The following is a 144179-nucleotide window of genomic DNA, read 5'->3' on the forward strand; positions in this document are numbered from 1 at the left end:
CAATACAACTATCAAACGAATTAAATGTTTAGATAAATTCTAGTTTGCATTTTAATCAATGAAAATAATGACCTTACACACCTTGAGGCAAATTTCATTGAAACTTTGTATCGTCCGGGTTGATTTTTCAGAAGAAAGGCTTTACATTCTGAAAGAAAATAACTCCATATACATGATATAGGTATATAAATAATAAATAAAGGCAACAGTAGTATACCGCTGTTCAATAATCATAAATCGATTGAACGAAAACAAATCCGGGTCACAAACCAAACCTGAGGGAAACAAATCAACTATAAGAGGAAAACAACGGAACAACAGAAACACTGAACTACAACAAAAACATACGCCAACATACATAGAAACGGACTATTTGATAACAACTGCCATATTCCTGACTTGGTACAGGACAATTTAAGAAAAAATGGTGGGTTGAACCTGGTTTTATGCGATTAAATATTGAACTAATGAATACTGTGCTATTGCGTGCATATATCCATTTATTCAAAATATTATTTAGAGATATTCAATGTTGTCGAATATACGATATCCTAACTTTATATGTGTTTTTCCTTCATCGAAAAATAACAATTAATTTGTATTTGAAAGACAAAACACTCCAAAATTAATTTAGTTTTGTAAAGAAAATGGTAACCAATTTCAGTGTTTGCTGTAAAAACTCATATTCGCGAAGCTGCAGCTTTGATCCATAATTTTGTAACATGTTTAGAACTACCTTATAATGTTGTTTGATACTGTGAATTTACGAAAAGATTGGAAAACGTTTTGAAGATGACCCTGACATGAAATATACTTTGGTAAATTTGTCCCGACCTTTTTTACATATATATGAACATGATTAATATACTTTACTTGCATTGTATATAGATAAAATTGCGGAATCGTTTTCACAAAATTCATCTAAATCAATTGCTGAATTTATTTTTAGATATTTATGCATGCAAAATATACTTAAACTGTTCATACGCTTTGGCTCCATATTTTATTTTCAAAAAATTGAAATTAATGAATGAAAGCCACGTGGATGCATATATGTTAATTATAGTCAGTCCTATTCTTCCGAGACATTTACAGTTATTTGTCCTTACAATGACATACGAATAAAAGATGTGTATATTACAGAGACACTATCGTAACAACACACACAAACCATATAAATAAACAATCAAACATCATGGATTTTGGAGCTGAAATAAGGTAAAAACTGATGTTTTATAACTCTTTGTCTTAATTGAAGAGTTTAACCTATTAAATATCGTTATTATGATGTTGCAGTGTTGTCTTCTTTCCCTATATTAGACGTTAAACAGCTATCCATCAATTCATCTATCCATTCTGTGTTGATCAACCCAACAAAGTAGCTTGACATGCGATACTTTATTTCTTCGAGTGATGAGTCGTAACGTTTTAATATGTATATATAATTAGTGCGGATCTACAATTCTTAGGGTAACGTGGTGGGTTGCACTGGAGTTCCGCCTAAGATTTCCATTTCGACCTTATTAATGATTGATGCTTTGGGTCAAAGGTCAAACAAAAAAATGAAAATTAGTGTCTCATTGTATTTCTGCTATAGGGTACCATCAAAAGTAAATGTATTAGGTGTATGTCTTTTAATGAAATGAAATCAAATAAACATATTGTAAAATGTTCTAGTTATCTATCGTTAGAACCTTAATGTAAATGCTTGAAAACAGAATATTTCAATTCTTTCGTGACATTAACATCTTTTAGTCTGATGAAAAACAATATGACCCAGGTGTTTTATTATTTTTTCATCTTGACAATTTAATTCATATTACTACAGCTTCCTAAGTTCACCTGCTGAACAACTGGTGATTATATCTTTGAATCTAAATCTTATAGGTTGCACTTTGTAAATACAGCTGTTTCTCAAGCCACGCCTCTTTTGGGGAGATATATAATATTCATAGATATTTTTGTTTGTTTACGTACTGGTTTCCAGATATGGTCTCTATGTTTCATCTCATAGAGACATAACTTGGGAATGGTACCAGTATAAAAACACATGGAAGCGGTGAAAATTTAAATCTGAGGAAGACCCACAGTGAAGGTAGGGTTAGTACAGAATTTTAGTATAAGTTTCAACTCCTAGAAGTTCGGGGCATATAAATGTTGAAAATATGCGCGTACAGCCCTATGTTTTGACCTTTGAATAAAAAAGTATAAAATTTCCGTTCTAGGATATAATTTTTTACAAAACTTCATAGTAAAAGTTGCACAGTTTTAGCCACTGGGAGTTCCTATGGGAAGTTGCATTGTCTATATTTACAGAAGTGCAACCTATATTGGGTGAAAAAAGAGAACATATAGAATTTCACCAAATCTGGTTTATCTCAGAGATTTTAATGAAATTAACTCAAATATAAAGTTTCATAAATATTTCCTGAAGATTGAGAAAATCCTGGGCCTTAATTATGATGACTCAACATAAATTCACAGTTTACAGTATGCATAGTTTACTTACAGCCCTGAATGCAAAATAATTTAAATTGTTTAGAAGTGCTTATTATTTACTCTTCGAAGTCATTGAAACTCATAGATTTTGGATGAATATTGTTGTCGGGGTGTTTTTGTCCTGTCGATAACCAAAAATTAAGCCCTTACACCTGAATTTGCTTTTTTGTGACCGCGGCAAATAAAATTCAAGCTAGAAATACAAAAATATCTCAATAAAACTAACAATAGTGTGTTCTATCCTAGATATGTACTAAATATTCCATATTCACAGAAACAGCAGAATAATTTAGCAAATTTGAGGCCCCAATTGCAAAAAACAAAGAAAATGCCTACCCCCTGGGTCATAAAACAGATAATTTAACCTGTAAATGCTTTGATTTTATTATTTTAAAGGTCTGTTGTATAGAAAACAATAACTGTGCTTGGAAGTTATGCAAAAACAGATATTGGCAGTCAGTTCTATAAAAATGTGAATTCATACATCAGACTGGTAACTTCATGCATACAACTTTTGCAAATTTGGCTTTGTTTAAACATTTCTAGTTCATATATTAGCTAAATTATGTTAGATAAATGATTTTTTAGAGATGATATTGTTGTGACAAGATTTCTAAACTGACCATTTGAGGCAGAAATTGTGAACTTTTATTGACAAATAGACATACAGTAAGATGTAGACTAGAGACAGTGGCAGGATTGGATACTGTATATAATCTTGAATGTTGGAATGGTTAACTTCTAAACTTTACATTCATAGTATTCTGAAATGCTTAAGAGTATATGCAGTTATTTCTTCAAGGCTAAAATATTGATAAATAAGTATTGTTGTGAGAAAAAGTGTTTTTCAACAGTTTTCCTTTTGAATAAATGTAAGTGTAGGTTGCACTTTGTAAATACAGCTGTTTCTCAAGCCACACCTCTTTTGGGGAGATATATAATATTCATAGATATTTTGTTCCCATATATGATCTCTATGTTTCATCTCATAGAGACATAACTTGGGAATGTTACCAGTATAAAAACACATGGAAGCGGTGAAAATTGAAATCAGAGGCAGACCCACAGTGAAGGTAGGAGTAGTACAGAATTTTAGTGTAAGTTTAAACTCTTTAAAGTTGGGGGCATATAAATGTTGAAAATATGCCGCACAGCCCTATGTTTTGACCTTTGAATAAAAACGTAGTGCATATACACATTTCGTTCTAGGATATAATTTTTTACAAAACTTCATAGTAAAGGCAATAGTAGTTTACCGCTGTTAAAAAGTCATTAAAGTGGCACATTTTCAGCCGCAAAGGGAGTTCCTATGGGAAATTGCATTGTCTATATTAAGAGAAGTGCAACCTTAAAGGCTCTTTCTTAATTGCAATTTTACATCTAGTTGTTTTATATGTTCCTCATTTCAAATATGAAATGTTTGTTTGTAACATTGTGTAATTCAAACCAATATAACTTTACTCTCAACACGACACCTGCATATAAGAAATATCCTTATTCCAATTGGTCTTTGATCAATTGTATATCTATAAGTCTTCAGGGCTATTATTTTCAACTTACCTTCAATACAGTTGTTTTGCAATAGATCTTATGTTAAGTCTTTTACGGATTTTTTTCAAATAAAGTTAAACAAAGGTTCATTAAACGTCTACATTTTACTTCATTTGGTCTAGGCAAAGTTATGATGAGGTTATTTAGGAGAGGTATACTTGTAATTAACATTACTGTCTTTCTGCCTATTACTCAATGGTTTCTTTTTTAGATCTTTAACTTGTAAAACTGTATAACCATATGTTGATCAACACCCACAATAATATCCATGTTTGGTGTGATATTTATATCTGTGCTATTCTTATTCCATTCATTCGATTATATATCATGAAACTTAGTTTTATCACTTTTTATAATTTTCTGTTTATGTTTTTGGTTTTGAATTTATTGAACTGCGTTAATGTATTTGAACAATATTTTTCACAGTTGCAGTGATAAACGGTTTCTATCTTCAGATTGTCTTCCAATGGGACGTGGCTGTATAAACGAGTGTTCATATCTCTCTATCTTTGTATAATTTCTGGAGAAATTTTAGCATTCCAGATGTTGTCAGATCAGATAAGAGCAGATATTCGTTTTCATTTGTATACCGTTGCATTAATCTACTGTTTTACAGTATTCAAACAAGTCTGAAATATTACTAATTATGCAAGCAATTACTTCTGAACTATTTCTGTATACAGTAAAGGTCTCCAACGTAACTAAATATGCTTCGTTTGTTTAATGCTAGAAAAAAAAGAAAGATTTTAAATCTATCAAGAATAATAATAAAAAGGAAAAGTTATGTTTACAAGTTATCTGACTCATCTGATGTTCTATCAGTCATTTTGAATAATACCTCCTTCTCATGTTGGTATGTCACCATCTAAATCCACTTGATAATTTACTGAATTTAAATATTAAAGTTTCTTTCTTAATCACTAACGTTACATAAAATTAAGATTACTGCTTTGTATAAAGTTGGACTCATTCGAAATATTGAAATAGTTATACTTACCTTTCTCCATCATTCCGTTCTGATTTTGGAATTATGTTGGTCGTAACACTTCAAGATTTAATATGTCTAGGTTTAAATAGTATTAAACTAATTTTACGTGTGATTTACATATACTTAAAATGTGAATAACGACAGTCCATCATTAATGTTCGTGCATTTCAACGCGTTTGCCAAGGAACTGTGAGCATGTCAACAATAATATGTTATGACTGCAACTTTGTTTAACGCATAGCTGCTGAAAATAGGAAAGGAACACTGGAAATAGTACAATTGTTATACGGAAATACGAATGGAATGGAATAAAAAGAGATAGGGTATGAATGGATGGGTCGGGTAGTATGATTGGTAATTCGTTTGAGACAGCCATCAAACTTGATAGCAGTACAAATTTTGTCTATATGATAAGCAACAATTTTTTGAATGTACTTTGAAAAAAGAATTAAAGTTATGCAACAAAAGACAAATGATGTTTTTGTGCTGTATTTGTGTTCTGTCGTAAATTAATTTTAGGTGTTTGTTGTTATTCGGTGGTTTACATGTTCAAATGAACTATTAATGGACTATGATGTATACATACACATCCACGTTCATTTACTATATATATATATTACTCTTTCTATATATTACATTACACATATTTATTAACAGGTTAACTCCTAACTATCCTACTGCCTGTTGATACTTTTATTTTGGCATGGCACAAGTCATGTCTTCTTTGACTGTCCATGACGTTAAAACACTTAATCCCTGGGATGGGATTTAGTTGATTTTAGTCTCTGATGCATGTTTTTTATGATTAATTTTTTTTTGCTTTTAACTAGCTTTCAGTAACTGCAAGTACTCTCAAATCGTACTTTCGTATTAATTTGACCTGTTGATACAATTTGTAATGTATTTGTGTTATTTAATGTTTACTTATCCAGTGTTATATCTAGTCTCACTATATATAATATATACCACCTTTGATAAGTGTTTAGTATGACGATCTATTTTCAAGATTGTTCTCGTACTAGGAACAACAAAATTATTCATTTTGTAAAAATTATTTCCGTACTCCATGTATACCTTATATCAAAATTTTTTTTATTTACCTGAGTTCGTTATTTTATTTGGCGGCATTTTGTCCAAGGTTATGGTTGTCTTTTTGATATTGTTTTACATCTAACCCCTTGTTTTATTAATTTTGTATTCATATTGTGTCATAGACCAAATTTATTCGTTCAGTGTATGTTCACTTGTGTTTGTTAATATGTCTTTTTATTGAGTTAAGCCATTTCAATTGATATTTTATAGTGTATCTTTCTATGTTGTGATGTTACACTATTGTTTCAGGTAGGGTGAAGGTTGGCGCCTATAAAAACGTTTGAACCCGCTGCATTTGTTTGCACCTGTCCTAAGTCAGGAACCTGATGTTCAGTGGTTGTCGTTTGTTGATGTGGTTCATTAGTGTTTCTCGTTTCTCGTTTTGTATATAGATTAGACCGTTGGTTTTCCTGTTTGAATGGTTTAACACTAGTCATTTTTAGGGCCTTTATAGCTTGCTGTTCGATGTGAGCCAAGGCTCCGTGTTGAAGGCCGTACTTTGACCTATAATGGTTCACTTTTACAAATTGTGACTTGGATGGAGAGTTGTCTCATTGGCACTCATACCACATCTTCTTATATCTATTATATTATATATGTATGTATTTCTCTGTCCTGAATGTTCTTGCATTTATTTGTACTGTATTCCAGTCACGTAATGTTGTCATTTTAGCGGTATTTTTAAAATTGCCATATAAGCGGGAGGTTTGGTTAGCCATAAAACCAGGTTCAACCCACCATTTTTTCTTTAAATGTCCTGTACCAAGTCAGGAATATGGCAGTTGTTATCACATAGTCCGTTTCTATGTATGTTGGCGTTTGTTTTTGTAGCAGTTCAGTGTCTCTGTTGTTCCGTTTTGTTTACTCTTATAGTTGATGTGTTTACCTCAGTTTTGGTTAGTGACCCGGATTTGTTTCAGTTAAATCGATTTATGACTATTGAACAGCGGTATACTGCTATTGCCTTTTAGTATACATATATTCTGATCTTTATGAAAATAAGAAGATGTGATTTGATTACCAATGAGACAACTTTACACATGGTACCAAACGACCAAATGACGTAGATGTTAGCAAGTTATGTGTTTCTGGTATATACTTTTGACAGCTTTCATTACGTCTTATCTGATTGTATGGCCTTTATTGAGAACTCTGACTTGATGTCTGCGTAATGAAACTATCTGTTATACTATGAGTATCAGACAAACTCCCATGATATTGTTTGTTTATTTATTGGTTGACGTTTAAAGCCCTGTTCGGTGATATTGTCTATTATCATAGCGACCAGTTTCTGTTAGAGGAAGCTGTAGTAAACAGAGAGAACAACTTACTTTCGGCTTGATAACTTGCAATCTTTATCTATTTAGATGGGATTCTAAAAACATCATCCTGAGCATTGTTTATGTACACACGTTCTTAAATGAATACAAATTTACTGTTTTAAGTGACACGTGATCTAAAACAACGGTCTTTAAATTCAAGTTTACTTTGCAAATTGTTGGCGTACGCTATTTTTTTGTTCTCAAATCAAATCTACGAGGTTATTCTTTTTTATACCAGCATATGATACTATGAAAATTGCAACCTTTTTATTTCAGGATGGTGATACTCCCTTTCACTCAGCTGCTGAAGGTGGACACCTCAACATACTTCAATTGTTATTAGAAAGAACAGAGATCGATCCGAATAGCGAAAATAAGGTATTGCATGAAGTTCTTTACAGGATTGTCAGACTTTGTTAAATTGTACATCAAAATCAATGTCAGCACAATGTTGCTTATCAAATCAATACACATCTCTGCAAAATACTTAATATCAAAGGGGTAAAGCCCTATGTAGCAGCAATAACAAAAACAAACGTCATGTATATACAGCCACTACGTATTTGAATAGTCTTAAGATAGTAATCCTGCATAAATACAGATGTGATTTTGTTGCAAAAAACATGAACGCAACAAATTAAATTCACCGAAACAAAACATATGATACAGATTAAAAACAAGTCCCATTATATATGAGAAAACTCTTTTTAAATTTGAAAAAAAACCGTTGATTTTGATTTTGACAGTTTCATTAGTATTACTACCTCTGTCTAAATTCACCTGTCGAACCACTATTATCTAATATCTTACATTTTATATCTGATAAGGCTCTTTCTTAATCGCAATTTTACATCCATTACTATTTGTTTTATATATTTCTATTTTCAAATATGAAATTGGTTAGTAACAAGTTTCCCTATCGTCTCTTTTTTTCTCTCCTGGAAATGCTTGATTGTAACATCGTTTAATTCAAACCAATATAACTTTACTCTGAATACGTCACTTATATAAATGACATATCTTTTTTTTTAAGCAATATTTGATTATTTGTATGTTTTACTCTTCAGGGCTATCATTTTGAACTTACCTTCACTATAGTTGTTTTTAAACAGATTTGTTTTAAGTCTGTTTACAGGTTAATTTCAAATTATGTGAACACAAGTTCATTAATAGTCTCAAACATAATTGTCATTTGGTTAAGGCAAGTTAATGATGAGGTGATTTAGGACAGGTAAAATAAAAGTTCATGATGAGGTGATTAGAATGAGTTTAAATACTTTTTTAAAATCTTTTTATCTATTACTGACTGGTTTCTTTTTTACCATATTATATAAGGTCGTAAACCGGTAAAAATAAATAATTCTATCCATATCAACATACACAATAGTTATTGTGGCCCACGATACATATCTATTTTGACAAAAGAAAATCTGTACTAGATTTCTAATTAAGAATCCAATTTTCAATTGATATCAAGTCCTGATCTTTTTGCCTACAATTTTATTCAGCTCAAGCTTCTCTTAGGAATTTTGGACCTTCCTTCAAAATTAAATTTGTATTGTCAGCAAAATGTGATGACTTATATTATATCGTTGTGTCATTTCTATCTGTACTATTCTTATTCAATTGATTTTATTCTATATCAACGAATTAATTTGATCACTTTTAATAAATTTCTAAATTTGGTTTTGAAGTTACTGAATATGTTCATTAATGTTTTTTTCCACAATATTTTGCACAGCTGCTGTCATTAACGGTTTCTATATTTAGATTTTTTTACAATACAAAGTGGCTGTATAAACAAGTGTTCCTATCGCTCAACCTTTGTATATTTTTAGCAGAAATTTTAACATTCCAGATGTTGTCAAATCAGATTAGAGCAAATATTTGTTTTCTTCTGTATACTGTAGAATTAATCTACTGTTTTCCAGTAATTAAACAAGTCGGATATAAATGAATTAATCAGTGCAAGCAATTATCTTTGAATTATTTGTGTATACATTAAAGGTCTCAACATGTATCATGTTAATGTCACCATCTAAATCCGCTTGATAATTAATTGAATTTAAAAATGTAAATCTTAAAGGTTTTTTTTTTATCACAAACTTTAACTCCATATCAAGTTTGTATAAATTTGACCTCATTTGAAATATCGAATACGTTATTAATATTTTTACCCATCATTCCATTCTGATTTTGGAATTATTTTGATAGCTTGTTCTAAATCAATGATATATGTTCCCAATTGTTATACGTATGGCCGTATAGTTTTAGAGGAATTATAATTTAAAAAAAAAGTGTCTCCAAATTCAGAATTTGACTTAGCGTATTGTTGGCTAAGAGTGATTATTTTTTCATAATCAAATTATTTCTGGAAAATCGCTCATTTGTTTATGTGTGTACAGATACTCTGAAGATGTCAACCTTTCTATTTCAGTGTGGTTACACTCCCTTACAATGTTCGGTAAAAGGTGGACACATCGGCATAGTCCAGTTGTTATTAGGAAGAACAGATATAGATCCAAACAAAGTAAATAAGGTATGGAATGTTGTTCTTACCAAGAATCTCATCGTTTGTTTAATCGGCTCAGACAACAATCAAATTCATTTTCAATACAATGTTCTTAGCTTAATATTTACACACCTTTATAACTACCTCTGCCTGAATTCACCTGTTGAATAACTGGTTATTAATATCTTAAAATCTAAATCACGTGATGCACTTTCTTAGTCGCAATGTATAAGAATTTGATTGATTTTGGAACATTCAAATACGAAAAAGAGGAGGAACTTTGCTCTGTTTTGTAGGTTTCTTATAACAACTATATGTTCAAACAGTTACTGACGTGCCATAGAGATTTTTTCGACCCGAAATTGGTTGACAGATGTATTGATATTCCTTGGATAAGGGTGATTTCTATCCGACGCAGTTCAGATCTTGTGTTAAGTCTTTTATAAGGTTAATTTCAAATAATGTTAAACAAAAGTTCATAAATATCCTCTGACAAGTTTTTTATTTGGTTAATGCAAGTTAATGATGAGGTGATTTAGGACAGGTATAAAAATAATTTATGATGAGTGATTTACCAAAAGGTTAAACACATTTTTTAAATCATTTTATCTATTACATAATGGTTTGTATTTTTACCATGTCTTAATTAGATCGTTTATCAGTAAAACTTAATAATTATATCCAGATCATCATCCACAATAGCTATAATAATATCCACTATCCTCAAAGCTATAATGGTCCACGATAAATATCTACTTTCACATGAAAAACTTTCAACTAGCTTTCTAATTAAAAATATAATTTTTGAATTATTATCAAGCCTTGAACTTGTTGCATACAATCTTATTCAGCTTAAGCTTCCTTTAAGGATTTTGGACCTTCATTCAAAATTAAAGTTGTGTTATCAGCAAATGCGATGTCATTTCTATCTGTACTATTCTTATTCTATTCATTTTATTCAATTTAAGGAACTTATTTGATCACTTTTTATAATTTTCTTTTTTTGGTTTCGAAATTAATAAAAAGCGTTAATGTATCCAAAGATAAATAAAAGAACACCATAACACGTGTTTACCATGAATAAGATGATAAACAACGTTAGTACATAGAATCTATACTTCAAGACCATCATGTATTATTTGTGAAATTGATACGGAATATTTATCAACAAGTCCTTGGTATCTTCCGATGAACTTTTTAAGAAAAAGTACGAGACGTTCTTTGACATAACCCTGGTTCATCAAATTTCTTCTGAGACACTGGTGAAGTTTTATAAATTCTGTGTAGCAGCTGCAAGCTCTTGAATACAGAATGATTTGGGAAATGTATATCCCATATGCAGGTGAAGTTGGTATATTGGTACTACGCTGGAGGGAAATCAAAATCATCTCGTTTGTCATAGATTCTAGAATGGGTTGACCGCTTATTTCGTATTCGAGGTATAAGTCTAAAAATGAGGCAGAGGAAGCCGTGTCTGTTGTTTCTTTAATTTCTAGTTCTGGAGGATATATTTATGGAACCCAATCAGAACAGTTTGACTTCTTTGATCTTCTTGTTTTTGACAAGTGTCTGAAGGAACTCCGACTCAAATAAAAATATGTAGAGATATCAACAAAGGATATATTAAGGGAACCCAATCAGACAAGTTTGGATTGTAAAGGGAAAGAACATAATCAATATATCTCAATTTGAAATTAAATGATCTGGCTTCTTTGATCTTTTTGTTTTTGACAAGTGTCTGGAGGAACTCCGACTCATATGAAAAGGTCGGCAAGGAGAGGCGCACAGTTCGTTTCCATAGGAATGCCGATGATAAAAAAAAATCTTCTTCCAAATTCAACAAATATGTTGTCAATAAGAAACTTCAGCATTCTGATCACTTGTTCCGCGGGGTCTCTATATGTAGCATGTTTAATTTTTTTGTTAATTGCTGTTGTCCAGTAATTAAAAAAGCCTGATATAAATAAATTAATTTGTTTTACGATATTTTTATTTCTGCAAGTAATTATCTCTGAACTATTTTGGTATATAGTTAAGGTCAACATATAAATCCGCTTGTTAATTTATTAGAATTTAAAAATTCAAATCTTAAAATTTCTCTGTAATCACTAACGTTAACTCCATACCAGTTTTGTATAAAGTTGCCTTCATTTGAAATATCGAATTAGTTAGTAATATTTTCACAACGTTCTAATTGTAGAATAGTTTTGCTTTTAAACATAGCATAATTCAGGACGAAGACAATTTCACTCTTCACATCTTACCTTCATATTTGATATGTCTGTTTGGATAGTATTTCATTAATGTTATGTGTGATTTACGTTTACTTATAATGTGAATCACGACAGTATTTCAGATTCGTGCACTTCTACAATTTGCGAAGGAACTTTGAACATGCCAACTATTATATATATTACAGTCCGTGTAACGTAAAAGTTAACAATACGAACGATGCCCGAATCATGTACGGACGATGCCCGAACGATGTACGTACGCTGCCCGAACGGTGAACGAATGCAAACGAAACGCTGACCGAACGTTGTACGGACGCTGAACGAATGATGTACAAACGAAACCATATACCATAAACCATACCATAAACGATAACATAAGCGCCCTTTTATCGTACATCATATGGTTTTGCGTACATCGTTTCATTAAGCGTATACCGTATCGTTTAGCGTATTAGCGTACATCGTTTCGTTTAGCGTATATCGTATCGTTTAGCGTACATCGTTTCTTGGAGTGCATAGTTTCGTTTAGCGTATATGTTTTTTTTAAATATAAAACATGAATGGTGTTCTGTTTAATTTTTTTATATAGGTGATAATAGGCGTAAAATTTAGATTGGATGCATGTTTCAGTTTTTAATTAATAATTTAATAAATTATAATTTGATCTGACTCGATGTTGATCCAAAATTATTTACATAAAACGTTTGAAAAATAAACACTGAAATAAATTTAAACAAATTAAAAGATACGATTATGAATTTTGTTAGCCGTAGAAATATACGTACTTGGTGAATGTGCGTGTAAACTGCAGTCTGCATGGTATTTCGTCAACATTTTTTGAAAATAGCCCAAGGTATTAAGGTAGATCATAGGTATATATTTCTTGAGATAGAATTTTCTTATACTTTGTCAAAATGAAGATTTTACTATGATTTTTTCAAAAATATAATATAAAGTATGGGTCACCGTGCTATTTTTCAAGCTATGAGTCGTTGAAAATTGCCTAAATTTGGTTAGATTGTTCATGAAAAAACACATTTGTGTGCATAAAAAGAAATCTATGAGATAGAATTTTGAAATAAATTGTGAGAAGATAGGTTTTATAATATGTTTTAAGAAAATAAAAAGAAAAAATGGTGTCACCGAACTTGTTTTCTTGCTACAAGTAAAAATTAAAATTTTCCCTATCATTCTAGTATAATTTTTTACTAAAAGAGTTATCTCCCCTAAAATGGCTGAGTTGAAAAAAAATGATTTTAAAAACGCAAAATTTGATATTTGTTTAAATATTTTGAATAAATCAAAGAATCACCAAGTTTTCCTTATATAAATAAACAGTCTACCCAATGAATTGCAAATCTGTCTCCAAATTTGTACATTTGAGCAAATAACTAGACCGATTGTGTACTGCGATTGTACAATCCAAGATGGCGGTATACCATGAATCTACCTTAACATTATTTTTTTTACCTAAATGAACAATTGATTTAAGATGGAATTCGGAATTAATCTTATGTTCTTACAAAAGTTTATTTGGGGTCTTAAGGTTGACCTTTTGTCCAAAAGGTTTGTTAAATATTTTTATGTATACTCTTTTATCACATGTATTTTAAAATCAACTGAATTGTATCCATATATCGTAATTAAACCAATTTTTTTAGATTATAGATTTTTTTTATTCATCTATCAAATCAGTCGAAAAAAAAACAAATATTCGAGAAATTTCAAATAAAAACAATTACTCGTTATGTGCCTCATCAACCCTAAACATAAATCCCTACCGATGTACATACGATTGTGTATTATTTTAACTATAAATGCGCTTGACTTTAAACTATCATCAACAATTGTCCAGCAAAAAAACTAGACCCTCCATTCTTTATTTTTCTTATACCATTTTCCTCTGTTCTTTATTTTTCCCGTTATACTCTATTCTAATTTTATATTTTTTTTTCTTTATTTTCCTGTATCTATACCTCCTTTATTCGGAGCAACCCCACCCTAAATATACATATGATACACACGGTCTATAGGTCATCGCTTGTGCCGTGATACATGTTTGCATAACAAAGGATGTCCTTGTTCATATTTATAACATTTTAAATGTCCTCCTAATAATACATATAATAGTTGCCACTGGACCTTAAACAGCTAACTCTAAATTCACCCGTCATATTCTTTGTTTTGTTATAATGTGTAAATCACACAACATGATGAAAAATAATTATTGCAGATTTTCACCGCCGAAATAATGGGAAATAATTGTAAACAAAACCACTCAATCACATCCCTACGCCACAAAGTCTAGCCTTTTCACATGTAAATAAATTATTTTCATAAATCTATTTCAAAATAATTTTAAACAATTTTAAATCAAACGGTAATTTTTCTTATTTGCCAAAAAAAAAAACAACATCAAACAGTTATTTTCATTTCTTATTTTAAACAGATCGATTGTTTTCAATGGTCGGTGCCTGACAGCATCTATAAAATCTATCACCATGTTTGCCAATAAGAAAGCTTCATAGAACAGGAAAACAACAATGTCTTATAGAAATACTTCCAGGCCATATTTTCCAATTTCTGTTGTAATGTGGTTTAATGCAAAAAAGGTAACTCCTGAATACTGATTTGTACCCATCAAGCATTTGGGGTTAATAACAAATCTATGGTAGTCTCTTTTTCTTTACTCGCAAAGTATTCGACTAAATCATGTTATATTTATGAAAATTGCTCATTGCTGACGAATGTTAAATATTGATCCCTAGATTTTCAATTGTTTAGTTGTTAGGTTACTGTCTGATCTCGCAAACCTGATATTTTATGGTCATTATGTTTTGCATCCAATTGCACCAATTTATAAAAAAGATATTAACGCGACACCGTACGAGAGTCGTTACTTTACATAAACTACTAGTATTTTTTTTTCTATAACGAAATACGAAACCACTTCTCGCAATTCGCTTTGGGGTAATTGTGCTTCTCTTTTGACAAAATATGGCCTTGTCTCAAAAACAAAAAGTATAATATAATATAGAGTAATATATAAAACTGGACTAGAGTGAAGAGTTAGGAAGTAGGAATTCCGAATTTTAATTGAATGTTCTAAACCTTTGTGTATTTCTGATAAATGATTGTACAGACTCAAAAAGTCTTTGTTTTGCTGAAATGAAAGGTCACCGTCACCAGCCAATAGAAGCAAAATGTATATAGTAAATCTTTCTAATTTTGAAAATAATATTTCTGTTGCTTCGTTGATAAAAGGGCACTTAAAAAATAATGAATACTATCCTCAACAGGGTGGCCACAACTGCATGCGGGATTGGGTTTAATATTAATAAGGTTTAAATCTGCATTTGAAGAACTGCACCATATTTCTCAACTGTGTATCAATGATATTAAGATTTCTATCACCACAACTTAACTAGGAAGTGCTTACTGTGAATAAATTATTATACTCAGTTTACTATTGCTTACAACAATTTATCACATATAATACCACGTTAACAATTAGGCCCGAGAACACAGTTATTTCGTAGTGCATTTCTTTTAGACAATAAATTCAAATTAAAAAAAATCGCACCTGCTCTATCTCAAGAAAGATTTTTACAGTGTAGTGTACTACTATTGGGACAAATAATATCAAAATTATAGAAACTTCTACCAGCTCCAGAGGAGGGGCGACAGCCTTAGGTGCTGTGTGCAAATTTTTGTAGGTCACGTGGTACGATTTTAGCGTCTCTCGACAATTTTGAATCTGGAAAAGATCGATCTGTTCATGTTTTTATATCAAATATACTCTCTTGCACTCGCAGAAAATATAGAAAGTTTTGAAATAAAAGATTAATCAATGATAGAAGATCACTTTATATGAAATATTTTCTTTATGTTTTTTATCTTTTAAGTAAATTCTATCAATAAAGAAATGCACTGTAATGGCGGGAAATTTTATTCGATCTCTGCGAAATCACGAGGCACAGATTTTTGTAAATTTTACAAATGTCAGCACGTGAAAATCATTCAAATTTATGCCAAATAAAGAACACTATTCAAACATTCTAAATCTTCTAAAGTCTCCTTAAGTCTCCAGCCGTTGCTTTGTAATAAGTCGCTAAAATATGATTTCCGGTTAGTAAAATATCAATAATATTTGTCAAATCCGCTAGTAATTATGTTATTTTAGGCATATAAACTCTTATATGTATTTTAATCATTTTGAAAACCAAAATGAAAATCTTGTCTTATGAATAACCATCATGATAAATATAGTTTTTTTTCATAATTGAATCGTGCATTATTTGTGTATTGGATTGCTTAATTGCCTTCTCTCTGGTGTTATCTCTGTTTTGTTAACTGACAAATGACGAAATAATGCAATATTTAAAATTAAGTATTTTACAAAACTTTGTCCCGATTAAAAACTTTAAACCGATTGCATGAATAAATTGAGAATTCAGTGATTATCGATGTCGAAATTAGCCCTTGGTAATAAACAGTTAGTTTGGGTATAAATATGTTTATTGTCAAGAAATAACTAACAAATTTGTTTATTATGTATGTACAAAGTATATGTATATTGCATGATTAGCCCTCCTGTATATTACTTGTTTTTTTAATTGATTCAACAAATATCGTTTGTCCAGGTGTCATTAACGGTGATGTCAACACCACGAGTAGTTTGATATAAATGACACAATACCACCGCGACCGATCGATAATATAAGACAAATCTGCGTGCCGTGTGCAGAGTGTCGTCCCTCCTCTATACCAGCTCTAACTCAAAATATTGACAATTCTGTGATAAGGGGGTCTAAAATTCAGTTTGACAGCTTCAGACGTACTAATTTTTTACCTATTTTAACTGGTCCAAATCACTCCTTAACATAAAGATTCAGCACCCAAATTGTTTTAACATGTAATTTCATCCCCCTTCTTAATATTTCATGCATTAAATTTCAAGAAATAAATTGGGAAAGTATATCCAAAAAAAAATGCAAGTTATACACTGTTCACACTAGGGACTATATTCATAGGGTGACGGTGTTTGACAGTCTGAAGGAACCAGCATCAAGGATTTAATAAGGCAAAGCTTTTGTTGTACTCAATCTTACTTTAAGTTTTCTTTATTATATTTAATAGATATATATCCGAGATACGATAATGTAATTTTCTTTTTTATATCAAACCTGATCATCTATGATATATATATGGAACTTTTTAACGACCTTGGCTGGCTATACAGCCCTTGCATGATGGGAGTTTTTAACGACCTTGACTGGCTATACAGCCTTCGCACGGTCGGTGTGCAAATGATGTCATCTATAATGGGATATTATTCCACTTTTTATACATATTGATAGTTTAATCAATATCTGATTGGTTGAGACTATCCCACGTGTCGTTGAACAAATCTTCATATTCCATTCTGAGGATCATATTCCCCTCTGAAATGTCGGGATTACATCGTGTGACGTTACGCGCGGTTAATGTACATAACGTTTTGAACTTCTTATTCTTCTTAAAATAGCAATAGCAATAATCATTATCATGTTCAAATTTATTTCAGACGATAAAACAAAAAGACTTATAATTAAATTTTGATCCGTACTGTTTATGAATGGGTATGTCGTGTTTTGTTTAACTTATAAAAACAAGCGGATAAGAAAACAAAATGTATGCAAAATAATATTTAATGTATTGATAGTAAACAAACCATAGACAGTGGAATAAAACATTCATTTCCCTTTGTTTCGGGAGATATGAAGATTTGCTCACCCTCGAAAAATCAGAGTTCCCTCGGGCAGACCCCTCGTGAAATATGAATATTCTTGGGTGAACAAATCTTCATATCTCCCTCAGACATGGGAAATAAATGTATAATGTCTAATGAGAGAATTTAACCAGAGACTGAATAACGTAGAAATAACAAATTAAAGGTCACTGTACGGCCTTCAACAATGAGCAAAATCCATACAGCATAGTAAGATATTAAAGACTCCGAAATGACAAATGTAAAATACACTCAACACTGTTCAAACATCACCGCACGTCAAACTTTGAACAACAGAAAAACTTGATTGGACATTGGTGACAATTTGTCACGCCCTCATGAATTGGCGTACATGTACGTCCTATCAAATACCTTCAGAAAGCTTCCATTGAAATTATTTTACACACAAGTAACTGTGTATTTTACTGATTTTCTTAATAAAAAAAAACAAAATGTATTTTGCGTTAAATGTGCAATGAAGCCACGGATTCGTAATCTTCAAAAAATAGTTCAGAAACGGTTGATAAAATGTGGAATGTCTGAATAGAAATATAACAATTATGTCCAGTGCGCGTTTATAAAACGGACTGTATTTGGACATTTTAAGATACTATAAGTACTTGTTTTCTGTGTATAGAATTTTAGAGGTCAATACGACTTTTCATAAGTTGGGTTTTCAATTTTAATAAAAAAATGAGTTGGGTTTTCTTCTTTTCTTTAAATTTATATCATGATTCTTTGATATTTCCCATTATCTACTGAATATTTTTTAAGATGAATAATTTAAAATTTGTATACCAAACATTTTTAATTTTACTCTGCGTTTATAAATAGCATTGAAAGTACAACATCTTATAAACGATAAACATTGATAGAGAGTTGTCTCATTGGCACTCATACCACATCTTCCTATATCTATTAACAATCGAAATCCCTGAAATATCGTCTCATGACAAGCACGAAAAATGACGAAACTGAACTTCCAACAGCGGGCGATGATTTTTAATTATACAATATTCTTTCAATGGATTTTTTAAATGCAATGTAGAAATTATCAATTAAGACATTTTTTATCCCTTTTGAAATTACTTAATCGAATATGAAGTCACATGCACGAAGAAGTTTGTCTGACGTGAAAATACGTAAGTCCCATATCTCACGGCTACATGGACACATGGGGGCTAGTATGAAATTTAAAAAAAAAGGCATGACAGGAGTTTAGAGAAAAAAAGGCAGGATGGGCATCTTGCCAAAAAGAAAAAGGCATGATGACTTTATGTAAAACAAGTCAGGAAAAATTAATAACTAAGAAAGGAAGGACCGAATAGAGTGTAAAATAAAAAAGCAGGACTATAATTACATTGAGTTTACATTTAAAGAAAAATGCAGGACAACATTTTTCATCATATAATTACGCGTCATTGATAATCTGATCACTACAACGTTTTTACAAAATATTCGTTCCCGTGAAAACTAAGATTTGTTAAACTTTCAAATTTCATCGAGGTCTCTTCTCAGGATATAACGGCCATCTGTATGTTGGCTTTAAAGTCGACAAGATAACAGGTCAATATATTAATGTATTCAAGTGAATTTAAGATTTGTTGCAATTCTAAAGTACAATGGGTAAATCAATCTTATCTTTGATGTGCCACATGGGCATCCCTATAAACATGATAAAGTAAGACAGTCCATGCGTGACCCATAGCATTAGATATTTTATTCATTTCATTGGATATTTTCTATCACAATCCAGGCAAGCTAATAACCTATATTATTTACGTGTCTGAAGACGAATTTGTATAAAACATTGTGTTTGATTTTAATTTCTGAAAATTAAACTAAACTCTAGAACAGACCTTTTATGAACGTCGGGTTGGGACTTTATTATGTGTGTGAATTCGGTTTTTACACGTATTAAACTCTGGAATATATCAAGGATTTGTCTCACTATACAAATCTTTGAATATATGATCAAACTTTTCGGGCTTCGGGAAAAAATGCTTCAGCAAACACTCGTGAGGAAAACAAATAAAAAGAATCATTCTGTATCATAATTTTAATTTGTTAAATATTTGCAACTCTTAAAAAATTTCAAAACCAGCTGATTTTTTTTGTATTTCTTCATGTTGAATAACTTTTAAAAAAAATGGGCAGTGTGGCGGATTTACCGGGGGCACAGGGGGCACGTGCCTCCAGTCCAGGTCACCAATACATTTTCTAACATGATTATATTGCTACTGAATCTGCTTATCTAGAGTGGAAATTAATCACAGCTAGATTTGACTTCTTAACTAGCCGTTAATTAACCCCAGCTTCAACATGCGTGATTATGACAAGTTATCGGTGGGTCTGTAAATTTTGACACGTGTGTGTAATGTCTCATTTTAAAAGATTTGACCAAGGAGGTTATATGAGATCTCATATAACCTCCTTGATTTGATGTACATGTTGATTGGAAAAGTACGAATATTGTTATTGGTTTTTAATACAATATCATCCCCTGACCAGGAAAGAAATTACTAACCAAAATCTGTGTTTTAAATAAATATGTACAAATAAATGTTTAGTGCCAAGAATATAAGTATCTATGTATGGGATATGTCTTTATAACAAAATTCTCACATTATCAGTTTTATAAACTAAATGTCGTATTTTCTTTTCACTCCTATTTTCAAAGGAAACCAATAATTTGTTTAAAAAAAACTGTCCCCCCCCCCCTCTTTCCACAAAAAAATAATTTGGTTGTCATTGTTTCTAATTAAAACGCAATTGCATTTTATAGAAGACAATCTGGAACTAATACGTTTATCTATTAGTTCCAGTATACAGTAATATGACTGTATATTTTTCCTGTTTCAGTTACAATGTATTTATATGTATGAGTCTAGGAAAAGGTTATCATTTATGAGGATATGAATGGGGTCAGAGATATATAATATATGTCTCTGATGGGATTTAAAGAACAGAGACTCATGGGACCATTAGATATAAATAAATATAGATAACAGAATAAAGAGGTGATTGTTTGTTGCTTAACGTCCAGTGGCAAAAATTACATGTATGCTTAGGACAATTATTATACAGATTAATTGGCAGAAGAATAAAGAAAACTGAAATGGTAAAAAAAATAAAAGATATAGAACTATAGAAACGACGATCTGACCCCCCCCCCCCCTCCCCCCACCCACCACCACACCACCACAACCAATTTTTATCAAATTCGAATACTGGGAGCTATCTGAAGTCAGTTCATAGGACCTCAGTTTTAATATAGGCGTGGCAATCCATCACTTTTATCCAATCAACGGTCCTTAATAATAAAGATTGGAGTGCAATTGTGTCTGTATCAAGTTAGATAAATATAATCATATTTCTGGACGTACATATGTCGGGGTTTAGGCTATTTCATTCGATAGTAGTAGATGGAAAAAAAAAGAATTTTCTGGTTATATCTATTTATAACTGAAAAAGTGGCATCAAATCGTAGAGGCAGTCCTCTTTATGTGAAGAATAGAACATATTGAGCTTTCTGGATTTTCTTCTGTCCACTAGTAAATGTGGGCCTGTACCACTGAAAATGTATAACTTCCGGACTTGCAAACACGGACAACCCAGTTACTAATCTTCCTGCTTCCAACTAAACGTCATGTTCTAGATTGTCGGAATCTTGTTGAGTACAGCCATCCCATAACTCACATTCATATTCCATAATTAATCTTATAAGTGTTAAGTTTATACGATTAAAATAATTTCTAGTCAATACATATTTCAATTCTTTTTAGAAATTTAATCTTGTGCTTGCACAATTTAAAACGTTTTCTATATGTGTATAGAATTTACCATTGGAATAAAAAGTAATCCCTAAGTGTTTATGACAGGAGACAATTCTACTACTTGATTTTGAAGTTCTATTTTAATATCATCTGGGAAAGAATGACAGGAGAATAGCATAGTAATTGTCTCGTTAGGATTAAAATCAATAAGCCAATCTTTAGACCATGCTGAAATTTGTTCTAAATCGCTATTAAAGACATCCTCTATTGTGTAAGGACTATAATACTTAAATTAGAAAGGGATGTTTCATCAGCAGACAATCGAGTTAGACTTATCAAATTACCAGCTATCTCATATACATCAATAAGGAATAGTACGGAACCTAATACAGAGCCTTGTGGAACTCCTGCATTAGTATTCTAAAAAGGCGAATATGAACTTGAAACAAAAACGCTTTCTTGTATATTTGAAATATAACTAATTAAGTGATTAAATACATTTTAAATACAATTTTTTCAAATACTTTTCCCACTATTGATAATAATGAGATTGGTCTATAATTTGAAATCAGTGATTTGAAGCACAAATAAATTTTCATACATTGTCAGATCAAAATATCTTAAAAACCCCAGTCCAGAGATACCTTGGTATATTCGACTGAATATACCAATTCGATAATTTTACATTCGAACTTGTTACGTAATAAGATCTGTGTCCAGGTAAAAAGAACCAGCAGGTGATATATATTCTTAAGTGTTTATCACCTTCCATTATACATCTGACGATGACATTTAGCTTTAGGGCCATTTTGTTTGAAAAATCATTTTAAAGGTAAACTGATAAGCATAACGTCCTCGCAATTTCTTGTTCAGATCTAGGGACACAGGTGTCAGAATGAATAAGAAAACACTAAATTCTTAAATAATGTATTGTAAAATGGACAGCAAGCACATTTTGATAGACTAGTGTACTAATAGATTTTCTTGTGTATTTTCTATGTTCTGGAAACTTCAACATCCCATCAAAAATACTTAAATTAAAGTCTTAAGTTTAATTAAATAGTTTTGTTTTAAATATTATTTGCAAGGCTGCATGAACATTGCACCTATCGTTTTCGTATATTTCTTTTCCGCCATGCATAAGTTTAATGTTTACTGTGACTTCTATAATGCTTAAAAAATGATGCAATTATATTATCAATCTAAAAATATTAAACGTGAACAACAACAAAAATAAATTATATATTAAATGACTAAAGCAATTTAAAATTCTAAAGGATATTGGTACAATATTGCCAAAAACTGAGACTACTATGGATATAAGAAGATGTGGTATGAGTGCCAATGAGACAACTCTCCATCCAAGTCAAAATTTAAAAAAGTAAACCATTATAGGTCAAAGTACGGTCTTCAACACGGAGCCTTGGCTCACACCGAACAGTAAGCTATATAAAGGGCCCCAAAAATTACTAGTGTAAAACCATTCAAACGGGAAAACTAACGGTCTAATCTATATAAAAAAAAACTGTTATAGTAGTCTCAGCCGAAAACAATACGAAATTGATAAGCAAGTATGACAAACCAATCAAAAAATTTGTTGTTTGGGATTATTCATGGTTGACTAGTTCTATATTAACCAGTGGCACGTGTCCTAATTATTAAGAAAAGGGACAGAAAAGTATTAAACAGAAATAACCGGTTTTTCAAAACCATATTTTCAAAATTTACTGCATGATTTAAACAGCTTAAAAGTGTTTCATTTATTTTATCTGTGAGCGTATACGAAAAATTGATAGCAAGTTAAACTTCAATGTACATGAATTACGAGTATTAGATTTCTTGTGAAATTGATCGATGAGCGGCTTTTTAAAAATACCAAAATAAAAGAATACTGCGTAAACGTCAAATAATGGACAAGCAACCCAACGAAAAAAATAAAATTTAAGAGGCATCTATGACTAGTTTTGAGTTGGAGAAATCATTCAATGCCATATGATTCTATTTAGGTTTCTGCGTTTTTCGATTTACGAATAAGTCAATTAGAAAAAAAATAAGTAATTGAAGCCAAAAAAGAAGACACAAAAGATACATGAAATAAAGTAATAACATAAGTTTACAAATACGTACCTAGGTGCATTTAATAAAGCAACATTTGAACTTATTATAGAAAAAGGAGAAATTAAATGGAAACATAATGCGCGCTGTTAAATCATGCTTTGCAAGGCTGTTTAGAGATGACTCGTGCATAATCATTTTGAATGGTGAATAAGATCACATACATGCATTAAGCACTCAGAAACTAGCCCGTAAATAGCTAGGAGGAGGGAATCCAGTTATTAGTTAAACATCAAAACGGTGTGCAGAAATACCGCAAAGGACTTCTTAGTGCACTAAGACTAACGTGTTTGCACTAAGGACACTAAAACGATGTTTTAAGACCACAAAGAACATGGATAAAAGAAGATATGAGTATATAACTCAAAAATATAAAGTTTGGTGTGAATAGATTTTGTTATTTTGAAGTTAAATGACTTTGTAATCAGCGCGTGCCACTGGTACAAATCCAGGATAGTTTAAGAAAGTTTTTAAAAAATTTAAAACTTTTAACCACAGAGTGAAAATAATGTTAGCTGGCAGAAAACTCCATTTATAAATAAAATACGATTTATTCTACAAAATTTACTTCTGGATACTATTTTGTGATCATAAACAAGCTTCTATCCAAGTTTGGTAGAAATCCGGGATATTTTCAGAAAGTTATTTAAATTTGCAAAAACTTTAACCACAGAATGAATGTAATGTTAACCGAGAGAAAAAAAGTCCATTTATACATGTAAGTAAAACACAGATAACCAGGATTTTTTTTCCAAACTTTACTTATGGATACTATCTTATGATCATAAACATTCTTCTGTTGATAGAAATCCTGGATAGTTTAAGAAAGTAATTAAAATTTCAAAAACTTTAACCACAGAGTGAGTATGTGGATGTCGCTAGCCGACGCCGACGACGGAATGTAGGATCGCTGTACGTCTGGCTTTTGCAACAAAAGTCGCAGGCTCGACAAAAATGTAATAAACTGTTATACTTTGAACAGTCATGTGTATCTAATGTGCTGGTAAACAAGTATATACATTCTAAAATATTTTGTAATAAAAAAATACTAGAGAACTATAAAAAAGTGAAGTTTACAAACAACCAAGAGAAATTAAAAGGAAAAAAAAATATAGTAGAACATACATTATTACATTGAACTAAAAAATATAACAGTCAGAAAAACAAAAGAAATACGACAGTAACAAACAGACGAAAAAAATCAGAGACAATTGAAATATCATAAACATGTTAATTTAAAATACAAGCGGATTCAAAACGGGTCAAGGTTGAACGAACATGAATTGCTATCGATTACACAGGTGACAATCAACAGAGGGTGGCGCGTGTCGATAAAAAATTAAATAAATTTATAATTACCGGGTACTAAAGATATGATTATAAAATTTGAAATTATATTCCTTCTATGTGCCATGTTTTTTGTGTCAATTCTATCATTCCATCAGGACTGGTCCTTAGTGCAATATTTTGTTCTTAGTGAACAAGTAGAAATACCGCAAAAGGCCTCCTTAGTGCACTAAGAACAACAATTTGCAAATAAGTCTATAACATTTGCGCAATTACATGCTTGTTTTATTGGCGCAAATGAATGCTGCAGTTTTTAAAATAAAGTGATACGAAAAAAGAATTAGCGTAATTAATTTGCGGCGCAAATTAATTCTTTTTCAGCGAAATTGGATATCAAAACACCGTGTGTATACTAACAAAACAGTATTCATCTTTTACGCTGTCTAGCCTGAGAATAAAAGTTTTGGCAATTTGTGTAGGATTTTAATTTTAGAATGTAATGAACAAGTAAGAAGATCGTTAAAAACCTTAAGTGATTTGGAAAATGAGCTATGCACGATAAAAGGAAATAGTTTATGTTCGTCGATATGAAATTTCATAGAGGCATGTGATATTTGTAAAATTTTAAGTCTTTCAATAACAACCATTTGTGGAAGTGGTTATTTCGATCCTTCAAATATGCGTAAAATAATTAAAATTTATATTATTTAGTCTCTTTCATATATACAAAAAAAAAAAAAAAAAAGTAAAATCACAAAAATACTGAACTCCGAGGAAAATTCAATCGGAAAGTCCCTAATCACATGGCAAAATCAAATGACAAAACACATCAAACGAATGGACAACAACTGTCATGTCAGTATGTTTATAAATACTGTAGATTTGTATTTGATCATCGATTGCATGCATAACGTCCAGTGACAAATATTTCATGTATTCGTACACAGAACAAATCAACAACTTTTAGAATACAATTGATTGGTTATTTAAGGTAAATGATTTGCGTTAAAATTGGTGAAACTTGGCCAGGAGCTTACCTCTAAAATAAAGAAATATAAAAAACGGTAGAGTTATTTTTTTAATTCTGTATTTTACTCATACATGGACTTAAGCACTGTTTACAGTCAAAATAACAGTTTTAACACCGACAGCAGGAATCACAAGCGACGCTGGTTCCATAGAAGTCTTCAACGAATTTTTATATATCCCTGGCAATTTTCGGTTTATATCAGACTGTGACATTGAGGGGAACAAATACCATGGATGTCTTGTCTTTTCTTTAAATACATTTAAATATAAAACGTGTATCTCATATAAAGCCTCATTTATAGAACATTATATATAATTTATTGTTTCAAGGAAATATTTGGCGGAGGAGAGAGAGAGAAAGAGAGAGACTTATTTAGCGGTATTTCAAATTGGTCTCATGTTATTCATGTCAAAATGTGGTGTAAGGAAATGTTTCCCCTTTGTTTTATATAGCAGGGTATTCTATAATGATATTAGTTGCAAATTTTTTTTCTATCGGTAAGATATGGTTTACAGTTCGAAATCTACGTTAAGTTAAAGTACATTTAAAGTAACGTTTCTCAATCAAGATAAAACGTTTACAACCAATACTATTTTTACGACTAAATATGTTTTATGTAAATAAATAGTTCACGTTTCAATTAACTAAGGGTATTGTATAGGTTAGTTTTTTTTTAACATTTTATAAGATCGAATTTGAAATGATTCAAAATTACAAAAAGACATCAAGAACTACGCAGTTAGTATGAAACAAAATATATAATAAATAAGATAACTTATTTGCTTTAATTAACAAGTGAAATGTTTCCAATCCAATCTTTCCAATCTAATATAGTCCAAAGGGTGACAAAAGGATATAAATATGGTCACTAAAGGTTTTCTTACGGCTGGCAGTAAAAAAAACTTGCCAAAGTGGGGGCATCCGTTTGGTTGTTTGGGATATACAAGTACGCAACCAACTTTCAATCAATCCAAACTAATAATTGTTTTTTTTTTATCCCGCATCTTTTTATATTAATTTATTTTAACTCAAAATAATAATTGAAATAACTTTCTGAAATAAAACCCTAACATATATCAGACGCTTAACAAAACGATATACCATACGATAGATGAAACGCTTAACGATATCATATACCATACGATAAGCGAAACGCTAAACGCTAAACCATACCATGTACCATACGACAAATAAAACGCTTAACGATACCATGAACCATACGATATACAAAACCCTAAACGATGACATTTACCATACGATGAACGAACGATGAACGAACGCTGACCGAACGTTGTACGGACGCTATACGAATGATGTACGAACGATGACCGAACTCTATACGAACGATTCCCGAACGCTGTACGTACGATTCCCGAATGAAAAAAGTGTTAACTTTTACGTTACAGGGACTGTAACGACAATTATGTTTTTTACATTGCTGCTGAAAATGAGAAAGCAGAACTGTAAATAGCAAAATAAAAGTTGGCATTATAATATGCACCCCTTTCCTAATGTACTTTAGGTTTGACAAAAAAGAAGTTAACGTTATGTATCAAAAGAAAAATGATGTTAAAGTATACTAATATTCTGTTCTATATGCAAATGAGAAAATGTGATATGATTGCAGTAAGACAACCAAGTTATGGTGTGTTTCTTTGTTTGTTGGTGTTTAACGCCACGTTTAGAGAAGTTGGCAACATCATGGCTTTCAGTTTTATTTCGTGCAGGAAGCTGGAATAAACAGAAAAACATTCAACCTTCGACTGGGAAACTGGCCATATTTGTCAATTTAGACGAAAGTCGAAAACAACTCACCATGAACATGTTTCATGTACAAACGTTATTAACTTAATGAATATTTACAGTTTCAAGAGAAATGAACTATAAACAAAGTTCTTTAAATCTATAAACTAACTTCTCTAATCGTTAAATGATGGCTTTGTATACCTTCGTATGATTACATTAGTATTACAATTCTTTTTTCTTTTAGCACGGGTACACTCCTTTACACTCAGCTGTTAGTGGTAAACAACTAAACATAGTCCAGTTGTTATTAGAGAGAACAGATATAGATCCAAATAAAGACAATCAGGTAAGGAAGGTAGTTTTTAACAAGACTGTCAAACTTGGTTAACTCAGCTCTGACAAACATCAAATTCAATGTCAACGCAATGTTGCTCATTAATTTGTTTACACACCTTCGCATGATACTGAAAGACCTATCTAGTCCTACGTATTTATCAATAGATTTTCGCGAACCTACTTTCGTTGATTGAAAAACTCAAAAGATGTATTATTTTCAGTAAAGGGAACTCGATTTGTTGGCTTAAATTGACTTGTGCATGACGCCCATGCGTGTCCTTTTCATAAACGGCTGAACAATTTCATATTTTAAAAAAACCCAAACGTGTGATTCGTTATCACAAATGTTGTTAAAAAGAAACCAAATCGACATTGACACAGGGACCGTAGACCAATTAACAAGTACTACAATGTGTTAGATTTTATTTTTTGGGCTAAACTTTCTACATTAGTCAAGCATTTCTATGACTGAAATTAAATTCTCACTGCGTCTGGATTCTTAGTAGAAATACAATTGTATGCATTTTCTTTTATCGTTTCTATGACTCTTCTGATATATCTGCAATTTGAAGAAATCTTCATTTTTGATATTGTTCTTGTAACTCAGTATTTCTGCATTGATGTCAGCGGTTAATGGTTTTCATTTTTTTTGTTTTTTGTTTTAACTTTAACAAAAACCCGAGGCTTTCAATCGAGTCAGTTCCATGCCGTAGACATTATTGACATCACAGAGAACATATTAAAACTTTTGAGATGTTCTAGTCCTTGTCAGTAGTTGTGTTATGTCATGCCATATCAAATAATTTAATTTATTTGTTTTACTTATTCGGGGAATTGGGTTTTAATGGCAGATCTTTGATTGTTTCTGTTAAAGGTATTCATATAAACTTTGATAGACTCTGGGGGATTTGGAGCCTTATATTATTCGGACAACATTTTATTTTATTCATATTTACAAGTAAGCAAAACATGCAGGTGAATGGGAATATATCATGTACACATGTGTATATTGCACAAATCAACTGACAATTAGCCTCATAAGCTTGTGCAATATACAATTATAAATAAATCGAGTATGTTTTGTTTACTTTTTCATTGTGTGTATTTAGTTTTGGTTTTGTGTCATGAATTGATACATCGTATTCTTTCATTTCTATCTTTTATTCAACTCAATCATTTTTGTCTCTATATTATGTATACATCCATCAATATTTAGATAATAATGCAAAGCCTCAAATGTATTGTTTTCTTTATTGATCATGATTGCATTTATGTTGATAGGACTTTAAAAAAAGGTTTAAGTTCAAGCATCACATAAATTATCCTGAATGATCAATAATCTATGTAAATGATGGCAAGGTCATCTGTGTTAATTTCACATTCATTGGGCAACAAACCGGTTTATTTAGTTGAATAATAATATATATGAATAATACAAAACATATTTTACATTATGACGTTTTAAAATGTTTGTATCAAAGTAGAAAATCACACGGACGTATCCTTATTTTTCAATACATTTCTGAATATATATGTAAAGATATGACAGTAATCGATAATAGTCGTTTTGTTTTGTGTTTGATTGCAATTCAGATGTTAAATTGTATATCAAAAACAAATATGAAAAGAAAAATACATCATATTGTACACAACCGGGAAAACAGAAAACTAAAAACGTCACACATTTATTCATATTTACAAAACTGTTCTTGCAGTGTTCTCTTTTATTCAACGCAGATAATTATCTAAGACACCTAAGACGATATCATTTCATAAGAAATGTCTTTTCCGTCAACTTATTGTACCCGTTGTAGGGCTTTAACTTGAGGTTTTCTTCATTAAAAGATCAATCGACCATGACTAATAAGGCATACCCTTTAGAAACAGGGATCCCAAATAGAATGGAACAATAAACGGTATGCAAAAACGTCATTCACAGTTTCAAATATTTAAAGTGTATTAGCTTGATTGTCTCCTTTTAAAAAACAGACGGTATAAGGGTGGACAATTCAAACCTTTCCAAAACCTGAAAATGTTGGTTGCAATTGGGAATTTATATACAACATGTACAAAATCAGTAAATATCTTAATTACTTATAAGTGGCAGTTTTTGGGTTTTTACTAATTTTCGGCATCCGTCTACCAGTAGAAGAACTGAGTCTTTTAATATCTCACTTTACGATATGGGGTCGTCCTGAATATGGAATATATATTTGCCACGTTAAGGGGACAAGACATCAATCATCATTATTTAGTGACCTATATACTTTCTAGTCTTTAATAGAAAATTGTCTCAAAAAGACTTCCTCTTTTTAGATATGATTTTTTAAGTGGGAGTTTAAGTAGATTGAAAATTTTTAATTTGCTTTTAAATAGAAAGGGACAAGGATTTCTTTAATACACCGTATCGATATTTGTCCGCCATTACTGGACATCACCAAGGTTCCGGTTTAATTTTTACGTCATACTAGAAAATATCTGATGTCACAATGGAAAAGTGACTGCTGTATGACGTCAATAGTTCAAGTTGTGCAGATTCTTGGGTCAAGCGTCATCGATTCCAAATACTGATAAGGTCTATAGGGAATCATATATATACAAAATACAAACAATTGTAAATGAAAATTAAAAGAATCGATTTAGTTTTATCTGAAATAAAAAGGTTACTGATGGTTAAATAACAACTAGATGAATATAACATACAACTCATTATAAGGGTTACTTTGTTTCGGATTGCCAACAGTACACTTTCTAAAATAAAAATGTTGACGAGTTAAAGAGTTTTGAAAATTGGACTGATTTATTATCATGTGATTGCAAACCAGTAATGGATTAATAATTAAATCGTTTACAAACTTTCCATAACTTTTAGATTAGTTCTCCATTAGTAAGAAGATCTACAATGGCGTTTCATCTTGCATTTTATTTTGTGACCAAGGGTTATATTATATCATATCCTGGCAAACAAGAAGAAGGAGAGTAGAACCGACAAAATCGCCATTGACGGGCAATAAATCCTATATGGATGCGCATAACAATCTCAGTCATGTCGACAGATTTGCAGATTCCAGTTTCTCTTTACCTTTTATAGTTTTCACAAAAGCAGCAATTGATTAAACCGTCTGTAGGGTCAATCGTTTCAATGAGGATTCTGCTGACAATTTGGGGCCGTTTCACTTGTTTGTAGATCCTGTTTTGCGTACCATTTTTTTTATATATCTTTATTTCTCAATAAACCATTTACATTGGAATGGTACAGAGAACACATAATATTAATAACAAATCAACAAATCAACATAAATGAGAGAGATGTCAGCCCGGCTCGCACAACCCTTTATTAACAAATTAATAAATTTGCAGAGTTTCGAAAGTATCGATTTTCTTTTGCAGGTCATAAGATTACTAAATTTAAGTGTATTTGGACGTTTGGAAAATTTTTCTTGAATAAATAAATTTCGGATGTTGGCAAATTTCCTGCATGACATAATGTAATGAAATTCGTCACCAATTTCATTCAAGTCGCATAATTTGCAGATTCTTTTTTCACGTTGGATATTTTGCCATTTTCTTTATTCAATAGGTAGCTTATGATTTGTTGTCCTAAACTTGAAGAGTTCTACCACTTCGTAGGTTTCTAAAATATCAAAATAACTTTCGAATTCTGAAGTGTCTCCTCATCTATAACTGCCTTAGCAAACTACGCAAAAATGGGTATCAATCGTCAATGAAGGCGACTGACAATTTCAGCCACGTCACTTATTTTTAAATCTAGTTTTTACAATTTTTACTGTTTTAAAATTCTCTCTACCTATAACATTTTTATGATGATACCCTAAGATGCAATATTTATGATGTCGTTTTTGAAAGGCAAATCTCCCGTAGGTTGTCGACTTACGATTTTGTTAATATCGACTTATTTTCAGGACAGAGAAATACATAAATAAATAATACAATAGTACATTACAACATGTAAACCACAGAATAACAACGGACAACACCTCCCATGAATTTACGACAGTACACCAGTTCACCACAATATAATTATGAACTGTGGATATCAGGGACGAAGTGCGGGAATTTGCATTACTGCCAATCGAAACAATGTTATGCTGGAAAAGAGAAAATCAAACGGACTTGTATATATTTTTTCAAACTTTTTTTAATTCACATGTATATATAGGACGTTAACAATTAATATTTGTTTAGTTTTGTGTTTGATGACAATCCAGGTGTTGGACTGTATACTAATACATTCTTTGACCTTGACTTTGGTCATTTGTATGTATTGAATATTATTCATTAAGAAAGGCGATATCTATGATACAAATTTTATTTCAATTTACATTTACAAGTCTGAATTGATTTAATGCTCTTTTTGCATTCATTGTAAGACATTTTAAATGCTGGTATACCTATATACAAATGAATCAGACCTATTAACTTTTTAATTTCAGATCAATGGTGACACTCCTTTACACACAGCTGTAAGAGGTCAAAACCTCAGCATGGTCCAATTGTTATTAGAGAGAAGAGATATAGATCAAGAGAAAGTAAATAAGGTATACCATTCTTTGTTTCATTGTTTCAGTCAATCATTAAATGCAATGTCCACACACTGATCTAATTAAATTCTTTAAACTTTCCCCTTATTTTTAATCCTTCAAGGGGAATATGGAGCAATGAAGCAGACAATTATAATTCTGAAATACACATATCGTCTGTTCATTTACACTGAGACTGGAAAGGGTGCTTTTAAAGAACGGACATATGTTAGTTCTTCAATAATATACAAAAAACTCACTATGTTACTTGACAAGCTTCTTTTTTGATAAATTTTATAACATTCTGAAGCGTACAAAAAGTTTTTAAAAATATATGGTGTTATAGTTTGACGCCGCAACAGGAGATATGACGTCATGCCGATACATCTGCAAAAGATAAGATGAATAATACGCGGATTTTTTTAATTTAACACATTGAAAGTGTTGACCTTAAGAGAAATATGTCTAACAACTCGTGAAAGTTAGATATCGCTTATTTAATTTAAATAGTATAATACACCCGCCGTTTATTAATATATTGAAAATGAATAACTCGAGTTGTTATCAAGGAATATCAAATTCTCAGTTATGAAACCTATAATTAGCAGTGTTATGTTCTGTTTCTGACATAACGTTTAATGACTTCTAATATTTCGGGTGTTACGAAAAAAATAATAATTGCAGATACGACACTGACAACGTATGTGGTAACTTTACCCTATAACTTATATTAATGCTAGGTTCATTGAAACATTATTTATATTAACATATTCCAGCATATCTTGCACAAAAATATAAATGCAATTATGTACAATATAGTTCCGTCTAAAAGACTGTGAGTATTAGATTAATAAGCCGAAGTTCATTTTGGATAATACATATTGCAGTTTTAACACACTTGGGATTTTATGCAATTAGTATTCCACCGACATATCTGCTACGAAAACAAACGTCGATTAATTTGTCGGAATTTGAATTTTTACATTCTTCAGTTATTTAATATAAATGCAAAGTTTATACTACAGCTTTATCATAGATTGATGTACCGATAAAAAGGAGAGGATTGTGACTACGATAAGTGGAATACATTCGTGGACATATTTAACAAAGATACACATTAACGGTTAACATCGTGATAAATGTGATAGTATCCGTATAATTGGTAAATAGCACACCTTCAAAGCAGCAAATCTACAAATAAAATAAATGAAAGCTAAGCAAGCGAGTCACAAAGAACCATTGTATGCAACACTGATAGAATACAATAGACCTGCATTATGGTATCAACTTGGAGATATATGATCCATATGCTAGACACTAGATAAATTTATTCACATAATCGCAAAGTGAAATCATCAAGAGTAAAATTATATTGTCAAGAATTAAAGCACGTTATCTATGTAAATTATAATACAATTCAATAATCTTTGAGAATAGATCATAATTATTAGAACAAGTAATAGTTTATAATATTTAGCTCAAGTAATCTGAATCCACAAAAAATTGAGGAAACCCGAACAGCAACTTGAGCGGTACATGCAGGCTAGATTTTAAAAGAATTTTAGCTGCATTATTCACTTGCACCGAATTAATTATTCATGAAAAAAAAAAACTTCTTAGTTTTGACTAGTCCCTATCGATGTACGGAAGCGCCAGACACTAAAAGACATTTTAACAGACTTACTATCGTATTTTTCATAATATATGCATGTCGATATTTTTTGTAATATAAAACATATGTAAATAAAACATGAAAAAACGTTTTCATCTTTTGTTGTTTGCTGTATTAATATTTATTTGTGTTTTTGTTTTAGTGTTTTTGACAGTTGGTAGTGTAGTCTGTTTTTGTTGTTTTTATTTTTGTTTGTTTTTGTTGTTTTCATTTTTGTTTGTTTTGTTTGTTTTTTTAATTGGGGAGGGGCGGGGATTAAGGGCTGATATAATCATTCAAGTGAAACACGATAATCTATCTGCATTTTCATTAAAAAGGAATCCAATATAGATTCTAATCTTTTGACAAAGATGTACCAGAATCTCTCAAAATATTCAATTTCAATTTACTAAGTTCCCCGTCCCCTCCCAAGATGAAGAAAACACTAACTGAATAAATATGGAAACAATCTGGCCATTTTATTTATTTTCGCACAAATCAAAGCTCGTCCCTTACGGCCATCGCCTTCGTAAATATTTCTGTTTGAAACATATCTCTGCGTTTTTTTTTTCATTTTCCAGGAATAACCTGTACGCAAAATGTAATAACACATACATTTGGTCAATTGTGGCAGCTATTACATATATGTATACATCTGTACATACTTGTATATGCTTGTAGCAGTCGGCGAATTTGATTTTTTTTTTCATTTGCTATGAATTAAGGATAAAAAAAAAACTTCAATGGTTTGTCTTCAAAAATATCCGGGAGGTGATAAGGTCGAGGCGGGGGAGGGGTTCTATGTTTTTTATTAAGGGTTCTGGACCAGTACTCTTTTTAAAAATATTAATTTCAATCAATGTATTGTACTGCCGATATTGAACTTTTTAAGAAAGCATTCAGTATAATTGTAAACAACGCATTTACTGTGTAATCTGTTTGAATGAAATAAAACATAAAAAGAGTAAGAAAAACATTCACAAAAATTCGATATTCTCAACTTCAATTGTTTCGAATTGAAGCGAGGCCAACAATTGCATTTACTCAAAGTTCATAAGGTCCGTTTCCCTTCGTGATTGTATTTAATCATTTTTACTCCTTGTTTACATTGAAAAAAGACACCCCTTCTATACAAAGTCTAATCACAACGCCTGATGTTACATTGAAGTTCACACACACAAATGTACTATTTGATTTTGTTATGATTTCCATGCACCCAATTTTATGACAGGAAATATTGCACGTTTTTTTTAACTTGTTTTCACATGCGAGATAATAAAATAATTGTGCGTCGTGAACTAAGTTGATTCCATTGAAATTATAATCTTTAGTTTTGAAATTAGACTTATAATTCAGTTCTATTGTAAATTACTCCAAAATTAAAGCTGCTTGGAATGATTACATACTATAAACTGCATAAATGTGTCCATATATAAATAGATCAATGATTAACTTTTTAGTTGAATGGATAATGTGCTACGACATGTAACAACATGTTTGTATGCTATGTCGTTTGTTTCATTTCTTGAACCATGACACAATTAGATCTGTCGTAAAGAAGGTTGACCACTTACTCATGATACTGTATAAAACATACTGTAACATGTACATATAGCTTTTCAGTATTTAATTTTGGCATAGTTTTTGAAAACATTTTTGTGACTCAATACTTACAACTTATGAAAAAGAACTGATTTGATGCAATTAATACATTTGTAAAATATTTCAAATTTAAGGTGTTTTTGAATTGTTAAACTCATTTTCACAAAAAAAAAAAAAAAAAAAAAGAAATGTACAAATGTACTCGAAGTATATTTTATAATTTACACAATTAGTTAACGCGAAAATTAAACGCGCGTTTAATTTCAAGTTCACGAACAATTACACTTGTGAAATCTTTAGTAAACGCCTGTTTATTTTCAAGTGCACGTAAAAATAAACTTGTGAAATATGTAGTAAACGAACGTTTACTACTGACTAAACGGACACTTAGAAAACGCTCGTTAACTCGGGTAGAAATTAGAACTTCCGTTTTGACCGCGTTAACGTAATTTCAGTAAACGCGAAAATTAAAGTTAACAAACGAAATATGTGCACGCGGCGTTAAAGTGCGTATACCTTATGTAAACTGTAGAAGTCCGACTGTATAAGTCACTGATATGAAACAGTTACGATGTAAACGATTCAATGTAGCTTTTTGTTTTATTTTGCATTATTTGGATTGTGATAACGCTGTGTAGGCAAGCGTCAGTAATTTTAAAATGTTTATGTTTTTACCTTTCATTGTGATAGACTACACAAGTACAGTATTTATGTAGTTTATTGGTCCTTTGAAACTATTTTCTAACACGCTGTAAGTGAATAACTGATGTGTGTATCTTACCGGTTCAGAAGTTATGTCTGTTATATGAGAAATACGGAAACTTTTGTCTGCTATCGAATATCATGTGAGTTTTATTCCTTTGTATTCCTCTGTTTGTCAAATGACTTGCTGATTCCTGCAGTGTAGTTTACATGTAACAAATCAACGTTCACTCCTATGGCGGAAATCTTTTGTTCAAACGATCCATTATCTAAAATTCTGTTTAAATTATAATTAAAACAGTTATATACCAAACTGTGTTGTCCTCTTCATTTTCTGTCTGAATTTCTGTCCAGATAGTATCCAAGCGGGTAAACATAATTCAATAATGAAAAAAAAATATAACTCACTTCAAGATTTGATTTAAGATTTAATAATTTAGGAACTCATCTCCTTGTCATTTGTAAGAACGTATTTTTTTATATCGTATTGCGGTTTGCAAAAATTGACATTTGTTACATTTTTATACATACCAACACAAGGTACTCGGTGTGTGTACATGTAACAACAATAAGTGTAAATATTTTGTAGCGTTACTTGCTAGTTAATACAGTAATGTTGTTTGTAGAACAAATAGTTCAATAAACTGAAATGGTCGTAATGGAGTAATCGGTCTAATTTACCTGTTTGAATTGTTATACTAAGTTCTTATTTGGCTTGTTGATGGTTTTGTTCCAAAAGTCACTACAGAGTCATTTGTAGTCGAAAAATAAGGCTTACAAAAGGATAAGGCTTTTACGTGAGCTTTTTTTTTAAATACAGCAAGAATGGATAAACTTGAAAGGGTATGGATGATATTAAATACGGCTTCTGTTAAATATTGGGGCTAGTTCATATTTAATTTTCGAAGAAACCGCGTAACGTTATCGATTTCATTGACTGTTTTTTTGTTATATGCCTAGTGGTATATTTCGTCTCATCAAATGGTTTCAACGATAGAGTGTCATTTTTTTCAGAAATCACTAATAATTGAGCATATCATAATAATAAATCTAGACTACAAGGTTACATAACTAGAAAGTTATCCAAGTTGTAACACATTATTGATCTTAGATTATTCTGCCTCCAGTGTTTATTAAATAATAAAAAAAAAAAAAACATAATCCAGAAACATAAATACATATTCTTTTTAAATTATGAAAAACCACTTAAAGACACAAATAAATATCAATTCATTCCCACAAGAAAGACGTGCTGAGAAAATGACTTATATAATAACATGAATAAATCCGAATGCACTTTATTGAAGATCTGTTTAAAGTGTATATACCATTGTTCATAAATACTCCGTTTAAAGAGTATTTGTTCTTTTTGATCTTCAATTTCTGCCTTCAAAGTATTGGGTAAGAAGGCGATAATGAAAGGAAAACCATCACAAATGTAATTAACTTTATTAAACATGTTAGACTCTGAAGATTCATTTCAATATTCAAGATGTATTTTAAGTTAGCGAAAATCTAATTACGTACGATCCATTATTTCAAAAGAATGGACAGTTAATTGGACTTACTCTATATTTTATTCTAAAACACATAGCCAGAAATTAGTAGTACTTTTGCTAATTAATATTCATAAGATGTAAATGAGAATTGTACCACGTGATAATAGTTTGAACTGGACTGGCTTGATATCATTAAAATCTTTAAAGCACGGATATTATAAGTTGCCCGTCACAGAGTCCTTGTTTATAATCACTCTGATATTTCCGTAAAGTTGTCAGGCGGTCGAAATCAAAACAATGAACGCGAATTAAGTGAATTTTTCGTGTTTTCGTGAGTTTATTCTTTTTTTATATGGGCATTTTAACTTTACGTGGGAACCTAAAGTTCAACGACTACACATACAAGGTTTGGACTTGCTTATTCTCGTATGGACATTTAAGTTTCAAGTTTCATCCCGGCAACCTGTTTTTGTAATGACCTTGTTAGCCAATTTTCAACACGAAGTTTGCAAATTTGACGTTTCAGCCATTTTAGTCTGTATTTTATACTGCAATGTTAAAAGCCTCTCGCTTCGATTTTTAAAATAGCTCAGGAACCTTGATTTTTGCAACGACAGTCATTATGTTTCGTTTAGATGGTGTATATTGTTGTGTATATTTATTTTCTGTCCCGGCAACCTGTCTATCACTTAAAATAAAGTTAAAACAGACATTTTTTCAAAATTCCCTATCATTTCAATATAACTTCCGTGACCCGTATTCGATTTCTTTAGTATAATATTCAAATAAGCAAAGTGGCGTTGATTTCTGGATATGAAGATTATTAAATTTGCTCTTTTCGGTACATGGCCATAATTGTGTAATAAGTGCAAACATGTATACCATGGTAATATTTAAAAAAAACTATAGTGTATTGATTTCAATCCAGGAAAATAAGACCCTAATTAATGTTTTTAGGCAAGAGATAGGAAGTAAACAGTTTTGGAAAGAAATCTATGGAAAATTTTACTTTGCAGTTTGATGTGACAACTTGCAGCAAATGATAAAAAAGCAAAGCAATATATGAACAAAATCATATAATTTAGACAGTTCCACATTAATAACCCACCCCATTGTGAAAAAGCCAGTATGGCTTAACTACGACCAGAGACATATTTTTTTATAATACTCTGCTACGACTTATTCATACAGATAATGTACATGTAGTAAAAGATGGACATTCAAACTCATATGTCAAAAATAAACAGACAACGCCATGGCTAAAAAAGAAAAAAAGACCAATAGACAAACGATAGTACACAAAACACAACATAGAAAACTAAAAATTTAGCAACACGAACCCCACCAAAAACTGGGGTTGATCTCAGCTGCTCCGGAAGGGTAAGGAAAGTCAACAATGAAATTTCATAAGGTAAATGTAAGGATGAACAGATAATGAATGAATTTATTTGTAATTTTCTTATTAGCACACATTGTATATAATCATTTTATAATTACTTTCTGCTCCCCATATAAATGTACATGTATATTTCTGTTGAATTATCCAATATTGCTAATTTACAGAAATCAGACATATGAAGTACTGTTATGGTAGATAAGAAAGGATATGAAGTATCTTGTTATAGCATATATTATATATGTCTCTCTAGAATCATATGAGCTTTGAACTCCACATTAAGCAAATGTATGTCCTAATTTAATAATAGTTTTTGTTTGAAAAATATAATACTGTGTTTTACATGTAAGTGGGAATTAAGGGTAGAGCTTAAGAAGGGGGCACAGTTTTAGGATGAAAGACATGTTAATGTTTTTTTTGTCTGAAAGGAGACATCTTGATAATTTTATGAACAAGCAAACTATAAATCTTCCCGAATGATATTTAGAGCTGCAGATTGCGACGTCTAAATCATCAAAATCCTCCGTCGTCTAGACATTCACCATATGAAGGCACTAGTTTCTTATTAGTAAAAAAATTTTTAAAAAAATGGGACAAAATTGTTATTTGAGACAGATATTTACATTTACAGTTTTGGTTTAACTAGTTTTATTGATTGATAGGTGTTTAATATCCAGCGATTAATAGAACATACACATTTCGTTTGAATTTACCTTGTTATTGTATTTGACTCACAGGACGACAACACCGGGTATATGAAAAACAGCACTGTCTAAATCCAGCCGTATACGTTTTCGGATGAGCACATGCATTATTTCTAAATGATAAATAGATGAACTACTGAGAACTTTGTCAAATTGTTCCTAGGTCAGTAATGATGCATCCCTCCTACGCCAAATCAAATCTCCAACTGAGTGTATTTAAGTATTGGTTATTTAGTAAATATGTTAATTAATGTCCTGAGCCGGCATATGTATACAGTATTATAGAAAAAAAACATAAGCTCTGAAAAAGATGGTAAAACAGTGTGTAGACGCAAGAAAGAGCATTCAATCGTACGAAAAGTTTCCTCAATTTAAGGTCGGCACTAAATTTGTGTTACTTTGTTCAGAACAAATAGTAATAGCCTTTGAAGACTTGAAGTCCTATTTGTGATAACTTTATTCCTATTTGATTTGCCGTGGCTATTGGATCAAGCCAACAACATATATATAGCCTATAAGAAGGCCATTAGCCGTCAAAAACATGTACACCGATTTTACTCAAATTTCCATATTCATGATCAATTTGTTTAAGGTCGTTTCATGAATCCCCGTTCAGGTCCTAGTTTTGGTTCCAAGAAAATAATTTTCATTATTTGTTTTTTTAGTTTTGATAAAGAATTATACTGTTAATTTAACAACATCTTAACTAACGACAATCCATTGAAATATAAAAAAGAAATTAAAGTTTGAATAAGTTTCACGGTAGAATTCAGACAGGGTCTTTTCATTTCCCCGTGCAGGTCCGACTTTTGGTATAAAGAATAGAAGTATTATTTTTCGGTCCTTGCTTGGAAGTTGACTACTAGAAACAGAGGGTCTGAAATAGGTTCGAAAATAAAGATATGCAAAAATCGTCGTTCAAAATTTGAAATATTTAAAGTGTATTAGTTTGATCGTCTCCTTTAAAAACAAAACAGACGGTATAAAAGTGGACAATTCAAACCTATCCAAAACCTGAAAATGTTGGGTGCATTAGGAATTTATATACCCATTTGGCTTTTTACTAGTTTTCGGCATCCGTCTACCAGCAAAAGAACGGAGACTTTTTATATTTTACCGTACGATGTTGGGTCAACGGTATTCTTGTGAGGCAAACTGCATACATCTTTTGAACGTACATTCTGATTTAATTTTCATTCTAAAGTTTTTAACGTTTGTTCTTCTCGTTTAACATGGTTAATCCACTTTTCTTATCGTTCTGAATATGCAAGACATATATGCCACGTTAAGGAGGCAATGCATCAATCAGCTCTATTTAGTGATTATGACCTTGATACTTGTTAGTATTTAATAGAAAATTGTCTCAAAAAGACCTCCTCTTTTTGATATTTGATTTTTTAAGTGGCATTTTCAGTAGATTTGAAAAGTTTCAATTTGTTTTTAAATAGAAAGGTACAAGGACTTCTTTGTCCTATATATGAAAAAATACAAAAACATTTAATGAAAATTAAAAGAATCGAGTTATTTTTATCTGAAATAAAAAGTTGCTGATGGTTACGTCACAACCAGCTGAATATTACAAACAACTCAATATGACGGTTCCTTTGTTTTGGATTGTCAACGGTACAAATTAGAAAATAAAAATGTTGACGAGTTGAAGAGAGTCTAGCAACAGAAAATTGAACTGTTTCATTATCATGTGTTTCCAGACCAGTAATTGGATGATAATTGAATCGTTAAACGTTTGCATGATTTTTTAGCTTTTTTTCCCCATTAGAAAGAATATCTACAATGGCGTTTTGCATTTTATTTGCTTGTTAAACGTATAGTACAGCTGTTCAATTTATTTACAAGTAGTCTACTCATTGAAATATGTATTAACACTTGTCTATTATCAAAGTCCGTTTATTGATCTCAATATCTGTTAATATCTCTTAATAATGTTGATATCAATATCGATAATATTGATCTCAATATCTGTTAATAATGTTGTCGAACTATTGTAGACGTATCTTTGGTTACCCCAAACCTCCTTTTAAAAAATAATGTGATAAAGAGTTATATTATACAATATCCTGGCAAGCTAGAAGAAGGAGAATAGAACCGACAAAATCTTCATTGAGGGGCAATAAATCCTATATGAATGCGCATAACAATCTCAGTCATGTTGACAGATTTGCAGATTCAAGTTTCTATTTATCTTTTATAGTTTTCACAAAAGCAGCAATGGATTAAATTGTCTATAAGGTCAATCATTTCAATAAGGAGTCAGCTGACGATTTGACCCGTTTTACTTGTTTGTAGATCTTGTCTTGCTTACAATTTTTTGGGTTTAAAGTGTTTCCTTATCTATAACTGTCTCAGCAAAATACGTAAAAATGGGTACTAATCATCAATGAAGGCGACTGACAATTTCAGCCACGTCACTTATTTGTAAATCAAAATTTTCAAATATTACTGTTTTGAATTTTTCTCTATATATAACATTTTTATGATGGTACCCTAAGATGCAATATTTATGATGTCGTTATTGAAAGGCAAATCTCCTGTAGGTTGTCAATTTACGATTTTGTTCATATCGACTTATTTGCAGATTTTGTCTTGTTGATCATGTTTGACTTTCTCAGTTTGTCTCTGTCATCAAGATAGGTGGGATATCAGGGACGAATGGCGGGAATTTGCATTACTGTCAATGAAAATAATGTTATGCTTGAAAGGGAGTATGCATTGTTCCTTGTAACAGGCGAAATACGGACCCACCCCGTAAAGAGTTGGTCAAAGGGTTATATAAAGTGCCATGTTTATTTCTTGATATTTGCAACAAGTTTAATGTCACATTAACTTAGTTAAATAGTAATACAAATATAAAATACACAACAAATTTTATATATATATTTAAAACTTGACCTTTTGTGCCGGATTAGTTAACCTGTTTAGAATTCATTGTTTAAAAACACTAGAGCAAAAACGCACATGTTTGTAGTTAACAAATTGTTTGATCAGATTAAACCATTTTAGTAAGTATTATATACTTTTCATTGGTAATTATGTCTCAGAAACAAAAGTTTATAGAAATAAAGTGTTTTTAAATCAAAGAAAATATAATAGAAAAAAATCAACATATGATTTGATACCAACATACTTAAAATTACTTGATGTAAAACAAAACAGTGCCGGACTATGTTCATTTTAGTCTCAAAATATAATAAAAAAAATATTTTTGTTTATTTATACATAGAAAAATATCAAAAAATCAGGAACAAAAAAACAAAAACCAACAAAGGTATATTAACATCAATAACCTTTATCTACTAAGACATCATTTGTGCATTTCATTTAAATATATTTTTGAATATCTTTTAACATGTGACTTATGTTTTTATTTCTATACTCCATCAGATAATATCTGTATTTATATTCTTGTTTAAATATTTGATAAACATTAACCTGATTTGCCTTATTATTTGAAAGGCAATTACATTTGTGCAGAGTGAATAAGATAACTGTCAAGAGATAAGTAATATCATTTAATGAGTCGTCTTGTATTGTATATCCTACCACCAGATGTTTTAGATTTATTATATGTTTATCAATATGAAGTTTATTTAATAGAATACAAATCGTATTCCAAAAATCTTTAAAATAAGTACATTCTATGAAATAGTGTTGATAAGTATCTGGCACCCTACACACTGAACACAAAGTGGTATTCTTGATTTTCAATGTGAAAAGATGTGTACCTAGAAGTAATATATAATGTAATAATTTCCATCGAATCATTTTTAATTTATTGTCCTCTAAGTAATCAAAAATAGACTTTAATGTGTATTTGATATTTGGTTGATTTTTATCTGTATTTAATTTATTTCCGCCATCTTGTAAACCCTATAGGAATATCTTTACTAACATTTGGTAGAACTATATAAATATCTTTATTATTAATTTTTTTAGAAAATCATATATAATTGCACCTTGCTTTAAGGAGAGTTGTTTTTTACACTTAACACACTTAACAATAGTTTTTGATGAGTCTTCTTTTTGTAATATGTATCTACAGTGATACTTTTTCTTATTTGAATTATTTCAGTTATCCAATTACTTTTACATTTTAACTTATTTAAGATTTTTTCTTTTTCTTTTGATATTTACCTTTGTCATCAATTATGTCATTTACATAGATTATATTGTCTTTTATTCAATGATTAAAAACCAAACTATGCCCGTTTATCTTTATATATTTATTACCCCAAATTATTTGTTGTCTGATGGTTTTAAAGTTTTCTGGTTTGTTAGTTTGGCCGCCGCCATATCTTACTCACGTTTTAAGTATTTCAAAGTAGAAATAAGGGATTTTGCCATTTTGGTAATTAATGGATTTTATATTATCCAGATTCATGTTAAATATTAGTAAATTTGATCCGTACTGATTAAAGTAAAATATTGGGATAATTTTCCAATTTGACTGTTCACCTTCCATTAATATGTTCACCCATTTAATTTTTATTGCATCAATAAACTTGTCAATATCTATCATTCCAAGACCTCCTTCACATTTTTCAAATTTATTGTATTTTGTTTAATTTTTTCTTGTTTATGGTCCCAAATGAAGTCATAAATCATTTTTTTAAACTCATATAATGGATCTTTGTCGATGCTAGAAACTGAAGCTAAATATGTAATATTAGGTATAACCAGAGATTGCACAACTGTTACTTTTCCGAGCATTGTTAACTTTCTTTTCTTCCATGAGTTAAGAATGCTTTTTTTTTTAATTCATTGTAACACACCTTTAAATGCTGGTGAACATAGTGACCTTTTTATTTCAGATCAATGGCGACACTCTTTTACACACAGCTGTAAGAGGTCAAAACCTCAGCATGGTTCAATTGGTATTAGAAAAAGGAGAAATAGACCCAGATAAAGTAAATAAGGTATAGCATCCTTTGTTACATTGATTCAGTCAATCATCAAATTCAATGTCCACATATACCTTAGATCAGTTTTCAAAGTTCACAAGAAGACGAATATGTCATGCATATTCAGGACGAGAATAAAATAACAATTATACAATTTGTAGGATTTTATAATCTTGGCTATAATTTCTACCTTTGAAAGCAATCCTGGGACTGAAATTAAAATGTTCAGTGCGTCCGGCTTCTTTGCTAAAAATTCAATTGTATGCTTTTTGATCGCTTCTGTGACTGTTCTGGATGTGTATAAGTTTTAAAAAGTCTTCATTTTGGATATTGTTCTTGTAACTTAGTATTCTTGCATTGATATCCGTAGTTAGTGGTTTTGATTTTTTTTTTGTGTTTTGATTTTAGCAAAAACCCGATGCTTTCAATCGAGTTAATTAGGATTGTCGTAGACATTATTGACATGACAGAGAACATATTAAATTTTATGAGACGTTCTGGTGTCTTAAAAGTAAGGAACATTGTCAGTAGTTGTGTTATGTCATATATTATAATTTAATTTATTTGTTTAACTTTATTTGGGCAATAAGATTTTAATACAAGATCTTTGATTGTTTCCGTTAAAAGTATTCATATAAACTTTGATAGACTCTGGAGGATTTAGAATTAGCCTCATAAGCTTGTGCAATAAACAGTAATATTTAAATCTATTGTTTCCTCTTCGATGCACAGATGTATCAACCCACCATTTTTTTCTTAAAATGTCCTGTACCAAGTCAGGAAAATGGCCATTGTTATATTATAGTTCGTTTCTGTGTGTGTTACATTTTAATATTGTGTTTTTGTTGTGTCGTTGTTTTCCTCTTATATTTGATGCGTTTCCCTCAGTTTTAGTTTGTAACCCGGATTTGTTTTTATCTCTATCGATTTGTGATTTTCGAACAGCGGTATACTACTGTTGCCTTTATGTATCATCACTGGCGTGATCGTTATCTGGCGAATAGTTCCACTGAAACTAATGCTTTGACATCGTAAGTAAGCTTCATATTGAGGACTTCACCGTGTTTTTGAGATGAACATATCAATAAAAGCATTGTTTTATCGCTTTTTCATTGTGTGTGTATAGTTATTATTTTGTGTCATGAATTTGTAAATCATATTCTTTCATTTCTATCTGTATTCAAGTCAATCACTTTCGTCTCTATATAATTTATACATCCATCAATGTTTTAATAATATTTCAAATGCTTAAATATCTTGCTTTCTTTAGTGATCGATTGCATTTATGATGAGAGGACTTAACACTTCTGGGCAAAAAAAAAACTGTCCATAACAGTAACAGTCATTTTATGACTGATAATATTTGTCAAAATTGTAACAGTTGTTAAATTTCACTGTGGCAGTTTTTTTGTAACTGTTCCAACTTTGAAAGTGTTTGTCTCTTACATAAATTGACTGCAACAACGCTTAAAATAGTTGTCACAGTCATAATAGGGCTGATACAACTATTTTAAAGTTGTAACAGTTGATTTATAACTGTCCGAACTCGAAAAACGTTGCCACAATCATAAACAAACTGTTTAAACGCCAAAAAGGTTGTCACAGTTATAATACGACTGCTGCAACCATTTGAAAGTTGTAACAGTTATTTTATAACTGTCCCAACGTGAAAAACGTTGAAACAGTCGTAAATAAACTGTTTAAGCACCGAAAAGGTTGTCACAGCTAAAATATGTTTGGTACAACCATTAAATAGTCAGAGTAGATTGAAATATTTGTCACTGAACTATTTGCTATTTGCCCCTAATTTGGTTTATGTGTTAAATTATTTTACTTATTTATAAATCTCTTCTAAAACAAATTCTGAACCATCACTATATACCTGCAATTTCACACAAAATGTTTTTTACGCATTTGATTCTACATGTGAAAAAAATCTCACCTATCAGATAAATCGAAAAAGGTTTCCCAATATATTTGTAACCAATTGTATCTCTGAATGTAACAGTTAACACTTTTCAAACTTATCAAAATGCAACTTTTTAATTAAGTCAATGGTATGAAATCATTCATGCATGCAAGGTTATCTTCAATACCCGTAGTTTTACGAATCACATTACCTTATAATAACGGGCAATATACTGTAAATCATTTTTATATAAAAAAATACATTTTTCTAAATTTTCAAAACTATGATGAACGTTTAGCGCATGCTTTTCAGCTATGGAAAAAAAATATTAGATCAATTCTTATTACATTTTGTTTTTTTATATTTTTCAATAGTTTATTTAATTTCAATACTGATTCGATTTTATACTGTTTATTGTACCGAGTTGTCTATTTGAAATCCAATTGTCTTAATAAATATCACTTCACATGGCATTAATGAGGCAAAAATATTATGACTCGAATTAATTTATATTTTCACCGATTTTTCTCAACCAATTTATTATACATATTTTGTATAAATGTATTTATTATTGGATGGACATAATGTATATGACCGACACAATAACTCTCGTCAGTGATTAAGAAAGAAGTCAAAAAAATTCAAACAAGAAGACTCGCATTGTTCAATGTTTTTTTCAGACAAAGAGATCAGATCTTCTGTAATTTATTCACACCACGGTTTAGAGCTTGATGGATTAATTGTTTAGACTCTGGTCTTTTGTTGAATTCTACATGCTGACATGAAGATGTCTTTTTGTTATTTTTGTCGTTTCAGTTGATGTCATACTGACGTTTTCCCAAAACATTTATTTAATCACAGAAATGCAGTCTGATATTGATATAGTGAACGAACAATTTCCCCTTGTTTTGAAAAGTTTAAAATGGTCACAAAAATCAGTCAATGGGTTTATTATTCTGATAATATTCATCTTCAACCAGTGATAAAACAGTATTGTCAGCAGAGATTATTTGCGGGGGAGGGCTTTAGATCCTTGGACCCTGGATCATCCCTTCACAATAATAGTATTTTCATATTAATAGAATGTTGGTTCTAGTCTTCATTTTGACTGCTCTATTTGTTTTAGGTTGTATGTGTATCAAGGCTATCTGTATCACAAAAGTAAATTTACTTTAGATGTGAAAAGTTGATTTTGAGGTGGAAGAGGGTAGTTTTTGTGTGAATTTGTGGATGGACAGAAAATAGACAGAATTCAAAATAGATATTCTGACCCTGGTCTGAAAAAAAAAATATAATTTGCCAGTCTGTGCTAAACTGCTTTAGAGTTTGTCTGACCGAGTAAGAAACCCTTTCTTCCATATTTTCAACTAAAATATCTAAAATATCTAAAAATTTCTGTCTGATTGAATGATTTTTTATCTGACATTTTGTCTGTCAGACAGAGTTTGGGATACACTGATCTGGATTTTGGAAATAATATATTCTGACCTCCTCAAATTTGACAGTTTAGTTGCTAACTTCTATGTCATTTGGTCTCTGTTGGAAAGTTGTCTAATTTGCAAAGAAGTACCACATCTTTTTATTTACTATGATCTTATTAAAAACATTCACTAGTTAAAATTTTCAAGACTGTTTTCTTGTAAAGACATTCGTTTTTTTTTATGAAAGCTATATGCTGATCTCTAGATTATGGTTTTTTGTTGTTGTTGAGTTGATGTCTGATCATATCAGTTTTTCTCAATAGCACCCGTGTTATTATCATGTTTTTAAGTCGATTTGTATTTCATAAGCTTTTCTATCATGCTATAATGTACAACTGTAGTTTTAACATTGTGTATTCACGATAGATAAGCAAGATACAGCTTAATTCAAATTGTATAGCCACAAAAAGAAAATTCCAATTCTCATCCTCCCTCTTGAAACCATTTTTTGATATCATTTTTTGTATTTCTGGTTATTATCTTTCTTTTGCTACAAGTTTTCAAAATTATAGCAAAAAAAAAAAAAAAACAAAAAAAAAAACAAAAAAACAAAAAATTCAAAGATATGCTTCCACCCATGAATAACATTAAGATAAACACCTCATAAATAGTACATGATACGCCCTTGTGATGCTAATTGCGCATAATGAAGTTGTTGCAAGAATAAAATGGGATATTTAGAAGGCATTCAATCATAAGCTAAAATGGATCTGTAGAAAAAAATGCCTGAGGACATCAAATATAACAGAATTTGGTTAACCATAATACATCTGTCATCAATGGGCCTATAAACATGGGAGACACCAGATATTATCATCAAGGAATTATTGTTCCATATCCTTAACTGACCTAATTTTTGTTAAATTTGTCGCCAACTGGTGACCTCTAAAAATGTTGGTAGTCATATGGTTCTTTTCTTCTCCAATTTTTTGTATCAATCAGTTTTTTATGAATATTTTTCTTTTATGCTAATATGGTGGGTTGGAAAAACGTGACACAGGCTTATTTTTCAATGTTTTTTTGTGGCTTTCGTTTGTTTGCCGTTTATCATATTTGTTTGTTTGTTGCTTTTGTATAAAAATCAAGCTGTTGGATTCCTCGTCTTATTTTTTTTTTACATTGTGTTACATGTATGGCTGGGCCGTTTATACCTTACTATGCGGTATGGGTTTTGCTCATTGTTGAAGGATGTGCAGTGACCTATTGTTACTGACAATGACATAATTTGGTCTACGCTTAATGGTTGTCTCATTGAAAATTCATACCACATCTCCTTATTCATGTAATTTCACATTATACAAGATTACAATATTATCAAATGAATGTTAATAGTTGGTAGTCATATGGTTCTTTTCTTTTCCAACTTTTTTGTATCAATCAATTTTTTATAAATATATTTCTTTTATGCTAATATGGTCGGTTGGACCACCGTGACACAGGCTTATTTTTCAATGTTTTTTGTGGCTTTCGTTTGTTTGCCGTTTATCATATTTGTTTGTTTGTTGCTTTTGTATAAAAATCAAGCTGCTGGATTCCTCGTCTTATTTTTTTTTTTACATTGTGTTACATGTATGGCTGGGCCGTTTATACCTTGCTATGCGGTATGGGTTTTGCTCATTGTTGAAGGATATGCAGTGACCTATAGTTACTAACAATTACATCATTTGGTCTACGCTTAATGGTTGTCTCATTGAAAATTCATACCACATCTCCTTATTCATGTTATTTTACATTATACAAGACTTCAATATTATCAAATGAATGTTAATAGTTGTCGGACTCTTGTGAACAAAAAGCAGCGTATGAGCAACATAATCAATGGTGATATAAACAAGAATGCACACGCCGAAATGTCACGTGTCGTGTGCTTAACTTATGGTTGAATTCATGTTGAAAGTATGTAATATGAAGGTTTTACTACAAGTATCACATAAACTTTACATTGTCAATAATCCATGAAAATAAAGTCACGGTCAGATGAATTTTGCCAGACAGATGATGTACACCTTACCATCATTCCATACCCCAAATATAGGGATTTATAGTATCTGAAAAATAGACCAAAACCATGAAAACTAAGCTTTGTCCAATGAACCATGAACATGAGATCACGGTCAGATGAAACCTGCCAGGCGGACATGTACAAATGTACACCTAACAATCATTCCATACACCAAAAATAGTGATCATATTGCTTATCGCATCAGAGAAATAGGCCAAGCTAAAAAACTAAACATTGTTCAATTAACAATGACATTGAGGTCAAGGTCTGATGAAACCTCCCAGTCGGACTTATACACCTTAAAATCATTCCATTCAATCCTGGTATCTATGAGGAGTTTATTTATCCATACACCAAATATAGTTGATCTATTGCTTATAGAATCTGAGAAACGGACTTGACCACATAACTTTAACCTTAATCACTGATCCATGAAATTAGGTTAAGGTTAGATGAACCCTATAGCTACCTGACATACATGTAGACCTTGCACGGAGTCCATATATTCCAAATGTGGTTATCCTATTACTCATTATAAGAGAGTATTTCACTTTTCAAAAAACAGTATTTTTTTGGTCAAGAAGTCACTGAACCCTGAAAATGAGGTCAAGTGCAATGAAAATATGACAGACAGAAACTTCGTAACATATTATCTATCTGCATACAAGATAAAAAGCATCCAGGTCATTCAGCTTCAAAAATGTAAAGCTTTATACAAATAGTTGACGCCGTCATCACCACCAGATTGTAATACCTATTCCTTGCATACTGCGACTTTTGTCGCAGGCGAGACAATGAAATGATACTTTAAAGTATTGTTTAATATGCTTGACCAGTAAAAAATGCCAGTTTAACTATAAACAGTAATTTAGACTATTATTAATATACATTCAGACTTTAAGTACAGCAAGTAGCCATTTGACACTTAACAATAGTGACGGACCGTGAGAGACCCTCATGGATAGGCAAGGTCATTTAACACCCCCTGGTGGTAGTAAACAATTGCAATCGAATGTCATCATTAACTTCAGAGGTGATGCACTATTGATATTCACTGAAACTATGAATTATCATTATTCCAAATTGCTATTTTAAATGAATAATTATTTAAGGTATTCATGAATTCAAATATGATGCACTATTGATATTCACTGAAACTATGAATTCTCATTATTCCAAATTGCTATTTTAAATGAATAATCATTCAAGGTATTCATGGAATTCAGGTATGATGCACTATTAATATTCACTGAAACTAGGAATTCTCATTATTCCAAATTGCTATTGCAAATGAATAATTATCCAAGTGTTCATGGAATTCAGGTATGATGCACTATTAACATTCACTGAAACTATGAATTCTCATTATTCCAAATTGCTATTTTAAATGAATAATTATCCAAGGTATTCATAGTCATCCAGTCATGTGGTCTTTCTAACAAATTATAAGTCTGCTATTTGTTCAAAGCACAATTTCCTTCTTGTCCAATTTAATCCGAACATCACATTATTGCATAATGCCATAAACACTAGTCATTATTTACAAAAACAACAAATAATCAACACAAACTTATGAATTCACCCACTTTTACACAATTTGCAGCTATCACAGTGACTCACTGATATCTATTTTTCCTATGCATTAAAAAGTAAAATAACAAAAATACCGAATTCCGAGGAAAATTCTAAACGGAAAGTCCTTAAGAAAATGGCAAAATCAAAAGCTCAAACATATCAAACGAATGGATAACAACTGTCATATTCCTGACGTGGTACAGGCATTTTCTTATGTAGAAAATGGCGGATTAAACCTGGTTTTACAGCTAGCCAAACCTCTCACTTGTATGACATAAAGTGCATATGTAGGCGGCTTCATATCCCATGTATTCTGGGTGGGAATCATGCTCAAACCAGTGTGAATTCTATTTAAGAAATATACTATGGGAATAAAGTACTGTAATATTGTAACTAATCTGATACGCTATATACCTATAAAAAAGTCACAATTACAATAACTTTTATTGACCTAGAAGAAAACTAGTAATTCTAATTTCCTTGATCATATTGATAACAACAAGGAATAATATATTAAATTTATAAGTCCTATATAACAAGAAGAATAAAACATTTTTTGGGGGTCTAAATTCTAAAAGATAGTGTCTTTCTTTTGTACATTCATGTTTTCTTAGGTGTGTACTTTTATTGTACATATAGGGTTACTATCCAATTGAGGCTTTCACCATACTAGTTTCGATCAATTCTTTAAAGTCAGACATAGTCATTTCTCTCTAAAGCACAACAGGTGATTTCTTTTGATCATGTTGATAGGAAATAAATTACTACAAGGATAAGTTTAAAGGATGAAAAAAATAAAAACAGAAATAAGTGCACTGTTACTATGCTATAGACTTTCCCTTCGTCAAATGCATGTAGGAATTTTGAGTCAATAAATAAACTTTTTTTGAGGTAAATGTAGAATCTTTGTCCTAAGGTATTAAAATCCTACCTGTAACGTTTGTGCGTTTCTCTGTGATGAATGTTCTTGCGTGTGTTTGTGCTGTATTTCTGTCACGTAGTGTTGTCATTTTAGCGATATTTTTTAGCATTGTCATAAAACGGGAGGTTTGGCTAGCCATTAAACCAAGTTCAACCCACCATATTTTCTTAAAATGTCCAGTACCAAGTCAGGAATATGGCAGTTGTTATCAAATAGTTCGTTTCTATGTATCTTGGCGTTTGTTTTTGTTGCACTTCAGTGTTTTTGATGTTCCGTTGTTTTCCTCTTATAGTTGATGTGTTTCCCTCGGTTTTAGTTTGTAACCCGGATTTGTTTTCCCCTCAATCAATTTATGACTTTAGAACACCGGTATACTACTGTGGCCTGTATTTAAGAAACTAAAATAGCTAAAATTTACTTCTAAAATTTATTAGTAAACCTTGAGTTTGATTAGACATATTTTGTGTTATACTTTTTGTCTATTACAGGTTGTATTGAATAATGCTTTGCATTTTTTACCCAAGACAATACTTTATTTATTTTATTTTAGTTATTTACCCATTTTTATGTTGATAAATCAATACTCACATAAACACTAAAACTATTTTTTTAAACATCTTTATTTACTTTGTTTGTGTGTGTATATATTTTCATATTTTTATTTCTTTTTATTTAATTTTATTTTGTTTTAATTTTTTTTTAATGTTTTTTTTTTTATGTTATCACATCTAATATTTTGTATGTATGTTTTTAACTTTTTTGTAACCTTCGAAATTGCATGGTTTTATGAGAATAAACTATCTATCCATCTTAACTTTTAAAAACTGCATTTTTTCTATCCAAAATACCAGAATAATAAACTCATCATTGATACCAGGATTTTGAAATTTTATATTTGCGCCAGACGCGCGTTTCGTCTACAAAAGACTCATCAGTGACGCTCGAATAAAAAATTGTTAAAAAGGCCAAATAAAATACGAAGTTATAAGAGCATTGAGGACCAAAAATTCCTAAAAGTTTTGCCAAATACAGCCAATAATAATATAAATAATATTATATCATTTTGTTTCATCTTCTTCTTAAAATCTTTAATTCCCGGGCTTGTGTTTCCTATCATGATTTCCTTGATAGAGGATTGCTGCTCACAAGGAAGCTATTAAACCAAGAGTTCCAAATGGTGAAGTTGAAGTCATCCCTTCGTAAATTTTACGGACGCCATCACGAGTTGGTTGACCGTTATGGAATAGCCGTTTCACAGATGATATCGGATATGTTCCTTATGTCGTAACTACAATACCCTTCCCTTTTCACGAATGTGACTTACCGAATAAGACTATTTACCGGATTTGTAATAACATAAGCAACTCGACGGGTGCCACATGTGGAGCAGGATCTGCTTACCCTTCCGGAGCACCTGAGATCACCCCCAGTTTTTGGTGGGGTTCGTGTTGCTTAGTCTTTAGTTTTCTATGTTGTGTCATCTGTACTATTACTTGTCTGTTTGTCTTTTTATTTTTGGCCATGACGTTGTCAGTTTGTTTTCGATCTATGAGTTTGACTGTCCCTCTGGTATCTTTCGTCCCTCTTTTTTAATTCGTTTTGAATATATCCACATTTTGAAAGGGACAATTAATATTTGTTAACGTCATTATAAAATCTCCAATATCTATGACAGTTTAAAATTCATCCCTCAAGGCAATACACTTTTGTGTTTTAATATGATTTATTACCTATAGCATATATATAAGCATTCCTGATTATTGCCTATTCAGTGTTAACATCCTGATTATTACCTATTCTAATTTCACATTTCCATGGTCATGAATTCATGTTCAGTAAATATATTTTAATTATTTATTTTGAATTTGTATTATTGGTATTTTTTTTTTAGATTTATACAAATGTTTTAAACTAAATTCTGAGTAGTTAACTAAGTCAATTTAGTGACAACTTACTTATACTTCATACAATATATCTTAAATATTATAAACTTCATGAAATACTTAGGTACCATATTTACATAAAAATTTATGCTTACAGATAGAATTTTTTGCTTTGTTTTGCACATGTTCAATGTTAAATATAAAATAATTATAAATAAAACATTGATCATATAAAACAGGCAATCTGCAGTCAGATGTGAATGAACATGATGAAAGAAGATGTGGGATATATATATATCAATGATACATCAACCCAACAAAAAAGTTAGCAAAATACATGTAGAAAAATATGACTTATAAATAGAAAGTCCTTTAATGATGGAATGAATAAAAACACCCTCAAATGTTATAACTATATAACATTATACATGTAACATGTTTGTCATAAGATGTGTATGGCCAGGCATGTCAATATTATTATAAAAATGAATAAAAGGAGATGTTGGGTATATGTCAAAGAAACAGCAAGCAGCCCCACAACAAAAACAACTAAAAAAGGCATAAATAAAGGGCACAATCTATATATAACCTGACCGAGTTCACATGAAAATATAAATATATGCATCTTGTTGCTTTTTATCATGTATATATAGTACACACATTTATAGGACAAGTAAGCATATAGTGTTCAGGTTTTAAGTATATAAAGTGATTTTATATTCTAAGATAGATTTAAAAAAATACAGTTACGATGCAAACTTTGCTCTTTAAATATGTTTTGTTTTTCTTTTTAACTGAAAACCATGTAGCAATGAACATGATAAAATATTTATAGATATTGTATTCATTGTAATTATTCATTTTGAGAAAAGACGCACCCTCCACAACCTTCTGATCAATATGAATCCTTAAGTACATGATAAAACAATTAACAAATTTTGTTTACTAAACCTTTTTAAAGGGCTACTGTTATCACTCTGTGCATTGTTTCAGGAAAAAATTCGTTTTTAATATTGTTTTATTCTGTTGATTAGTATTATTTTAAACCATCATATAAGTACTCACTTTGAATGCTTTATATTATTAAATATATTCATTTAATTAAACTGTTTTGTTGTTCATGACTCAGGAATATTTGAAAGATATACTAATTATACATTCTTTCTAAATAGTCACCTAAAAATAATCATGTTCACAGCAAAATATATGAATATTTGCTTTGTAGTAAAATTCTGTTTAATAATATTTTACAAACACCTTCAATAATGCATGCACTTTTTACAAGCCCCACTCATAACTTTGCCTTGGTACATGCTACTCTGCAGGAGTGCGATGTAGAGTGTCGATTCATACCTGTAGAAAGAAAGAATGTGCACATTTTTCCTTCAAAATCCTGGATCCGAGGCTAACATGATTATCCTCGTATTATGGGTTTTCGTGCAATTAAGAACGCATTGTGACGTCACAATTTCCATTGAAAAAGCACGCATAGTACGAATTCATATGACGAATGAAAACATTTGATCTGACCATAAATGTAAACATTATAGACATGCTTTAAAATATCCTTCATTTCTACTCCTCGAATGCGACTTCCAGCTCAGCTTATATTGTGGTCTAACATCTGTAGCTTTCCTTCTACGATTTTGTGTAAAAAGTAGTTTACCAACCGGCCGGTCGGCTGACAGGAATGCAACAAAAAATGAAGAGGGTAAATCGTTCACGGTGAATATTTTTTTTTCCGTTTAATTAATATAAAAATAAGGAGATGTGGTATGATTGCCAATAAGACAACTATCTACCAAAGTTAACTTGACAGATTTGATAAAATTATCATCGAAAAATGTCCCTTATGGATAGCAATTTAAAAATAAAACCAGTAATTATGCTGTAGATAGTCATATTCTTTAAATTTACTTCAGGTACACCGACAAATCATTAAACTTCGTAACATTTTCACTTCCGCCTGTTTTATCAAAACAGTTTAACTATTTCAAATATCAACTATACCGAAACTTGAAGAGGGTGAAACGTAAAAACATCTTTTAACGGCTGCAACCGCGTCGCGAAATTATTTGTATTAAACATTTACCGACTGTAAAAACCTATAAAATGTTTGTTTCAAACATTCAACGGCTGTGACAACCTTTAAAAATTATAATAGACATTTTATGACTGTAACAACCTTTTAAAAGTTGTAACAAACATTTTACAACTGTCCCAACTCTTAAAACGTCGTAGCAAACATTTTTTGACTGCTTCAACGTTTGAAAAGTTAACAAGAACAAATTTCAACTGTTCCAACTATTAAAAGGTTGGGACAAACATTATACAACTGCAACAAAAAAATGACAAGTTATAAATGTCCGAAGAGTTTTTCTGGATTTACCTTCATCAGGAACGATCAAAGCCGAATATATGAAATCCAAGGATGTATAAGGACCGAAAAGGTTGAAGAGCTATACACCAAAAGGACATAAAAATAGCCAAATCCATCTAAGGCCAACTTTGCCAGAGGGAGTTGAAACCTTAGTTTCTGTATAATTTCAAAACTAATCAACGGGCAATTTTAGATTATTTGTTATAAATCATGTCAGTACCGAAGTACTGACTACTGAGCTCATGATACCCTCGGGGACTGATCGTCCACCAGCAGAGGTATCGACTCAGTGCTGAAAAAAATGAAAACAACACGTTATAAATTTCATGTGTCCGAAGCGCTTTTCTGGATTTACCTTTATCAGGAACGATTAAAGCCGAATATTTGAAAGCCAAGGATTTATAAGGACCGAAAACGTTGAAGAGCTATAAACCAAAATGGACCTAAAAAATAGCCAAATCCATCTATGGCCAATTTTGCCTGAGGGAGGTGAAACCTTAGTTTTGAAAAGACTGTAACAAATAGTATTTGACTGTTTCAACGCCGTAAACCACTGCAACAGTCCTCAAATGACTGTGGATAGCAATTTTTGTTTTTCACAACCACTAAAAGTTTGGGGACAGGCACAGATTAACTGTTACAACGAAATAAGGCAACTGTCACAACCCTAACAGTTGTTATCAGTTGATTTGACAGTCATTTTCAGTCTTCCACAGACTAAGACAGTCGTACGATGACTTTCTAGTATGGACAGTTGTTTTTTTCGACCAGTAATGTAACATTAAGGTTTTACTACAAGCATCACATAATCTAACATTATCAATATTTTATCTTCATGGTGTCAAGGTCATATGTGTTAGTTTACCAATCTTTACATTAATTAAGCAACAAACCGTGTCTGAATATTTTAAAGAAGTTTGATGTCCAGTTCACTTATTTGAATATTTATGTCTACCCGTATATTTCATATGAATAATACAAAACATATTTTACATAATGACATTCTAAAAATGTTTGTATCAAAATAGAAAATCACAGACTTATACTTATTTTTCAATACATTTCTGAATATACTTGTAAATATATGACGGTAATAATTACTAATCGTTTTGTTTTGTGTTTGATTACAGTTCAGATGTTAAACTTTATATCAAAAACAAATATGAAAAGAGAAATACATCATTTTGTACACAACCGGCAATACAAAAAATTAAAACGTCGCACATTTATTCGTATTTACAAACCTTTTCATGCAGTTTTCTTTGTTTTTCAAAGCAAAATAATAATCTAAGACACCTAGACGATATCATTTCATAAAGAATTATTTTCCGTTATCATATTGAACCCTGAACTTATGAACCGGTTGTAAGGCTTTAAGTTGAGGATCTTTTCATTAAAAGTTCATCGACCTTGACTAATTAGACACACCCTTTTAAAACAAGGGGTTCAAGAAAGGTTCGGAAAATAAACGGTTTGCAAAAACCGTTAATCACAATTTCAAATATTTAACAAATTAAGAAGGAATTAGGCTAGGCAGACTTAAACATACTAAAGACAAATTCCAAAGAATCAATTGGACAAAAAAATCAATAAAAAGTTTAGGCATTTATTATGGCAATAACAAAGAAACGTGTCACAAACTTAATCGTCATATACAAGCCTATTAAATTGAAAAGATTATAAGTATGTGGTCAAAAACAAAGCTAAGTATGGTAGGAAGAATATCCGTAGTGAAATATCTCATACTCCTAAATATAACGTATATAGCAAGCAATATGATATTACCAAAAGATTTTAAACAAAACATAAAAACCATGATATATAGGTATATCTGGAATGGAAAAAGAGGTATGATTAGAAGAGATATTTTTCCGATTTGAACTTTCCTTGGACTTCGGTATTTTCGTTATTTTACTTTTTGTCACCAAATTATGCAGAAGGGGAGATTAAAAATTAATTGTATAGATACTGATATTACAACAAATAAACTCAAATAAATTAAATAATAACTGTCTAAAAAAAGTTGAACACAATTGGCAGATAATGCCAAAATATTTGATAAATAAGATTGGAGATAACTTTTTAATATTCAAGATGAATATAGACATTATAAGTTTAATTGAAAAAAATATAATAAAAACAAATCCAGACTTTTTTTTAGCATTTAATGTAGACCTTGATAAAAGCAAAATAAAAATCAATTCAAAAGTCTGTTTTGGGAAATAAGGAAACAAATACTATGGGCCAACAAACAAATTAAAGTCAACAATAAAGGTCTACTGTTTAAAAACTTAATCCAGAGCCACATTATATTTATAAATGATTTATTAGATGACAAAGGAAATATATCTTCAGACATAACATTACGTAAACTTAAAAAAAAGGAAAACTGGATTGCTGAACTTACAAAACTGAAGAAGGCTATTTCAAAACAGTGGACCAATAACATCAAAAACTCACCATCTAAACATACCCAAGTTAATATAGATAAAAATGAAAACCTTAATATCATAAATGAAAACATATGTAATCCCTAGATAACCGTGACATTTATATCTGTTTACTAAAAACAAGAGGAATACAAAAACCCATTGGCTTTTTAAAATAGAAATCGCAGTTGACACTAAAAAATACTAACCCTGCATATGAAACATTGAAATTCATATTTACATTTCTAGAAAATAGTTATAAGATATATAGATGTAGACTGCTACATTGTATACTTTCCTGTAATAAACTATCAAAACGATGGCATATAATAGAAACTGATACATGCTTACACTGTAAAGAATAAGAGGATTATGATCATTTCTTTGACTTGGATCATTTGTATTTGTTGAATATCATTCATTGAGAAATGCGATATTTATAATACAAATGTTATTTTGATTTTGATTTAAATTGGCTTAATGCTTTTATTATTTTTTTTAATTCATTGTAAAACACTTTTAAATACTAGTGCACCTATATATAAGTGAATTCAACATAGTGTCCTTTTTTTTCAGATTAATGGCGACACTCCTTTACACACAGCTGTAAGAGGTCAAAACCTCAGCATGGTCCAATTATTCTTAGAAAGAGGAGATATAGACCCAGATAAAGTAAATAAGGTATAGCATCCTTTGTTACATTGATTCAGTCAATCATTAAATTCTGTGTCCACACATACCTTAGATCCGTTCTCACAGTGCACAAGAAGACGAATATTTCATGCATATTCAGGACGAGAACAAAATAACAAGTAACACAATTTGTAGGATTTTATAATTTGGGCTACAATTTCTACATTTTCAAGCATTCCTTGGAATGAAATTAAAATTTGCAGCGCGTCCGGCATCTTTGTTAAAACTACATTTGTAAGCTTTTTTATCGCTTCTTTTGACTGCTACGAACATATATGCAATTCTAAGAAGTCTTAATTTTTGATATTGTTCTTGTAACTCAGTATTTTGCATTGATGTCCGTAGTTAGTGGTTTTGAATTGTGTTTTATGTTTTAACTTTAGCAGGAACCCGGTGTTTTCATCGAGTTCCTTTCAATTGTTGTAGATATTATTGACATCACACAGAAACATATTAAACGTTTGAGACGTTCTGATGTCTTAAAAGTCAATAACATTGTCAGTAGTTGTGTTATGTCATATCTTATAATTTTATTTATTTGTTTTACTATATTTGGGGAATTGGGTTTTAATAATAGATCTTTGATTGTTTCTGTTAAAGGTATTCCTATAAACCTTGATAGACTCTGGGGGATTTAGAGCTTAATAGCATTCAGACACCTAGCTGTCTTTTGATGAACAACATTTCATTTTATTCATATGTATATGTATGCAAAAACATTGATGTGAATGGGGATATATAATGAACAAATGTGTATATAGCATATATCAACTGCTAATTAGCCTCATAAGCTTGTGCAATATAAAGTTATGTATAAATATATTATTTCTTTTTCGATGAACAGATGTATCATCGCTGGCGTGATCGTTATATGGCAAACAATTCCACTCAGCCTAGTACTTTGACATTTCAGTGAGCTTCATATTGACGGCCTCACTGTGACTTTGAGTTGAACACAGCAATAAAAAGTAAAATCACAAGAATACTGAACTCCGAGGAAAATTCAAAACCGAAAGTCCCTAATCAAATGGCAAAATCAAAAGCTCAAACACATCAAACGAATGGACAACAACTGTCATATTCCTGACTTGGTACAGGCATTTTCTTATGTAGAAAATGGTGGCATTGTTTCTTTGCTTTTTCATTGTGTGTATAGTGATTATTTGTGTCAAGAATTGGTACATCGTATTTTTTTTTCATTTCTATCTTTATACAACTCAATTTTTTTTGTCTCTATATATAATGTTTACATCTACCAATATTAAAATATTAATGCAAATGCTTAAAAATCTTGCTTTCTTTAGTGAAAATGATTGCATTGATGTTGAGAGAGAACATAACATAAAGGTTTTACTACAAGCATCACATAACCTAACATTATCAATAATCTAAGTAAATGATGTCAAGGTCATCTTTGTTTTTTTTCCAATTATTACATTAATTAGGCAACCAACCGTGTCTTAATATTTTAAGGAAGTTTGATGTCCAGTTCACTTATTTGAAAATTTATGTCTACCAATATATTTCATCTAAATAATACAAAACATATTCTGTGACACCTGAGACGATATCTTTTTATAAAGAATTATTTTCCGTTATCATATTGAACCCTGAACTTATGAACCGGTTGTAAGGCTTAACGTTGAGGATCTCTTTATTAAAAGTTCATCGACAATGACTAATTAAACATACCCTTTAAAAACAGGGGGTTCAAGAAAGGTTCGGAAAATAAACGGTTTGCAAAAACTGTCAGTCACAATTTCAAATATTGAACAAATTAAGAAGGAATTAGACTAGACAGACTTAAGCATACTGAAGACAAATTCCAAAGAATCAATTGGACAAAAAAATCAATAAAATGTTTAGGCATTCATTATGGCAATAACAAAGAAACGTGTCACAAACTTAATCGTCAAATACAAGCTTATTAAATTGAAAAGATTATAAGTATGTGGTCAAAAACAAAGCTAAGTATGGTAGGAAGAATAACCGTAGTGAAATATCTCATACTCCTAAATATAACGTATATAGCAAGCAATATGATATTACCAAAAGATTTTAAACAAAACATAAAAACCATGATATATAGCTATATCTGGAATGGAAAAAGAGGTATGATTAGAAGAGATATTTTTCCAATTTGAATTTTCCATGGAGTTCGGTATTTTAGGTATTTTACCTTTTGTCACCAAATTATACAGAAGGGGGGATTAAAAATTAATTGTATAGATACTGATATTACAACAAATAAATTCAAATAAATTAAACAATTGCTGTCTGAAGAAAAAATGTTGAGGAAAATTGGCAGATAATGCCAAAATATTTGATAAATAAGATTGGAGATAACTTTTTAATATTCAAGATGAATATAGACAATATAAGTTTAATTGAGAAAAATGTCATAAAAACAAATCCAGACTTTTATCAGCATTTAATAAAAACCTGGATAAAAGCAAAAGAAAAATCAATTCAAAAGCCTGGTTTGGGAAATAAGGAAACAGATACTATGGGCCAACAAACAAATTAAAGTCAACAATATAGATCTACTGTTTAAAAACTGAATCAAGAGCCAAATTATAGTTATGAATTATTTATTAGATGACAAAGGAAATATATCTTCAGACATAACATTACGTAAACTTAAAAATAAGGAAAACTGGATTGCTGAACTTACAAAACTGAAGAAGGCTATTTCAAAACAGTGGACCAACAACATCAAAAACTCACCATCTAAACATACCCAAGTTAATATAGATAAAAATGACAATCTTAATATCATAAATGAAAACATATGTAATCCCTAGATAACCGTGACATTTATATCTGTTTACTAAAAACAAGAGGAATACAAACACCCATTGGCATTTTAAAATAGAAATCACAGTTGACACTAAAAAATACTAACCCTGCATATGAAACATTGAAATTTATCTTTACATTTCTAGAAAATAGTTATAAGATATTTAGATGTAAACTGCTACATTATATACTTCCCTTTAATAAACTATACACCTGTCCTAAGTCAGGAATCTGATGTTCAGTAGTTGTTGTTTGTTGATGTGGTTCATAAGTGTTTCTCGTTTCTCGTTTTTTATATAGATTAGACCGTTGGTTTTCTCGTTTGAATGGTTTTACACTGGTAATTTTTGGGGCCCTTTATAGCTTACTATTCGGTGTGAGCCAAGGTTCTGTGTTGAAGACCGTACTGTGACCTAAAATGATTTACTTTTATAAATTTTGACTTGGATGGAGAGTTGTCTCATTGGCACTCATACCACGTCTTCTTATATCTATTAAAACAATGGCATATAATAGAAACTTATATATGCTTACACTGTAAAGAATTAGAGGATTATGATCATTTCTTTGACTTTGATCATTTGTTTGTGTTGAATATCATTCATTGAGAAATGCGATATTTTTAATACAAATGTTATTTTGATTTTGATTTGAATTGCTTTAATGCTTTTATTTTTTTTTAATTCATTTTAAAACACTTTAAAATACTGGTGAACCTATATATAAGTGAATTCAACATAGTGTCCTTTTTATTTCAGATCAATGGTGACACTCCTTTACACACAGCTGTAAGAGGTCATAACCTCAGCATGGTCCAATTATTATTAGAAAGAGGAGATATAGACCCAGATAAAGTAAATAAGGTATAGCTTCCTTTGTTACATTGATTCTGTCAATCTTTAAATTCAATGTCCACACATACCTTAGATCCGTTCTCACAGTGCACAAGAAGACGAATATTTCATGCATATTCAATACGAGAACAAAATAACAAGTAATACAATTTGTAGAATTTTATAATTTGGACCTTAATTTCTACATTGTAAAGCATTCCTTGGAATGAAATTAAAATTTGCAGCGCGTCCGGCTTCTTTGTTAAAACTACAATTGTAAGCTTTTTTATCGCTTCTGTTGACTGCTACGAATATGTATGCAATTCTAAGAAGTCTTAATTTTCGATATTGTTCTTGTAACTCAGTATTTTGCATTGATGTCAGTAGTTAGTGGTTTTGAATTGTGTTTTGTGTTTTTAACTTTAGCAGAAACACGGTGTTTTAATCGAGTTTCTTACGATTGTTGTAGATATTATTGACATCACACAAAAACATATTAAACGTTTGAGACGTTCTGGTGTCTTAAAAGTCAGGAACATTGTCAGTAGTTGTGTTATGTCATATCTTATAATTTTATTTATTTGTTTTACTATATTTGGGGAATTAGGTTTTAATGATATATCTTTGATTGTTTCTGTTAAAGGTATTCCTATAAACCTTGATAGACTCTGGGGGATTTAGAGCTTAATATCATTCAGACACCTATCTGTCTTTTGATGAACAACATTTCATTTTATTCATATGTATAAGTATGCAAAAAACATGGATGTGAATGGGGATATATAATGTACAAATGTGTATATTGCATATATCAACTGCTAATTAGCCTCATAAGCTTGTGCAATATAAAGTTATGTATAAATATATTATTTCTTTTTCGATGAACAGATGTATCATCGCTGGCGTGATCGTTATATGGCAAATAATTCAACTCAGCCTAGTGATTTGACATTGCAGTGAGCTTCATATTGACGGCCTCACTGTGACTTTGAGATAAACACAGCAATAAAAAGTAAAATCACAAAATTACTGAACTCCAAGGAAAATTCAAAACCGAAAGTCCCTAATCAAATGGCAAAATCAAAAGCTCAAACACATCAAACGAATGGACAACAACTGTCATATTCCTGACTTGGTACAGGCATTTTCTTATGTAGAAAATGGTGGCATTGTTTCTTTGCTTTTTGATTGTGTGTGTATAGTGATTATTTGTGTCAAGAATTGGTACATCGTATTTATTTTCATTTCTATCTTTATACAACTCAATCATTTTTGTCTCTATATATAATGTTTACATCTACCAATGTTTAAATATTAATGCAAATGCTTAAAAATTTTGCTTTCTTTAGTGATAATGATTGCATTGATGTTGAGAGAGAACATAACATAAAGGTTTTACTACAAGCATCACATAACCTAACAAGATCAATGATCTTAGTAAATGATGTCAAGTTCATCTTTGTTAATTTTCCAATCATTACATTAATTAGGCAACCAACCGTGTCTTAATATTTTAAAGAAGTTTGATGTCCAGTTCACTTATTTGAAAATTTATGTCTACCCATAAAATTCATCTGAATTATACAAACCATTTTCTTTTTTACTCAATCGAAATATGACTATTGAATAGCGGTATACTACTGTTGCCTTTATTTACATAATGACATTCTAAAAATGTTGATATCAAAATAGAAAATCACATAGACTTATCCTTATTTTTCAAAAAAATTTCTGAAGACACTTGTAATGATATGTAATTAATACTAGTCGTTTTGTTTTGTGTTTGATTACAATTTATATGCTAACTTTTATATCAAAGTCAAACATGAAAAGAAAAATATATCATTACGTTCACAACCGGAAATACAAAAAAACTTAAAACGTGACACATGTATTCGTATTTACAAACCGTTTCATGCAGTTTTCTTATCATTTCATAAATACATTTTTTTTGGGTAACTTATTGTACCCTGAACTTATGAACCCGTTGTAAGGCTTTAAATTGATGTTTTCTTCATTAAAAGTTCATCGACCATGACTAATTAAATACACCCAATAGAAACAGGGGGTCCAAAACAAGGTTCGGAAAATAAACGGTATGCGAAAACCGTCAGGAACAATTTCAAATATTTAATAAAAACTGAAGGAATTTGTCTAGGCTTAGACGTAACCACACTTAAGACAAATTCGAACTTTAACTGTTTAAACAAAATGCTAACAAAATTGAAAGATAATGCAAAAATATTTGATGAATAAAATGGGAGATTACTTTTCAATATTCAAGATTTATATAGACAATATACCACATCTTCTTATATCAATATAAGTTTAATTGAAAAAAATATAATAAAGACAAATCCAGACTTTTATCAGCATTTAATAAAGACCTGGATTAATGCAAAAGAAAAAAAAATACAAAAGCCTACAATGTTTTGGGAAATACGGAATCAAATAATACTGGGCAGCAAATATCACGTCAACAATAAATGTGTATTGTCTAAAAACTGAATCCAGAGCCACATTCTAGTTAAGAATGATTTATTCGAAGATGAAGGAAATATATCTTCAGACATCATATTACCTAAACTCAAAATAAGGAAAACTAAATTGCTGAGATAACAAAACTGAAGAAAGCTATTCCAAAACAGTGAACCAAAATCATCAAAAACTCACCATCTAACCATACCCAAGTTGATGTAAGTTGAAAAATACGACAAAATCAGAAAGAGTAGGCGAAGAATAAAGCAAATTCTTCCTGACCATCCGAAACCTTTGCCTACAACAATTTGTCTAGGTATTGTATCTGCATCTGTACTTTTGCTACTCAACTGGACATTTTTCTGTTGGTTTGCAACTTTTTTGGCTTGTGCCAATTTTTTTCCCCTCTTCTGTTGTAAATCTCTCTTTTTTGCTTTTACTTTCTCATCTATGTCTTTGTCTTACGGTCTAAGTATTTTCAATTTAGTTTTATATTTTTTTGTTTTCTTTGTTTTTTCTTTGGTTATATTTACTTGTGTATCCTTAAGATTTGGATCTTCTTTCAGTGTTTTTTCTCAATTTCTGCTCCTTAAAGTTGAAGTTGATGTTGACTTTGATGGTGTTTTTTAGCACTTAGTCTGTATGATTTTCTTCTAAAGTTCAGTTTCACAATTATCTTTCCCATTTTTTTATTCATTCAAAGGTGGAATCTGAAAAAAAAACTCAAAATGTGCATAACTGCTTTTTATGATAAATTCATGTATTGAGATCAACACATTTACTTGTTTGGTATTACAGTTAAAATACTTTACTTAGTATTACATGAAACCTTTATAAAACTTTTAAATTGAAATATTGTAATGTCCTTATCAAAAGACAACGTTTAGGACAATAAGCTTCATAAATTTGAAAATTATATGAAAATTCATCATTCAGATAATATTGCTTGTGATAAACAATAATTTTAGGGACAAAATCCTGCTTTGGAATTTTCCTTAAAAAATTTATTATAACTCATACATGTAGCCTCAGTTGTTAGAAAATTATCTTAGATTCTTATACGTCACAGGGAACTGAGATTATCTTAACATGTAATTCCGAGAAAATGACATTTTAAAACCGTTGCACTCGTGACATCAAAGAAATAGTTCTGAAAGAAAAAATCCTTTTCTATCAGGCTACTCTATGTGTACAATCTTGTATTTAGTACATTGTCTCCTGAAAAAAAAAACCAGAACAATATATTTGCTTTGGTATTCATAAAGTGGGAGTCTTTAAACTTCAAAGCTGCACTCCTGACACTTATAGGGAGGCCTTATTAACTTGACTCTAACACATTATTTATAATATTAATCAGGTTAATGAAGCATTGATTCAGGAAAGAACATATTTTTTACAGGATTGACTTTTTTTAATGTTAAGGTGTGAGTCATTTATTCAAAAATCATTTTATTCCTCAGTTGTACTAATTTTTGTGTTGCACTCCTGACAGGGCAGTACTTGTTTTTATATCACATATGTATCAAAACGGTTTAATGGACACGCTTCATTATGAGCTAAAATCATCACTAAGACATAATAGTTGTAAAATAAATAAGAATCTATGGCACATACCTTCATATAACAATTTTCTGTGTCTTTAAAAAAAGTTTTTTTCAAAATGTCACGAAAAAGTGTTGCACTCCTGACAATATGGCATCTTTTTTTACATCATTTTTGTAATACTTGAGATTTTCAAATATTTTGCAAGATTATTCTAGACATCAAGCCACAAAATTCAGCCCAATCTAACACTACAAAGACTGTCATCTAAAAAAAAAGTAATGAAATCCGATGAAACTTGAAGTTATGTACACAATTAGTAATATAGTTGAAAAATATTGTGTTTAGATGAAATTATAACATCAATTCTGAAAGGTCCTTACAATTAATTTGATGACGTATACCTGTTTTTGGTATAATATATAATGAGTGTCAGGAGTACAACAAAACATGAGAACGAAGGTACCTCATAAAGGTAATAATTTAAAAAAAAACAGTTCAGAAAACGTTTAAGGTTGCAGGTCTCTTTTCAAGTCGTCACACAACAAGTCTGCTGACTATTTAATAGAATTTAGTTCATATTTTGGTTACTTAACCTCAGTTTATCAATAATGCGTCAGAAAAATCAATTTAAATATGATCTGAAGTGCATTAGATCCAACAGTTAAATTGGATGTATTTTCTATTTTATATCTCTTCTTTATAAAACAGATTTATTAACCACTTTTTTTCCCCAGTGAATATGAAAAAAGTTTAATTTTGACATGAAGAAGTTTTTTTGTCAACTTATTAGAGATTTTTTTTTTTAATCAAAACTTTTTCCTTCCACTTCAAATGAATTGATACAAACAATTTGGAAAAAAACATAAAAATAATATTATAATCAAGGCCCGTAGAAGATTAAAAATATATGCATCAAAAGTAATGTCTAAAATCTTTGCAATCAATTGGGGTGAAAAAAATATACATATTTGATAGTGATTATCTCAAATTATATTTATCAAAATGCATACTTGATTCAAATTTTGTTTTTTGGTTTTTGTCAATAAAGTTTCAGAAAATGTTTATATCTTTGTTTCTTTCTATGTCCTTCTGCATTTATTAACTTAAATGTATCAAGATGCAACAAAAGAAAATGTACTAAAAAAATTGAAATTTGGTCAAAATTTAAAAATTTAAACCATTTATTTCGACATTTACCCTTATCAATTATAGTTTTCACAAAAGCAGCAATGAATTAAACAGTCTATAGGGTCAATCATTTCAATAAGAAGTCAGCTGACGATTTGGTCCGTTTTTCTTGTTGGTTTATCTTGTCTTGCTGACCATGTGTTGTTGTTTAAGGTGTCTCCTTATCTAAACTGTCTTAGCAAAATACGTAAAAATTGGTATAAATCGTCAATGAAGGCCACTGACAATTTCAGCCACGTGACTTTTTTGTAGATCTTGCTGACACCTGTTTTAATTTTTTCTCTAACTATAACATTTTTATGATGATACCAAAAGATACAAAATTCATGAACTCGTTATTGAAGTACAAATCTCCCATAGGTTGTCGACGATTTTGGTAATATCGACTTATTTGCAGATCCTGTCTTGTTGATCAAGTTTGAAGTTTACAGTTTCTCTCTGTCAACAAAATGTGTGGGATATCAGGAACGCAGGGCTGAAATATGCATTACTGTCAATGGAAACAATTTTATGATTGAAAAGGGAAGATGCATTGTTCCTCGCAACAGATGAAATACGGACCCCATCCTTAAAGAGTTAGTTCATGGGTTATATAAAGTGCAATGTTTATTTCATGATATTTGCAACAAGTTTAATGTCAAATTTACTTAGTTAAATAGTTATGTATACCAATTTATTACATAATAAAAATATTAAACATATCTTATATAATTATATTTAAAATGCTTGTATCTTAAGAGAAAATCACACGGACATATTTTTTTCAGATTTTCAAAAAGATACATGTATACTTAAGACATTAATATTTAACATTTGTTTAGTTTTGTGTTTGATGACAATCCAGGTTGGAAGTATATCAATTCATTCTTTGACCTTGAATTTGATCATAATTTATGTATGTGTTGAATATTATTCATTGAGAAATGCAAAATGTTGATGCAAATGTCATTTTGATTTTCATTTGAATCGACGTTATGCTTTTATTTAATTCATTGTGACACACTTTTGAATGCTGGTGAACATAGTGACCGTTTTATTTCAGATGAATGACGATACTCCTTTACACACAGCTGTTAGAGATCAAAACCTTGAGATGGTCCAATTGTTATTAGAAAGAGGAGATATAAATCCAGATAAAGTAAATAAGGTATAGCATTCGTTGTTACATTGATTCAGTCAATCATCAAATTCAATGTTCACACACACCGTAGATCTGTTCTCAAAGTGCACAAGAAAACGATTATTTCATGCATATTCAGGACAAAAACAAAATAAGAAACTCCCTTATCAAATGGCAAAATCAAATTCAAAAACTTAAATACATCAAAAGTATTCCTGTGACTGAAATTTTCTTTATAAACAATACAATTGTATGTTTTTTTAACGCTTCTGTCACTATTCCGAATATGTATGCAATTCTGAGAAGTCTTCATTTTCGATATTGTACTTGTAACTCAGTATTTTGCATTGATGTCCGTAGTTAGTGGTTTTGAATTGTGTTTTATGTTTTAACTTTAGCAGAAACCCGGTGTTTTAATCGAGTCTCTTACGATTGCCGTAGATATAAATGGCATCACTGAGAACATATTAAACATTTGAGACGTTCTAGTGTCTTAAAAGTCAGGAACCTTGTCAGAAGTGGTTTTAAATGGCAGATCTTTGACTGTTTCCCTTAAAGGTATTCCTATAAACCTTGATAGACTCTGTAGGATTTAGAGCTTAATATCATTCAGTCACCTAGCTGTCTTTTGATAAAAAACATTTCATTTTATTCATATGTATAAGTATGCAAAAACATGCAGGTGAATGGAGATATATAATGTACAAATATGTATATTGCATATATCAACTGCTAATTAGCCTCATAAACTTGTGCAATATAAAGTTATATCTAAATCTATTAAGTCTTCTTCGATGAACAAATGTATCACTGGTATGATTGTTATCTAGCGAATAATTCCACTTAGACTAGTGCTTTGACCTTGCAGTGAGCTTCATATTGACGGCCTCACTGTGACATTGAGATGAACACAGCAATAAAAGCATTGTTCCTTTGCTTTTTCTTATGTGTGTATAGTGATTATTTGTGTCATGAATTGGTACATCGTATTCTTTCATTTCTATTTTTATTCAACTCAATCATTTTTATCTCTATATAATGTATACATCAATCAAAATTTAAATAACAATGCGAATGCTTAAAGATCTTGCTTTTTTCAGTGATCATGATTGCATTTATGTTGAGAGGACTTAATATAAAGGTTTTACTACAAGGATCACATAACCTAGCAATATTATATGTAAATGATGTCCAGGTCATCCTTTTTAAATTTCCCAATCATTACATTAATAAGGCAACCAACCGCGTCTTAAATTTTTAAATAAAGTTTGATGTCAAGTTCACTTATTTGAATATTTGAGTCTACCAATATATTTCATCTGAATAATAGAAAACATTTTTTTCTTGCTTAATCTAATTATGACTATTGAAGAGCGGTTACTACTGTTGCCTTTATTTATAGAATGACATTCTAAAAATGTTTATATAAAAATAGAAAATCACACAGACTTAACCTACTTTTAAATTAATTTCTGAAGACACGTGTAATGATATGACGGTAATAAATACTAATCGTTTTGTTTTGTGTTTGAATACAATTTAGATGTTAAAATTTATAACAAAAACAAACATGAAAAGAAAATATATCATTATGTACACAACCGGAAATACAGAAAACGTAAAACGTCACACATTTATTCGTATTTACAAATCTTTTCATGTAGTTTTCTTTGTTATTCAACGCAAAATAATAATCTAAGACACCTGAGACGATATCATGTCACAAAGGCATTGTGTTTCGTTAACCTATTGAACACTGAACTTATGAACCCGTTGTAAGGCTTTTAGTTGAGGTTCTTTTCATTAAAAGTTCATCGGCCATGACTAATTAAACACACCCTTTAGAAACAGGGGGTCCAAAAAAAGGTTCGGAAAATAAACGGTATGCAAAATCCGTCAGTAACAATTTCAAATATTGAACAAAAATAAAGGAATTTGGCTAGGCTAAGACTTTTTCAACGCAAAATAATGATCTAAGACACCTGAGACGATATCATGTCACAAAGGCATTGTTTTTCGTTAACCTATTGAACCCTGAACTTATGAACCCGTTGTAAGGCTTTTAGTTGAGGTTCTTTTCATTAAAAGTTCATCGACGATGACTAATTAAACACATCTTTTAGAAACAGGGGGTTCAAAAAAAGGTTCGGAAAATAAACGGTATGCAAAAACCGTCAGTAACAATTTCAAATATTTAACAAAAATGAAGGAATAAGGCTAGGCTAAGACTTAAACACATTTAAGACAAATTCGAAAGGATATATTGGACCAAAGAATTAATAAAAAGTTTAGGCATTTATTTTGGCTATAATAAAAAAATGCAACAACTTAATTGTCAAATACAAGCTGATAAAATTCATAAGATTATAAGTATGTGGTCAAAAAGAAAGCTAAGGTTCCGGACTTTTTAAGACACAAGAATAGCCGTAATGACGTATCTCATACTCCCAATATAACATATATAGCGAGCAATTAGAGAGATACTATGTCACCAAATTATACAGAAAGGGGATTAAAGATGATTTGTAAGGATACTTATATTTCAACAAATCAGCTTTTACTGTCTGAAGAAAATGTTGAACAAAATTGGACGATAATGCCAAAATATTTAATGAATAAGATGGGAGATAACTTTTTAATATTCAAGATGTATAAAGACAATATAAGTTTAATTGAAAACAATATAATGTAGACAGATCCAGACTTGTATCAGCATTTAATCAGACCAAGATAAAAGCAAAAGTAAAAACAATACAAAAGCCTACCATATTTTGGGAAATAAGGAAACAAATAATATGGGAACAAATATATTCACGTCAACAACAAATGTGTATTGTTTAAAAACTTAATCCAGAGCCACATTCTAGTTATGAATGATTTATTAGATGATGAAGGAAATATATCTTCAGACATCATAATACGTTAACTTAAAATAAGGAAAACTGGATTGCTGAACTAACAACACCGAAGAAAGCTATTCAAAAACAGTGGACCAATATTATCAAAAACTCACCAACTAACCATACCCAAGTTGATATGTATAAAAATGAAAATCTTAATATCATAAATGAAAAACCTATTCAATCCCTAGATGATCGTGACATTTATATCTGTTTAATAAAAACAAGAGGAATACAAACACCCATTGGCTCTTTGAAATGGAAATCACATTTGACACTAGAAAATACTAACCCTGCATATGAAACACTGAAATTTATCTTTACATTTCTAGATGATAATAGATATAACATATTAAAATGTAAACTGCTACGTTATATACTTCCCTGTAATAAACTATTACAACAATGGCATATTATAGAAACAGATATATGCTTACACTGTAAAGAAAAAAGAAAGAAAGTAAAATAACAAAAATACCGAACTCCAAGGGAAATTCATAACAGAAAGTCCTTCATAAAATGGCAAAATCAAAAGTTCAAACACATCTAACGAACGGAAAACAACTGTCATACTCCTGACTTGGTACATGCAGTTCCTTATGTAGAATATGTTGGATAAAACTTGGTTTTATAGCTAGCTAAAGCTCTCACTGGTATGACAGTCGCATAGAGTTCCATTATATTGACAACAATGTATGAACAAAACAAATAATAGGTAAACACGTCAACAATTGGGGTACAGCAGTCAACATTGTAATATAATCTTAATCACCATAAAAACTAATAACTGTTTCAACAAAGAAACACAGAATTACAGGACTATGATCATTCCTTTCTCAACTGTTTATATTTTGAATCACTTTGGAAGGATGTACAACAAATTCTAGAGCAATTAAACATTGGAATTCTAGAGCAATTAAACATTGGAATTCTAGAGCAATTAAACATTGGAATTCTAGAGCAATTAAACATTGGAATTCTAGAGCAATTAAACATTGGTATTGTAGAGCAATTAACCATTGGAATTCTAGAGCAATTAAACATTGGAATTCTAGAGCAATTAAACATTGGAATTCTAGAGCAATTAAACATTGACAGACATGCTAATAATCTGAAAAGTATAGTTTTGTTGATATAAGGTAATGATAATGAGTATTGTGAACTCAATTTACTTTTAACCATAATATGTCACATTGTATAGTTTTTTGGATATAAGGTAATGATAATGAGTATTGTGAACTCAATTTACTTTTAACCATAATTAGTCACATTGTATTTTATGTATACTAAATGTCAGACAAAAAAAAATATACAGTACCTCAAAATATTTAGACACAAAATCAGAAATAAATTTGAGACCTTTTTTAGGATACAAGATTGGTAAATTATTAAGGAATGCAAGCAATTTAATGAACTAATTTGAACTAAAAATATGAAGAAATTGGAGTGAACTTGATTTACATAATGCGACAAACTTGCATTTTAGGGTGAAAATAATACTTCTTTCAAATATAGAAAAAAAATATTGTAATTTCTACATACATGTGTGTCTACCTATTTATTATTTTTTTTGTGTATAGTGTTATGATACTGTAATTATCATATTTATTTATCTTGGCCTATTCTGATTTGTGTGGCCTTTCAGTTGTTTACAAAATAATGTAAGTTTAAAAAAAGTTTAAAATAAGTTTGCAGTTTAAAAATCACTGACACAATCATAGACACTAATTGAATGATTAGAACTTTCTATTTGACTTGCATAATAATTCTGAAATGATCATAATTTACGATGTGGAATTTAAATATATATTTAGGACATTAATACTTAACATTTGTTTAGTTTTGTGGTTCATGACAATCCAGGTCATATGTATTTGTTGAATATTATTCATTGAGAAATGCAATATTTATGATACAAATGTTTTTTTGATTTTCATTTGAATTGACGTAATGCTTTTTTTAATTCATTGTATCACAATTGTAAATGCTGGTGAACATGGTGACCTTTTTATTTTAGATCAGCGGCGACACTCCTTTACACACAGCTGTAAGAGGTCAAAACCGCAGGATGGTCCAATTGTTATTAGAAAGAGGAGATATAGATCCAGATAAAGTAAATAAGGTATAGCATCCTTTGTTACATTGATTCTTTGAATCATCAAATTAAATGTCCACACATACCTCACTTCGTTCTCAAAGTTCACAAGAAGACGAATATTTCATGCATATTCAGGACGAGAACAAAATTACCAGTCATACAATGTGTAAGATTTTTATAATTTGGACTATAATTTCTACTTTTGTAAAGAGTAAAATAACAAAAATACCGAACTCCAAGGACAATTCAAATTGGAAAGTCCCCTATCAAATGGCAAAATCAAAAGCTCAAACACATCAAAAGCATTCCTGGGACTGAAATTCTCAGTACGTCCGGATTCTTTAATAAAAAATAGAATTGTATGCGTTTTTAACGCTTCTGTCACTGTTCCGAATATGTATGCAATTCTAAGAAGTCTTCATTTTGGTTTTTGTTCTTGTAACTCAGTATGTTGCATTGATGTCCGTAGTTAGTGGTTTTGAATTGTGTTTTGTGTTTTAACTTTAACAGAAACCCGGTGTTTTAATCGAGTTTCTTACGATTGCCGTAGATATTATTGACATCACAGAAAAACATATTAAACGTCAGGAACATTGTCAGTAGTTGTGTTATGCCATATCTTATAATTTAATTTTTTAATGTAAATGATGTCAAGGTCATCTTTGTTAATAAACCAATCATTACATTAATTAGGCAACCAACCATGTCTTGATATTTTAAAGAAGTTTGATGTCCAGTTCACTTTTTTGAATATTTATGTCTACCCATATATTTCATCTGAATAATACAAAACATATTTTACACAATGACATTCTAAAAATGTTTGTATCAAAATAGAAAATCACACAGACTTATCCTTATTTTTCAATACATTTCTGAATACACTTGTAAAGATATGACGGTAATAATTACTAATCGTTTTGTTTTGTGTTTGATTACAATTCCGATGTTGAAATTTATATCAAAACCAAATATTAAAAGATAAATACATCATTATGTAAACAACCGGAAATACAGATAACTTAAAGCGTCACAAATTTATTCGTATTTACAAACCTTTTTGTGCAGTTTTCTTTGTTATTTAACGCAAAATGATTATCTAAGACACCTGAGACGATATCAATAGTAACCAGAATTTCGATTGACCGGCCAAATAGGTATTAACCCTATTTAAAATGAATCTTCCCAAACCACTATCGTGGTCATCACGTGACTTTTACAATTCAGTTGTATATCATTAATGGTCGATCGTTTTGTCAATGAAAATGAACGGGCTTAATAAATTAAACGATCTTAACTTTTCTGTTACATTTGTATTTTACTGCCCAACCCCGCGTTTTGATGAATTTTCTTATTTACAATTAAAGATGTTCTAAATTTCAGTTCAAAAGTATGACTTCTTGCTTCAAATTAAGTTTGAAAATTGAGGTGCCATAACCATACAGCCTTCGTTAACTTCTTCGTTAAAACTCGAAAAAATTGCAATGGAACCTTCTCAAATAATCCATTTTCTCAACTTGTTCATTGAAAATAAGATCTTCCCAAACCATTAAAAGGCCAACATTACATTTATTTCAAAGAAATCGAAAACCAAATCGGTTAAGGTAACAAACGTTTTGCTTTAATATTTGATTGAAAAGTTCCCATTTTGGAATTCGTTAGCAATATTTTGAAAATGGCGGCCGCTGTCGGAAGTAAACAACAACACGGCACGTATTCATTTAGTTATTAATTTCAAAGCTATATTCAAATGCAATCATTTTGTATCAATGGTTCTGATTGGATGACAATAAGCAAAAAATTCTCTACCTCCTTGTCTGTAACTAAGGAAACCGACATTTTGAATACCGGAATGTATTGACATGTTATTTCTCCAATAATAAGCAAAAAAACTCACATTTTGCACCTAGAAATCTTCTTTTTATCAAATTTTATTACATTCTGAAGCGGACAAGAAGCCAGAAAACGCCCGGTATTTACGTTTAATGCAGGAAGCATACCTATGACATCACCTAGTTTAGGCGCCAAAGAAGATAACATCTACGCGTCGCAAGGAAAACTAAATTTGCGACAGTAAAACTACCGATGGACATCCGCAAAGCTTCAAATACAATACAGTTATCTCTAAATTTGAAACAGTTTGAGTGTGTCTTATTGCTTTTTTTAAAAATAACTTATGACACCTTCACTTAAGTTAATTTATTAGAAACAGTCGCTCGCACACAAAATAAAGATTTATATTCATCAATCATACACTGTTTACTTTGACATCGTTACTCGACTTGAAAAGATATTTTGTAAGATTTTTATGATGGAAATCAAGTAACTGTTGAATGCATAAGTTTTGAGTCATTGCCTTACATTAAAGCGGCATAGAATCAAACATTGTTTCTTTTTGAAAAAGTGGATACATTTTGTTTGTTTTGATAAAATTGAAAAAAATGGAGTCCAATTTATTTTCAAACATAGACGATGTTCGACATTAAGCTTGTCCATGCAAATAATTCAATTTATTTTCAGTGTGAATATTGCAATTACATTTGATACGTAATTGTCTTTCTAATAATACCCTAGTACATAGCTGGATTAAGCAGATATTAAATCATAACATCGATGTGATCAAAGAAAACAAACATAGCACCTGATCAAGGTATAAGTTTTGTCAACTAGTGTTGTCCGATTCTTAATGAAATTATTCAATGATATTATTTTAAATTAATAAAAAATAACCTAATATAGATGTTAACTGAGGTGAAATGTCTATTTTTATCAATTTGTTTAATCATTCGTCACCAGGGAAACCATTTAATTTTACAAAATCCTAACTAGACCAGTGACATGCAGAGTTATCGGATGTTATTATGACTGGAATAGTTGCATATGTGTATTCCCGTATATTTATTTGTTCTCTTTGTCTGTTATCTTATCTTTTATTCGTTATTTAATATTCATTAGAGGGAAAATGTAGAAGGAACAGATAACATTAATTGTTTACATCATTCCCATCGATATACCTTATCTTTTAGATTGAAGAAATACTTACCGAAAAATAAAACAGCATTTAAAAAAAACACTGATTGTGAAAATGTTGAAATCGTTGAATTCATTCCGTGAACAGTTGTGAAACATGTGAAAGTTAATTAACTTCAAATCTGATAAATATAAAAAATAAGAAGATGTGGTATGATTTCCAACTCTCCAACTCAGAAGTTAACAACTATAGGTCACCATACGGCCTTCAACGATGAGTAAAACCCATACGGTTAAATTTATTACATTTGTCACTGGTGCAAAACATCAATCATTTTATAGGAATCGCCCTATCAAAAGACTGAATCTCCTATATAATTTCGTTTTGAACATGCATGACATATTTGAGACTGAACGTTTAGCCAATTGAAATGAATTAATAAGAAAATTATTCCGTCTCGAACTTTTAAAAAATCATATTAAATCACAAGTTTTTCTGTTTTGTTTAATTTACCTTGAAAATTAAAATTTTGTATAGCGTAAATATGTCACGTACTAGTTTACCTGAAACCAAATATAAACTGATAATTTCGCGTGAATATTTAAAACAATAAAGCCAAGTAATATTGTTTCAATTTATTAAAAAAGCGTATCATTAAAGGGGCACTAGCTACGAGATATATAAAAATATGATTTTTTTGTTCAATCATTAAAATGTGAAATAGTGAAATAATAATTCGTTTTCAGCAGCTAGTGTGGTTTAATTTCGTCAAAATAAGCTAAGAAATATCGATGATGAATTATTCACTTGCAAGTGAATAATTCGACCTCATTGAATCCGTATTCATGTGACCTTCAATTTAACCCCTTAGCTGGAGATGGATTACGCATGAATTATACGTGTTCAGTTATCAAAAAAGAAAAGAATATCAACATTGAAAGTGAAATAAAGGTGAATCATTTGATTGACTGATTCGATCCACAAAAACTCATTCTTATACAGGTAAACACGATGATTAACATATATATTTTTAACCTATAATATGAAATTCAACAGACCTAGACAAATCCAATTGCACGAGTTCGCTATCTATTTTTATCTATATTTATGTTTATATCGCTTATATGACCGTCGGCAGTCTTCGGAGGTCAACTCGATAGCTAATTAGATGGCGTCTAGACTAAAATACACACGAAACGATGATACATATTATCGAGCCCATGCCTTGTAAATTGTTTATTTTAGACTTTTTATAATTTGGAAAACGTTTTACTATGTTATAAATCAAATATGAGAATTTGAGTCATATCTGTGAACATGAATTTGACAGCCAATGCCCCTTTAAAGGGAAACTCCGCAAAAACAATAAAAAAATATTCTCATAGCTAACAGATTAACGTCGATTTTAAATTGAGAATAATATGAAATTTGGAACATGTAGCATCGTGACGGCTTCCCAATTAAAAACACCAAGTGCTATCTATAAACCACCAAGTACCAAAACAAGCAGCGTCTTACGGTGTTTATATATCCCAGCTCATTCGTTATGCCCGTGTCTGTAGTGACGTTTTTGATTTCAATGAGCGTAATCTATGTGTGACTAGTAAATTATTAAGTCAGGGATTTGGTTACCACAAATTACTTTAAACAGTTACTAAATTCTTCCATAGATACACAAATTTGGTTTCAATGTTTGGCTGTACCTGTAGAAAACTTATTTTAAACGGATTCTTACATTTTACGGTGATGTTGTTAACCGAGCCCGGAAATTTAGAGACAATCCGAGTAAACTTATCAATCTTTTAAATAAACTTATCAATCTTTTAAATAAACTTATCTGAAAGGTAACCAGTTAAACACTGTAATAAAATCTTTGAATATTGTTTTTATTGGTATAAATATTGATGTTGTTATCAGTAAAGTAAAACCAAAAAAAAATATGTTTGTTGTTCACATATGTTATTTCTCGGTACTAGAATCTGTCGATACCTATATTTTGTCATTGCACAAGGTCTTGTTTTTCTCTGACTGTTAATGACATCTTGAGGGATGGATAAATACCTGCCACGTTGTTTTTGTTTGATGTTTTTCTGCTTTGTACCGTTCTGATGAGTTTAGCCTTTTTCAACTGATTTTTATAGTTTGTTCTAATGTTGTGTTGTTACACCACTGGCCCGGGGCCTTTTATAACCGACTATACTGTATCGGGTTTTCTCATCGTTGAAAGCCATACGGTTGCCTATAAATGCTTACATCCACTTCATTTGAACTATGGTGGATAGTTGTCTCATTGGCATTCATACCACATATCTTCATTTTAATAGGGACTAACGTAGTCGTTATACCAGTGTCAAAATCACTGGTCAAAAGTACGGTTGTCCTACCCGAAAAGGTAATGATAAAAGCATACACAGTTTCTCTGATCCTAAAAAAGAATTATACCAGACATTGTTGGGCTACCTATTGGCAAACTTTAAAAGTTAACTTGCCATGATACGGAACAAAAAAGGTTTAAGAGTCGGAAAGATTGGTCGTTTGGAAATCTATTTTTTTAAATAACTATGGTCTGTCGTTTTGAAATGTTTGCCTATGTTTATGAAACAAGTTAATATAAAGGGGACCTAGTTTAGAGCGATTACTGTTAAGGATTCTCACAAAGTTTTAAGTCATAATTAACTAGCCTGGTGTTCCGTATAAAATCGTTTGCAGAAATCTTTGTTCATAACTCTTTTATTGAATTCGGTCCTTCCCGTATTTGATCAGCATATCTAAAGGAATAATTATTAATATTGTGGGGTTAAACGCCCAGGTAATCAAGCGATGTCCACTCTTATTACACAATTACATAATGCAGATACATGCATCGCTTCTCTGCTGAGCGTAGCAGTGTAGACAGCCAGTAACTTCGAACTTTCCATTTAAAAACTACCAGGTGTAATATACATAATGTGAACATTTTTTTGTCTCGAGTCCGACAGTGAAATACTAGTTATTGCTTAACTTTGTGAATTATACGCTTGAGAATATACCTCTTACTAATTAGCATGTATTATTAGCAAATGCTATATTTTAACTCTAGTCCTAAACAAAAGCGTTTTTTTTTCTTTTTATCTGACACGAGCTTAATTTCGGATTAATGATCATACAAGTACGGAGGATAGGCTTTGGCTGACTTCGTGTTATTATCCCCATCCCGTACCCGTTATTTTTTATATATTATAAGATAAATTTCATTTCCTTCAGTTTGCATATAAATATCATTATCTACATTTCGTCAAAAAACGTACGCACCAGAGACTAATAGTAACAACGTATGGCTTAGTACACCATGCAGGCATTTACTTATTGTCGACAGAAATAAGAGATATGACAACGTGACATTGATATTACAGATTATCTCAATCAGACATAATGAACAATTGCTTTTGATTTTTTTCTCGTTTAAATTTCAATCTGAAAACCAGTTTTAAAATATTATTAAATGAGTGTTTTCGGTTGAGTAAATGAAACTCAGATTTATGGTATTTCTTCTTCCAATGAAAATAATTATAGCACCAATATAATCATACTGTCTCTTAATGTTTTAATGTGTGTGTGCTAAGTGCATACGTCATCGAAAGTTGTTCATTTCTCATCTTTATACATTGCTGGGATTTAACATTTGCCTTTTGTTTTTTGAGGAATCATACAATTAAATTAACTTTAAAATTATATTCGCATCGGATATTCACGTTATTAAACTCTATTTGTTAAAATGACATTCACACCTTTAAAAGTGTACCATTGAGACTGAAACGTTTTCAGGTACATATAAAAAAAAAATGTTTTCACAGTGCTCATTTCTTCGAGAAATAAACAATGTCAAAATAATACCTTATTAAGTAGTCTCCCTAACGTAATCAAAGTGGTTGTAAAAAATAAAGGTACAAGGAAAACGTGCACATATTATTCGTGCAGTGTCCGCAAATAATATTTATGTAACAAATACTTCTGGAAAAAATCTTAACTAATAATTTATACAATTGAATCAAAAATGTTTATACCTTTACCATAGGAATTTTTAATTCATCATTTTGAATTTTTTCATGTGTGTTCGTTTTCTTTCATTCGTAGTAGAGGTTTCCCAATTTCTTACCGTACCAACCGTAGCACGAAATGGAAGCCGTCATTAAAAGTTTGAAAATAATTGGACTTACCTTGTTTGTATTGGATACTTGAGCTTAACAAACTTCAGTACATTGCCGGCTCATCTGCATGTTCAACAAAAGGAATTGTCCATTAGATTGACAAAAATTCTGTCCGCAGTGAAAGATGTATTCAGAAATACTGCGAAGCTGGTATTAACCATATGTGGATTCAATAAAACCCTTAAGAACTTCTGAATAATTTTAAATCTCGTTCTTTCTCTGAAATCAATTTCTTCAAAACTTATGATTTTTCAACCCTGTATGCCACCATTCCCCATGTGAAATGGAAAAATCGTAAAAGAAAAAAAATAATCCAAAATGCTTTTCAATATAAAAATGGTAGCATACGCTATAAATTTATTAATTTGGGATACCACACGGCATATTTTGTTAATAGTGAACAAAAATGTAAAGCATGCTACACAGAGGAACAAGTGATCAGTATGCTGGAGTTTCTTAATAGCAACATATTTGTCGAATTTGAAGGTAGACTTTTTCAACAAGTTGTCGTCATTCCTATGGAAACGAACTGTTTCTCTCTTTTTGCCGAATTCTTCTTATTTTATTATTAGTCAGAGTTCCTTCAGACACTTGTCATAAACAAGAAGATAAAAAGTCAGATAATTTAATTTTGAGATTCACATTCAGATATAATAATGATGTTCTTTTCGTTAACAATCCAAGCTTTTCTGATTGGGTTTCATAAATATATCCTCCAAAACTAAAAATTAAAGAAACAATAGGTACGGCTTCCTCCATACCCATAATGTCAACTGGTGAGAAAAATAGGATTTAATGGTACGTTCACATGATACTGCTTAAAAATGATTTTTTCTATTTAAAGTAATTTTTAATGGTCAATTATTGTAGTAGTATCTTTGATCACCCTAACCTCCTTTTAAAAAATAATGTGACCAAGGTTAACCTATCCAGGCAAACTAAAATGAAGGGAAAAGAACCGACAATATCGAAATTGAGCGGCAACAAATCCTATATAGATGCAAATAACAATCTCAGTTAGGTCGACAAATTTGCAGATCATGTCCAGGTGAACAGATTTGCTGTTTCAAGTTTCTATTTACATGTATCCATTATAATTTTCACAAAAGCAGCAATGGATTAAACCATCTATAGGTTCAATCATTTCAATAAGAGATTCAGCTGACGATTTTTGGCCGTTTTACTAGATTACACCAATTGCCTTGCTGACCATGTTTTGTTGTATAATGTGGCTCCTTATCTATAAATGTCTTAGCAAAATACGTAAAAATGGGTATAAATCATCAATGAAGACGACTGACAATTTCAGCCACGTGACTTATTTGTAGATCTAGCTGACAACTGTTTTAAATTTCTCTCTAACGATTACATTTTTATGATGATACCCAAAGATGCAAAATTGATGAACTCGTTATTGAAGTACAAATCTCCCATAGGTTGTCGACGATTTTGGTCATATCGACTTATTTGCAGATCTTGTCTTGTTGATCATGTTTGACGTTTACAGTTTCTCTCTGTTAACAAGATGTAAGGGATATCAGGGACGCAGGGCTGAAATATGCATTACTGTCAATGGAAACAATGTTATGCTTGAAAAAGGAAGATGCATTGTTCCTCGCAACAGGTGAAATACTAACCCCATCCCGTAAAGAGTTAGTTCATGGGTTATATAAAGTGCAATGTTTATTTCTTGATATTTGTAGCAAGTTTAATGTCAAATTCACTTAGTTAACTAGTAATGTATACCCATTTATTACATAATTAAAATATAAAACATATTTTATATAATTATATTTAAAATGCTTGTATCTTAAGAGAAAATCACACGGACATATATTTTTGTCAGATTTTTATAAAGATACATGTATATTTAGGACATTAATATTTAACATTTGTTTTGGTTTGTGTTTGATGACAACCCAGGTTGGACAGTATATCAATTCATTCTTTGACCTTAACTTTGATCATTTGTATGTCTTGAATATTATTCATTGAGAAATTCAATATTTATGATACAAATGTTATTTTGATTTTCATTTGAAATGACGTATGTTTTTTATTTAATTCATTGTAACACACTTTTGAATGCTGGTGAACATAGTGACCGTTTTGTTTCAGATGAACGGCGACACTCCTTTACACACAGCTGTTAGAGATCAAAACCTCGAGATGGTCCAATTGTTATTAGAAAGAAGAGATACAAATCCAGATAAAGTAAATAAGGTATAGCATTCTTTGTTACATTGATTCAGTCAATCATCAAATTAAATGTCCACACATTGATCTAATTAAAAATTTTACATTTTCCCTGTATTCCTAATTCTTCAATAGAAATATTGCACAAGCCTATACTTATATCGTCAGTTATGCTTAGTTACATTCAGCTTGAAAAGGGTGTTTTTCAAGGTATGAAATATAATTCAATAGTAAACAGGTTCTTTTTAATTTGCTTTGCTGTTTTATATCTGCAAAGTGGAATTCATTATTACTCTAACCGGTGAACGATTATTATGCCATCCTCCCCTTAAATGATTTTGAAATTTCAGCAACGGAAATTTTCCTATAGTCATGAAAGGGTTTTTTTTAATTGAACACTTATATCGTAGACAAAAATCAGAAATCAATCTCACCAATAAACGTTTGTTCATTCCAAAGTTCTAAAAGTCAAAAATACTAATTTTATTTTAAAACGTATTTGTACATTCAATAGCTGAATTATTGTATACACTAATTACTGAAGATTTGTGTGTCTTGTGACTGTAAAAGATTACTTTAAAATTTCATGTTAAGCAGTTTCATTTGAACGTACCATTAAATCATATTTTTCTCACCAATTGACACTATATTATTTCTAATTAGTAGTTCATGCATAATTTTATCTTATATACACACGTGATATGTAAGTGTTACACTTTAATCAAAAGTGAAAGGGGGCCTCGGTGGCCTTGTGGTCTCCATAGTCTACTATATCACTAGCCTGTCAACGCAGAGGTTATGAATTCTAGGGTTAGACTTTACTTTTGGTCTCTTTTGGTTTCTCTCAGTTCTTTAACATTCGTATGAGAATGTGGCTTTTCAAAGCATTTGGCCTCAAGTATAATTCGACAGACATTTATTTAAAATTTGCATCAAGAGCATTGACACGGGTGCCATTAAAGTATTTAAACTACTCATAGGCATTTTTTAAAAGTGGAAAGATTATCAAAATTATACACTGCATGTTAAGAAAACGGCTATATAATTTCATAATATTTCTATTCACGTTGAATTCTGCTTGGTACTTTTACAAAACAGAGAATGATGGCGGTCATTGATAGCTGTCATCAGTGGTAAATTAAATGCGCAAGACAGGGACATGCCATTGTGATACGAATATGAACCCTGCTTTGTACATAAACTCGTCATAGATACCAGGATTGAAATTTTATTCGCCAGACGCACGTTTCGTCTACACAAATCTTATCAGTGATGTTCGAATAAAACAAAGTTAAAAAGGAACGAAGTTTAAGAGCATTGAGGATCCAAACTTCCTAAATGTTTTGCTAAATAAAGATAAGGAAATATATTACTGGAGTGGAAAATCCTTAGTATTTGTACATTTTGTACATGTTGTACTCGACCAACCCTAACTCCCAATATATCAGTCAGGATAAACACTAGTCATCCTTCTTATTTTTCTGACTCAAGTAGAATTGAGGATGGAAAAAAGTGAATAACAAAAATTCCGAACTCTAAGGGAAATTCAAAACGAAAAGTCTTTTATAAAATGGCAAAATCAAAAGCTCAAACACATCTAACGAATGGAAAACAACTGTCATATTCCTGACTAGGAAACGGGGATTGTGCCAAAGAGACAACAACCCGACCAAAGAGCCATAAACAGCTCAAGGCCCCCAATGAGTCTTCAACTCAGCCAGATAATCCTGGACCCGGAGGCGGGCTTTCACTGACACCTTAACAAAAATGTTGATCAAAGTCTATTAATTGTTTGCTTTTTTTCCTTTATGCTGCGTGTTTAGCTAGTCATAAATGGGGCTCGAATAGAAGTTGAAGGACAAATCAACCACAAAGTTGAAGGTCATTGAAAACTAAAAACATTGGAAATGTGCCAAATAGGTCTATGATATTTAATCAATATGATCACATGAACATATACATCAGATCTCACAAAACATGTTTTACCCCGCCGCATTTTTGCGCCTGTCCCAAGTCAGGAGAATCTGGCCTTTGTTAGTCTTGTATGTTTTTTTAAAATTTTAGTTCATTTAAATGTTTTGGAGTTTAGTGTGACGTCCATTTTTACTGAAATAGTACATATTTTTGTTTAGGGGCCAGCTGAAGCCAGCCTCTATCGGTGGCCTTTGGCTGTTTTCTGCTCTTTGGTCGGGTTGTTGTCTCTTTGACACATTCCCCATTTCCATTCTCAATTTTACAAATACATGTTTTTAAATCGATATTATTAAGAGGATGTTCGCGCACAGATATGCATGGCTGTATAACGCTACCACTTGTCAAGCATGTGATTTCTTTTCTTTCGATTACCAAGCTATATGCTATTCAAAACATTAATTGTAACGTCACATTCGCTTTCTTTTCATTGTGGCAATGAATTTACATATCGCTAGTCAACTTCGTTCATAACACAGCGTTACACAGCTATGGATATATGTGGACAATGAACCCGGTTTGAAGATACACATATGACTTGGTTGTATTTTTTTTAAATAATTATTTTTTTTATATTCATATTATTATGAATTTATTACTGTGTTTCCGGCTTAAAGTTCTCCATCGGATAACTTGTGGTTAGACAAGGCTCACACCATTATTTATATCTATGATGAGTTTATTTATATATACATCGCATCAAATTTAGGCCAACAATGTTAGATGTGCAAATTCGAACTCTGCTTTTGAGACATTGTAGCCACATTGACTGCAGTGTGTCCTGCGCCCTAGACCACTCGACTGACTAGGCTATATAAAATATAGCTTTCGTTAGTCGAGTTATGCCTTTTCTAATCGGCTTCATCTAGATTGTAACACAGTTCATGTTGTATAGGGACAAGTTAATTGCTTACCTTGCAGATCAGCTGTTTTTGTCTGTCGTGAAGGGTGATAATTTTATTTGACATTCCGTTGCATCAAAGTTTAGTTTTATTAAATAAAAGAAAGGCGAAAGATACCAAAAGGACATTAAACTCCTATGTCAAAAATTAATTGGCAACGCCCTGGCAAAAACAAAGAGTTTACAAAACACAACATAGAAAACTACAGCCTGAGCAACACGAACACCATCAAATCTGGGGTGATCTATACGTCTATATATGTGACAACTTTACAACAGACATTATATAATCTGTGTATATACAATGCCGTAATTCGATAAAAAAAAAAAAAAAACACTTTCAAATATTGTGAAACGCGTAGGATTTAACGCTCTTGGAATTAATGCAAAAAAATTGTGATGCAAAGATTAAATGAAAATATAAAGCTAAAGCTAGTTATCACAACACTTGTTTAGTTTTGACAACTGAAAAATGTATTTCATTTACATTTGCAATGTTTTAAGAAAAAACAATGACTGATATCTTAATTATATAACTGCATTTATCATTTACTTCAATGTAATTGGTGACAGCTATCTAAAATTGAAATTGTCATTTGTATTACCGATGTAGCACGCGGTCTTTTTTTATCAGAATAATAGATGGTTAAAAACATACTGACAATAGTATTATATTAGATAGGGTGTTCACTTACATTTGCAATGTTTTAAGAAAAACAATGACTTATATCTTAATTGTATAACTGCATTTATCATTTACTTCAATGTAATTGGTGACAGCTAACTATAATTGAAAGTGTCATTTGTATTACCGATGTAGCACTCGGTCTTTTTTTATCATAATAATAGATGGTTAAAAAACATACTGACAATAGTATAATATTAGATAGGGTGTTCACATATAAATGTAAATATTTTCTTACCATTTAGTGGCGTAATACAAAGTCAGCACTTTATTATATAGATACATCTGTCCTACAATGCTGTATATCTAATGGTGAAGATATCAACCCAATCTAACCCTACTATCAACACTTCATTTGTAGACAATAATGACGCTATCTCATTTCGACCAATCAACACAGTTACACTCAATCAATCCCTTATTGTGTAACCTCATCCACCTCCACTGTTCAGTATGCAATTGTGCAGGTATCTCCGCGGTCTGACCATAAGTTACAGTTATACTTAACAGAACATAATATTATACAGATGTAATGGATGTTCAATATTTATATACCTGTATGGATTTATTTTCTTCTAAAACAACAGGTCTTTCTTTTGAAGAATCAACCCGGACGATACCAAGTTTCAATGAAATTTGCTTCAAGGCGTAAAATAATGACCCGTGTAAGGTCATTATTTTCCCTGATTAAAATGCAAACTATAATTTACTTATTGTAATTTGTTTAATAGTTATCGCGTGTTGTAGCCAATTGGGGTTTTTAATTTTCCATCCTTGATGGGTTAAGGCAGAAACAACCCTTTCCTCTGATTATTAGACTGACGCACATTTTTACGTTCGAAACACAAACATTGAAGTTTTGTTAATTTATTGCTACAATAAAGGGACATTATGTGAGATGAATTTATTAATGCAAAACTTTTCATTATGATACCACTTTTAAAATTAGCCCAATTTAACACATCCGTTTATAGAATTTTGAAAATCTTATTGATTTACACCGCATTGCAAATCATACTCTGACCTATTAATATTCTTTTTTCGTGTTATATGTACATGTATCACGAGTTCGTGCTCCCATTGTCCCAGTTGTTAACTTTTTACATCTTTATATAATACCTCTTACTCCATCAAATGATCAAATGACCAAATATTCTTATTTTCTTTAAAAATAAAACCACGTACTAAATAGTTGACAGGGAGAGTAAAAGATTTAATCCTGATTCTCAGTTAATAAAAAACAAAAAAAAAAACATGTATTGCCAAACAAAAGAGAGAATACCATTATTCGCAATAGTTCGTTTTAAAAATTGTTGAAAAAAATCTACTTTCCACGATAAAAAAAATAAAAATAATAGCATTTCCCTTTCATAAACTAAGTTGATGCAATAAATTACTTACACAGTTACTTCTTTTTCTAATAAACCTTACAATTCATTTGTGAATTGCTTCATGCAGCTAGAGGTATATTTTTATTGTAACTTGTTAAAGATTTCTAAAGTTTATAACTAGATTAATTAGCGACTTTTATTTCCCATTATAAATTAGCCGTGGGATGTATGAAAAACTGAACGCATCAAAAGAGAAATATCCTACTTTAGTGGTCGGTACAATAGGATGCAAATCCTGCAAATCCTTGCAGAAAATATTTGTTTGGCGGTACATAAGTCAGATAATGCATATATAAAGGTTGTCTTGTCGAATAACACACCTCGGGGTAAAATGCGACAAGACAAACCTTAAAATATGCATTATCTTTTAATTATTAACAATAGTTAATGTATCAAGGAATGAGCATGAGACGTTTCAATGAGTATTAGACTTACATACTCACGTCTTTATTGTCCTAAACATAACAATGCAACAAAATCTGTCGGGTCGATATCAGATTTTATATTAAAGGAAGTGTCTAAACTTAATGATGATTTGTTCATTTCATTTTTTTTTTTTTTTTTTTACAAAGAGGATAATTATCTGATTCCTTTTAACGATCTTTACTAACCAACAAAAGATGTAGGGTACGACTTCCAACATATTACTTAATTATGTATTTCTGTTGTTAACTATGCATATAAGGAATAATATGTATTCAAATGTGAAATAAGTTATGTTTTTACGTTTTTTATGTTTATGATTTTTGCTTATGTACTTTGTCTATATGACATTTTTGAAACAGTAATTTGTTTTTATAGTGATTAAGATTATATCACAATGTTGACTGCTGTACCCCAATTTTTTGACGTTTTTACCTATTATGTCTGTTTGTGTTGCTAACACACTGTTTTCACTATAATGGAATTCTATGCGACTGTCATACAAATGAGAGGTTTAGTTAGCTATAAAACCAAATATATGTGAATTTCACATGAATCCCACGTGAAATTCACGTGAAAATTTCTAGTGAAATTCACCTCAAATGAGCCTATACGTAAAACTCACGTACAAATTGTCACGTGAATTTCAGGTAAATTGAGAATCACATTAATCATGTTAATCTGACGTGAAATGTTTAATGTGAACTAAACAATCAAACTTGGTATTTTTTCATGATTTTAATTAAATTTGAACATTTAAATGTTATTTGAGTAACTTTATTTTGAAAATACTAGCAATACTAGTAAGAACATTTTATAGCAAATCGTACATGTTATAAAATGTACAAGCCGTTTTGTACAAAATAGCTACATCTAAAAGACTGTCAGTATTTGTATGTCGGATTTCTAATTTCCCTTTTTTGAAGTTGTTAATTGCCATGCATAGTATAAAAAGGCAGCTTTAGGAAAGAATGATGTACCGATTAAAAAGGACGGGATTGTGGCTGCGATAAATGGAACACTTCTCCTGGTTATATTTAAAAAAATACTCGTTGACGGTCAAAATCGTTATTGTGTCCGTAAAACATGCAAATACCAAACCTCCAATGTACCATCGTTAACATAATTTATTCAAAGCAGGAATTCAGCAAATTAAATAAATAAACGTAAAGCAAAATGCAATCAGTGTATATGCTACAGCCATTTTCTAAATTTTGGTATTTTGTAAAATGCCTGAAAGATAAACGAAATCTTCAAAAAACTGAGTAAATGAAAGTATAAAACAGCAGAGCAGTTTTATCTATAACACTTACTGAATGTTTACGCTTGCATTTTAAGAGTTTGGATAGTTTTAAAAAAATATAACTCAATTATTAAAATTTCTCACAAGTACCATGAGTACTGAATTTAACAATCATTTGATATTTCATAAAATGGTTGGATAGCAGGTTCTGTTTCACATTATTTTGTTTTGCATATATTTAACACTCAAAAACGTGTCCGACGTCACTGAACTACCAAACATGTCTAGTTGATGAAGAACGACAAAAACGTATCCTTTTTAGGTATGCCCAAACTATTAGTTTATAAGCACTCTCGAATTTTCTCTATAAACATTGTTTCCAAGTGTACAAACATAAGATAAAACCAAACTGTATGATGGTCTAGCAGGGGTTAACAGAATAGATAATAATGGGACAAAAGATAAAAGAAATAGAGCAAAATGGGCCAAAAAAAATAAAGAACAGAGAATAATGGGTTGCTTAAATATAAAAAATAGACAGAAATGTCTAAAAAATGAATAATAAAAAACAAATACATAAAAATTAAAAGAAAACAGAATTGAAGGACTCCCTTTTATATCCTCATGTATGATTAAAGTTAAATATACAATACTTTATTCATTTTAATTATATATTCGACGAAAGATTTGCAGCACAGACAAACATTGATATTTTCACTGGATTTATTGTTCAACAATTCAATATGTAATTTTTTGTTATCATCCTTCAGTCTATGACACATCAATTTAACGAGGTCATCATTTTTGATTTTCTTCGTTTAACTCGGTATCTCTTTTAACCTCTATGAATTGCGACCAAAACACCTCTGCATTGGTGTTATTGAATAGAGGTTTTCATATTATATTTGTCTTTGAACAGAAACATAGCTTCATCATTACATTTTCCATTGACGTTACTGACGTCACTGACGTCACTGAGGACATATAAGCGCTAACAGATTTGAGATGTTTCGGCGTCTCAAAGTGGACACGTTTACGCTATTTGTAATTTTAAGGACACGTTTCGTGTTAATGGACATGTTTAAGAGTGTAAAACATATATCGTTTGATGTTAGATCTGATCTTAGAACTATAACCACATTTCCTGAAACCCTGACCAGGACACATTCAGCTCTGTCAATTATTTTTACTGATAAAACACTGAACGCTCGAAAAACGTGGGGTTTCGCAAACAGTACATACACATACATACCTTCTTTTTCATGTCTTCCAAAAAGATTTAAAGTAACAGTAGCATGGAAAGTTTAACTTACATCATAACCAAAAAAAACAGCATTGTATATTGAAACCCATGATATAGAAGGGAATCTGTAGGATATCTAAATTTATTAATTTTCAGAATGCGAAAAATTAAATATGATGCCTTACGTAAGGAGAGTGCCACACTTTATGCACGTTAAGAACTTTTTGGACGTTTCGTAGGTGTCCTGTTGGAAGGGAGCATTTCTCTCTTTATCCTACATACCTTCATTCAAGTGACCATGTACATTCCTGTCCTTTATCTGGGTCAATAAATTGCAGAAATTACATATCTTATGTAATATCAACTTGTTCTCTTCCTAGATTTGCATGAAATAGTTGCTACAGAAACCCAATACAAACCACAATAAATCAACCAAGAAACATCGTTCATTCCTCTGCTTCATATTACACTTTTCTGTTTTGAATTCATTTGTCTGAAATGTTCTATTTTAAGAAAAATTTGCCCCTCTGTAATCATAAATTGTGGGTCATAACATTACAGTTAGAAATACAGAGTGAGTGCATATTTAACATAGTTTAACTTTAACAAAAATAATCATTAATATACATACTTTCCCAGATGTTATCTGAAGAATAAACTTAATATTACTAAACCATCAGTTTTGTTTTTACACGATATTATGTTTTTGGTTATAATTATGTGTCTCAATGATATCCCTTTTCTGTAAATGACATGAAACTGAACAGGCAATTTGTTGACTTTTGTTTCAAGATTTCAGTTTTTTTTACAAAATGACTAGGTAGTGTTAGTCATTTCATATAATGCCTGTCAAGGTTAGGCATTTTATGAATTGCCTGAAAATTAAGTCATTTTACAAATTGGCTCAATTAAGAAAACGCCTGTAACATAGAAAAGTCCAAATGTTCCAAAAGGGTATGCGTCTTGATATTTACCATTTATTGTCAATTGATTCATATGTTTTTGATAGGACATATTACTGATAGACAACGGATAAAAGATGTCAATGATTCGTTGTAGCTTTGTTAAACGTTTTTTACTGTATTTTCATTATGTTCACGATGTTTTTATGTCAGTGTCACTGATAATAAGTTATATTGGTTTTTAACCTTCAATTGTGATATTCCACACATGGTATACATGTACCTTTTCGGTCCGTTAACGCTTTTTCTTACACTTTGTCAGTGAATACATTATGTGTGTATCTTACCAAATGCAGACGTTTTTTCAGTTAAAGACTTGCTGATACCTACAGTGAAATTTAGTTTACAAATGAATTATTGAATATGCTTTTTTCAGTACATAGCCATAGTTAATAATTCCAAATATATATAGCCTGGGTGTTGTGATTTCATTTCAGCATAATGAGGCACCAATGGATGTTTTTAAGGCACGAGAAGGGAGAATGGAAGAGGATAACAAAATAAAACGAGCAATAGAAGAACTCTTTAAGGTAAATATGTAAAATTATTATATTTATACAAAATTGTGATATTAATACGATCATAAATATTCATTGAAATACTGCATCATTGACGAATCATGTGATAATATTATATTATTCTGAAGTGCAGTATCATAGAGCTTTATCTACATTTAGTTCCCTTGATTGTTGTTTAATCCATACGGTGGAAGTATTTGCATGCGTATAACAGACGATCACATATGTAGTTATCATAAGTGTTATGATTGTCTGTTTTGGGTTTAGAGACTAAAAAAAACGAAAAGTGGACAACAAGCTATGGTATAGGAATAGAAGGCTAGAATTAAAACATTAAATATAAATTAAAGACCTCTTATTGCAGAATATTATCTATCATTTTTTAGCAATATTTAAGGGTTGCACTTCGTAAATACAGCTGTTTAACAAACCACGCCTCTTTTGGGGAGATATATAATATTCATAGATATTTTGTGTTGTTTACGTACTGGTTCCCAGATATGATCTCTATGTTTCATCTCATAGAGACATAACTTGTGAATGTTACCAGTGTAAGTACACATGGGTAGCGGTGAAATTGAATTCTGAGGAAGACCAAAAGTGCAGGTAGGGGTAGCACAGAATTTTAGTATAAGTTTAAACTCTTAGAAATTCGAGGCATACAAATGTTGAAAATATGTCTCACAGCCCTATATTTTGTAGCGCATATGAACTTTCCATTCTATGATATAATCTTTTACAAAACTTCATGGTAAAAGTGTCACAGTTTTAGCCGTAAAAGGAGTTCCTATGGGAAATTGCATTGTCTATATTTACAGAAGTGCAACCTATAATATCTTTCCTTGCACAAAATCCGAAAATGAAAGCAAGCCGATGCGTCTGTGAAAATTGTGACGAACTTAAAAAGTAAAAGAACAAAAATACCGAACTCCAAGGAAAATTCAAAACGGAAAGTCGCTTATCAAATGGCAAAATTAAAAGTACAAACACATCAAACGAATGCAAAACAACTGTCATATTCCGGATTTGGTACAGGCATTTCGTATGTAGAACATGGTTTATTAAAACTGGTTTTATAGCTATTTTTTTAACGTATGTTTTTGATCGGATTCTAACTGTTAAGTTTTAATTGATTATTTGTGTGCTGTTCTTTGTACCTTTTTTGCTATTTGTATTTCGTACATAATAATCTTTTATTGCTATATTTTGAGTTTCTGTAATGTTATTTTTTGTGAGATTTTTTTTATTCAGCTTAATTTGATCTCAATTTGTTGTGGAAGTCATTGTTATTTTTGCGCACAAACAATTTAAAATGACTTCAAGCTTTTATCTGAACGTGCATGTTAAATCAAATCATCAAACGCTAATCAATCGCAAATAATGTAAAACCTATAGTTTGGAACTACTGCTATTTGACAATTATTCCTTTAGTAACATTTGTTGTAAACCTGAAAATTGGTGGCGTAGTACTAATTACATATTGACTGTTGTTTTGGATGTGTTTTTTTATATCTCTTTAATTTTTGCCGATGACGAAAACAAATTTTAGGAAAGGGCCTTAATCGTTAATATGTCGCTTTGTCTGACCTCGTCCTAAATTAGATTAATAATAAGAAATAGTTATTTTCTTAAAGTATCATTTATCTGTTAGTCAATGACCATAAATTGTTACAAATTTTATCATTATTTCTCATATGAATACAAGGATGTGAGGTCAGTTATACTAAACCAAGGCTGATGGGCAAAGTAAGTCCGTAATATTTACCGTCATTTGTTATGTTTTTAGTTATACAATGTAGCTGTCATAACTAGAATCGCATGACTATACGCTCGTACGAAATTGAAAATATTATTCATTTTCTTTGTTTTAGTTTCATGCATTAGGTAAGTAGGCTCGTTATGCATATAAACAATAAAACACAAATTAGAATGAAACAAAAACTCTATCAATACTGGCTAGAATAATTGATATAAACCATTATCTTGTTTTACATTTTAGTTGGTTTTAATACTGTGTTCACATTTGATAGCCTGAAGTGTAAGTGTACATACTCATCTACTACAATAGTACACCACACTTTTATAAAAATAAAATTACAAAAATACCGAATTCGCAGTTGTTATCCATAGGAATGCCGATTACCTATCAAATTACACGTCCTTCAAATATAGCAAATTTGTTGTCAACAAAAAATGTTGATAATGTAACTTCCATACAATTTATTTTTTGTTTGAATCAGAGTGTGTTTTTACAAAGTATGATGTATCCCTCTTACAACCAGCTATCTGTAGCTTCTTTGGCCAGTCCTTTTTTTCGGTTAAACCTTTCGAAATGTTTGATCCTCAATGCTCTTCAAGTTCGTACTTTATTTTGCCTTTTAACTATTTTGACTTTAGCGCCACTTATGGGTTTGTTGTTGACGAAACGTGTGTCTTGCGTACAAAATTGTAATCCTGGTATCGGTGATAAGTTCATTTGGCTCAATTCTTTTAATCAATCTATAAGTTGATATTTGGGAATAAAGTGAAAAAGGGTAGAAAAGTCAAATGTCAAATATGTTTATCAATGTGTATATATACTATTGCAAGAAAAAAGAGCCTGAAAGTGCATATACTCTAATAATGAATGGATTTTGTAGTATGTATATCTGATTCACAACGCCCATAGAGTAGGTAGTTTCACAGTCACTCTGAAAAACAGTGTAACAAAAATACCGAACTCCAAGGCAAATTCAAATGGGGGGAAGTATATAAAAATTGACAAAATTAAACGCTATCAATCAACGGATCAAGTGGAAAACAACTGTAATATTCATGACTTGGTAGAGGCATTTTCCCAATTGTATGACAGCTGTTATAGTTTCGTTATATTAAAAAAAGTGGTTGAGCATGACTTTGATTGCAGATACAAAATGATGGAACTAGGGATGAAAGGAGGTTTTTGCTGAGCGCTTGTCAGACACGAAGTTTGTAAAGACACTTATGTAAATTGGGTATCCATGACGGTTAAGAAAGAACAAGTTACATATACTTTTTTTTTTAATATCAAGGGAATATATAACAGACCTTTATTTGTTCAAGATGTCCTCTTAGTTACTATCGATGGAGTAAATGTTGAGTAAGTTTCCTAGTCAATTGTCACTACGTTATTTCCAAAACATGTGATACAAGTGGAAAATATCAATGAATTCAAAAAAATATTATAATTGAACTAAACTATGTGAAAAAGTTGTGTACTTACAATAAGTATTTTTGAGAAATGAAATTTTCAATTTTTATAAACAATCCGGTCAGTGTCATCAGCCAAAATGTTGAGAAAATGAGTGAAGTGTACAAAGAAATGTTTTTACCAAAATTATGTACATCCCAAATCAACTTTTTCTTTTCAGAATTCTTAGATATGTATTTTTTCAATCATTCATAACAAAGAATTTGATATAGTATGCTTTTTGTTCTGAAAAAAAAAGAGAAAAATCCCAAATTTACCAAATTTATAGCATGGTCAATTTGACACGAAAAAGCAACAAAATTTTATAAAACTTTCTTCTACTAACACCTACCTATAGTTTGTTTAAGTTAAATTCATTCAGATTGGTCCACTTCATATTTAGTGAAAGTATGAAAAAAGTTTAATTGTGAAACTGTGATTTTTTTTCATGATAATAGCCAAAAAATGGGTAAAAATTGATGAAAAATGGGAAAATCATAAAAATGTGGTACTTTCAAATGGCCAAAAAAAAAAGAAGTGCACCACCATATGATTTATCTTTATCAATTACATTTTTACAGTCATATCAACCCAAAAATCAGGTTAAGAAAAACAGTTTATTCCTAGAAATTTTTGGCTCCTCAGAGGTGTATATCCTTAAGTCTTGTTGAGAGTTTACATTAATGTTTAGATATTTTCTGTTGTAAATTCAGACATGTTGCCTTGTAGAGAATACAGTGCTGTTCAATAGAGTTCAAGACAATTAAGTATGTGTTTTGTTTGTAGAGTAAAATGCCAACAACTTAAAAGTCTGAAAAGTACTGAATTTACCGGAATTGACTAGTCTAGAAATAAACTGAAAGACTGACAATGACTAAATGATTTATTAATAAGACTTTTCAGAGTTGTTCAGATCAAAATGGCCGTTAAAGCTCACAATTCGTTTACAAGTGAAATCACTATCAACCTTCAAAACTTCGTGTTTTAGTAAACTCAAGCTGATCAAGTATGTGTTCTATTTAACGAAGCCTTAGAACGACCAGCTACATCGTCTTTAACGAATATCAAATCGACTTTTTACTATATATTTTGATTGTAATGAACAATATGCTGCCACTAGTTGGTCGGGAATAAATCATTAAACATCTAGCTCTCAGAGTTCATATATATTTTCAAAGGTTTTTTTTTGCTTGAGTGTATACTGTGATGATTATATCAATGTATATGTACTGGTCGTAAATGTTTAAACGTATGACATAGATTTCCGTGCTCACTTTTTAATGATAATGTTGTCCCTGCAGATAAAGCCACAAACAACAATATTATCGTATTCAAATCACATTACATTAACTGTTTGATAAAGGAATTAGGTATTGCCAATTCAGTTGGAAACTCAACTTATACCCCCACGACATTGACCAAGGAGGAAATCCTGGAATATTTTCTATGTTCCTTTGGAATTTCAACCAAAAACGAAGAAAATGATTTTCGTTCACTCTAGTCGATACCTAAAGTGTCCTTAAAAACAACGTTATACTGATGAGTCTTCCAAGTGCTCCATGAAACCTGTTTCATAATTAGTAACATAAATTTTATCAGCAATCAAAACTGAGCTTTGAGGTTATTGTGAAAGTATCTACTCTCTGCTCTAGTGGCGGCGTTAATCAGATGTGGATACTTACAAATTCGAAAGATCTGTTAGCGTACATACAATCTAAGTCACTTTCTTCTTGCAATATTATTAACATATTTGAAATGTTTACCCTGTACACAAGTAATCCCTATTTCAAACTAAAAGAAAAATTGAAAGAGTTGGTCCTACTTCGTTTCATAAAAAAGAATGACCAAACGTAGGTACAAGTATACTGTCTTAGGGAGGGATAAATCGTACTCTTATTCAAACGAAAAATTCTCTGAAACTGACATTACCAAGATGCTTGATTTCCTGATTGACAACATATTTGTAACGTTTGGAGGACGTGTTTTTCAAAAAACAATCGGCAATCCCATGGGAACCAACTGTGCTTCTCTTCTTGCCAACTTGTTCCTTTATTCATATGAGACTAACTTCATACAGGAGCTTCTAAGGAAGAATAAAAAGAAGCTATCAGTATCCTTTAACGTCACGTTCTGCTAAAAAGATGATGGTATCTCACTAAATAATTGAAAGTTTGGTGACTATGTTGAACGGAGTTATCCAATGAAACTTGAAGTAAACGACACAACAGATACAGTTAAGTCTGCCTCAAATCTTGGCTTACATCTAGAAATTGACAATGAAAACAAAACTTTACAACAAAAGAGATGATTTCAACTTCCCATTTTTTTATCTTTTCATTTCTATGTAGCAACATTTCAGCAGCACTTGCAAATGAAGTATATATCTCCCTATTGATACAATATTCCAGAGCTTGACAGACGATTGCTGCTTACAAATAAGCTATTAAACCAAGAGTTCCAAGTGGTAAAGTTGAAATTATTCCTTAGCAAATTTGGCGGACGCCATCACGAGTTTGCTTACCGTTATTGTATATCTGTTTCAAAAATGACGACGGATATGTTCCAATTGTTGTAACTACAATCCCGTACTCTTTTCCCCAAATGTAACCTACCGAAATAGACTGATCACCGGCTGTGTACTTAAATGAGCAACATAATGGGAGCCACATGCGGAGCAGGATTTGGTTACCTTTCCAGAAACCTGAGATCACTCCCGGTTTTTGGTTGGGTTCGTGTTGTTTAGTCTTTATTTTCTTTGTTGTGTTTTGTGTACTGTTTGACTTTCCGTCGCTTTTTGTTTTTTGCCATTGCATTATCAGGTTGTTTTCGACTTATGAGTTCGAATACCTCTTTGATATCGTTTGCCTCTCTTTCAACAGGTCAGAATCACTTAATTTCCTGACTTCAGTATATATTTGCATAGTAATTTCCCAAATAGAAGTTAAACAAGGCCTTGAAAAACTGAACAATCGACTCAATGAACTACAATGCATTGTGGACTACTTCGAGTTTACTACCACTTAAAAACACGTGGAATTATTTGGAAAACTATCAACTTATATAGTGTCTGGGACTCTCATAATAAATATTTTTGTCCAGCTAATGTATTAAATGTTTCCACGTGAAACAGTGAAATTTCCAATGGAGTGACCACTGCCCAGCAAAACAAAATCATTTGAGCTCTTTGAAACCTGTCAAAACGGTGTGAAGGAATGGGTGACACGCCTCTCTAAATATAGGCTGTATGATTTTTGGTATCCTGTATAATGCCATTCAGAAAAAATTCGTGCTTCGAAAAACACAAAGAACATGACACTGCTTGAATTAAGCATGTTCTCGTTGTGGCGTTACTGGCTGAGAGCGTAAGAGAGAACAGTTATGTTCTCATAGAAACGGCTCGTAAAATATTTTGTCAAATATGGTTTCGAAGACATCACAAAAAATACATGCTGATTGACAGTTTTGGACTTTGCGATAGATACTTTTTTACACAAGCAATTCGAAATTGTTTAAATAAACACGAGTCCTTTTCCCGTAGTGGTCGCATCGATGCTAATCAGTGTTTGAATTTCATATTAGAGGAATATAATCGTAACATTAAAAATCATATATCTGGTGTGGCTAACAGTGCAACATTGGGAAATAGTAACTATCTGAATGAACGTACGTTCATCTTATGGGTTATTATGTTTTTCACTGTTGTTTCGTTACTGTCTTGTGGACGGATATCCAAAATCTTCGTTTAATCATCAATAATATTAATGGCAATATTTCGGGTAATTCAAACACTAGTTTCTTCGCATAGAAACAACTTTTTTTTAACTAAGCATGGAACGAATGCTATATATCACGGACTATAAATGCAGATACAAAAGACGAAAAAATTTGCTAAATTGTTTATCCCGCAATGCATGATAAACTGTGTTGTATTTTAGTAAATAACACGTGTTATCAGTTGATTGTAATCACGTAGTAGTCAATTATGCATTCTTACAAATTAAGTGGATTGGTAAAAAAAAACAGGTAAACACAAATTGTGTCATACGTAAATAAACAATTGTATTTGCGGGGACATTAGTATGCTAATTTATGCATATCCACATAAGGTAGTGTTCCCTGTTTAATGTCTAAGGTTTAATGTAGAGATATTTTAGACCCCAATGTTGCGTTCTGACTATTTACCAGAAATTACTCATCAATAGATTCTGAGAGGCATACCATCACGATTGCTACCTTTGACCTCTCTCTGCATTGCAAGTTTTTGTTTGATTTCCCATTCCGTGTCCGTTTTAGTTGATGCTTTATAGACTGTTACTTGCGTGTTCGGGTTTTTGTTTTTGATATTTGTCTTACCTTTTTATTGTCTTTATTCTAAAGATCATGGTGTCATCTTTTCTTCTACAACTAATATTCCGACTGTCTCTCTGACGTTTTTAGTGTGAGGGTACATTTTGTAAGGTGAATCAAAGTAGTATCATCAAAATATCTCTGTCAATTTCATATTAGATGTGACAGTGTAGTTGGATGATGTCATCTCAATTGAACCATCAAAAGTTAGTTTAAATGAAATTTTAAAAATTTGTATCCACTGTCCTTTTGAAAGTCCCGCTCATTAGTTTGCATGACGTGGCGATATAACCAAAGGTCTGCCCGGCTATTATTGTTAATTATCAACTGATATATTGTTGTCAATTACTGTGCAATATCAAATATGAATATGTCATGAACAATTCAAAACAAGCACAAATTAACAAGCAATCCAATAGGTACAATTGGCAAAATGGGACGGCCCAAATTGAAGTACAAACATGTCTCTTTCACTAGAAAATGTGTAACTTTGGAGTTTGCTTTGCTGCTGACCATCAACAGACAAGTTTAAGAGTTGTTTTTACAATTCAAAAAAATTAAACGAGGGTCGAATCTCTCAATACGTGTAACCCATTCGTGTGATGTGTTTGAGCTTTTAATTTTGCCATTTGATTAGGAACGTTCCATTTTGAATTTTTTAATTATTTTACTTTTTACTTCCTATACTGACTGGACATCACCGTGTATTTATACACCTAAATTATTTAAATGGTCACTTTTTATGCATAGGTTGTATAACCGGATGAAAAAATCAATAACCTTTAGCTTTATGAATCGTTACCAAAAAAAATAGAGGCAACAGTCGTTACCGATGTTAAAATCTCATTATCCGTTATCAAAACACAACACTTGAGAATGCAGCCATGAGGCAATCGTATCAACTCCAAAGGAGAAGAGGCTTGATGCGTCGACAGTTTCAGAATCTGATGCTTCGCATGCATCAGTCACTATGCGAGTGAAGACTCTGTTCAAAATGTAGGACACAATCTATAATTTGTGTTCTCGATCAGCAGTTATGTGTCATCAATAAGCAGCTTATACCTTGTTTGTAGAATTCAATAAGCTCGGAAATACAAAGAAAACCACGCCCCTATTGCAAAAAATAAGGTTATGTTGCATAAAAAGTAAAGATAACATAAAGACCAAACTCCAAGGAAAATTCAAAACGGAAAGTCCCTTATCAAATGTGAAATCAAAAGCTCAAACACATCAAATGAATGGAAAACACTTGACATATTTCTGACTTGGTACAGATATTTCCTTGTGTAGAAAATTGTGGATTAAACCTGGTTTTGTAGCTAGCATAATCTGTCACTTGTATGACAGCCGCATATAAGTCCTGTGTTTCCTTATTATCGATATTGATGACGAGATTATAGAAAAAGTTCTTGGTTGGCAAATGGGAAATGTTGAACAAAGTGTCGATCCATTGAGTTCAAATTGTAAATCACGGATTTTTTTACCTGTTTTTACCTGTTTTAATTGTTTAACGGGTATATGGATATTAACTTATAATTAACTACGATTGTGCTAAGAACATAAGCATATCTATCATCTCGATAAATTGCTTTAATGATAAGCATCTAGTTCTTATTCACCAATTACCTATTTCAAGGAAAATAATGTAATATATTGTGTATGAAGTCACCAAAACATTAAATCTTATTCACGTTTGATGAATATTACTGTGTACACAATTCATGTATATGAAATACTCATCACCGGAACGAAAAAGCACTGGCTTCTATCCAGATGATCCGGATGAATGATTCCTTCAAGGAAAGACATTTTACCAGCATGTACTTTATCTAGTATAACCTTGAAGCTTAATACAAACAAAATGTATAAGCATATTTTGGGAAAAAGGCAGACAAATACAATTACAAATATAACAAAGGACAGACAAAAACTGTAAGCCGATAACAAACATATAAATTAAATCATAAACATTTCATACATATGATGAGCAGACGAAAAAAAAATCCAGTTCTTCTTAACGGTTAAAAGAAAAAAAGAAAGAACAACACGAACCTATTCAAAGGGAAGAGGTGAACTAATGTGCTTCAGAAGGGCCATCTGTCTGTACTCCATTATAGACTCCTGTCATGTTACTCCTGTTAAAATCAGTTTTTGAGTCATAACCAATGATTCGTTGCCAATGGACACTACACAATCTAGATACCTCCTCCAGCATTCACACAATCAGGAATATGACAGTTGTTTTCCGTTCGTTTGATGTGTTTGAGCTTATGATTTTGCCATTTGTTAAGGAACTTTCCGTTTTGAATTTTCCTTGTAGTTCGGTATTTTTGTTATTTTACTTTTTGCACATGACCAAAAGTGGTAAATTGAAAGAACTGACAATGTATAAACAATATCTTTACAAAAAACTGCACAGATATAAGAAACTAAAACAAAATAGTCAAATACAAAAGACTAAAGAAAAATCAACATTTCATTAAAAAAAAAATCATCCCTATCATGCTGCATATATGAAGCAACACCCCGCTGATGATTCGGACTAGATGATGTCATAGACGAACAATTTGGTATTGAATTGAGGATAAGACAAATGAAACATTCTCGTGAATATCTATGATACTGTTATCCAGTCATATACTCTTTCACATATTAAGGTACTTATACAACTTTTGCTTTCAAATTTTCGGGATTACATGATTTATAACACACACTTTTGATTTTCTGTTGATAAATTTATAAATCATTAAGAAACTAAGGGTCCAACTCCCTATGACAAAGTTGGTCTTAGATGGATTTGGCTATTTTGTTTTACTTTTTTTATTGTCACGAAGCTTGTTAAGTGAAAAGGTACTTATACATCCATAGCTTTCCATGGTTTTGGTTTGATCGTTTTTCGTAAAAACAAAATCAGAAAAGCGTTTTGTACGCAGCAAATCAATTTTCAACTTCTGCTGATGGACTGGTAGTCCCTGAGTCTATCAACAACTCCGTTATCAGTTTGTCGGTACTGACGTGATTTAATAAATAACTGTTTGAAATCTCTATTGATAATCTCAAAAACTATTCAAAAACTAAGGTTCAACCAATCTCATCCATATTTGACCTTATTTAATTTGACTATTCAGGTCCGTCTTGGTCATTTAGTTGTTCACGTGTTTGGATTCTAGATGAAGGTAAACCTAGACAATCGATTGGTAACCATACAATTTATGAAGTGTTATTTTCATTGTTGGTATGGTTAAGCCAATCCTTTGAATGACAAAAATTCCTCCTGTTTTTATTCAAGCCTTTCACATTTAGTCTAGTCTATTATATATTGTTATCGATTATGACTTTTATAAAGTCAACTGTATTATTATCAATGATTTAAGGTTTACCAGCTGAAATTAGAGCACTCGATAAAAACTCAGCAAAAGTGTTCACTCATTTACTAGAGGAAGAAAGTTATCCTCATTTTGAATCACGAGTGATGTTAGCGGGCGAACAGGGGACCGGCAAAACAACTATTGCTCGGTATCTTATTGGCAAGGGACCAACGGAAGTGAGAAAATCAACTGATGGAATTGGTCTATATACAGGCTTGTCGTATATAGACAGAGAAAAAGAGGAATGGTTGGATGGCAAACAAGGTACATGATAAAATTGATTAAATTTGTCGCTGCTTAATCAAAACCTGTTTTTCTTTAAACGGATCTTATCATATGTTATGAAATTAGTGATTTAATTGAACACACAGAGCCGTTAAATAAGACACTTGGATGATGGTGTATCGTCTCTAATTAAGAATATTAACATACGTTTTCAATAATTAACACAATGCCAAAAGAGATATATTTGAGATAAAACTTCAATCCGCTGATTTATACGGTGAAAATATACAGGATAGAATATGCTTTAAAAAGCGATAGCTTATGCGATCGTGTGTTCATATGTTTTTTACACCATGTACACATTGTTGTTTTTTTTTCTAGCATTTTTTGGATATAACGTAATATTTTGTTTTGTAATTTTTTTAATTTTCATGATGAAACATGTGAAATTACATACTACGGTATTAGACACAAATCATAAAAAATTAAGTAATACTTGTAAGATCTATCAAGTCATAATGGTATAATAAGATATAAATATTACAATTGATTTTGTTAATTAAATGCTGCTTCTAACAATTGCCACTTCTGATCCATTTTTTTTTTGTGCAGGAGTTAAGAAACATACAGAGTATTTTTCTATATTAATCCAATATTTTAAATATTCTATCCCACAATATTTTGTGGGCAATATGTTCTTACATCTACATTTGTATATATAGTATTTTAAATAACAACAAAATAATATTAAATATTTTACTGTTGACAAAATCCTCAGACACACCTAAAATGACTTCTTTTGCACTGAAAGGCAAGAAAATGTCATAATTTCTAATCCAGTCTATACTGGATAGCCAGAAATTGTGTGTAACATTGCATTCCCAAAAAATGTGAAAAATATTTTCTCTGATTTCTGGACAAAACGTACACAGTTTCTTTTAATTTACATTTCAATAAAAATTAATTACATGGTAAAATCATATGAACAATCTTAAACTGTAAATTTTGTAAAAACGAATTTCTGGTTATAATAAAAGGCATGGAGTTAATAGTATTCCAATATTCAATCTGCATATTTAAATCTATTTCCCATTTATTACGGGAAGATAAATAAAACACATTATTATCTTCCAAAAATTATTTATAGAAATATTTACAAGATTTTGGTTCCTTTTCAGTTTTATCTACCAATCTATTATCAATAATAACTAATTTAGAGCTCCTTCTATCATACTTTTCCATCTATTTGAAATTGCACTTATAATACCAAAAAACTCTACAAAATTAGTATTGATATTATACTTTTTTTTAAATTCTCCATATGAGAATAATGTATTATTATCTGAAACCTGATCATTAATAAAGACTACACAATTTTCAATATATTTAAACTTTAAAATCATCTTACCACCTATTTTGATGTTTGGGTTCCGCCATATGGACTGGGCCAGAATATCAGTATTGTTTCAACTTTAAACTTATTTTGCAACTTGGAAAAACTTACTAGAATATCATGCCAAAAGGAATAGACTTTTTTAGCTAAATAAATCAATCCATCTTGACTTAAGTGTAAAATTTTGTCACTCCCAAATTTATGTATATAACTTAGCAGCAAAACTTTCCAAGGGGAGTAATTTTGTGAGTCTAATCATTTATACAGCCAAGACATTTTTACACTATAGCAAAAATAGTAAATATTAGGCATCTTAAGACCGACATTACCACTGTTCTCTTCACTTTATCTGGTTTTCCTTTCCATAGAAAATTGAAAAATATATTATGATTCTCCTTCAGAACCCTCCTGGGGGTTAGGAAGGACAGTCAGAACTTGAACCAATATTGGAAGTGCTAAAGTTTTAATAACTACAACCCTTCCAATATATGTTAGTTCTCTGTAAGCCCAAGTATTGAGCAATGACTTGATACTGTTTATCTTGGCTGAAAAATTATATTGAGTCTTATCCACTTTAGCAAGCTCAAACCATATACCCAATAGTTTGAACCTCCCAGAAAAGTTCCAAACAAGATTTTTGTCTGGCAAAAGTTTTTCCATACTACCCTTTTTGACCCAATCCATATGGCTTCAGTTTTGTCAACATTACACATAAGTCCAGCACATTCTGAAAATTTATCAAACAAATGTGAATATTGTTTTAGAGACTTTTGGTCACCATCCAGGACTAGGGAAGAATCGTCAGCATATTGAATCAACAAAAATTCAGAGTCATTAATCGTTACACCAGAAACATTAGGGTCATTTTTAATAGCTGCACTGAGTAATTCAAGCACTAAAATTAATAGATAAGGAGACAGAGGATCCCTTGATGAATCCCTCTTTTCAATGAAAAAAAATCTGAAATATATCCGTCATTTAACACTGCACTAGAGGCATCACAGTAGCATGCTTTAATCCAACTTTAAAATGTACGGTCAAAGCCATAAAACTGCAAAGCCTATAATATAAAAGAGGCTGTGTCGAAGGCTTTTTCAAAATCAACTAAAAGTTAAAGTCCAGGAATGTCATCTTTCTCCATCTTTTCGATCAGATCATATATAAATCTAGTACATCCCCCTATATACATACCTTTAAGAAATTCTTTTTGTGTTTGGCTTATTATATTTACCAGCACCTTTTTAAGTCTATTTTCTAGACTTACTGTAGCTATCTTATAGTCTACACACAGCAGTGTGATAGGCCTCCAGTTCTTCAGATACAATTTTGACTTACCCTCCTTTGGTATACAAGTAATGAGTCCCTGTCTTTGAGTGATTGAGAACTTTCCATATTCTAAAGCCTCATTTAAACATCTTACCAGTGGAATCTTAATATCATTCAACAAAAATTGTAAAACTCAACAGTGAATCCATCTATACCAGGGGATTTGAGATTCTTCATATGTTTAAGAGAATACAAACATTCCTGCAATGTTAAAGGTCCCTCACAGTAACCCACCTCTTCCTCATAAGGTTTTGTAATAATAGGATTATCATGCTGAAGAAATGTGTCCCTGTGAGTTTCAAGTAACAATGGATTAGAACTAGTATATAATCTTTTTTTAAATTGTTTTTGTTCATTTCTAATAGTTCTTGGATTTGTTATCTCAGACTCGTCCTCCAAAATAAGTTTCGGAATATTTTTTTCTGTGTAATGTTTTTTTTTCAAATTACAAAAAAAAGTTACTTCGTTTTCCCCCTCTGATTGCCATCTTGCCTTAGCTCTTGTAATTATCCCTTTGACATTTTTTTCCCTTAATATTTTTAGTTCTAGTTCCATCCCTTCCCTTTCTTGGTATAATAATGGCAAGTTATTCTCCAAGAGTTTTTTATTACCTAGTAATGATATCTTATATAGTAATTCTTTTTCTTTTTTATTTATCTTCCTTCTTCTGAAATGACGAAAATGAGATTGCAGATCCGCGGACTTTCATCTTGAACATATCCCATAAAAGCTGATAGCTTATATCAAACTGTTTATCTTCTGTCTCAATATCCATAGATGGATCAGACTTATATTCTTCAATGATAGTTTTGATGTCCCCTTTTACATTTTCAACAAATTCAGTTTCCCTCAAAAGACTGAAAGTTTTAAATTAATAAGTACAGGATAATGATCTGATCTATAACTTATCCCTATATCCGATGAAATTACAAATGCTTCTATATCAGAGGTAATCATAAAGTAGTCCAAATGACTTATAACGTAACATGCCATCGATGTTAGTGGATATCAATGTATGAATAATAACTTGATGTATTTTGTTTGTACTGATGTATGCAATGTCAAACAAAGTGACTCTCTTAAGATTTTAATAATGATAGTACCATATGCCTCACAGTTTTGTGATTCGAATGTTCTCAGTGCAGTGCATATACCAAATGACTACATATCTGAAAATAAAATAACTCCGATATACTTTAGAGGACATAAAAAAGACATCGAATTGCCAATTAGATTATTCAGCATCCTGATAACTATAAACAACTAAAACGCTTTATTTGTGCAGAGAAGAAAATAAGAGAGATAAAAATAAATATAAACGTAGTCTACTTAAAGACTTTTTGTTGCTGAGGGACGTTTCGTTCTCGAATGCATTGCCAGATTAGTAACTCATACTTCGGGAAACCCAGTAAATATTATTGATGCGATTCTTTTTTTATAAATGACCATTCATTTAACGTTAAACTAGTTTCACTCTGATTTTTCTACCGCAGACATTGATCGTCTTCGCGAGATTCTAAAGAAGTTTTAGAGATGTATGGTTTCCATACTACCAACATCGTTATAGAATTGGCCATCAAACTGTCAATATTTGATTGTATCTGATGAATCTTATGTTGCAGGCACGCAAGTTAAATCTACAAAATTTAAGCCCCGGTCACACCTTACCGGATAGCGCGATCGAATTTCGAACGGATAACTTTTTTTCAATCCGTTCATATCCGTTCTTATCCGTTAGAAATCCGTCCATATCCGTTTCATGTCCGTTTCATGTCCGTTCAGCGTCCGTTTTATCCGTCGACGACCGTTCTGTCCGGTGGAAAATTTTGAGCATGTTCGAAACTTTGAACGGACGTCCAACGGATGAAGTGTCCGTTGAACGTCCAGAAGCCGTCCATTTTTTACGGTACTCGTCCGTTCCGTTTCCGTTTTGTATCCGTTACTTCTCCGTTATACTTCCGTTGGAGGTCCGGTAGACCAATTCACCAACGAACTTCTACCGAACGCATAACGGATAAAACGGATGATGAATGGATGTGAAACGGACATGAACGGAAGGATAACGGATAAAACAGAAATGTACCGAATGTAAAACGGATAAATGCCAATTGAAAATTTCGCGTCAGAAATGCCAATTATTGGTAAGTCAGATACAGTAAGATTAAATTTTGAATTTTTTTCCTCTTCCTTTTCCACCCTACCCTTTGGCGGCATTTTAAGAAAAAACTAAAACCAGTTACACGGAAACTTTATAATAATTTTAAAGTCACGTGTTTGTGATTTACATGTATTATTATTGCCGTGTCCGTTTTATGCGGTACTCGTCCGTTGGATGTACGTTCGACATTTGTTCTGTCCGGTACGTTTCCGTTTCTCGTACGTTGCATATTCTCTGTGTGTCCGTTAGGCATTCGTTACGCGTCCTTTTTATTTGTCAGTACACCAACGGACTCTCAATGAATAAAAATTTTGTCAACGGAAAACTTTTTTTTTCATCCGTTTGGCTTCCGGTAAGGTGTGACCACAGCTGAAAGGAAACAACTGATGAGTTTTATGAGTCGTTATGCGTGTTGTATATACTAAAGTATAAGCTTGAAATTAATTATCTTTAAGGCTTGTCTGCTGCTTAATTGATGTAGCTGTGTCGTATTATGTCAATTCGAGCGCATCTAATCAATCTTATTGGGGGAATTGCGTATCTTGTTCCTTTGATGAGTTTGTTTTCAACCATGGTTCGGTTAGTCCTCGGTAGCATCACTAGCCACGTTATTGATATATTAGTTCTGATTTTTTATATTATGAATGCAGTAAGCGGTAATCTAAAAGCAATTATGATTTATGCATCCTTATGTGTAAAAAAAGGTAAAATAACAAAAATACTGAACTCCAAGGAAAATTCAAAACGGGAAGTCCCTTAACAATTGGCAAAATCAAAAGCCCAAACACATCAAACGAATGGAAAACAACTGTCATATTCCTGACTTGGTACAGGCATTTTCTGTAAATGATATAAGAAAACTAAGGTCTTTTAAACCGATGTCGTACACTGTCTTAACATAAATTGAAATAACCTCTTTGAAACAGGTTTTTAGAGAAGATCGGCTGACCACTTCTTTGCCCATTGGACATCGAAAATCTAAACCTGTTATAAATGTACGAAATACCATCATTCAGAGGTTAACAATATGCTGTTAAGTTAGATTTTAGCATTCATTCTGTTAATTGTGTTAAGCTTCAACCTTTTGCATTTGACGCAAAACTGCAACCCCCACGCACAAAGTATTCATTTGAGAATTTCATTGTAACTATTTATAAACACCTTTTGGTTTGTAAAATAAGGTTAAATTATTTCTTAATTGTCGACTAAAATATCGCATACATTAAGCCTTCAATTCTAAAAATTACTTGAAGTCGATTGTGGAAATAACTGGGAATATCGGTAAAAATATTCACACAATGCAAATCAGTCGAACTAAACAATTCCTTTCAAATGACTCATTGGCTTCTGTACTAATGCTGTCTTCTAGGACAAAATGTTCATTGACTGCTGATGTCTCAAAATACAACAAAAGAGAAACATACGAACCTGGAATCTTTTATCACATTCACAGCATTACAAATAGCATTCAATATTCTAGAAAAGAAAAGATATTATATTGACGTTAATTAAACAACTTAAAGTTCAAAAACAAAACAAATGTTACGGATGGATTAAATTTTATCTTTTAGCTGTATCCATTTGTCGATCACATAGTAGTACCTAAATAACGGGTACTAACTCATCACAGGTCTATCATATATTCTACTCCATGTGCTAGTTCCTTCTACTGATGACTTATCAGTGACATACGACTCAAAACAGTTGGAAGGCAGAATCAAAAACTAAGTTAAGGAGCATTGAAAACCTCAAATCACGAAACGTGGTGCCAAATATAGCTAAGCCTATATTAAGTACTTTCTATTTACAGATTTCTCTTTAGCAGAATTGACTATCAGCAGGTCGTTAAGACAGAAACCATCTGATACCCCTACTAGCAGTATTTCAACAGGACTATCCACTGATTTAAGCAAACAGTACGGTGAAAGTCTGATGTCAGGTGCCTCTATTCGATTTAATGAACAACACGTAGTCTTTAAGGAGAGAAATGAAATGCAAGGTGTTCCAGTCGAAACAGAAAAGGATAACAGCAGATCAAGAGAACAACGGGTTTGGAATATTCCAACGCAAAGTATAGCAGTCAACAGACCAATCACAAATATTCTTCTAGATCTACATAAACCACAAGGTGATCTTAATGACAAAAGAACAGTAGCAAAAGTCCATCTGAGTCCAGATGAATTGCGAGGCCATCCTCCAGACGAAATACCAGTGCAAAATGTACATCTTGATCTGCAAAAGCAACAGGACCATCCTTTAGACGAAAAACCAATACTGAATGTCCCTCTTGATTTAGATAAAACAAAATGTAATTCCAAAGATGAAATACTAGTGCCATGTGTCTCATTTGATCTACACAAACAGCAAGGTAATCAGAAAATGCGTGTTCAAAATATGCCTCTGGATCTAATCAAACAACAAGATTATCCGCAAGACAAGACACCTGGGCCAAAGGTCCTTCTTGACATAGATAAACAACAAGTGCATCCTTTAGACGAAAGACCAAATGTTCAATTTGATTCAAAAACACTATCGAGGAAATTTCGAAAAAATCCGTTCTTTTTACATGAACTAAAAGGAGATTATAACGATAACAGGGCAATCCCAAATATCTTTTTTACTAAAGAAAATCAAAAACAGGATTTGCAAGGCGATGTACCACTACACAGAGATCCCTATACGAGCAGGACAATGGCATGTAATCCAGTAATTTCAAGTGATCAACCAAATTTTTCAGATGAAGACACCCATTGCACAGAATTTGAAGACGACATTAAAGATATACCGGTTCCAGTTAATCAAACTTATGTTAAGGCTGCATTAGAAAATGAATCACAAAAATATAAGCCAAATCCTGAATCGTCTGTGGTTCTGGGTGATACAAATCATAGCAGTTTTCCAGAAGATTTGTCTATGCACGTTTCCAAAGAACAAATGAAAATATTGACTAAGTTATCTGAAGTAGAGCCAGCAACACCTGGGTTGACACATTCTGTAGAGTCTGTTACTAATCCTCGATTAATTACAAAACTTAAAAGATTCTTCGGAGTTTCTAAAGAAGTGAAAGAGATAAAGGTATCAATTACGGAAGAACACATTTTAAGGCAATCTTTAAAAGTAGGAAAAAAAAAGTTACATCAAAGAAATATAGCTCCCGTTATAATATGGGACTTTGGAGGACAAGATATCTTTTACTCCACGCACCAAAGTTTCCTGTCTTATCGAGCCATCTATTTGATTGTACTGGATGGTAGTAGGACCCTTGACGACCCATGTCCATTTGAGCAATATTTACCGGGGAAAAGTGGACCGAAAACAGCAAGAGGTATAATCAGTTTACAAAAAGTACCAAAAATGTATATGAATAATTTTTTCCTGAACATACAAAAAACATCTTATGGTTTTTAGGAAGTATGCATATTTACGTCATGTACGTCTTTTATATTTACTACAACACATTAAAAATAATCATAAGTTTCTAACGAGCCTATCATAGTGCAAATGTTGGGAGATATTCCTATATAGTATCAACTGAAGAAGGAATGTTTATCTCATATCCGCTTTATTATTAGAACCTGTTGCGACTGCCCATAGTACAATATGATATTTTTGTTGGAAAAATCACACCATCACAAAGTCATAACGATGAGGTAACTGTCGTTAAATCAACAGTAGTAAAAAAGACATGTATATGAGTTTTTCTATCGTAAACAACCTCAAACGAAACGAACTTTTACATTATCAAAATCAAAACGTTTTACATGTGCTGACATGTTGTCTGAATCTTTATAAATATTAAACAATTAGTATGATTGCATCATTGATTAAGAAATCCAAAAACGATAATAACAAAAGACACATAAAAGATCAACATACAGTGTTTAAAGGGACATTAGATACGAGAAATTTAAAAAAAATGTATGATTTTTTGTGTTCAATCAATAATGAAAGTTAAATCACAAATACAAATTCGCTTTTGGCAGCCAGTTTGTTTAATTTTGTCAAAATAAACGAAGAAATATCGCTGATAAATTATTCACGTGCAAATAATTCGTTCTCATTGAATTTGCATTCATGTGACCTTCGATTTAACCCCTTTAGCTGGAGATAGGTTACGCATGTATTCAGCTATTAAAAGGATAAGAATGTCATCATTGAAAGTGAAACAAGGATGAACCATATGGTTAACTGCTTCGATCCACAAAAATAATCATTTTTATACGGGTAACAACGATGATAAACATACTTTTAAACCTACACTATGAAATCAAACTGACCTAGCAAAACCCAATTGCACATGTTCGCTATCTATTTATATTCATATGTTAATGTTTATACCGGGTCATATGACCGACGGCAATCTTCGAAGGTCATTTTGACAGTTAATTAGATGACATTTAGATACAAATATTATCGAGTCCATGTATTGCTTATTGTTTATTTGGAACTTTTTGTAATTCGAATATAAATTTCAGTATGTTATAAATCAAATATGATTATCTGAGTCAAATCGGTGAACACGTATTTGACAGCTAATGCCCCTTTAACATTCATTTATTCATTATTATTCGTTGGATACCAATTTTCGTTGCTTTCGTGTGTATAGGTGAATCTCGAATTAATTAAATATTGCAATAATTACAGATGTTCTATTATAAGTTACATGGTTTGCTAATAACCTCTTACGAATTCATAAGGGGTTAGTAAAATCCGTAGGAGGTAAGTAGTGAACCGTTTAACGAACTTATCGCACACGAGACTTTTCTTGCCAAATTTTGTATAACAATAGCTGACGTAACCATTAATAGTAGACGGGACGTCATCAACCTCTATGAAATCTACTGAACCCATACCAATCTGTAGGGGTTCACCACGTGACGACTTTTAACCAATTATAACGTCACTAATTTATCCGAGGTGCGAAAAAAGGTTGTATGAAGACTAAAGCAAAACAAAGAAATCAAAAATTCACGAAATGCAAGGTTTCTTTAATACACGTAAATTAGTACCAAAGAAAATAAATGAATCCACAGTACTAAATAGTATGCTGTGGTTGCAAATGCAGAACTATACATCGGGGACCATGATCTAGCCCGTTATAGCTTAGTATCCAGAATAGAGTTTGTTAATTGTTGAAGACCGTCCGGTAACCTCTAGTTTGTAACTTCTATATCATTTGGACTATAATGCATAGTGTGGCATTGGCCATTATACAACATCGACTTATTTTATGTGTATATCATGTTTGAGAGCGTATGTATAAATGCAAGTCACTCTTAAGTGACAATGCGAAACTATCAAACTATCAAACTATACTTACATATAAATGCATAGCAAGGCTCCGTGTTGAAGGCCGTACCTTGACCTATAATGGTTTACTTTTATAAATTGTTACTTGGATGGAGAATTGTCTCATTGGCACTCATACCACATCTTCCTTTATCTATAGATTTATTTTGCAGACATTGAAGAAATTCTCAGATTTATTGGTAATTTGATTTTAACTTCATCTGAACAGTGTAAACATGAAAACTATAAGTTTTGCTAAAAGATTTAGTAAATTTTCAGATTTTTTCATGTTGCACATTCAGTAAAAGAGAGGCTTAAGATACCAAACCCCACCCATATTAGTTCTTTGTCAGCTACCTTTAACATATCTTCGAAGAACGAGAAGAGTTAAGAATGAAGACATCGTAAATAAAGAAAAACAAAGACACACACTGTATGTTGGTGTGGTTCGTGTGGTTAAACGTTTGCCTTGCCTAAGAGTTTTTTTTGCACATTTAATTGCTTATATATTTTTTCATCATTTTTCTATATTGCCATGGTGTTGTATCTCGATCTTGAACTAATGTTTGTTCCACGTGAAGTGCCAGATGTAGTTAATCACATGCGGCATTGCATAATGTGCTATTATGATTGTAAAGTGTATTATTGGGAGCTGCGAAATACTTGGAACTGAGCAATCTTAACAAAAAAAAGGAAAATTTCTATCTTTCAAAATAGTGTTAAACATTTTCCCTTAATAATGTTATTTTTCATTTTAAACAGATTACCTGCGATTCTGGACGAATACAATTGTGACATACTGCAAAGGGAGCCAGCATGGATTTCCCAAGATTATGATTGTTTTTACACATAAAGACAAGCTGAAACCTGTGAGTACACACATCTTTAGTTCATGCAATCAATGAATACCAAATGAAATTTATTTTCACCGAATTATTTTTTTTTCTTTTGTGAGTTTATCACATTCATCGTCATTTTCTTTTAATGTTTTGATACGTAGAGATGTGTTTATAATGTATACAGAGGTTATTCTACTCCTTTATTTAAATTTAAAATATGCACTTTTTCTTCCTTTTACTGACAGAATAATGGAAACTTGAACGGAAGAAATTAAGAAAAACCCGATTGTTTTTAAATTCCCCATGTGACATTTAGTTTTAAATTTAAACGGAAATGATTAATGTACAATGTATCGCATTTTTAGAGTGAAGTTGAAACAGCGAGAGAACAACTATTCGGAGATGTAAAGAGCATGTTTCATGGATCCCCACTGGAGTCACATTTGGTAATTGAGGACAAAATCTTTGTAAATGCTAGAAACAAAAATGACCCAGAAATGGCAAAGATAAAACAAACTATTATACGAGAGTCTACGCGCCAACCAACATGGGGACAGAACTTACCAAAATGCTTTATCCCTCTGGAATTAGAATTCGAGAATCTTATTCGAAAGGACATAAATGTAATTACATTTGACGATTTGAGAAAGATAAACACTGAGCATCCTATAAGACCACTGACAGATGCCGAACTCAAGGTTTTCCTGAAATTCCAGCATGCTATTGGCAAAATTCTATACTTTGATGAACCTGGATTGAATCAACATGTTATACTTTTGCCAACATATCTCATTGATGCTTTCAAATTAATAATCACTGATAAAAGTTTCTGCAAAGGCGAAAAACGAAGGGAAGATTTGTTGAATCTGATGAGCCAGAAGGGGGTCATCTCCAAATTCGCAATAGAAGAACTTTGGAGATATAAGAAATATCGCAAGTTTGAACAACGCAAGGACTATTTATTAGCAGTCATGACTCACCTTGATATTTTAGTCGAACCAAAGAGATATGACCCCAAACACAATCGAATTCCGGCTGACTTTTACTATGTAGCAAGCATGGTGCAGGCTAAAGATGCTACTGGATACATACTCTCTCCATCTTTCAGTGAAAGAAACATTGCAATATCATTCAACTCAAATGCTGCAATAATACCCCCAGCATTGTCATTCAGGTTCATCACTTACTGCCTAAGTATTTTTGATGTGAAGAAGTATGGCGAGAGAAACGAGGACATGCTGTTCCACAGATCTGCTGTATTTACGATCGACTCATCTTTAGATATCCACATTCTCTGTGAAGATGAACGGATTTTCGTCCGTCTTGTCCATGCTAAGAAGAAAGTACTGATAATGAAAGACCTAGCTTCAAGTATCTGCGAATGTTTGAAATCAGCCCTTCAGAATATTGTCCAGCTTTATATTAAAACCAGCAGTGACACGTTTGATGTTAACACGGGGTCTTTTGAACTGAACCTGTGCTGCAGTGATGCAGAAAGTCCATGTTTCCTACCCTTGGATAAATTTGATAGTATTGATAGTATTTGGATATGTCCGAAACATAACATGGAACATGAAAGATTCGTGTTATCTCTTTGGATAAAAGAAAAGGTAATTAAACATTCCATTAGAACACAGTTTTTAAATAACTTTTAGTTCATTTTGTATCTGCCCTTCTAAAGACAATCTGAACCCACTTGCTTGCACTTAGATCATATTATGAGCTTAACACTTCCTAAGTACAAAAGATCTCTCCGGGTTTTTTTTCTTTGGGAGGGGAAGGGGGACTTGTTGCTCTGTCTCTTGTTTTATATTAAATGTTTTGCAGACTGTTGTTTGTTTTCTTCGCAGTTGCCATGGTTTTGTAGATTTCTCTTCGACCTATACATAGTGATTATTTCATTGGCATCTGTCGCCTCTTTTTAAGACGTATCTGTTTAATTGGTCGGAAATCACAATGATCGAAGGTAAAACGTTTATTCAACAAACAGTACACAAAACATTCCACTTATTACTGCAGATTAGGTTGTACGAATCAAACTTATCATAATGAGTGCACCCATTGATTACGGAACGGTAAACAGTTGCATGTCTTCCAGTTGCTTCCGTATGTGATGTCATAAGCGAAAAAGAAAGGGGTGTTTGTTGAAAATGAACATGCATCAGAAAACCAACAACATTACATATACACGTTTTGGGACAATAAAATCAAAGGACCTATTAAGAAAACTCATTGTGTCAAACTGTTAAAATTATTTTTTGAAAATCGAGATCAAATTCATTTATTTATATGTGGTAATTTATAAACTTTTCGTTGCTGAAAATCTAAACATTAAGACATCTCTGTATATGGTTTGGTTTTGATTTGGACCTTTACATTATAATATCAACGCTCTAAAGAAGAAATATACTGTTTTAATCCTGAATGTCAATCATTGTGTCCGTCTGCCTGTCCGTCCAATTAAATGTCCATCGCATTGTATGAGAAACTACAAATCAGAGCTTTGGTTGTCAACTTTCTGTTTACTGGATACTTATATATTGTAACACATAATGACCATGCATGAAATTTTCGTCGCATTTCTTTAGGGAACTACTAATAAAAGCTGTCATCAGGCTCCAATTGAACCGTGTGATACAATTTCATATACTACTTCCTGTTTACTATACACTTGAAGCGGGGTTTCATTAGTAAACAATTGCTCACATTTATACTTGTTTTGCATCAGTTTTGAATAAACATTTGTAGGTAGTTTGCATCATTTCCATTTTTCATGAATTGTAATAGATCCTTAAAATCAAAATGAGTTACAGGTCAACACATAAACTTCTACGGTGTTTAAGTAAGGCTTACAAATAGGAATGACAGGAAACGCAAAAACTGCAGAACAAAACAATAAATAAAAGAACAACTCATTCACTACTCTAAAAAAAAACAAACCCGTACGACAAACAGCAGTGAAAACACAATGTGCATTTGCGTATCGGGGTGCTGGTGTCAAACCATTTTTTACGTGCGCACATTCTATTTTCAGAAGCTTGGTAGATTATTTGTCAAACAAACTACAGAATTGAACAAGAAAACAAAAACACACATGACTAAGAACGTAGGCCTCATTGTGCTTGCTTCTTCGAGAAACTAACTAACGTCACAACAGAATAGTTTTGTGTACACAAAGCGTTTATAAATCAGTTCGGTGTGAGCCAAGGCTCCGTGTTGAAGACAGTACTTTGACCTATAATGGTTTACTTTTGTAAATTTTGACTTGGATGGAGAGTTGTCTCATTGGCACTCATACCACATCTTCTTATATCTATATTCAAGAAATATCGGAAAAATTGCTTTTACATGGAATGTTTTCATAAAAAAATATCGGTCTAAAAAATGCCATAAAAGTGCATACCGGTTATATAAATTATTAAAACAATCTTTATTAGCAAGCTGGAATCCCCATGCAATCATGGCAATAACAACTCTTTATTAAAAACCGGCGAAATTTGAACACAATTTTATTGTCTTTAATTATTCGAATAAAATCTCAGATATTACAAAAATTATACAACTTAGCATTTTACAAGGCACAATTTTCTTTTTTTTTTTTAGAAAACAGGAATCAAATGTGAAGTGAATTGCCCAGGTACGATACTATATATTCATATTGTTCAGTGTCTAATAGAAAATGAATTGCAATTGCAAACGGGCGATGCTGAAAACGATAACAGATATTGATTTAAAAAAAATGGCAGACCTGAAGACGTAATATTGTGTGACTTACATTTTGCTCTTTTTACATCGATTTATTAGATATTTTCATTAAATGACATTCAACATAAAAACAAATAGTATTCAAGATAAGGTTTATTAGTTCATGGTCACATTAATGTGTGGTGATGATGGTTAAATAAAAGCATAATTGAATGTCAGAACAACAAATACAACAGTTTGACTTATCACAATGATATTTTACCATTTTCTATTGAATCTGGCGATGCTTTATGTTTTTTTTTAAAGTACTGGGCCTCTGAATAAATGCCACTTGTAAAGAGAGGCGAACAAATTCATACTGTTCCAGTCGTACATCAGGGTATCAATTTCACTTTTATAGGTATGAATTTTGACAATGTTGAAATTAAAACAAATTAACAATTATTTATTATTACTGTATCACAATCAAACTTGTATTCAAGTCTTTTTTTCATAATAATTATTTTGCAGTCACGAATGAGGAGTTTTTGAGTGAAGTTCCCTCAGCTCTTCATTTGCGTCGGCTGTCCATACTTTACAATCTTGATGATATAAGAGAAATGGTAATATATCTTGGCCTTCCATACGTTGTCTGGAGCGACCTCTACCAATTGGAATCTGACCCAGAACTACTGAAATTCGAAGCACTGTGCCGGTGTCACAAGAAGTCACCTCTGACTTTTAGAAAAATCAAGAAAGCGATAGAAAAATGGCGGATTCAAACTCCTCATATCCTATGCGAGGTGAATGTATTTTATTTCAAACTTTGTCCTCGTGTTTTATCCGATCAGATGAACGATGTTACTCTTCTGGTCTGTCTATAATATAAAACGTATAGGAAATATTCAAAAATTGTATTTTATAGGGCAATCGAGCGGGGCTGTACACTGACAAAACATTGGTTTTTTTTTCTTCAAATTAATAAAACTAACAGGCTTATAACTTAATACAACAGATACACGTTTGGTATGAGACATGCAAGACTCGAATTAAAACAACTTAAAGGCCAAAATGAAAGAAGTCGAACAACACTTGCTTGAACAAATATCAAACTGATAATAATTCAGACAACGTATGAACCTGAATTCATGGAATAACCTTAACCTTTTTCTGTGGAGGATGCACATTAAGACAATTAATGTCTCTTCAGTGCCGTTCCAACTCATAATATTTGAAAGTTAAAAACAAAATTTATACACACGTTTAAGAGCTGAATAATTATAGTTAATACTAAGCAATCACGAGAGGTTGCACTTTGTAAATACAGCTGTTTCATAAGCCACGCCCCTTTTATATAATATTCATAGATATTTTGTTTTTTTTTTACCTACTGGTTCCCAGATATGATCTTTATGTTTTATCTAATAGAGACATAACTTCGGAATGTTACCAGTATAAATAAACATAAATAGCGGCCGCCTTGAATTCTGAGGGTGACCCAAAGTGAAGGGAGGGGTAGTACAGAATTTTATAATAAGTTTAAATTCTTAGAAGTTCGGGGCATATAAATGTTGAAAATATGCCGCACATCACTATATTTTGACCTTTGAAAAAAATAGTAGTGCATATGAGCTTTCCGTTCTAGGATATAATTTTTTTACGAAACTTCATAGTAAAACTGGTACAGTTTTAGCCGTAAAGGGAGTTCCTATGGGAAATTGCATTGTTTATATTTACAGAAATACAACCTATAGATAAACCATTATATACCTTGTTTCAATGACACTTAGGTATATACACGTTATATTAATACAATCTCTCTGACATTTTCAAAGCACAAAGTCTTTACCAAATGAAAGGACACGCAAAGAAGTGAAACAAAAGGAAATGGCATATCTTTGTTTGTCCAATTTTAAGGCAACCAACAAAATTAAAAGAACTTCTTTTGAAAAACTGATAAGAAATAGAAGTCATTCGCAGCTGATCAAGGCATTTCTATAACTGATTTTTATCGTTTGTTCATATGGCGTGCCGTTAAACACTTTTCCTACGTTAGGGGGATGTTAATGCGCCGGCAAAGATGTTTAAAACCGCCATTCTGTATGTGCCGATCCAAAGTCAGGATCCTGTATTTCAGTGATTGTCATTTGTTGCTGTATACTGGTATGATATTTGTTTTTTGTTCATTGTTTTGTACATAAATCAGGCCGGTGGTTTTCATGTTTGAATTGTTTTCTATTTGTCATTTGGGCATTTTAAAGTTGACTGGCCGGTATGGGTTTTGCTGATGTGTGGAAGGTCGTACGGTGACCTATTATTGTTAACTTCTATGTCGTTTAGTCTCTGATAGAGAATTTTCTTTTTGGCAATCATACCATATCTTAGTATTGTTATTGACAGAAACATGTAGCATGCATTGTCATTTGGTATCAGAAAATAAAGTAAACCTCTTTGAGACACATAATACAAAATCAAACGAAACAACCAAGATAGAACAGATTCATTTTTCTTTTGAACCCTTTGAATACTTGTAACGATTCACGAACATGCAGGTTACTTATCTTTTTTTTACCCACCTTCTATTGATATTTACTTTAAATCACTGACGAATTAACTTAAAGGTAATACATGTAATATATTACTCCTGGAATCCAGTGTTTTCCAGGAGCTCTTTTGAAAAAAAAAATACCAACGCCTAAAACTACATTACAGTTTGTTCATTGTTAGTGTTGCTTATCATATTAAATAAGCAGGTATGTGTGATGTTATTTCAAACATTAAACCATTTTCAGTTCTTGTTAGTTTTATACAATAACAATGTTTGTTATAGGTTATGAAAGGAGACCATGTAGACTTTGGTAAGTGCATCTTTTCAAATAGTATTGTTTCTGTGTTAAGTGTAATATGACCTTTTCTAAGTAAGGAATAAGACACAATCGGTAAAATTACAGACGACTATACTGGTATCTAAAGATCTAAGAACGAAACACATGTTGCTAGTGAGTTCACTAGTACACCAAATTTGATCTGAAAGTGCCATCTTAATCTGAAAAGCTCTTAAAAGACTGAATAGATTTTTAAGTCATGTTCAGTCTTTCAGCTTATAATTCAGACTTTTTACTGGTGTTAATTCAGTACTGTTCATACAACTCGCTGTCAGTCAATCAACATTTGTTCAGTATATGTTCACAAAGGCAATAGTTGTTATTTAAAAAAGTAAGAAGATGTGGTATGATTGCCAATGTGAGACAAATCTCCTAAAAAAAATGACGGAGAAGTTAACAACTATAGGTTACCGTACGGCCTTCAACAATGTGCAAAACTCATACCGCATAATAAGCTATAAAGGCCCAAAAATGACAAATGTCAAACAATTCAAACCAGAAAACTACTGGCCTGATTTTTGTACAAAATTATCTACTTGTTTACGTCAACATCATACTAAATTGTCAGAAAAGCTTCTGTACAGTAGTGAATTGACTTCAAGCGAAATGTCTGAACAGTACTTAGTAAACCGCAAGCGAAATGTATGACCCGTACTGAATATACTGCAGTTGCTGAAAATTGTGTTAACAAATACACATGATTGGATTATTTATTGTTCAGACTTTTAAGATAATGTTAAGATCGAAATTACCATATAAGACTTACATTTATTTACAAGTGGTTGAGACACAGACAAATCGTATCGGTCAAGGGATTTATGATGGTGTCCTAAAAAATGTACTGTCGATTTTAGTCGGTCGTCCTTATAACTATTTAGGAGCAGTTTCTTGTGCAAGGAAAAATCCCTGTTAACGAAGTCCGCATAGTGAGAACATGCACGTATTACATGAGATATGTAAACACCATACGACGGAGCATAGTATATCGCACTGCTAAAAAATGAAATGGCGACAACTTGAAAGTTAAAATCATAACGCTTGTCGTTGATTCTAGTTTGAAGTCGTCCTTTTGTGTCAATATCTAAGAAAATATTAAGGTATGGAACGGATCTTCTACTTTCGGTATGGTAATTAATATCACGTTCACTTGTGAGCAAAGCCATTAAGCAAACAGATTATGGATGTCAGTAGTAAATCAGTTGAAAATTGTTAGAATAGTAGGAACAACATTTACACCTCCATATTAAGCTAAGTGTTAATCAATGCGATTATTTTGCTGAGACCCATATACATCAGCGCTAAATTGCAGAAAATCCACAAAAGAATATCTTATCATCACCCATCATTTGCATCTTTAAAATAATGCATTGTTTAAGCATAATCATGTCTTACTAAGTTTCTTATTCTATATCCAAATACGCAATTGTTATGCTGAGCTTAAGTAAAAATATAACTCGTCTTAGGTAATATAATTAGCTTTAAGGACTTCCCTGTTAAAAACATGTGTAAAAGGGCCAATGGTATACACTTAAATCTGGATGAGGTTTACAAAATATATTGAAATTGGCTAAACAAAGAATAAAGGAAAATAGGCCAATACATTAAACAAGTTAAAAACAATTTCAAAAAAATGTCATCGCTTCTTTACAAATCTATAAAAACATAATATTTTGGTTTTTATAGATTTTATATACTGATAAGGTCCGATCATACGTGTTTGGTCGGACCATATATGTATACGCATATGGTGCAAATATTTATATGGTCCGGAACATATTGGTCTATTTAGAGGACAAAAGTATAATTTACAAATCGAATTTTCAACCAAATATTATCATACAAAAAATGCTGGTTTACGTATAATTGATATTCAGGAGCGAAAGAGATATCTTTATCCCATTACAATTGCATATTTAAAAAGAAGCATTTTAAGATTACAAAGCAACATTTTTTTAATCTTTATTATGTTGAAAGAGAAAAGATACCAAGATGACAATCACAAACTACCATTTAAAAGATTACAGATACCATCCTACCCAAATATAAAACGACTAAAAGACAAACAACAATAATAAACCACAAGACAGAAAACCTAAAAGATTATATTGTACGATCTCAATCAAATCTTAAATAACGTTTCAAATTAAAACCAATGTTAAAATAATGAATCGTCAATATATTACGTTGAATCCTGTACCAGTGTACCTGATAGACAATAAATTTCAGTGTGAACTAATGTTAACACACATACGTGTTAACTAACGTAGATACCATGCTTAACCGTTTGTACATCAGACATGGATTTCGTCTATAAAAGCCTCATCAATGACGCTCGAATAAAATTAAGTCAAACATATATATTAAACAAATATTTTTTATGATGTTTTAGAAACGGATCCAGAGAAATGGGATCTTGTTCCTACTGATGAAGATATTGATAAAATGGCGCCTTTGATTGGAAACAAATCCTTACTATTTCTGGTCGAACTTGGGATGGACCTTGACATATGGGCAACAATCAACTATAGACAAGTGAAAAGGGATTTAGTGCAACTGAATAGGGATATTTTAAATGAATGGAAGAATACCTTTTGTACAACACATAACATGAAACCAACCCTGCGGATAATTGCACAAGCGTACAAACACATCGGCAATGATGTTAAAGTTATGGAAAACACTCTTTTCAACTGACCTCAACAATTTCCGAACTCTTTGCTGTACCTGGTTTGTTAATGTACATATGTTTAACAGGACTAATGATTTCAAACACACGTACATTGCATACACAACATATATTTTTGTCAAGTTTTACTCTAACCTGCAACAACTTTGTTTTACATTTTGCATTTAACAATATGAAGGTTATTTTAGGAACATAGCTTGTGTTAATTGCAAATAATTTATAACATTTTCCTCGGGTTATAAAATATTTACTACCAGCACAAATAATGTTCCTTACATAATCTTCACATCGTTAACTATCGATTAAAAGTTCGGGAAGTCTAAATCGACGATATATCTGCACATCAGGTATACTACTTTGAATGAAATATACATGTAGGGCTACGAAAATAAATAACTAGTAAACATCAGACACACGTCAAATGATATGCAGGTTAGAAAAATGTAGATTGCAATGATCGTACTGTTTATCAAAAACTTGACAAATATTTGACAGAACAGATTAGAAAGTTTGAAAGAAGCTACAAAGATAGTGTGGTCTTTTTTTGTAACTTGTATATAAGTATTTTACATTTATTGAATATTTGATATTTTGTGCTTATCTTTATCTTATATATTTTTGTTATTTTTTTTTATTGGAAACTTATCTAAGATTAATATCTAAAGTTTGCTTTGTGAATCATTCCTGACATTCTGCGCGTTGGAATATGCAAGAGCAGTTTTTTAAAGGATCAAAGATAGCATAACTGTGACAGTGCTACGAACTCAGACTGTTGTACTGCTTTTTCTCCTTTTTGGTAGCCGAACAACAGAAAAAATGTTTTTTTTCGGGATTTCTATATATTCTTCATACAAAATATAAACTCTGATATTTACTTGTGTAATATTACTTCAATATTTAACAATAGAAACATCTCAAATAGTTTCTGAATTAGAGTACGTTGAGATTACTTGTAACTTTCAAAAATACATAATTTAATATGTATATGTATATGTATATATCGCGGAAGCAGGGCATCAGCTCTCTGATGAGAGATTTTATAAGATTCGTGACCAAGACCCTACTTCCAAGTTTAGTTCCAAAATTATTACTGCGTTACGAACCATGCACAATGACGGTCACATAGATGAGGATACAATCGGATATTTAAAACCGAAGAACGCCAAGCCTGGTCGATTGTATCTTCTTCCCAAAATACACAAGGTTAACAACCATGGTAGACCCATTGTATCCGCAAACGGCCAACCAACTAGAAAATCTCGGAATTCGTAGACTTCCATTTAAAATCTCATATAGAAAATTTTCCTTCTCACATTCAAGACATCACAGATTACCTTGGTAAAATGGAATCCATCAACCCTCTTCCTCCGGAAACTCTCCTTGTCACTTTAGATGTCACCTCATTGTATACCAACATACCTTATGATGACGGAATACAATCGTGTATGGAAATATGGGACTCGCGCAACACTTTAGAACCACCTACCGAATGTTTAGTCCAGCTGCTTACTCTGGTTCTTAAATGCAACATTTTCACCTTCAATGGTGAACATTACCTTCAGATAAACAGGACAGCGATGGGGACGAAAATGGCACCGTTTTACGCCAATATTTTCATGGGCAAATTAGAGAAACAAATCATTTCAACATCTTTATCTAAACCTGTCTTGGTTCCGTTTCATCGATAATGTTGGCATGAAATGGATTGAATCCAAACAAAAACTGGATGATTTTATCAAACATGCAAACAACGCCCACCAGTCAATTAAATTTACATATGAAATTTCCGACTCTAAAATATATTTCTTAGACACAGCTACATCTATAAAGGAATGTGTCATTTCAACAGATTCTACTATAAAACTACAGATAAACATCAGTACCTTTCTCCCTAAAGCTGTCGCCCCAAACACTGTACAAAGAGTATCCCGTACAGTCAAGCTCTCAGAGTAAAGCGGATTTGCTCCTCTGAGGAGGCTGTCACTAAACGGTTACAGGAACTTCGCGGATTTTTTACCAAACGAGGTTATAAGAAATGGGACATAGATAAGGGGTTTGCGAGTGCTAACAATGACAAACGCAATGACCTATTACAGTACACACAGAAGAGGCGAAGCAAAATATTTCCGTTTGTTTTAACACACAATCCCGCCTTTACTAACCTTTCACGTTTGATCCTCACCGATTGGCAGACTATTGCCAAACACCCAAAATTATCCAAGATCTTTCCCAAACCTCCTGTCTTAGCTTTTCGGAGACCAGCAAGTCTGAAAGACTTATTTGTGAGAGCTGATGTCTCCTCTAATAAAAGCTTTTTAACTGCAGGATGGTGCAAGTCGTGTGGTAACAGACGATGCCTGATTTGCCAACACATACTGAATACTCAAACATTTACTTGCCATTCCACTCGGTCTGTGTACACTATATTTGCAATGTAACATGCAAAACCCAGAATGTTGTATACCTTTTCAGTGTCGATGTGGCATGTAGTATGTTGGCGAGACAGAACAGCCATTCAAAATACGCATGAATGGTCATCGAAGTGACTACACCTGCAAGCTCGACCTCCCCGTAAGTCGTCATTTGAGATCACATGGGCATACCCAAGCTGATCTCAAAAACCTTACCATCACTATCATAGGCCACAACGAGGATTGGTCAAGGGCCGACAGACTTGCTCGGGAAAGTTTTTGGATAAGAAAGTTAAGGACAGTTTCCCCAGAGGGCATTAATCAAAAACATAGAATGAGTCCCTAGCATCACTTGCTTCCAGTAACTCAGACTTTAGTACAGTACAATTACAGTTTTAAGGAATGTATTTCTCCTCCCAAACATCAATATTGAAAAAAAATTACCAGCGTATTGATTCGTGATAATTTGTATTACGATCAAGATTATAATTTCAGTTTGACTACTACATGTCAAGATAAGAATCATTTTATATCTTACTGATGAAGGATATTAGTTATCCGAAATATTTAACATTTGTTCATGATTGTTTTTTTGTGATGTTGTACCCTTTTAGACTTGTTATATATATATATACACAAGAGAGTCAAAAGCTTTGCTAAAATCTAAAAATAAAACAGCTCCATCTATTTTAAAATTTTCTGAGTAGTCAATAGCATCCTGTATCTGTCTAATATTGAAACCAATGTACCTGTTTTTTATATATCCTTTTTGATCAGAGTGTACAAGTTTATGAAGTAAAGGTTTGAGTCTTTGCGCCAGTGCATATGCCAGAAGTTTCACATCATAGTTCAAAAGTGTTGTAGGTCGATAGTTGTCAAGCGACAAAGGGTCATTTTTTTTTATAAATTAATGATATAACACCTATTTTTTTTGTGTTTGACAATTGTCCTCTAGTATAGCAATGATTAAATGTAGATACTATTACAGTTTTTAATTCCTCCCAAAACTTTCTGTAAAATTCAACATTTAGTCCGTCTAATCCTGGGGCACGGTTTATTTTCATTTTAAAGATAGCTTCTGTGCATTCTTTTACAGTTATGTCTCCTCCACAAGCGTCACTTTCACTTTCACTTAGTTTTTTATGTTTTTTAATATCATTTAAATAATTTTGTGTTTCTTCTAAGTTTGGATTTCTTGACGTGTATAAATCTTTACAATATTTTACTTCAAGGTTTAATATTTTTTTCTGATCTCTAGTTATCTTCCCTTTTTCATTATATAATTGTGTTATGGTTTTTTTGCTTTGCAAGTGGACCACACACTTTAAATTTCACACACCTAATTCTGAGAATGAGAAACCATGAAAAACTCTTTTGGACCGTGTGAAATAGCTGGCGTATTTCGTCTTTCATCGATTTTGTTCAAACACGTTTCATGTTGATACTCAATAACCCCGCTAGATATACACATCTTATATACACCAATAGCTGGCGCATTTTGCCAGCTTATGTATACAAAAAAGTTCCAGCTTTAAGGTATTAAAATGATGCAGTATTCGTTATTCTTGTGGAAAAATTGCAAATCTTTCAAAGAATTTGGAGGATTTTTGAACCCAACTTTTTGTTTACAGGAATGAAGTCTCCGACCTGAGGTTATCCTGAAAGAACTTGAAAAAAACGTCTTATATACTCAGATGTTTTTTCCGATTGCTTGAGAAATGGCAAAGATACGAGCCTCAGAAAATGACCAGATTGCAATGTCACAGGTTGACAGGAAAAGAAGGGCTTTAATATGAACGACAAAACAATAAATTTATCAAATAGCTTCCTGTCTGAACTTTCCAAAACGCCAAAGATCTTTCAAATCGGTTGAGAAATGCCAGAGTTATTAACGTTCAAAGTCGGTATGCACTTTTTCAATGAGGGTTGGGGTTAGGGTTAGGGGTTAGGGGTTAGGGGTTAGGGTTAGGGTTGGGGTTAGAGTTGGGGTTAGGGTTGGGGTTAGGGTTGGGGTTAGGGTTAGGGTTTTAGGAATTTCAGAGAATAATGGGGTGAAGTGTCAATCTAAATGTTGTGATATGGTTGGCGTATGAATATATGAGGGTTTGAGTTGGGGTTATTGTAAATAGCCCTTGACCATTTTCTTGATTATTCCTGACCCTCATAAACATTTTATTCTTTTTGAATCTCAGGACTACGGTTCCTAAAACTTTTGTCGACAACAATAAGAATGTATAGTTTTACACAAATTGAGTGATTCATAAGTCTTCGGTTACAGATATCTATGTCGAAAACAATTAAAAGCAACAAAATTTCTTCTGTTTTACAGTATTCTGGCACTGGCCTCACAATTGAGTAATATGCATAGGTTCAGATGGATTGTCAGACATAAAAGGTGAAGGAATTAAGGTTTAGAAGTACTATATGTGTTGCATTCATCAATAAACGGTGCCAATATTGACCATTTTCGTGATTATTCCTGACCCTTATAAACATTTTAATCTTTTGGAATCTCAGGACTGACAGTTTTACACCGGATAGAAGTCTACGGTTCCTAAAACTTTTGTCGACAGCAATAAGAATGTATAGCTTTACACAAATTGAGGGATTTATAAGTGTACGGTTACTGATATTTATGTCGGAAACAATTTAAAGCGACAAAATTTCTTCTGTTTTACAATATTCTGGCACTGGCCTCACAATAGAGTAATATTTAAAGGTTCAGATGGATTGTCAGACACAAAAGTGAAGAGCTAAACGTTTCAGGTTTCTGTTCTTGTTGTCGGCATCTATAAATGGTGCCAATATCTACCCATTTTTGCTGATTATTCTGTACCAGCATGCTCATTTTATTGTAATGATGGATTAATTGACACAAAATGAGAGCTGTATAAGTTTACGGTTACTTATATTTGTTTTTATAAAAATAAAAGGCGACAATATTTTTTCTTTTTATTGATATTCTTGTACCGGCTTGGTAATTGAGTAATTTTTGTACCTCAAGATTGATTGTTAGACATTAGAGTGAAGGACTTTAAGTTTCAAATTGCTATATGTGTTGTACTCGTCAATATAGAGTGCCAACATTGACCTTTTTCTTGGTTATTCCATACCGGCATCATCTTTTATTCTTTGGTTCATAGGTTTCAGTCTACGGAGACTGAAAACTTTGTCGACAGATATAGAAAGTGCCAATATTTCTACTTTAATATGATATTTAAGTACTGGTCTGATACATGAGTATTTGTTTGCCTCATATTGATTTCCTCTTTGCAAGTGGACCACACACTTTAAATTTCACACACCTAATTCTGAGAATGAGAAACCATGAAAAACTCTTTTGGACCGTGTGAAATAGCTGGCGTATTTCGTCTTTCATCGATTTTGTTCAAACACGTTTCATGTTGATACTCAATAACCCCGCTAGATATACAGGTCTTATATACACCAATAGCTGGCGCATTTTGCCAGCTTATGTATACAAAAAAGTTCCAGCTTTAAGGTAGTAAAATGATGCTTAGGGTTAGGGTTAGGGTTAGGGGTTAGGGTTTAGGGTTAGGGTTAGAGGTTAGGGTTAGGGTTTAGGGGTTAGGGGTTAGGGTTAGGGTTAGGGTTAGGTATCATATAGAGGGGGGCACATGGGGTGTAGGTAGAATATTAAGGTTGTGATATGGCTGGCGTATGAATAAATGAGGGTAAGGGTTAACCCTAACCCCGGGTTAGGATTTGGGTTAGCCGGATCTTCTTTTTTCTAACCCTAACCCTAACCCTTGCGCATGCGCCTGTTACCTTTAATTCAATTGCGCATGCGCCGATATGTTTTGGATTCAAGGGTCCCTCTACAGTAATACATACTTAGTTGTATATAAAGTAGTCTTTTTGTAACAATTTCCTCAAGAAGGTATGCCAAAATTTGCATATTGAAATTCAGGGGAGATAATCTGTTAAGGCTTATAGGCAAACTTTGAAAAAATCGTATCTCTGTTGTTGACGGTCCGATTTATAAACTGTTTAGCGTTTTGGAAAGGGAATTCAATTGCGCAGATTTTGGTGTCTTGATATTGAAAATGTATCGGGGCATTCAAAAGTTATAGGTCGCCGAAGAAAACGTGTCAGAAACTGTGGTACAACGATCCAATGTGCTCCACCTAAATGTTAAGAAATGATAGCCTTTCATGAAGGAGTTTAAGTGTCAAGCTGCTATATTTGTTGTATTCATCAATATCTTGGGCCAATATTTACCCTTTTCCTTGAATATTCTCTACCGGCATAATAATTTTATTCTTTAAGTACCTCGCGATGAAATTTTTTTCAAAAATTAAGCGCTTCGTGTAAGTCTACGGTTATACTAAAACTTTTGTCGACAAGAATAAAAAGAGCCAATATTTCTTCTTTTGAATGATATTCTGGTACTGGCCTTATAATTGAGCACTTTTAAATACAACCTGATGGGTTGTTTGACATTAAATGGGAATGAAAACAAGTTTAAATAACAAAATTTGTTGTCGGTATCAACAAAAGGTGCAAATATCTTCCCTTCTTCCTGATTTTTCTGGTTCGGCATCATTATTTGAATCTAAGAATGAATGGTTTGACACAAATTGAGAGATTTATAAGTGTACGGTTACTAATATTTATGTCGCGAAACAATTAAAAGCGACACTATTTCATCTTTGTTATAATATTCTTGTACTGGCCTGGTAATAGAGGACATTTGATACATTCAAATGGATTGTCAGACATAAAAGTGAGAGAATAAATGTTTTGAAGTGCTATATTTGTTGCATTCAGCAATATAGGGTGCCAATATTGACCATTTTCTTGATTATAACTTACCGGCATTAACATTTTATCCTTTCGGTACCTGAGGATTGATAGTTTTACACAGGTTTGGAGTCTACGGTTACTAAAACATTTGTCGACAACTATAAGAATGCATAATTTGACAACAATTGAGAGATTTATAAGTGTACGGTTACTGATATTTATGTCGATACCAACTAAAAGTGACAATATTTTATATGTTGTATAATATTTATGAGTTTAGATGGATTCTCAGACACAAAAGTGAAGAAATGAATGTTTCAGGTTGCTGTATTTGTTGTCTGCATCTATAAATGGTGCCAATATCTATCCTTTTGATGATACTTGTGTGCCAGCATGAACATTTTATTCTTTTGATGGATAATTTGACACTGTATAAGTCTACGGTTACTTTTATTTGTGTCGATAACAATAAAAGGCGACAATATTTCTTTCTTTTTATTGATATTCTTGTACCGGCTTGGTAATTGAGTACTTTTTGTACCTCAAAATTGATTGTTAGACATTAGACTGAAGGATTTTAAGTTTCAAATTGCTATATGTGTTGTACTCATCAATATAGGGTGTCAACATTGACCTTTTTCAAGTTTATTCCATACTGGCATCCTATTTTATTCTTTTTGGTTTATAGTTTTCAGTGTATGGAGACTAAAAACTTTGTTGACAGATATAAAAAGTGCCAATATTTCTTCTTTTATATGATATTTAAGTACTTTTATGCCTCATGCTGGACTGTTTGAGTTAAATTATATTTATTATTTTCTTTTTTTTTTTTTTTTTTTTTTAACTGGTCTGATAAATGCTGGAGTGTTAGAGTTAAATTATAGTTAAAATTTTTATTTATTTATTTATAAAGTCTGAGTGCGCATGCGCGACATGCCTTGGATACAAGGGTTCCCCCCATTAGCATATGTGTACTGAGTGCTGTATATATAGTAGGCTTTGTGTAATAATTTCCTCAAACAAGGTGTGACACAAAATTGGAATTCAGGGAAGATAATCCAATTAGGAATATAGGCAAAGTTTGAAAAATCGTAGCTCCGTTGTTTGCGATCCGATGTATAAACTGTTTAGTGTTTTGGAAAGGACATTCAACTGCGGAAATTGTGCTGACTTGATAGTGAAAATAAAATGTGTATAGCCGTTAAAGAAGACTTGGGTATTTGTTTACATATCAGATGTAGTAAGGAATACGGGAGGCTATATGGCAAACTTTGAAAAAGTCATAGCTCCGTTTTTAACCGTTTGATTTACAAAATGTTTAACGTTTTGGAAAGGACATTCAATTAGGCAAATTGTGCAGCCTAGGTTTGGAAGATCAGTTCAGGCATTCAAAAGTTATAAGTCGATAAAGAACACATGGGTATTTGTTTACATATTAGACGTAGTATGGAACACGGAAGTGTACATGACAAACTTTAAAAAATCATAGCTCCGTTGTTTACCGTTCGATTTCCAAAATGTTTAACGTTTTGGAATGGGCATTCAATTGGGCAAATTGTGCAGTCTGGTTTTGGAACATCAGCTCAGGCATTCAAAAGTTATAGGTCGATAAAAAAGCCAACTAATAACTGTAACATGCTTATTCCTGGTACAACATTAGCAGGTGCTCCACCTTACTATGCAACATAGAATGGCACTGCCTATTTTTTAACCGACATTTATAAGAGGAGACAGCACAGGTGTATGTAAAGAACACTATGAGAATACCAAAGCATATGCCTCATATGGAATTATACTCCTTGGTACAACATTTTGGAGTGCTCCATGTGTAAATAGCAATCTGTGTTGAGGAATGCGAATGTTTTTCTTGGGACTTGCAAAGGCTGTTAAAAAGGGTTAATTTGCACCTAAACATACTTTACTGAATCAGCAGTTAGTTGGTTTAGGCTTCTGTGGCAGGAATTAAATTGCTGGTACAACAATTCAATGTGCTCTGCATAAATATTTAGGACACGATAGCACTGACCTGTCGTGTTAAGGAGTTTAAGTGTCAAATTGGTATATTTGTTGTATTCATGAATAAAATTGACCTTTTTCTTGATTATTCCTTACCGGAATAAACATTTTATACTTGTGGTAGCTCAGGTTTGATAGATTTACACAGTTTTTCAGTCTACGGTTACTCAATTAAACATACAATTTGACAGGAATGAATGAAAATGGCAAACTGCTACTTTGCAATTTGTAAGAATAGTATATAATTGAGATAGCTGTCTAGTTAACCTTAAAATCCCAGTTGATTTGAGAAAGTTGTAGAAATTCTTAAAGGTGACTATCTGAATGTAGTCAGAAGTGAAAATCTTAGCCTTTTTCACCTATGAAATAAACCTACAATTTGACAGGAAGGTTAATAAAATGGCAAATGACTTTGCAATTGGTAAGAACAGTATATAATTGAGACAGCTGTCATGTTTTATAAAAATCCAGGTCGATTTGAAAAAGTGACAGAAATGTTTAAGGGTGACTGTGTGAATTTAGTGCGCACTGAAAATTCTAGCTGTTTTGGCTTGTCAATTAAAACCTACTGTTTCACAGTTATCTACCCAAATGCCAAATGACTCTGTCATATGTAAGAACAGTATATAATTGAGATTTGAAAAAGTTATAGACATTTTTAAGGGTGACTATCTGAATTTAGTGCGAAGTGAAAATTCTAGCTCTTTTCACTTCTCAATTAAAACATACCATTTACCAGTAATCAACCCAAATGCCAAATGACTCTGTCCTATGTAAGAACAGGGTATATTGGAAATAGCTGTCAAGGTTTTTGAAAATCCAAGTCGATTTGAAAAAGTTACAGAAATGTTTAAGGTTGACTATCTGAATTTATTGCGCACTGAAAATTTAAGCTGTTTTGACTTGTCAATTAAAACCTACCGTTTCACAGTTATCCATCAAAATGCCAAATGACTCTGTCATATGTAAGATCAGTATATAATTGAGATAGCTGTCCAGTTTTATGAAAACCCAAATAGATTTGAAAAAGTTAGTCAAGATTATCCTTATTTTTGACATAAATCTATCATCCGCACAATTGATTTGGCTGACCAGGGTCAAATAAGAGCAACGATTGACACGAAAGAATAAATGTAGAGGCTCTCATGGGGTCGCCATTATTGACTCGTATAGCAAAAATATTTGACAGCATCAACTTAAACTGACCATATTTGCACATTATTATGTAAATCTATATAGCCGCATAATAATTCAGTAATAATTTTATGTCAAGAATGAAAGTTTTATACAAATGACAGCAGTATTGGAACATAATGTGAATACAAAATTTTGTCCGTATAAATCTAGATTGCCAGCATGTCCTCTTTTTAATCAAAATATTGTCTAGCAACAAAATTGCAGTAGTTTTGATACCTCAGGCTGACTCCTATAACAAAATTATTTGACTGCATCAACCAAAACTGACCATATTTGCACTTTATTTTGTAAATCTATATAGCCGCATAGTAAATCAGCAACTATTTTCATGTCAGGATTTAATGTATAATACAAATGACAGCAATATTGGAACTACAAATTTTTGTCCGCATAAATTAAGAGTGCCAGCATGTCCTCCTTTTGTTCAATATATTGATACGTAACAAAATTTCAGTAGTTTTGATACCCCAGGCTGACTCATATAGCAAAATTATTTGACCGTATCAACCAAAACTGACCATATTTGCACTTTATCATGTAAATCTATATAGCCGCATAATAATTCAGTAATATTTTATGTCAGGATGTATTAATTTAATCCTTAAATTTGACAGCAATACACCAAACTACATAATGACCTATGATTTAGTAAGATCAATATATTACTAAGATAGCTGTATAGTTTGATGAAAATCCTAGTTGATTTGAAAAAGTTATAAAAAAAATTAAAGTGTACTATCTGAATAAAGTCCGAACTGCAAATTCAATCTTTTTTTAACTAGATTAAATCTATTCTTAAGTTTGACAGCAAAACACCAAACTACATAATGACCTTTGATTCAGTAAGATCAATATGTTACCAAGATAGCTGTATAGTTTGATGAAAATCCAAGTTGATTTGAAAAAGTTATAAAAAGATTTAAAGTGTATTATCTGATTATAGTCCGAACTGCAAATTCAAGCTTTTTGGACCTAGATTAATTTAATCCTTAAATTTGACAGCAATACACCAAACTACATAATGACCTATGATTTAGTAAGATCAATATATTACTAAGATAGCTGTATAGTTTGATGAAAATCCTAGTTGATTTGAAAAAGTTATAAAAAAAATTAAAGTGTACTATCTGAATATAGTCCGAACTGCAAATTCAATCTTTATTTACCTAGAAATTTGTAAGCAACACACCAAACTACATAATGACCTGTGATTCAGTAAGATCAATATATTACTAATATAGCTGCATAGTTTGATGAAAATCCAAGTTGATTTGAAAAAGTTATAAAAAAAATTAAAGTGTACTATCTGAAATGCTGAATTTTGTCCACAATTGCAAATCCTAGCTTTTTTGACCTCGATTAAATTTGACAGCAATACACCAAACTACATAATGACCTTTGATTCAGTAAGTTCAATATGTTACAAAGGTAGCTGTATAGTTTGATGAAAATCCAAGTTGATTTGAAAAAGTTATAAAAAGATTTAAAGTGTACTATCTGAATATAGTCCGAACTGCAAATTCAAGCTTTTTGGACCTAGATTATTTAATCCTTAAATTTGACAGCAATACACCAAACTACATAATGACCTATGATTTAGTAAGATCAATATATTACTAAGATAGCTGTATAGTTTGATGAAAATCCTAGTTGATTTGAAAAAGTTATAAAAAAAATTAAAGTGACTATCTGAATATAGTCCGAACTGCAAATTCAATCTTTTTTTACCTAGAAATTTGTAAGCAACACACCAAACTACATAATGACCTGTGATTCAGTAAGACCAATATATTACTAATATAGCTGCATAGTTTGATGAAAATCCAAGTTGATTTGAAAAAGTTATAAAAAAAAATAAAGTGTACTATCTGAAATGCTGAATTTTGTCCAAAATTGCAAATCCTAGCTTTTTTGACCTAGATTAAATTTGACAGCAATACACCAAACTACATAATGACCTTTGATTCAGTAAGATCAATATGTTACCAAGATAGCTGTATAGTTTGATAAAAATCCAAGTTGATTTGAAAAAGTTATAAAAAGATTTAAAGTGTACTATCTGAATATAGTCCGAACTGCAAATTCAAGCTTTTTGGACCTAGATTAATTTACTAGTCAATCAATATTATTGAAGTAGTTCTTCAATGTATTATGGTGCTTACCCTCATTGAAAGAATGATCTTACCGGTAGTCAGACATATCATGTTCACACCAGAAATTAATTTCAGCAGTGACAGACATAACGGAAAATAAAGCATACAAACAGGTCAGTCTTATCTTCAATACTGTTGTAACAACATAATTTGAAAGTATTCGTGTCTGTATAGGCTGTCAATATATTTTTTCTGATATAGTTTAGTCTGGAAAAAGATAATCGTTTTAAAATGTATTTATGTTCACACCGAAATTGCTTTCAGGAAAACCCAATTACTAAATGTAATGTTAAATATAAAATATATGACAACAAATTTCATGTTATCAGGGAATAGAAAATGCCGTTATATTTATCTATAACTGATACAATTAGTGACCATCCTTACAAAGATCTATACATTTTGTTACGGAAAAGAAGAACGTATTTTTTAAAGCAGTATTTTTCCCCATAAAAACTGAATCCCCATGACAGTTAATTCAGTAATATTGTAGATTAATTAATTGTAAAGGGTTAGGGTTGTACCACGGAAAATGACGAACTATCTTTATATTTTATTACAATTCATGTTCATTGGCGTATACGCTAACTATGGGCTAGTAATTTGCTATAACAGATCAATATAACTTACCTTTTTACGAAGTTTATCCCCGATGTATTATCCGTACACAATAACACAATCCCTGAAATCAGTTTCTGGTGTGAACACGACCCTGAAATCAGTTTCTGGTGTGAACATGACGCTGAAATCATTTTCTGGTGTGAACATGATTACTGAAAGTTAATTTTGGTGTGAACAGAATCTTACAAGTTTATGACACAAGGTTTAGTCAAAGAACGTCTCGTCTTTGTTCTCATAAAGTTTACCGGAAGGTACCAATACCTACTTGACAAATATTCCGTATCAACTTCACAAATTATAAATAGTTCTTCAGTTTATTATCGTGGCTCCCCTCATTGAAAGAAAGACCTTCCCGGTATATAACCTTTTCATATAGTTTTTTAATTTTAGCTGTAAATGTCTGCATTATGTCTTGAACTTATATATTGACCAATAGGTCCAATTTCAATTTGTTGCGTTCTTTGACCACATTCATTCTGTGTTAGATACATATGGTGTGTTAAATATGTAATCACAAATCAAATTTAAAGCTGTATCAAGGTTGAATGTAGTGTTTATGCTTGGCCCAAATGTTCAATGTTCGAAATCTGTGGTCGTTTAAAGGTGCGACCTGTTAAGCATTTTATTTCATTTACAGAGCATTTGAGTTTATTACATTTCAATTGCAAAATGACATACAATGTTATAAGACATGAGCGTAAACATTTCTATATTTTACGATTAATTCTGTACATTATTAACATATAACACAAATTGTACTCCTCATTATCATTTTACATATTTGTTTTAGGAAGCCAATGATGAAGCTTACCTTGTAGGATTGTTTACAGACAGTGACTTGTGAGCAATTAACGCCAAAAGAACGACCATTACGTCCACGGATATCCAGCTGGCCATAAACATTTGAGCATTGTTACGTTCAACATTTCTTTTTAAACATATGTTTTTGTACAATCATGAATTAAGATAATCATGATGCCTGTCTGTTTGACAGTGTGACATTTTAACTTTTATTTCTCTTATTCTTTGTGTGCATTATTTATTTTATACATTATTTATATACGTTGTGACAATACATATTTTCCAACTTATTTCATTTCACATTTCATGTATATAGTTCCAAAAAGGCATCTGACATGCATGTTGTAATTCATGAATAAAGGTAGTCTGTTGTCCTCTTTCTTTTATTAGCATGCATTAATTTCCTACAATATGAGCCACTGTTTCAACATGGGATGATTATAAGATGACAATTTGTTTGATCTAATTCAATGAAATGGATAATTAAAAAAAAAATATATATAATCAGACTGAAATGCATCAATTCAGATTGGAATATTCTGACTGTCAAGTTGCTACTTGGTGTTAGATGGAGAGTTTTCATCGAAAATCATATAAAATCTTATTTTTCTACGCCCGTCTTTATCGAAATATATTATGGTATGAGACAATCAAAACCTAGGAGTAAACAAAGGAAATTTAGAACAATATTATTAAATACGAAAGAACATGAACTACACTGAAAACCGACAGTGAAATCAAGTGCTCCATAAGGGTAAACATTTCCTGCATCGTATACGGCACCCCTCGTGTTATTTCTGTGTTCAGTCTGGTAATGATTAGGGTTAGTTGGGACTTAGGAAGAATATCATTTATAATTTGTGACAGACTTTTGTTACAATAGCCAATCAGTTCATGATGGCGACCATAAACCAATAACCTGTTGTCATGTGTAAGTACTAGTTCTGTGTGTTTCCCGTGTTCGGATATCCCTCTTCATGTGTATTAAATACATATCAAACAATGTCAGAAAGGAAATTGAAATCATTATCCAAAGGACAATATGTAAACGAGAAGACTGGTAAACAAACAAACCCAGAGAGAGACGTACGATTATAAAACACTGAAATGTAAAGCGTGGGGAATACGAACTCCAACGAAATACATGAAGCGATACATGTGAGTAGTGGACAGAAATACTGTTTTGGTCAACATGATGACCCAAAATAAATGCAGATAAAGAACAGAACACCGTGTACTACTTACGTATAAAGTTGTTTAATACATTCATAAACAAACATGCGGTAATATACAATCATACATACATAAATACACACAAACTGTATTTACAGTTGCTAACACACACTGAAGGATTACATGCATATATACATAAAAAATTGTCATACATACATACCATTGCCACCCACATAACAGTCATACAAATAATCGGACATACCTGCATTGGCTTATACCAACATGAACAATCACATTTCTTTTTTACCATAGTTTTAACTAAACATAAATAACTATACAGATAAAAATAAAACGTTTTTACGCACTGTCTTCCTCTACTTCGAAGTGGAACAGGGACCTGACGTCATCTTGTGTGAAGCTTGTCAAGACTGGGTCAAATTCAGGAAGGTGTAATGCTGCTGGTGTGGAAGGTTGAAAGTGTAATGCTGCTGTTGTGGTAGGCTGGAACTGTAATGCTGCTGGTGTGGTAGGCTAAAAGATTAAGTTTGACAGCAATACACCAGACTACATAATGACCTTTGATTCAGTAAGATCAATATATTACCAAGGTAGCTGTATAGTTTGATGAAAATCCAAGTTGATTTGAAAAAAGTTATAAAAAGATTTAAAGTGTACTATCTGAATATAGTCCGAAATGCAAATTCAACCTTTTTTTACCTAGATTAATTTAATCCTTAAATTTGACAGCAATACACCAAACTACATAATGACCTATGATTCCGTAAGATCAATATATAACTATGATAGCTATATAGTTTGATGAAAATCCTAGTTGATTTGAAAAAGTTATAAAAAAAATTAAAGTGTACTATCTCTATTTTGTCTGAACTGAAAATCCTAGCTTTTTGGACCTAGATTAAGTAAATTCTTAAATTTGACAGCAATACACCAAACTTCTTAACAACCTGGGATTCAGTAAGATCAATATATTACCAAGGTAGCTGTATAGTTAAATGAAAATCTAAGTTGATTTGAAAAAGTTAAAAAAAAGAATTAAAGTGTACTATCTGAATATTGTCCGAACTGCAAATTCCACCTTTTTTTACCTAGATTAATTAAATTCTTAAATTTGACAGCAATACACCAAACTACATAATGACCTGTGATTCAGTAAGATCAAAATATTAGTAAAATAGCTGCATAGTTTGATGAAAATCCAAGTTGATTTGAAAAAATTATAAAATAAATTAAATTGTACAATCTGAATTTTGTCCAAAATTGCAAATCCTAGCTTTTTTGACCTAGATTAAATTTGACAGCAATACACCAAATTACATAATGGTTGATGAAAATCCAAGTTGATTTGAAAAAGTTATAAAAAGATTTAAAGTGTACTATCTGAATATAGTCCGAACTGCAAATTCAAGCTTTTTGGACCTAGATTAATTTAATCCTTAAATTTGACAGCAATACACCAAACTGCATAATGACCTATGATTTAGTAAGATCAATCTATTACTAAGATAGCTGTATAGTTTGATGAAAATCCTAGTTGATTTGAAAAAGTTATAAAAAAAATTAAAGTGTACTATCTGAATATAGTCCGAACTGCAAATTCAATCTTTTTTTACCTAGAAATTTGTAAGCAACACACCAAACTACATAATGACCTGTGATACAGTAAGAGCAATATATTACTAATATAGCTGCATAGTTTGATGAAAATCCAAGTTGATTTGAAAAAGTTATAAAAAAAAATAAAGTGTACTATCTGAAATGCTGAATTTTGTCCAAAATTGCAAATCCTAGCTTTTTTGACCTGATTAAATTTGACAGCAATACACCAAACTACATGATGACCTTTGATTCAGTAAGATCAATATGTTACCAAGGTAGCTGTATAGTTTGATGAAAATCCAAGTTGATTTGAAAAAGTTATAAAAAGATTTAAAGTGTACTATCTGAATATAGTCGGAACTGCAAATTCAAGCTTTTTGGACCTAGATTAATTTACTAGTCTATCAATATTATTGAAGTAGTTCTTCAATGTATTATGGTGCTTACCCTCATTGAAAGAATGATCTTACCGGTAGTCAGACATATCATGTTCACACCAGAAATTAATTTCAGCAGTGACAGACATAACGGAAAATAAAGCATACAAACAGGTCAGTCTTATCTTCAATACTGTTGTAACAACATAATTTGAAAGTATTCGTGTCTGTATAGGCTGTCAATATATTTTTTCTGATATAATTTAGTCTGGAAAAAGATAATCGTTTTAAAATGTATTTATGTTCACACCGAAATTGCTTTCAGGAAAACCCAATTACTAAATGTAATGTTAAATATAAAATACATGACAACAAATTTCATGTTATCAGGGAATAGAAAATGCCGTTATATTTATCTATAACTGATACAATTAGTGACCATCCTTACAAAGATCTATACATTTTGTTACGGAAAAGAAGAACGAATTTTTTAGAGAAGTATTTTTCCCCATAAAAACTGAATCCCCATGACAGTTAATTCAGTAATATTGTAGATTAATTAATTACAATTCATGTTCATTGGCGTATACGCTAACTATGGGCTAGTAATTTGCTATAACAGATCAATATAACTTACCTTTTTACGAAGTTTATCCCCGATGTATTATCCGTACACAATAACACAATCCCTGAAATCAGTTTCTGGTGTGAACACGACCCTGAAATCAGTTTCTGGTGTGAACATGACGCTGAAATCATTTTCTGGTGTGAACATGATTACTGAAAGTTAATTTTGGTGTGAACAGAATCTTACAAGTTTATGACACAAGGTTTAGTCAAAGAACGTCTCGTCTTTGTTCTCATAAAGTTTACCGGAAGGTACCAATACCTACTTGACAAATATTCCGTATCAACTTCACAAATTATAAATAGTTCTTCAGTTTATTATCGTGGCTCCCCTCATTGAAAGAAAGACCTTCCCGGTATATAACCTTTTCATATAGTTTTTTAATTTTAGCTGTAAATGTCTGCATTATGTCTTGAACTTATATATTGACCAATAGGTCCAATTTCAATTTGTTGCGTTCTTTGACCACATTCATTCTGTGTTAGATACATATGGTGTGTTAAATATGTAATCACAATTCAAATTTAAAGCTGTATCAAGCTTGAATGTAGTGTTTATGCTTGGCCCAAATGTTCAATGTTCGACATCTGTGGTCGTTTAAAGGTGCGACCTGTTAAGCATTTTATTTCATTTACAGAGCATTTGAGTTTATTACATTTCAATTGCAAAATGACATACAATGTTATAAGACATGAGCGTAAACATTTCTATATTTTACGATTAATTCTGTACATTATTAACATATAACACAAATTGTACTCCTCATTATCATTTTACATATTTGTTTTAGGAAGCCAATGATGAAGCTTACCTTG

At 31.5% G+C, this 144179-nt stretch overlaps 2 protein-coding genes across 2 annotated transcripts; both read left to right on the top strand.

The window, feature by feature from the left end:
* The first annotated feature begins 9893 nt into the window (after nt 1-9893).
* LOC127736731 (ankyrin-1-like) lies at nt 9894-98210 on the top strand. The gene is made up of 11 exons (XM_052247314.1): nt 9894-9991; nt 28167-28268; nt 32713-32817; nt 45180-45284; nt 60427-60531; nt 64101-64205; nt 70429-70533; nt 75424-75528; nt 84781-84885; nt 94115-94207; nt 98190-98210. Exons 3-11 carry the CDS (start codon nt 32764-32766, stop codon nt 98208-98210), a joined length of 798 nt encoding a protein of 265 aa, XP_052103274.1. The 5' UTR covers nt 9894-9991; nt 28167-28268; nt 32713-32763.
* Nucleotides 98211-112215: 14005 nt separating this feature from the next.
* Nucleotides 112216-126414, top strand: LOC127736792 (uncharacterized). The gene is made up of 7 exons (XM_052247393.1): nt 112216-113545; nt 116272-116378; nt 116714-117958; nt 119952-119985; nt 120564-120835; nt 122863-122890; nt 125307-126414. Exons 1-7 carry the CDS (start codon nt 112600-112602, stop codon nt 125609-125611), a joined length of 2937 nt encoding a protein of 978 aa, XP_052103353.1. The 5' UTR covers nt 112216-112599; the 3' UTR covers nt 125612-126414.
* Nucleotides 126415-144179: the final 17765 nt, after the last annotated feature.

This window comes from Mytilus californianus, unplaced genomic scaffold (genome assembly GCF_021869535.1).
Source record: "Mytilus californianus isolate M0D057914Y unplaced genomic scaffold, xbMytCali1.0.p SCAF_36, whole genome shotgun sequence".
In the NCBI taxonomy this organism is placed as follows: Eukaryota; Metazoa; Mollusca; class Bivalvia; order Mytilida; family Mytilidae; genus Mytilus; species Mytilus californianus.

Coding starts and splice junctions, on each gene's coding strand:
- LOC127736792 (XM_052247393.1), top strand. CDS start 112,600: ATGCGTGTTCAAAATATGCCTCTGGATCTAATCAAACAACAAGATTAT. Junction 113,546..116,271: donor TGGACCGAAAACAGCAAGAG/GTATAATCAGTT, acceptor CATTTTAAACAG/ATTACCTGCGATTCTGGACG. Junction 122,891..125,306: donor AGGAGACCATGTAGACTTTG/GTAAGTGCATCT, acceptor ATGATGTTTTAG/AAACGGATCCAGAGAAATGG.
- LOC127736731 (XM_052247314.1), top strand. CDS start 32,764: ATGGTCCAATTGTTATTAGAGAGAAGAGATATAGATCAAGAGAAAGTA. Junction 70,534..75,423: donor ATCCAGATAAAGTAAATAAG/GTATAGCATTCG, acceptor TTTTTATTTTAG/ATCAGCGGCGACACTCCTTT. Junction 94,208..98,189: donor CAATAGAAGAACTCTTTAAG/GTAAATATGTAA, acceptor TTTTGTTTGTAG/AGTAAAATGCCAACAACTTA.